The sequence below is a fragment of the Patagioenas fasciata genome, chromosome 4, assembly GCF_037038585.1.
Source record: "Patagioenas fasciata isolate bPatFas1 chromosome 4, bPatFas1.hap1, whole genome shotgun sequence".
Classification (NCBI taxonomy): domain Eukaryota; kingdom Metazoa; phylum Chordata; class Aves; order Columbiformes; family Columbidae; genus Patagioenas; species Patagioenas fasciata.
The window spans coordinates 6950848-7093086 of record NC_092523.1 but is presented as its reverse complement, the minus strand read 5'-3'; the positions used below and the strand labels follow the sequence as shown (position 1 = coordinate 7093086).

The window sequence follows — 142239 nt, the reverse complement described above, 5'->3', positions numbered from 1 at the left end:
AGGTGTCATAGTATCCCCAAACCATATCAGGTCATTAAATAATTGTGTAGAGTTTCTCCCCCCCTTTTTGTCTTTGCCTCAATTCCTTCGCTGTTTTGTGTACTTTAGTATTATATTTAAGTCCACGTGCGTTTTTGGCACTGCCGACCATTTTGACAAAAAAATTCTCATTAAAAGTCTTTAATGTGTCCTTCCCAGCAGCATTTAAAACAAATTAATGCCTGTAGGTGTACTGGGAAGTGCAGGTTGTCAGGGTAATCCTAAATCTGACCTAGGTGGAAAGAGTAATGTTATATGTAGTGTGCTGCTCTAGAGGAAAATAAAGCATTGTATTGCAGAGAAGTCAGTGGTCAAAATGACTGAATGCGAAGCAGTTTGTTATTCTTCAAGCGTCTAAGTTGGCAGTTTGAATTAAGGGGAAACAGGACAGAAATATTCATACATCATGTTTTACCTGGTGCAGATAGGCTTGGGACTATTGGAGTAAAGAAGCATCAATACAAATATGTAATTTATGATGATGATAGTCCAGATACGATCTGTGTCCTTTTGAGTTTCTTTTTTCCTAGAAGAAAATACTTTCATGCAGTTCATATCATTTTAAGTCTATTAATAATTGTACAAACCCTTAACAGTAGAGATTGTAATGTATATATTAATAATGCATTTGCAGAGAAAAATATACTAATGCTTTCCTAAATGCTCAATTAAACAATTACCTAATGCCACAAGGCATTAGTAATAGAGAGCAAGTATAACCTTAAATCATTTTACGAGATTGTAGATGTCTACATGTTTTTCTAAGATGTGTAAAAGAGAAGAGGGTGTGGAGTGAAGCAGCCTGAGAGGAGAAGATCATCCAACCGCTGTGACAAACACCTTTGGGAGGCTGTCACAAGCTCTTTCTCCATGGCTCAGCTGGCCAGGACATATGGATTGTCACTCCTGCAAATATTAAATATAATCACATCAGCCCGAGCCTAAAGGAAGACCCTTCTGGCTTCTTTCTTCCCTTTCTTCCTCCCTCACCCCAGCCCATCCTGGAAATGTCCACATTAAAATGGAAACTGAATTAATGTATTATAAAACACCAAGCAAAAGCAGCAATCTGTAGATGTGTTCAGCAAGCTTTCTTTTGAACTTAGGTAAATTTTACCTCTTTTTTTTTTCTTTTCCTAGAATATTTCTAATTCCGATGCAGCTCCTTTAGCAGTAATCTTTAAAACCCAATAAAAATCACTGATACCGTTTGTTGTTTTCCTGCATTTTCTTTAGGTAGATTAGCAGATCTCTTCAGAGTGAAGTATAAGCGCTTATCACCTGCTGGTTTAAATTTCAACACTGTGGTTTTGGTCAGCCTGTTTACTTAGCGTATCTGCAGTAACCTTTGGCGTATCTCTGAAGCAGGGACCTAAAAAAGGAATTGTGTAACGGAAAGTATTTACGCACCACAGACCACACGATTTTTGTGCCATTCTTTTATCAGTTAAGCAAACTTTCAAGTCACCTGCCTACCATTTTTTTGATAAGCAACTCCGCAGATAAACTTAAATGACTTCTGTTAGGATCATATGAGGTTAAAAAGAACCTCAGGAGGTGTCTTCTCCAATCTTCTCCCCAAAACAGGGTCAGCTCTGAGATCAGACCGAGTTGCTCAAGACATTATCCAGTCAGGGCTTGAAAATCTCCAAGGATGAGTTTACAACAGTGGGCAACCTGCTCCCCTGTTTGGGTGTTGTCACAGTAAAAAAGCTTTTTCTTATATAGTCAAAACCTCTTGTGTTTCAACTGTTGCCTGTTGTCACTTCATCCTCCCACCATGGATCCCAGTGGGGAGCCTGGCTCCATCTTCTCAGTGACCTCTTCACGGGTACTATGGGGCTTCTATCAGATCCTGTATGACTCTCTTCTCCAGGCTGGACAAGTTTCCAGTTTCCTCAATCTCTCCTCATGGCGCATGTGCTTTAGCCCTCAACCATATTGGTGACCCCCTCCAAATGTCTAATTTAAAGTTTTAGGTGGAAGGGTATAATTGATCTACTGCCTATGATCCTGTTAATATCATCCAGGATGCTTTTTGACCTTCTTTGCTTCTAGGACACACTGCTGGCTCTTGTGCAGCTTGCTCTCTACCAAGACCCCAGGTCCTTCTCAGCAGAGCTGCTCCTCACCTGGTCATTCCCTAACCTGTGTCATTGCCAGGGCTTCTTCCTTCCCTGGTCCACATGTCCTTGCTGAATGTCATAAGGTTTCTGTTGTCCCATTCCTCCAGCCCATGTAGGTCCTCCTGAGTGATAGTCCTGCCCTCAAGTATGTGGACTGGTCCTCCCAACCTGCTGTCACCTGCAGGGTTGGTGAGAGTGCACTCTGTCCCCTCTTCCAGGTCATGGATAAAGGTGTTAAACAGGACCAGGCCACAGGATAGACCCCTGCAGTACTCCACATTTTAGCATCCTCCAAGAGGAGCACACCACATTAACTACTCTCTGAGCTTGATCATCCAACCAAGTGTTTACCCATCTTGTTGCCCACCTCTCCAGACCATAACATCCTAAGTTGGATACGGGAATATTGTTGGAGACATTGCTGAAAGCTCGATAAAGTTGAAGTAAATGACATCTGCTGCTCTCCCCTCATCCACAAATCCAGTCATTTTATGATGGAAGGGAATCAAGTTGTTCATTTACCCTTGGTAAATCCAGACCTTCTCCTTCAGATGCCCAGAAATGTGCTCCAGGAGGACATGAAATCAAAGTCAGTGACTTTGCTGTGGAGGAGGGGGATTTTTGCTTACAGGAGACACTGCAGGGTGACCATTGACCTCCAACCAACCGAATACGCCCAAACATTTACTTTTCTATTGCCATGCGTTGTATTTTCTCTACTTTCTGACCCCAGAGGAGTAATGAGGAGGAGGAAAGAGCTGATTTAGCATTGCCTGACAGATGCAAGAGCAATTACCAGAACCCATCAAGGTTTTTCTCAGCTGTGGAAAGCGTGGAGAGCACATTTTGACAGCGTGCCATAGGCAGACAGGGTCCTGCTTTGTGTTATGTTGCAAATAAATAGCGCCTGGCCATGTCAGGAGTTTATGCAGAGTTCTCAGCATCTGCTGAGGATCTGTCATTGAAGAGTTGCTTTTACTTCTCTGAACTGCAGAACAAATTAAATAAAGCGTGCTGTCCTCAGCACACACTTTTACTGTGCCATAATAGGAATCAGAGCAGGACAAAACAATTAAAACACTTGAAAAAGAACAGGAAAGATGGAGGCCGTGCGAGGGGCAGATCTAAACATCCCATTTCCATACTGTGGAGACGTGAGGCTGCTCGCTGGTGCAGGCTCTGAGAGCGAGGGCTTATCCGGGCTGCACGCGTGGTTCTGACACATCTCATGGACTGAGCGTAGAAATCCAACCACTGATTCATCCTCTCCAGAAAATCCACCCCAGCAAATGTCTCCGTTCCTCTTCCCTGTGCCAAACTCAGCAGGGCAGCGTGGCCTGGGACCCACCACAGGTGATGTCCTTGTGCTTCTGTCTGCCATCATGTGTGGTCAGATGTGGAGCCCACGCATGACCAGAGCATCTTCTGAGCAGGTATAAACCTGCCTTTCCTTCCTTCCTTCCTTCCTTCCTTCCTTCCTTCCTTCCTTCCTTCCTTCCTTCCTTCCTTCCTTCCTTCCTTCCTTCCTTCCTTCCTTCCTCCCTCCCTCCCTCCCTCCCTCCCTTCCTTCCTCCCTTCCTTCCTTCCTTCCTCCCTCCCTTCCTCCCTTCCTCCCTTCCTTCCTCCCTTCCTCCCTTCCTCCCTTCCTCCCTTCCTCCCTTCCTCCCTCCCTTCCTTCCTCCCTTCCTTCCTCCCTTCCTTCCTCCCTTCCTTCCTCCCTTCCTCCCTTCCTCCCTTCCTTCCTCCCTTCCTTCCTTCCTCCCTTCCTCCCTTCCTTCCTCCCTTCCTACCTCCCTTCCTTCCTCCCTCCCTTCCTCCCTCCCTTCCTTCCTCCCTTCCTTCCTCCCTTCCTTCCTCCCTCCCTCCCTTCCTTCCTTCCTTCCTTCCTTCCTTCCTTCCTTCCTTCCTTCCTTCCTTCCTTCCTTCCTTCCTCCCTCCCTCCCTCCCTCCCTCCCTCCCTTCCTTCCTTCCTTCCTTCCTTCCTTCCTTCCTTCCTTCCTTCCTTCCTTCCTTCCTTCCTTCCTTCCTTCCTTCCTTCCTTCCTTCCTTCCTTCCTTCCTTCCTTCCTTCCTTCCTTCCCCTCATTGTCAGGATCAGGTTTGCATTTGAAGAGCACTCATCAAAAAGAGGCCACTCCACCTCATTGTTAAATCAGATTATTTTTTGTTCTACATCTCAGGGAAAAAAAGAGCTGCATTCCTCTTGCCCTAATAATACAGAGGCAAGAGACAGGGGGTTGTGTTTAGAGCTGGGGGCTCAGCAGTGCTTCTAGACCCCCCCTTTGGAGGGCGGACTCACCTGCCGACCTCTCCACTGCAGTAACACCACCACCAGTTCCAGCGTGTGGAACATGTCTCGACAGGAGAAATAAAGCTGCTCTTCCTAGAAAATGTACAAATGTTCAATCACAATCGCTCGCTGATATTGCTGCGGTTGTGCCAGGAAACAGAAGAGATGCCTGGGCCAAGATAAATCAACTCAGAAAACAGAGAAGAGGATTATTTGCCAACTCGAAACCAAGCGCCCTGAGCCAACGCGTGCCATTTTTACCCTTCCCACAGCTGCCAAATGACTTGCTTAAGATGCGGCATTTCAGGTTGAGAAGCAGAAATAATGTGGTTTTGACCTTGTAATACATTTATAGAGAATTCTCCCTGCAAGAAGCGTGTAACCTGAACACCCAGTTACAGGATTGCTTGGAGACATCTTTGGACTGTCTCCATGCTCTGGATGCTCAGTGTGTTCTGACATGTCTTTACTTTGACTTAAATTTGCATTGTCTGTTCTTTCTATTTCTGTTTCTATTTTGTTTGTATTTCTGTGGAAAAAAAAAAATAATAATAGCATCTTTGGAATGCATGTTGGTTTCTAAACACTCTCTTTTTGCTGAAAGGTTTGTTCCTGAGAGACAGTGGCTAAAGCCCGCAAGCTCCTGGCTGAGCAGATGCTGCCCTAATGAACCAGAAGTATAAACTCAGCTCTGTAGCCAGACTGAGAGGTCTTTGCTTTCAAGAAGAGTGTTGAATAAGAAACTACAGAAGCAATTTGTGGGAAGGATGCTGTTTTAAAACACAGTCAGAAACATGTTTTGTTATTTTTGCAATGTTTGTTAGAAAAAAAGCTGCCATTCACCTTGCTTGAATATTATTCTTGTTTTTAAGCCTCCCATAGTAACATGTATGATCTCCATGAGCTGACAGCTACAGGATACGGCCGTGCTGCTGCATCATTCCCTTCACCGGCATTGCTCTTTCCCTGCCAGATCCCTTTCTGCCCATTATCCCTTCTATCCAAACAGCCATTTCCATCCCTGTCCCCTGGCAAGCTGAGCCAAGCCAAGCCATTTCCTTCTCCGGGATGCAAGCCGAGGTTAACCCGAGCCTCTTTTATTTTCAGCTGAGTCTTTAACTGCATGGGAATCTGTGTGCTGAGAATGCTAACAGAAAGAGAGATGTCTTTCCAAAACCCATGGGAAATATTGAGACTTGTTGTTTGAAAGCCCCTCTATGACTTTGCTCTGACTAGAGATTAGTGAGCCCTTTCTTAGCCTTAAGGTTAGTTTTATAAAGACTTAATCATAGAATACCAGGTTGGAAGGGATTTAAAGGTCATCTGGTCCAACCTTTCTTAGCAAAGTACAGTCTAGACAAGATGGCCTAGCACCCTGTCCAGCTGAATCTTCTAAGTGTCCAGTGTTGGGGAATCCACCACTTCATCAGGGAGATTATTCCAATGGCTAATTGTTCTCATCAGGAAAAATTTCCCTCTTGTGTCCAACTGGAATCTCCCCAGGAGCAACTTGTACCCATTACCCCTCATCTTTTCCATGTGATTCCCTGTAAAAAGGGAGTCTCCATCTTCTTTGTAGCCACTGGATGGTGATGAGGTCTCCCCTAAGATTTCTTTTCTCAAGGCTGAACAAACCCAGTTCTCTCAGCCTTTCCTCAAACTTCCCTTTTTAGGCCTAGGGCAGCGTTCAAAAATCCAAGCAGAGCAGCCAACACCACAGAGCCAAGCCAGGGCACATCACCGCGGTGCCGGTACCGCGGCGCCGGAGCAGCCGATGACAGGGCGGTTCTTCCTCTTCACGTGGTTTCAATTCACTTGGCAGGAGGCTTTTCTGGCACCATGAAAAACAAGGCGGCAGGCAGTGAGCTTTGTCGGTAGGACTGCGGGGATGTCAGTCTGGTCTTTGGTGTTGTAATCCCTTATAAAGATTGCAACTGTTTTAATTAGGGTTATGAACTTTTCTGTTTGCTTGGGGTTTTGTTTGTTTTGGTTAGTTCGGTTTTGTTGTTTTTTTTTCTGTTTCACAGAGGCATCATACCAGGAAAAGCCACAAATATTTCACTATAAACATGCTCACATCGTTATAGTTTATTGCCCCCCCCAAATGGAAATGCACTTATATCACTATTAAGTACTTACTGCTTTAAAGTTTACCAGTTTAAAAGCTTTAGAGAGAGAGAGAAAGCAATGCATTAATAAGTGTGAGGGTGAAGCGGCTTCAGAGGAAATACAGCATTTGTATATTATCTTGATTTTCTGTTCTGCAATGAACAAGGAGCACTGAGGACATTCCCTGCTGCTGTGGCCGCGGGGGCCAGGCTCAGTCCTTTGGCTTGGGTAGTGAAACAATATTTTCTGTGACTTTCGTAATTTGCCTGAAAAAATGATGGGACAACTCTCCCAGACCATTTGCTGGAGTATCTGCTCCCAGTGGTAACTGCGCTTGCTGTGGTTATGTTAACAAATGTTTCTATCATAGCCTGTAATGAAAAGATCTTTCAGAATTCATTGCAAATGTCCCACCTGATTTTAGGAGATGCTTGATGGAGTCATGGATTTTTGTAGGGCTCCTACTTATGACACGGAGCCTCCTCACTCTGCTGCAGCCCTTGCTATGTGAAGGAGAGTGAATCTGACCTTAAACGTGCCTGTTTGGCTGCAAAAGCAAACCCGGTGTCTGGCTCAAATATCCACATCACTGTGCGAGGCTTGGAGGCTGGATCAGATGAACCTCAGGAGAAACCAGCCTCAAATTTCAGATAAACAACGTCAGGCAAGCAGATGCACAGGACTTGCCTTAAGCAAGGTCGAATGTTATTAAAAGACTAGAGTGGAAAACAAAAGAAAAGAAGCCCATTTAATTAGGCATTAGAGCCTCTGATGGATAGCAACGGGGATCTGCAGAACTGCAGATGAAAAAATGCGATGCTTCAGATGACTCACGCATGAGCCGTGAGTCACCTATTTGCATTTTTTCTTCAGCAGCAGCAGCAAGCAGAGGTATAAAAATTAATCTGAGTTCTTAGGGAGTAGCCTGTTTGCAAATCACACAGAAGAGCCATAGAATATGGCTATTTAAATCAAATTAGAGTTATAAAATGCTGATAATGTAATTGCATACTCTAGTAATTACGTTCATATCTATATTCTTCTGATCACTTACCTTGTGTTGGGGAGGGTAAGTGTTTTATTGCACCTGATTAAAGATATGAAGAGTAAGGTGCAGCGCTGTCTTAGAAAATAAGGCCATTGACTTTCTTTTAAGTCAATATTGCTACTATTTAGTTAGTGGCAGGAAAACAGAGCTCAGTTTACTTGGATTTTAAATACAGCAGAAAAGCTTCTAAAAAGTCTGCTGAAGATGTAGTCTAATCCAATTCAGGAACTCTTACTGTTTTCTGTCTTTGGAAATGATATAGTTTGACATTTCTGATGTGTGGAGATGAAGGCAGATGAAAAGGTTTTGGCCTAGAAGCTCTAGAAGTCTCAGGCTGTAAGAGTTTCTTAGCGTCAGCTTTGTAAACCCCCGTGTACAGCAGATACAGCGTGATGAGGACTTTATAGCACCTGAGAGCAACAACTTCTTTTTTTAACCACACATGACTGCAGTTTGTTTTGCAGTAAAACCTACCGAAGCTTCTCATTAGACAAATATCATCTAAAGAAAAGGCAATTTTAATTTGTAAGCCCCTTTTTCATCAGTAAGGCACTAAAAATGATGTTTTCACATGTTCTTTTAAGGGGCATTTCTCCAGCCATCCTGTAACAAATTGTGGTAGAACCAGTGTGAAACAACACTGCCAAAAACACTTGCCTCCACAAGACCTACCTCTGAGGCCAGTTTGACATCCAGTTTTGATCATTCCACTGGTTTAGAGTTGCTTTTATCTGATGCCGTACATACAGCTGCTCAGATCCTTCTCTATTCCCCTGTTCTTAGGGCATGTGAGAGAGAGATGTTTCATCCCTGGGGGCAATAGGGCTCCTCGTGAAATGCAGTTGCTCTTTTGCCTCCCTCTCCCCTCGACTGTGCGTGGTTTTGCTAGTAAAAGAATACTAAAAAAGCAATTCAAGAATCAGACTTATCTTTATCCTGAAGGAAAGAGTTTGTTTTGTTCAGACCTGCCAGGTAGGGCCCATGGAGTTCTCTGATGTTAAATTTTTGGCTGACATAAAGCTACTTTTCAAGTCTCTGGCAGCACAGGAAGAATGTGCGTGGAGGTTTCAGTGCACAACCGAGACGAGAAACCTCACCTTCCTACTGCTGTTTACTTCCTCAGCACATCTTGGCAGCATCCCCCTGGTTTTCCTGCCATGTTTCACGTCTCCTACATTCATCATGCTGCTCCACAGCCAGCTCTGCTTTGCACAGACCACCCTGCAAGCCTGACCAGGGCTTCAGGAGCTTTCTCGATGTGCCTTCTGCTGGCCTCCAGCCTGCTTTATTTGTCCTGCCATGCAGCAGATGCAGAATGTAGGTCAGGCAGAGTGTTTACTTTCTCCCATGCTTTGGTTGTAGACCAGGTGCATTGAGCAACCAGCCTCGCAGGCACAGTCTTGCTCCTTAAATCCCCCTTCCCCGGGCTGCGTTTCTGGGGCTATCACAGCAGCAGAGTGACTCGCTGCCATCTCCATGTCCCCAGTTCATTTTGTTCAGGAACAACAGCAATGCTCTGCCAGAACCTGTGTAGTGATTGGCCCCCTGTACTTGGCACCGGTGAGGCTGCACCTTGAATCCTGTGTTCAGTTTTGGGCCCCTCATGACAAGAAAGACCTTGAGGTGCTGGAGAGAGTTCAGAGAAGGGCAACAAAGCTGGTGAAGGGTCTGGAGTACAAGTGTGATGAGGAACAGCTGAGGGACCTGGGGCTGTTCAGCCTGGAGAAAAGGAGGCTGAGGGGAGAGCTTATCGCTGTCTGTAACTGCCTGAAAGGAGGTTGGAGCATGGAGGGTGTTGGTCTCTCCTCCCAAATAGCAAGTGACAGGTCAAGAGAAAATGGCCTCAAGTTACACCAGGGGAGGTTTAGATTGGATATAAGGAAAAATTTCTTCCCGGAAGGGGTTGTGGGGCATTGGAACAGGCTGCCCAGGGAAGTGGTGGAGTCACCATCCCTGGAGGGGTTGAACAGATGTGGAGATGAGGTTCTTAGGGACATGGGCTAGTGCCAATGTTAGGTTAATGGTTGGCCTTGATGATCTCAAGGGTCTCTTCCAACCAAAATTATTCTGTGATTCCCTGTACCAGGATCTCATTTGACAGACTGTGTATTGCCCTGGCCCTGCTTCTGATGGCTTGTCCTCATCTCCCCAACAGTGCTACGGTTTGTAAAAGGTGCTGCTGACTCTTAACATCCCTTAACACTGTCTCTCAAATTACCTTCTTCTTTCCTGGGTTCTATCACATTCACAAGGATGAGGGTTCCCTTCTGCACCCAGCTGGCAATGACCTTGCTCAGCCTCTTCCTCTCTTCAGCTGGCTGGGCTATGATGCTCTGTCTGAGGTACCACTGATATATTGACATGATGTTGGCCATGGTGCTTTCCTACCAAGACCTGCAGAAGATACGTGTCTGTTTTGAGTGCCCCCATGCCTGCTCCCATCTCCTCCTCACTCATTGCCTACTTCTATTTCACCCAGACCTTTATCTCCACATATTTGGCCTCCTAGAAAATGCTTGCTGGCTTTACCACTTCTCCTTCTCCCTTGGGTTTATGTTTCTCTTCTTGTTTTCTGGAAGAAAGAGATGATACATGGCTGGAGAGAGGACAGGAGGGAACTGGAGGTGGTGCCCTTATGGGCCAGCTGGAGGAGAATTCAGTCCACCAAAGGAAACAGGAGGCAATGAGTGATGGACTTGCCCTTTTTGGAGAAGTGGAGTGACACAGCAAGGATTCCCCTGCCTCCTTCCACTTGAACTTCCAAAATTGCGATCTATCCCTCTGAAAATGTGCTCAACCCCTAATTAACAAAGTCTTAGTTTGGAAAGCACCCAGCTATCCAGCCCACTCATTACCATACATAGATAATTTTGGCTTTATTGATTTTCTTTAACAACAGCAAATACTAGTCAGGGATGATAATATTGCATTTAATGATAAAAAACTGACATGCCTTCATGGGGAGCAAAAAAAACAACAACAGCAAACCCCTTATTAAAGTGCTCTTTAGCACTTCAATGCTAAGGAAAAGGCAGCAGAAGAGCCAGCAAGTGTGAACGGAAGCTGGACTAACTCAAATGGGAAGCTCAAATGACAGTTGCAGCTATAGCCATGGGTAGATGCCACCAATGTGTTCCCCATTCTTCTGAGATCTTCAGATTGATTGAGACAGATGCTCTCTGGAAGAGATGTTCTAATAAATTATCCATCCTGTGGCTTTCTGCTGCCCTCTTGTCGCAGCGCCCAGTAGCTTCTCCCACATTTTGTGCCTTGTCATACATCTATCACGTGCTGTCACACCTCACGATGGGGTATTCATGTTAGGCCACTCACCTGGAGGCCACGTGTGTTGTCCACATGGAATGGGAACACATCACATCACAAGTTCTTCTAGAAGAGGAGTTCAGCATGACCGGTTTACTTGAACATGAAGCAATGGGTGCTGTATAGATGGAACAAAATGAGACGTCATGGTTCTTGATGGCCTGGCAGTCATTGGCATTTCTGGCTTTAATCACTGGCGTTCATTAATTGATTAAGCGTATATTACTGGGTGACGTTGGCTGCGGTCTGGCTACGTTACAGCATGCACTAGATAGCATTTAATTAGTTTGAAGTAACGCACACCTACACCACAAGGGTACTTAACCTTGTCTTAACTCTTTCTTAAATTGCTTTAGCTTCTGCCTGGAAATTACTAAATTCTGTTGTAATTGATTTAAGGAAGGGTTAAATTGGGTTAAGTACCTCTCCATTACATGCTCTTACTGCTTTAATTTGGTCAATTTAAAATCAATTTAGAAAACTTGCACTGGCTAGTTTAGCTAATGTAGATCACAATGTAGATATGGTCAAAGAACAAAATAATTCACTGAGTCAATCATTTTTTATGGTCAAATGCCAGATGGTCTCTGTGACTCAAACTTAAGTTTTTGGTAAGCCTGAGTCTGCTGGGGCTGAAATTGTATTAAATTGGAAACAACTCTTCTGTCCATGCTGCCTTAGACTCAAGCCTGGTTGGGCTTGGTCTACTCATTTGACACTAGAGGTGCTGCTAGGCAGTCGGGAACCTCAGCGTTACCCTGTGACCCTCAGGACAGCCTGCACCCATCTGGTCTGCTCCAGGCCTCAGTTTTGCTCCACCAGGACGCTTGTTGAAGCAAGAACCACCATGCAGGTATTTATTCACAACAAACAGATGGCACAGTTGGTGAAGGTTGGACCTGAGGCCCAAAGCACCCTCATGGCTGTAACACACGATGTAGAGAGAGTATTTCCATAATCACCCAGTTCTGCAGCTCCTCCCTGACATCGCACTGGGATGCTGGTGGATCTAGACAAAGCAGGGACCACCAGGTAGCACTCAGCCTAGGTTCACCTCCCCACTGCTGGTGGCAGCCCACGGACAATGGAACCTAGATGGGAAGAATCACAGGAGATCAGTCTGCAGGACTGAGAGAGATCATCCATTCTACCCCCTGCCTCCAACCAGGACTGGCTATGGCAGTGGCATTTATGACACAGGGGTGATCAGCTAGAGACCAACCTGCCAAGAAAGAGATGAAGGTGATGGGGAGGAGAAGCTGTGAGGACAACTGGGCAGAAACCCTGGGGCTCTTGTCCCACAGCCCAGTGGTTTGGACAAGAAAGTTGGGAAAATAATTGCAGGCTGTGCTGAACCCTGAGACAGGACAAAAACATGATGAGCACCAAGGGAAAGGCCCAGAAAACCAGGAAAACCTCATTGCTGGCTGCAAGAGTCTGTAACATGGCCCAGAATCAGAAGAGGAGACCAAGGCACATCATGGCACGGAGACATCCTGTTGCAAAGCCACCCTCCTCCAGAGCAAGAGGTGGCTGTGGCGATTTGGGAAGGAAAAAACACTGAGCACAGATACGCTTCCTTGCATTACAGTTCTGCTCACAACATCGGCCAGAGTACCAAAGAATAAAAACATCAAAACAACCTCTGGACTTGGAATGTTTTGGGGGTTTGTGTGGGGCAAGGGGCAGGGACGGCTTTTACTTTGGATGGGAGCAGCTCCCTGGCACCACTGTACTGCACATGAGCAACAATATAAACTGGGAATCCTTGTTGGTGTGTATTGGGCAAGTCAGTGTTGCCCTGAACCGGTTAACCATGCCGCTATCAAGCAGTTGTAAAACACCCTGGTAAAATCAGCCTGATATCGCATAGCCAGGGGTTCAAATAGTTGTGTATCGGACAGGTTCAGGCACACTGACTTGATCTGGTGACCCCATGAAAGCACCAATGCTGGGTCAGGACAAAAATCTCCATAGGCCACTATCACCCTCCAACAGTGCCATTAAAAAAAAAGGATGGGGCAGGTGGAGGGTGATCATTTCTCTGTATTTCTTCCTCAGATCTTGGCAAGCAGCAATGTGAGAGTTTCCTGAAGCCATTGTGGCCCAGAGATGCCCAGGACCCTCTGTCACCTGGACTAAGCTCTTCTTAAACCCCTCGAGACCTCTCCTCGCTAGCATATCTCGCAGCAAGTAGTCCCATGGTTTAATGACTTCTGGGTATGAAACCATTTCCTTTCTTGTGGTTAAAGCTGTTTCCTGCCAACGACCCCTGTGGATCACCAGGGTGAGAGCTGCGGCGCTGCCACAGCAGTGGAGGATGCTCAAAGGGAAAGGATTGAGTCTCATGTGCTTGGAGGCTGTTTAAAAATGCAATTCTTAGCCGAAAAGGAATGGGAATTTGGGAGTTTTCATCCAGTACCTGGACCAGAGGGTGAATGAGCAGGAGGGCAAGCGGCTGCAGGGGAAAATGCAGGGCGCCCCACGGTGCACCCATCCCTTTCTGGCTTCCAGGCTGTGCTTGGAGATGAACATTTCACACCAAAGCTGAATTTGGGGGAAAGACAGAATTTCCCAGGTCAAATTTCACATGATTTTTCAGGTGTGCATTTCTCTACTGCAAACAGATAGACTGGAGGAGAAGTCTTTCCTAATAGATAGTCAATAATTAATTTGCTTAACCCAGAACTATGGTGGTTTTGAATTCTCAGCCAAATAAGTATTTGGGAAAAAGCGCTGCTGTGTGATTTGTATCTGCTTGCGGTGGTTGGATCAGCTTGTTCTCCATCCCCAGCCAAACTCCCCAGCTGCAACATTTAAATCTCTTAATAAATCACATTTCCCATAGCTTTCCATCAGTGGTGTGTGTCATTTCCAACTCAAGGCTCTGGTTTTCCATCCTTAGAAGAGCCAGAAAAGCCACAGCATTAGTTTTTCCAAGGAAATCCCTGTTCTGCCTGCTTGTCAAGCTGGATGTGAAGAGAATCACACGTGCAGGGCTGTGGGGACATTGGTCTCAGCTACTTCACAACTGCTCATTCGCAGCTTTGCAAAGGCACCACAAATATAACCATCTTGTGTCGTACAGTGACAAAGCCATTGAACCTGCAGGTGTGCACGCAAATTTCAACGAGATTATTTGCATGAATAGTTATTCTTGCTCTGCAAAAAAACTGCCATAGTTAACTTCTGCACTACTGGGTGGGCTCATTTATATTTATTTGTATTTATACACATAATCATATGGGCGCTCACGCTGCAGTTTGTTTAAAGCTACATCAATGGGTCCAACCCTTGTGTTCTGATTTGCTCATCAGGGATATTATTGGCATGTAAATCTTTCATGAATAGTTGAAGTGATGTATCAAAAATGTATATATATTGCCACACATCTATATCATTACATACATATATATATATATACATACATTTGAGATAGTGGTTTGGAGATAGCCCGTTATGTTTCTGCAAACAAAAAGTGACCATGTGATGAATTTAAGTCTAGAAAAGAAATAAAAATGGAAGGATCTAGCAGAAAGCAATATCTTTTCTAATAGCAATTAGGAGGAAGGGGTTGTATCTCATCTTAGAGACTGCACTTTTAAAAATACCACGGCACAACACACATAGCACGTAATTACCCTCACCCTATTCCTAAGCCTGAGAGCTGACAGTCACAGCTACCTGCAAACCGCCTGACGTTTCTGGGCTGGCACCCGGCAGAAGCCGACCATGAACTGTCACCGGAGATGTCCCCAACTGCTCCCCATCAGTCCTACCTGCAGCTTGGAGAAAAACATGGGAATGCAGTGTGATTGAGAGAGAGTGAACAGCTTGGAATGGGAAGGGGAAGCAAAGTCCTAGTTCTCTGCAATCAGAGGCTGCTTCTGAGCAGACAGAAGAGCTCCAAATTCTGCTCATTTGTAACATGTTGTCAGCTTTACATACAATATGTAATTACATGTCAGCCAGTCACAGTGTCCCCATTTCATGAGCCGAAGGAGCAGGTTTTATTTAAGACCGCAGAGTCCCTCTCCGAGACAGCTGGTTGTGCATGGGGACGTCCCACAGCCACCATGGGGACACGGGGGACACTGTGGCCCTGCTGTCCTGCACACACGTACCCATGGAGATGACGAGAAAAAGTGACTCTCGTTGTTCCCTCCTGCCCTTGTCTCCACTCTGTGGGGCACACACCGCTTGCAGAGCGAGGTGATGGGTTTGGGCTGGCGCTGTTAACCCCCTGCCCATCACAGCTGGGTTCAGCAGAGTGAAATTTTTCCAGCTTTCAAGCTCTTTACTACTAAATAAATGAAGTGTTTCTTTATTTTCAGTATTAGTGATCCCAGATATTCATAATCTCAGGTTAGATGATACCACAATATTTATTGAAAGTAACACATCTGCAGTTTGCTTTGTTTTCTGCCCTTAATGATCTGAGCTAATATGCTGAAGTCCTTAACAGCAGCTGTCACAGTAAGAAACTTCCTCTTTCAAAAAAGAAAACAAACATTTTCAAGGAACCAGACCTCTGAGAGAAAGTACCCATTGCCACATGACATAATGTTATGTCAAGGGCTTTGATTGCGGGCTGACAATCAAACCCTGGCAGATGTATTGTTGACCTCCTCTTCCCCAGCTTCCCACTTTTGCCCCTCCCTCTCCGCCCTTCCCACTGGGACAGGCAATCGGGAGGGAAAGAAGGACAGAGAGAAGAGAGTTGGAAAAATTAACGATGTTTTACTAATGCTACTAGTAAGAGTAGAGAAAATAATACAAAATATACAAAACCAATCCTGAAAGTCTCAGCAACTGCAGAGCTGGCACCCGAAGTCCTGGACTGGACTCGGCAGCCAACCGGAGCTGGATTCAGTCTGTCACTGGGCCTCAGTGTGCAGCAATGACTCGCAAGGTCCTCTCCTAATGTCAACCATAAGCAGAAGGGAAAAGGAAAAGGGAAGGGAGGAGTTCCTCGTGATCTCCCACTTTTATATGAAGTATTCACATGAATGGAATGTTATACACAGTTGGTCAGTTTCTTGGTCACCTGTTTCTCGTTGCCCCTCTCGTGAGATGTCCATCCGTGCTTATCAATAACTTCACATTCCATTGCTATGTTTACCAAAACATGTATCTGGTTCTCCAGGAAAATGCAGCTTATATGAAGGCTTTAGCTGACAGGCAAGTTCACTAAAAGAGAAACTTGTTTTTTAACAAAACCAGGACACATTATGGCTGTTGTCGCCACGGCAGCTTTTTAAAAGGAGAAAACTGTCACAGCTGGAAAATCAAACACAGAGTTAGAAAATTTCAGTTCTGTCGCTGTCTGGACATTTGGGGTGAGCTGTGGTTTCACGGGGCCTCTGTCGCGTGGATCCCCCCGCGAAGGGAACAGCCTGTTTGGAGCCCAGGGGTCTGTGGCATTGCGCTGTTGGTGGGTAAAGCCACACAGCTCACATCTGTATCCAAACTCTCCCTAGGGTAATCAAAGAGGTGCTGGAAATACACACTGGTTCACACTTGAGCATAGCATCTTCCCAATAGAAAACCCCCAAATCCCCAAAATCTTGTTTCTGGATGACCTCCAGCCATCAGTCTTCACATCTGCAGTGTGCGGCCATCCCCAGGTGCCCCAGAGGGAGGATGAGGAGCGGTACTGGGGCTGCCCACAACCCCCCATCTCTTTACATACCCAAGATGAAAGAGCAATCAGTGGGCACTCAGCATTGCTAGAGGACACGGCTGGGACTCAGCAGAGGCTTGGAGACCCATCCCTTGCCACACTGGAACTCTGCAGAGCCATCCTACCACAGCACAGCCACCAACAGCATCCATGTTGCTCATCACACAGCACTAGGAAAAACCATGCACCTTCACAGCTTCTCCACATCAGCCCTGAAGAAGCTTCTTGTCATGTGCTACCACCTCAGTAAATCATCTGCTGGATCCCACTCCCCAAAATACCCCAGCGGAGAAGGAAATGAAAAGGTGACCAGGGAGTTTTTAGCACCTGCTGAACATCCAACAGCCGACCAGCAAACATGCTTTGGTCCCTGTTGCATTTCAAATGTGACTTGGCACTTGCATGCCCGCGTGGGAGGCGACACCACCATGCCCAATGTGTGTCTGGCTGAAAAGCCTTGAAAACCCTCTTACTAACCCATGTGCAAAAGCCTCAGGATGGTTTGGGCTCATGGTAGTGGTTGGTGCTGTTGCACAAAATCACAGGAAGGTTGGGGTTGGAAGTGACCCCTGGAGATCATCCAGTCCAACCCACCAGCTAAAGCAGGTTCACCAGAGCAGATCACACAGGAAGGTGTCCAGCTGGGTTTGAATGTCTCCAGAGAAGGAGACTCCACGTGTGATGAAAGATGATGAATAGACGTCATCTTGTCATCCCACTCACCCTCCAAAAAAAATTGATTCTTGTGATTCATGACAACAAGTATTTTTTCCTTTACCTAGTTGATTGTTTCCCTTCAGAGTGGGGACAAGTGCATAGTATTATAATATAAATAGCATGCATTTGTCCATATGAAATTGCTTCCTGCTCTTTTACAGACTATTTCTCCAGTTGGCTGGAAGTGTTCTGAATGGAAATCCTGTCTTGTCATAAACTCAGTCTCTCCAGTTTGGTGATCCTAAGCAAACTTAATAGGCTATTTTATCACCAAGATCATTAGCAAAAATACACTGAACCCTGGAGGAGTCCCATTTCTGAGTGCAGGCATCTGAGCCCAATTTCCAACTGGTTATGTACTCGCACTATTTTTTCTAAACGATATGTTCCCTTTTGGTTTTAAATATGTTTTAAGAGAAAGTGCTTAAGGTTTAACTTGTCTTAGAAAAGGTTGCAAGGAAACTTTGGGTGTCTCTGGCACAACCTTCTTAAAACAGGCAACTTCAGAGTTAGATCAGGTTGTTCAGAGCCTTCACCTTTATCCATAATAGCTCTTGTTGTGTCCTTGAAAGAAATAGTGTTGCTTGGACTAAACTTATTTCATTGGGAAATGCTTGGACTCGGACACCACTGCTTCTCTTGATAGCAAGAGGCCCCTGAGGTGTGAGAGCAGGAAGAAAACCTCTCCTAAAGTCACACACAGGGCAGGAAAAAAAATCCCTGGGCTGGGAAAGACTGTGCCCTATGGATAGATGGGGAGAGGGATGAATGTGCCGGCAGTGATGTAGCGGAGCATGTGGGGTCTGTTCCAGGGGAAGTCTTGTTCCTGGGGACATGTTTACTGAGCCCACGTGCTCCTCATCTGCATCAGAGCCCACCCACCAACTATAAACCACCTCAAAATAAGTGTCCCTGCCACGGTTTGGTTTCTGGAGGTAGCAACTTTCTGCCGCAGGGCTTTCCACACCATGCGGGAGTCATCAGGTAAAGCTGAGAAAAATCAGGGAAGTCAGAGAAGTCATCTAAGCCAGCGTCTTGCAAGGTGACACCAAGTCAACGCCGAGTCAATGGCTGGACTCTGTGATCTTGAGGGTGTCTTCCAACGAGAATGATCCTATGATTCTATAAGCCAAGCTTTAAGCAATGCAGCGATGGGTTTAGACAGGCCTGGGAGCTCTGCTATAAACCTAAGCTAGTGATTGATGAAACCTGAAAATATTCCCCTGGCCCTCTCCCTCCTGGGGTTTGGCTGCTTCCTGGGTATTTTGCTTTCTGAAAGGTTCAGTGTGAGGAGTAATTGCCTGTAAAGTTCTAGTGAGACCAAGTGTAATTGATGTCTGGGAATTGAGTTAAACCTCTTCAGCGCATCATCGCGCCTCTCTCTCCTGGCAGGGGGATTATCTGACAGACGGAAACAGCATTCAGATGGGCTGTTTGCTTCCCAAACACACTGTTTCTCTCCTCAGAGCAGAGCAGAAGGTGATCACAGTCTGCAGCATATGAACGTATGAACTGCCCAAAAATGCCTGAGTCCTCTGCCACGCTCCCAGGATTGGCAGAAATAGCATCACGCATCCTCAAGACTTACTGAGTTGACCCAAAATTGAATGGCAAATGCCAGCAGCAAAGAGGCAGGAGGACCCCAAGCTCTGGGTCTTCCTTGGATCCATCATCTTGGGGTCTGGATTGGTTTTGATGATTCCATGTGGCCAGAAGGTAGGGAAGCAGACTGGGAACCCCCATGCTAAAAGCACAGGTTGTTCCTACAGCTGACTCAAGAGCTCCTGTGCTAGGAAATGTTCTCTCTTCTTGGACCGGCACAGCAGAGGACTCGTACATGATGAAAACAGAAACGTTTATGGCCTCTTTTGTCTTTACTAGTACAATATAATAAGTACAGCTTGGACAGGCTGCTTCCTAAGCATAATTCTTTTCTGGCCACAGTGAGTGAAATTAAGGGTGGCTGTGGTTTGTGGGGTGCTAAACAAGGACTGACTCAAAAGTGCCAGCAAGCTCTGCGCGAGGCTTTCAGAGCTCACAAAAATAGCATTGCACATCTTTGAGGTGATCAGAACTGAAGCAAAGACAGACAGCAAATGCAGCCAGGAAAGAGGTTTATGAGCCTTAATTTAGGAGCAGTGGCTTCCTCTGGCAAATCTCACAGTGTGCTGCAAAGTGCCTCTATTAAAGAAGTATTAACTGTGTTGCTGACGAGGTTCTCCAATGCCTGGAGGAGGGGTGTGATTTGTCTGAGGTCATGAGACATCTGCATTTGAGCTGGGAACAGAGCCCAGATCCTGTGAGCGTTACAAACATTTGCTTTAATCACGTGGTGTTTCCCTTTCCCTTAGCGGAAGCTTTGAGTTGCTCCAGCTTCATTGCGCTAAATCAACCTGCAACAAGAACAACGTGGAACAGGTTGCCCAGAGAGATGGTGGATGCCCCATCCCTGGAGACATCCCAAGCCAGGCTGGATGGGGCTCTGAGCAACCTGAGCTGGTGAAGATGTCCCTGCTCATGGCAGGGGTGGCACTGGATAAGCTTTGAAGGTCCCTTCCAACCCAAACTGTTCTATGATTCCATGGAAGGGAAGGCAGAGATGCTGTGACCTGATGGTAGGGCACTGACGAGGTGATGCCAGCTCTTCAGCTAACCAGAAGCAGACACTAAATACTTCAGCAAGAAAAATAGTGACATTTTTGCTACTGAGCTAGAAAAAAAAAGACAATGCAAACCATAGCATGAGAACACCCACGACAGCCTAAAGCTCCCTCTGGATGCTGCAGTGTGGTATATTTGTGTCACACACCAAGGTAATTAATCACTGGCTGGCAAGCAGCTGTATCACTGTGAACATGCATAGTTAAGAAATCATTCTTTTCCCCAGTGCATATAAGGGTCAACTGCCGATGGATTTTTCTGACATAGGGGAAAAAGCTTGGCACTGACACAGTAACCTTCACCCCACCTTAAAGATATTAATACCAGCAGGCTTTGGCTTTAATGGGACTTTAGTCTTTAGACTTAGAAAGGACTTTACTGGTCCTTTCCCCTCCTCCCTCGCCCCTTGGTACTGCTTAACTCAGTGTGTTTACCTAGGATTTCTTTGGCTGTCATCCCAAACAGCTACTGCAAATACACTATTTGACAGATACCCATCTAAATTCGTATCAGTTTCAATCACACCAGGTCTGACAACTCTCTTGTTTTCCAAGCTGCAGGAGATTTTGCTGGGAAAGCAGAGAGGTGCCGTAGAGATGATGTCTGTGTTTGTCAGATGCACGGAGGATGCAGCGACTCTCAGATGATGCTTCTGATTCTGGGAAGGAAAAGCAGCCACGCACCGGGAGTGCTTTCCGCACCGACACATTCCCCAAATCCTCACTGATCCAAGATGGTCCCTGAATAAATACAGAGGTGATGGCTCAAACGAGGCACTAGCAAGAGGCGGGTGCCTTGGGTGGGTGTTTGGCTCCAGCATGGGATTTTTGACCAACCCTGACCTCCAGGGTTCCTACCTCCAGAAACCATAACCATTAATCTGCCAGGAGGGACTCACAGTCTCAAGAAAGGCAAGTTGTATTTTGCAAAGCACCTTAAGCTCTAGGAGCATACAGCCATCACAAGTTTTCCTTATTTAATTGCAGGTGGACATTTCTCACGTGGTTTATCAGGCAGTGAATAAATGGTCTCTTATCCACAAGCTTCCTCTGCTAATTTAAGCCAGATTCAGAAAACAATTTTAGGAAAAAAAACAAGCAAGAGAACTGCAGATGTTGAAAGTGGTTGGGTTTATTTTATTTTGGCACAAACCTTTTCACATCTAAACCCACTTCAAATATTGTGGGTATCAAATAACTCCTCTAAGTCAAGGCTCAGATTAAATCTTTTGGTTGATTTCAAACAAAATGTCAGGCTTTGTTATACCAGGAAAACTCTTATCTCTCAGTTTGATGTATCATGTTCTGGGGTTTGTTTAGGGGTTTTTTGGTGATGCAGCAAAGTCAAAAGCCAAAATTAAGCCAATTCTTCAGGACATCCACGCTTCTAGTGCCAATGTTTCCAATTTCTCATCCATAAAACCTTATTTTAAAGGATCAGTTCTCGCACAGAAGACATGGTACTCCGGAGTCCAAGTCCTACTGCATATCCCTTTCACCATGGTGGAGAGAGCTTCGCTTCCCTGGAATAACAGCTTTTCAAGAAAGAAAAGTCAATCCCGCTTTAAACATTTCCTTTTAAAAAAACACCCACAAATCCCAGGAGGAGAAAACATTTGCCTTGTGTGGCTCTGTAGGGCTGTGTGGAACAAAGTCCCAGCTGCTGACTTAAAGTCACAGTCAGAGAGGCCCTGGAAAGTGCAGATCCCTGTGGCACAGTCCCCAGGTTGTAATTCAGGATTTAGCTGCAATAGATGAATTCCAGTCTGGTTTGACACTCCATGGCCTGGCCAGGTGGATGGGCTGTAGGTCAGATGCTCTCTGTGCTGGTCTCCCATTCCACTCTCAAAATGAACCTGCAGAGACTCGTTCCCATAAATATCCTGGTGTGGAAATAGTTTGGGATGACAGACCTCAGCAGAAATGAGTGGGGAAAAAAGAGAGAGAGAAGAAAAAACCCAATTAATTTCAGTTCATTGAATTTGAAACAAGGGGATTTTCGTAGACAGAAGGGAAAAGAAGCTGCTGCCAGCTCTGGCTTTTGTAACCATCCCACAGCCAAGAGGGAGCAGGGACCTTCTGCGGTCACAGGGTGCTCAGCCAAGGGACAGGCTTCAGTATTGATGGGGGGACACATGACCCGGGCAGGGGAGGCATTTGGGCAGAGTGGGGTCACCTCAGTACTGCAGGAGGGGAAGGCAGCAGCAACCCCAGCCTGTCCCTGCCTCCCTCCCCATAGCACCAGCCTCATCAGCAACATTAACCATGGGGAAGATGAGCTGCGACCCCATCGTGGGCTTTTGGAAAGGATGATAATCAGAGAATCATTTTGGTTGGAAGAAACCATCAGGATCACCGAGTCCAACCATAAACTAAATCTAGCACTAAACCATGTCCCTAAGAGCCACATCTACAGGTCTTTTAAACCCCTCCAGGTGATGGTGACTCTACCACTTATCTGGGCAGCCTGTTCCAATGCTTCACAACCTTTTCCATGACGAAATGTTTCCTAATATCCAATCTGAACTTGAGGCCATGATCACCACCAAGCAAGGAGGAGGCCTTAAGGAAACCAGAAAGGGGATTAGGATACAGCTGGAGAACACAGTTAAGCTGGGCACAGCTAGGTCTGGCTTGGCTGGAGCTTCAGTTACAAGAGCTGTTTGTGCAAGACGAAGCAATGCCTACGAGAGCTCTGTGAGTGAAGGATAAAGCCAAGAGCCTGGAAGAGCATTGCCTGGGAAGGACTTGGCTTCAAGGGGCCAGCACAGAGACTTGATGCCACTCAGTGGCAAAGATTTGGATCAACAAAACCCCACAGGTCAAGGTAAAAGGGGTAAATCCTCTCCATGCTCCCAACACATGCTTTGCGTCACCAAGCTGCTGCTGGCCTGTTAAGTTGGAGCACATGTGTGGGCATCAGCTCCATCTCAGAGGAAGGAAGATGATCTTCGCCAACCATCCCACAAGTTGTAGGGCTCTGGCTGTACCAGAGACAACTGAGCAGACCCACAGCCCAATGGGTGGAGGAGCAGATGCACCATCAGCACCTTAAAAGAGCTGTTTCAGCAACGCTCTCCTGCCCATAGCCCTGGCCCAGCCCCAAAACATGAGGCAAAGCATGAGAGCTGCTGCGGGAGCTTCAGTTGCTGTAAAATTACATTGTGTTGTCTCCAGCTCTGACGTTTGTGCAAAGGGGAGATTGAATGGGTGCTCCTTGCTGCTGCCCCTCACTGGGCACCAGGCGGGGGTCCAGCCTCAAACTCCTGCCCAGTTTGGTAAGAGCAGGAATTCAAACTCTGCTGTCTTTCCACTGGTAAAAATTCAGTTCTGTAGCTGTATCCAAAATTAAAGAAGATCCATCAAGTCACAGTTGATTCCTGTGGGAGGCCGAGGGTGTTGCTCTGGTTTGTAGGCTATCAAGGCTAGAACACCTCTCAAATTCTGCATCTTCCGGAACTAATCCAGGCTCCAGCCAGAGGAAATATGGTATAAAGGAAAGCACAAGAACCCTGTAGTGAAGTGTTTTGCAGAGCATTGATTTTTTTCCAAGGTAGCGCCCTGGGATTTTTCTGCAGAGCTGTTGTACTGTCAGCGTACAATTTGCTCTACTTGCCCTTTCGGTTTTAATGTCCCATTAATAATGTATCTCTGTATTTATTGCAGCTCGTGTTAATGTTCCAGTGTTACTTCTTGATCACCCGTTATTCTCTCTGTAGTGCTAGGCAAAGCTCCAAAACCCAAACAGCAGCAGCAGTGTTACTACAGACCAAGCCACAGCCCCACTGGATCCAAGGCAGTGCTGCCAAGGGAGATCATTTATCTTCCCGATGCTGGCAGAGTGTGCAGCACCCAGGAAAACAGGAACAGCTCTGCATCGTCTCGGCTCCGGGATCAGACCTGAACTTTTCCAGGGCAATTGGACAGTCAGCTCTTTCGAGGGATCTAAGCCAGAAAACTGTAAAGCATCATTAATGAGCAGCTTGCTTAATCCTGACTCTAACAGGAGCGGGAATGAGCTGTGGGGCTGGCTCTGGCTGACAGCTCAGCAATGCAGGCTTTGATGGAGTGTGTGCTAACGATGCCTGATGTCCCTGAACATGGCTGCTCCTTGACCCTTCAGCCAGCAGAGCCTTGATTTCTCACTCTCTGAGCACCCCACTGTACCTCTGGCTCAGCATCCATGCTTGGCCATTGCTTGACCAGCATCCTCAAGCCTCGCTGCACCAGTTCTGCACTGCAGAACAAACCAGAAATGACAAGGGCAATGCTGAGGGAACTGGGTGGTTGCCTCACCAGGGGGTTACAGTGTTCATCCCCTCAGGGTTTTATTACCCTCCTTTCCCTGAGGGATGTCCAACCCCCGTCTTTCACATTGCAGCAAAATGCCTTAAAGCCTGAAAACGAGAGAGCCGTGTTCCTGTTTCGAGGTGGATTTCTCTCCGCCCTTCTGGATGAGGCTGCACAAACACTAGGAGAAAGGTTTCTGTGGTCATCCAAGAAAGCCCTCATTTCCCTTCCCTGCCTCTGGGAACAGGGAACTCCCTCCTGCCTCACTCATCCCTAGGAACAGCACATGACATCCAGCAGCAGCAAAGATTTCAGAGCAAGAAAACTGCAGTTTCCTTGCCCCAGGCTGGTGGTCAGGGCACTGGGGAGGTGGGTTTGAAGCCCCTCAGGGCACTGCAGAGAGCCCAAAGAAGGTCTCCTGTGTCCTCACTGCCTGCCCTCAACACTGGGCTCATGGGCACAACCAGACACGGTTCACTTCCTCTTCTCTGGCTGTATTTCAAAAGAAGCCACATTTTCTCTTTTTCAGTTACACTACTATTACACATTTGTCTACCAAACTAGGAGTCTTTCAGAGTGAAACATCATCTGTGCTGCTCGGCATAAACTGCAAGGAAAAGCAGGGACTGAAGATGGGTGTTGGACTCTTCTCCCAAGTAGCAAGTGATAGGATGAGAGGAAATGGCCTCAAGTTGTGCCAGGGATGGTTCAGATTTAATATTGGGAAAAATTTCTTCACCAAAAAGGTTGTCAGGCATTGGAACAGGCTGCCCAGGGCAGTGGTGGAGTCACTGTCCCCGGAGGTGTTTAAAAGACATGTAGATGAGGCTCTCAGGGACATGGTTTAGTGCTCGAGGTTATAGTGAGGGTCTTTTCCAGCCGAAATGATTCTATGATTCTCTGATTCTACACACAAAGTTTCCTCCTCTCCCTCCTGTCTGAGGTAGCAGGTTGCCCAGGCTGGGGGAGGCAGATCTCACTCTCACCTACCACACAGTGTTCACCTACAGACCCCATCCTCCAACTCCACCCCAAAGATCAAGACTGTCGTGTTCAGCACTGAAACCTTCAAGACACTTGTTTGGATCTCAGCCTTCATGGGCAATGTTCACCAGTTTCTCCTGTCTGACCTAGTCCCAGAGAAGAGAAAGGTTTTTGCCTTGGCTTGATTCATAGAATCAGAGAATCATTTTGGTTGGAAGAGACCCTCAGGATCATGAAGCCCAACCATAACCTAAGTCTGGCACTAACCCATGTCCCTAAGAACCTAATCTAGACATCTTCTGAACTCCTCCAGGGATGGTGACTCCACTACTTCCCTGGGCAGTGCTTGATCCACCTGCCACCAGCCAGGGGCACGGCTTGGTCACCACAATCCAACCTTGTGAAAGTGTCCCCAAGGTGTCACATGCCCTTGTACTTGCCAAACCCCTCAGCAGATGAGGTGTCATCCAGATTTCAGTACTTACTGGCAAGCTTCAAGTGGTTTGTCCAGAAAGGCTCTGCGTGTTTAAAGATCTCGTGGAGCTGTTGTCACCACTGCTTGGTTACTGACCTACACAAGCGTTAACAACACGGGAACCAAGGATCTGGCAAAACAAACTTTTCTGCTCCCTGTCTTCTAATATTTAGCTTTGCTTTTGAGATGAAAGCAGCACTAATTCCTATTTGTATCCACTCTCATTGCTTGATCTAGGATTTTTTAAACATTTACTGGCAAGACCAAGCCTTCTATTAAGATTTCTTAAGCTTGAACATAGCTCGCTTTCCAAGCGCTGTGGAAATACAAGCTGATTTACTGTTACCAACACACTGAGAAGACTTCTTGTCCCCTATCTTACAGGTAACAAATCTGGATCAAACAGTGCGTGTTTCGTACCACACAAGCAGGATAAAACCTGCAATATAACCCTTGCTTGCCAAAGCGCGCTTGACACGAAGCCGCTTAGATTTGTGAGGATCGCAGCCTCCCTTTCCAGCTGATTAACACCAAGTTTCTTCTCTTACAGCTTTAGAAAATCCTCTTCCCCCAGCTTTCATACCTGAAAGTGCTCACCAGCCCGTTCCTGGAGCGCACGTTCAGTCATGCTCATCACTTTTAGCCTTCCAGACAGATCGTTTGCTATTATTAACAAGAGATAGCACACAGAAAATATACAATTTTAGAAGCTACCATTTCTTCTCTCACTCCTGCCATGTTTTTACAGCACGTCCTGTCACTCTATGGTGCAGCAGAGTGTTAAGGGTTGGTTTCCAGGGAAGAAGAGCGTGGTCAGTGCCAGCACTGCATCCGACTTCTAAATGGCCTACAAATGGAAATGCAGCATCTGTACACAAACCAGAGGAAATCACCACAAGGTTTCACCATTTAGCATCAGGTTTGCATTATTTTTTTACCATTGTCAAGGATATTTGATGGAAGCCTTGTAAATAGTGTGCATTCAAGAGGAACCCACAGAAAACAGTCAAAAATAGCACAAAGAGCTCTTGGTGCCACCTGACGTGGTTCTTCACCACTTCTTACTGCTCAAGCTTGGTCTGCCACCAGAGAGAACCAGGTTTCTTCAGCCGCAAAACATGCCACTGAATTCTGATTCAGAGCAGTAAGATGCTTAAGAGGAAAAAAGAAAGAGGAAATCCCAGTTATTAATTTGCCTCTTTTTTATTTGCAAAACTCCACTGTCATACTCCAAAGGGGCATTTCTAGTCTATTCTTCTGGCATATCAGTCACAATCTCCTCCTCTATGAAATCGCATCTGCCAGCTCTTTGGGATCTCTCAAGCCAAAACAGACTCCATTTGTCCATTTTATAGAGTTACAAAGCAGTCAGAGCCCCATCCATTATTCCAGCCTCCCCCTAGACTGTTTTTGGGGTATGTAGTTCACAAAAAATTGCACAGCAACAAGAACTCTTGCAAGGAAGCAAAGAAAACTTAAAATACAGAAGATGTAGGTGGATAGAGCTACACGCTGTGTGAAAAGAGCAGCTACACGTTGTGTCTCTGAGCACAGGAAGCAGGATATTTCTTCCACCTCTATTTTCTGCACACATGTGGACTTTTTGGCGAACCGCAACTCCTCCCATCTCAGAAAAGAGAGGTGTAGATGATTCTCAAGCCAACCTGCTCACCTTATGGATTAAAAGCAATCACTGCCTTAGGTGCCTTTTATTCACAGTCTAAACAAAGCCCATTTATACGCCAAAACACGCACTGTTCTCCAGTCTTGGAGACACAGACTCTCATCTGAGGTCCTGTTACTCTGTTTTTCGTCCATGAAGCAACAGCCACTTACTTTGATTTCCTAACTAGACACTAGGTAAGATCTGAACTGTAATGTTAGGTGCTTTCCTATAGCGTCAGTTATTTCAGGACAGATCAGAATAGTTTTTTCTGATACTGGCCTGTGCCTAAATTTTAAAAGCAGCTCAAAACTGAAAGGGGAGGTTGGCTCATCCTGCCACGGTCAGAGCACGTTTTCCAAAAGGCTCTATTTAAAGAACTATCTATATTAGATAACCTGGGAGCAGGACTGACTACCCCCCCCTACTGAATTCATCACCATTTCCCATTCTGCAGGGAGCAAGAAACAGCAATTTGACACACAACGTGGTGTAAAACAAAGGTCAGTCACTTCAGTACGTTTTCTCAAAATGAGACTACATAATATTTAGAGGCACTTTCTTGTCCTGCTCACTTAGCATCCACCTTCTTTGTCCACCCAAAGCACATTGGCTGCCCTACAGCAGAACTTCTCACCACCAAAGCAGCACGGCAGCCTGGCAGGAGGACGACTACAGGAACACCGGCCTTGGGAGCTTCAGACAGCAACAGAAAAACAAGTTGGTGCCTGGAAAACAATGTCAAGTTGCTTAGGAAACTCAGTGTCTTTTCAGTTACAGAATCACAGACTGGTTGGGGTTGGAAGGGACCTCTGGAGATCATCCAGTCCAACCCACCTGCTAAAGCAGGTTCACCAGAGCAGATCACACAGGAAGGTGTCCAGGCGGGTTTGAATGTCTCCAGAGAAGGAGACTCCACAACCTCTCTGGGCAGCCTGGTCCAGGGCTCTGGCACCTCAGAGTAAAGAAGTTTCTCCTCACATTCAGATGGAACCTCCTGTGCTTCAGTCTGTGCCCATTGCCCATCATCCTATCGCTGGGCACCACTGAAAGGAGTCTGCTCCATCCTCTTGACACCCACCCTGGAGACATTTACAAACATTGATGAGATCCCCTCTCAGCTTCTCTTCTCCAGGCTGAACAGACCCAGCTCTCTCAGTCTCTCCTCCTAAGAAAGATGCTCCAGATCCCTCAGCATCTTTGCAGCACAGCATAATTTCACATACACACACATTTCAAATATGCAGAATTTGTATGTGGATGTACTAAACCAAAAAATAAGAGTAGGAAGTTTTCCTCTATTTCATGGTGCTGTAACTGAATTCATTATCACAACACAATCAAAGCAATCTCTTAAGCCTCACGGAGAAGTGATGTGAACACTTGGATGAACGAGTTATTTGGGTCAAACTCTTTAGAGAATGAAAAGGTGCCGCATCTCCAGACAGAAAATGTGGCACAGATGCTCATGGCTGCAGGACTGTGAATATCTCTTACAGATCTTTCTCAGCCCATGGTCTGTAACAATATAGACAGTGGCCTGAAATTACAAGTCTTCCTTTCACGACATTTGTTCTTTCCCATCTAACCATTTGTGAAACTGTATCTAACTAATACTTTCCCAGTTGTTTTCAGAATGGCGTGTTTTTGAGACACACACAGCAGGTGCTAAGACTGGAGAAAGACACAAATCTTTTATAAAGATTTGCAAAGTGAAACCAGAGAGCTACCGGTCTAATGCATTTGTTAAGCTTCAGCACAACTTGCCGTACATTTGACACAGTTTTAAGGGGCTGAGGCCGAATGGAATCCATCAAGAAACTCCACAGGGGCTCTGTCACAATCTCAAACCGTCTCCCACTACCTGATCTGATCCCGGTTACTGCAGCTCCTCTGGAAGCAGGAGCTCCTCAGCTGGCCAAGTGAGCTCTGGAACCTTTCCCCTGGCTTAGAGGAACCACCAAGCACGATCAGGGGTTGAAATCTGTAAGAAAACTTGCCTATATGGTAGCGAGCAAACACCAAAGAATTTTAACTACTTGTGAGCGTTGCATTCTAATTAAAATCAAATGTATAAACAAGAAAATCTGATTTCTGAAGTGTGGCTAACAACTCTCAGCCACGTGATTTTCAGCATCTGAGTCAAAACGCTGGCTGTTGATCTCATCACAAAATTCCCCTTGGTAACGCAGCCACATAATAGGGCATTCAGGATATTTCTTTGCAATGTCCTTTATTAAATACCCTCTTTGATACAGAATGTTTCAGCAAAAATAGTTTAAAAACTGTTTCAGTAATTCTTACAAGAATCTTTTGTGAAATCACTGTTACAGCAGCTCACACTGTCATTTAAGGAATAAATCCTTACCACGTGTCAGGTTTCTCACTGTGCAGAGATCTGTTCCATGCAAAGAAGTCCTAAGAGCAGGCATTGGAAAATGCCTATAGAAACCAGGAAAACTCTGAATTCTGGTCTTCAGCTAACAAAGAAATTTAACAATTGTGTCACAGACACATAATTCTTAGTAAATGAAGTAGCAGAACAGGAAAATGCATCCTCTAAAGCTTATAGAAATCATGGCGGTGCACATAAGTACAGCAAAAGAAGAGGATGTGCCTCAAGCACAGACACTTCAATACAATGTTGAAATGTCAGCACAGCACTGCCCAGTGACACCCGTGTGTCCCGGTGCCATTTTGTCATGAAACAACTGTGTGGCATCTGGCACAACCCACCCAGATGGGATTTTGCCCCACAAAAATCCAACAGCATCAACAGATTCTGCTTTGACTGTTGCACAGCCTGTTTGAGACCCAGATGGCCCCTTAAATTCATTTTATTCTTTTCTATGTAAGCCAGCAATCTCATTTTTCACATTAGTGAACAGTAGATAAATGTTTCTTTGGATCAAAGGATAGCTCCTATAGGCACAGATATTCTCATTAAATTGATTAGGCTCACCAGGTGTCCAGATTAACAAACTTATTGGCACAGGGAAGGTGACAGAGTGTGTGCCCTTGTTGCATAGCTGTAGAACATACGTATCTCCTATGATGAACATTTTAATCAGAATCCTGAAGCCATAACCAAAACACTACGTAAGGGGTTGCTTGAGGTCAAACAAACCGGTCCCTCCTTTCACAACTTTTCCAACCACAAGGCATGCAGAGGGGGATCGCAGCTCATCGTGGGCACCTGTAACAGAACACAAACAAAATCACATCGGGATGTTTCCAGCGGTTTCTCAAAGGTCACTGCTGCAAAGGAAACATTTTGGTTTACAGGCAAGAAGTCTGGGTCAGCCCCCCTGGTTTCAGAAAGGCTGTTCAGACTGAATTTGTATTTGTGAGAGCAGGAGTCCCAAACTCTGCCGGCCCCTCCCACAACAACTATTATCTCATCCCAATCTTTTGATGCAAGCAGGGAATTAGGCCGCATATTACTAAAACTTTCCCTATTCAGCCTGAAAAGACAACACATTCTGAATTCTAAGGGAACACAGATTTGCCCTTCCAGTGAACACATTTTGCTGATTAAACAGATCGCTAAAAAAAAACCCCACATCAGTGAGGCAAACCCAAAGATTCCCTTTTCATTGCTGCCTTTTTCCTTTGTCAGACTGAATCCTTTTGATGTGGATTTTAAATCCTTCTGGCTAGATCCCAAGAGAACGTTTCACTGGAGAGACATTCCATGAATTCTTTTGATTTTGTGGTTACTCACTGTAGCGAAATAGTGTCACAGAGATTTGGAAGCTCTCCAGATGACACGTCTGGCTAGGACTGGTTTGCTTTCACTGTTTTCATAGGCCTCCAGGCCCTTTTTCATTCATCCTAACTATCAGCAAGTGAGAATTCTGTCATTAGAGCAGCTGGAAGATTGGAAGTGAAATTGTTAAACCTGTGAGAAGTTTGGGTCATCTTTATTCTACTGAGCAAAACGTGCTGAACTCTGTGTGATACAGAGAACAGGGTCCGCTGTGTGCTCACTGTTCTGATCTCAGCTACAGATGAATAATTCAATAGCTGCTCTCCTAAGTGTGTGTCAGCTGAAGAGAAAAAAGCTCCTCTGTTACACCATCAAGCAAAACAGTCCTAAACGTCCTGTTTGTTCATGTGACATTAACAAAGAGCTGTTCTTCAAGCACACAGCCAAAGGGGTGGCACTTCTCGAACGGCACTTGTTAGGGCAGCTCTGCACAGCGGTCACAACCTTCTTTTTCCCTTCTTATTCATCGGGGCCATAAGCGAGCGCCCTTGTGGTAACTCTTTAAACGTACACTCATCAGCTGCATTAAAGCAAATTAGATCCAGACCGCTGCAATCCACATTATGACTTCGATTTTCATCCTGTTGAAATCAGTAACTCCCTCCAGTTGTGATCAGTGCAGCCTTCCTGCCAATTCGCCGTGCCCTTCTGTCAGTGTGCACTCTCTTTATCCATAATAAGATCCATAAATATAATTACATTTCATTTGGCAAAAAACTTATTTCCATGGCAATATGTGATATAATGTAAATCCACTGTGGAGGAAACATCCTCTTCTACTCACCCCAGATCTACACTTTTCCTTTCTGATTTTCACATTAATTTTAAGTCAACTGTAACACAATACTAATTATCAAAATCTACCGTTAGACAAATGAATCTGGCCCTTTGTCTGTGTTTGAGGAAAAAGAAGCAAAGACAGCAAAGTGCTACAAAGCAGAAATAAAACCAGAATCAAAGTAACAACCAGGAGGACTGTTCTCACTACAAAGTTCTGAATAGCGCTGTTACAGAAGAGATGAAAATACCGGAGTTATAACAGAGACATGCAAACAAATCAGAGATGACCATAGAGACAGATAAAGGCAGATTTAGCAGTCTGTTATAAGGCTTTGCCATAACAATTCTTCAAAATCTTAAGGTTTGTTCTGAAATCGCCTATCTAGTTCTTAAAAAAAAGGAGTCACAGACCTCACAAATTATATGTGGGAGCTGACTTCATTTAAGCTGACAGAATTTTATTAGAAACATCTGGAACATTTTCCTAGACAAGGGCTTAATTAAAATTTTAGCCTCTGGCATTTTTTTCTAATGCAATTATGCGTTACTCAAAATAGCAGAAAGTTACAATGAAAACAAAGCACACATGAAATGCTGCAGTAATTTAGTGCAAACTAAACCATTTACCCATCATTGTTGCTTCCTTCAAGAACTTGTAGCTCGTTTCAAATGTCATCTGTTGCAGGGGGGAGGAGTTGGACTGAATTCCGAAACGATTCAGCGGTTTATAAAATCCTTCGAAACACATGTAATCCGCCACCAGTGAGAGGTGCCGAGGGTCCACCTCAATGCCTAAGAACATAAGAAAGAGCAGTCAAAGCATTCAAAGGCTAAGGTATTTTTTAAGTGCCATCTAAGTTAACCCCCCTGAGGCAAATAAACATGGGGAACATCTCTATTAACATTCTCCTGGCAGTTGTACCTCTTGGTACGTAGCTTAACTGTTCCCCTCAAACATCCAGGAGAGGAAGACCTCACTATAATATAAATTAATATCTCTCCAATGAAACTAAAATGTCAAGAATGCTGTAAGGTGGCAGTTTCTCTACATAAAATCAGGAAGGTCTGCATCATCTTTCTTTCTGCAGAAATGGACCACACATCTGAGAAGACCTTATTGCAGCCTTTCAGTACCTAAAAGGGGCCGATAAGAAAGATGGGGACAAGACTTTTTAGCAGGGCCTGTTGTGATGGGACAAGGGGTGATGGTTTTAAACTCAAGGAGGGGAAATTCAGGCTGGACATGAGGAAGAAATGTTTTACAGTGAGGGTGGTGAAACACCGGCCCAGGTTGCCCAGAGAGGTGGTGGATGCCCCATCCCTGGAGACATCCTAGGCCAGGCTGGACGGGGCTCTGAGCAACCTGAGCTGGTGAAGATGTCCCTGCTCATGGCAGGGGTGGCACTGGATGAGCTTTGAAGGTCCCTTCCAACCCAAACTACTCTATGATTCGATGATACGTTTGTGGCAGGACAGAGCTCTGACCCCCTCACTGGGTTGCCCACATTAGTTAGACACAGAAGTCAGAAAGTTCTGCTGTTTTCTGTGAATTTAGGCATCCACACAAAACCCCATTTAATCTGAAGAGGAATGGCACTTACTTCTAAATAATACTTGGAGTTAGTGTAACAGGGGATCATTAACAGCTCTGTCAACATTTACCTAGCGGTTCTTGAACTTGAAGGTCAGACCACACTGGGCTGCCAGCCAGCAAACCTGTGATATAACAGGTTGCTAAAATTCCCACTGTATTAATCTTCCTCTTTTCAATAGTTCAATTCATAGGAGGATTTAGCTCAGTTAAGGCAGATTCAATGTGTCTAACTTTAGCAGCCTGTGAAGTCAGGCATCTTCCTTAATCTCTCTGACAAATCTGTGCAGAGGGCAGAACATCCAGGCAATGCAGCACAGCTATTTTAGGAAAGACATGAACTCAACTACAAAGGGACTCTCATCACTAAAAAGCCTGAGTGAGGCAACATTAATCCTGTTCTCAGGGCCACCATGCAAGTCTAGCATAGTTAGGATCCTCAGCCATTAATAACTAACTTGTCTGGACCTTCCAGCTTGCAAAATAGAAATATACCAGAATTGGAATGCTCTGTGAAGTGAAGATAAATTCAACCTTGTCTAATGGATTTTCTATTGATTAAATGGAACCACTAATTAACTAATGAAGTCTTCACAGAAAGCACTATAATGATTAAAATGATGAATAAGTACAACTAAAAAATACACACAAATGTAAAGGTGATGCAAAGACATAACTTTTAAGCACTGTGGCTGGATTTTCCCACCTTAATGATAATAAAAACCATATTTTAAAATACGAAGAAATCTTACCATATACAGCAAATACATCTTTTATTTCCTTTATAATCACCCTCAGGGCAGACTCAATACCATAATTCTTAGCCATGGCATGAATATCATTGGAATAAAGTCTGTTCAGGTCCAGAATCTGAAAGTAAAAAAAAAATAATCATAGACACAAGTCAGGACAGAAGTTACTTTGTATTTCCAAATAACTTAAGCTAAGCTAAAATATGTTTTTCTCCATTTTTCATCAGCATAAGCAGCACCAACAGCTGCAGAACAACTAGGCAGCAGCTCAGAGTTAAACACAGACAAAAATGACTCTGGGGATTTACGTTTAAGCTACTGATCGCAGCCTTTTATACATGAACGAGAATATTGGAATCAAAACTCACCACAGGGGAAAATGATCTGAAAGTAGAAAAAGCAAACAAACCATCCCCAAGCAGCAAGGGAAGATGTTAAACTCTTGCAAGCAACTTAATGTAATGCCCAGTCTGTCTCAGCTAGCCAGAGCTTGTAGCAAGAGCAGTAAAGAAGATGTAGCATAAAACAATCCTGTATTTCTAGAGTTATGGGCTAGATGGCATAACCGAACTATTCATCTCCACGTCCTGCAATTCATTTAGATAGAACAACTCCCTCAGGTAACATTCAGAGAGACAGTTGCAAACACGGTGTGGAATTATCTGTCATTAGACACTGGGCTGCTGCACAAAAACTCATTTACAGGCTGCCCTGGAGAAAAGGCTCTGCTGAGCTCTCAACACCTCCAGGGGGAAAAAGGAGGAGGAAGAGAGTTTAAGAGTTAAAAAGGCCACACATCACCCCTGAGAAATGTAAATGGCACCCAGAATCCATCATCTCTCCCTAGAATACAAAAAGAAGATCATTCAAGTGCAGGATTATAAATAGGTTACGTACATCAGAGTATCTGAACAGCTCTGCAAGGTTTATCCCTTCGGTATGCAGAACAAGTTCCTTCTCTCCCTGGTTGTTGGTACTTTCATTCAACAAGCAGCGTGTGATTCCCTTCACTTCATGGATGATGGTGCTTCGCGCGACAGAGACGAGCAAGGAGGAGACGTCGAAATACACCTTCATTAATGGAAGCGTCAGTGAAACCTAAGAGGAAAAAACGAACCAACAACGTAGTGTTGTTCTGTAAAAAAACTTGAATGTTAGGCCCAATAACCAGGTCACTGCTTTTTAGGCAAAAAGTAGACAACCTGAATTATCCAAGTTGTGTCTTTAGGAACATAAATGCCTGATGAGAATTAGAGCAGAACAATGCTAGTAAGAACTTCACATCCCATCCCAGGACCATTCATCCACATTGCTTTCAAGATCTCTAAACTTACAATGATTGGGTTTGAGTGGCTTTTTTTGGGGAGTGGGGTATGTGTGTGCTGGGTTTTTGGCTGGTTGGTTGCCTAAGATCACAGAATCACAGAACGTCAGTGATTGGAAGGGACCTTGAAGGATGTTTAGACTTTTTCAACAGTCAAGTCATCGCTTTTATTTATCAAGAGCTACCCAGTGGTGCACCAAATATTTAAAGTTTAAACCTCAATAAACCTCTCAAGATCCTGTTTTTTAAAATAACATTTCAGGCATTGTGAAAGTTAGAGGTTACTAAAATTTACATCAAAAACTACATTTGTACTGTCGCTTTTTTGTATTAATATAGCAGCGCTGAGACAAAACAGCAGCACTGAAAAGATCCATCTGTTATGGGAGTTACACGCAACCATTGCGCAACCACACACTGATGTTTCCAGGTGCCACCATCTTACCTCACACCAAAGTTCATTTTCGGTGTCAAACAGGTAATCCTGTATCGATGGGTGGCTGTCCAGAACGGCATTTATTCGCACATCTGCTGACTGAAGTAATCGATCTTTTTTAGTTTGAGACACAAAGGAAAGATTTTGAGAACCATCACCATCTGCTTCTTTCTTATCTCCTTCAGCACTGGGAGTCCCTTCTTCTTTTTCCGAGTCAGCCTCTTCATCTTCTACATTCTCACCAACGTCTTCTTCCCCGTTTTCTTCTTCACTCTCATAATCAACCTACAAAGAAATTACAATGTCCTTATCTGAACCAGAACATGTAGAGAAACAAAGTCCACCATGAAACAGTGTTATTAATTAATATTCTTGACAGCTGAGTTGTAAACATCTTGCCTGTGACACATGGAAAATGCAACTCTGTTATAAAGAAAATAATACAACAGATTCAATTCAGTCTCTATTTTTTTATAATCTTGTCATTACTCCTCAATATAGTCAGGGATGCTACAAGGTTATTGTGACTGTAGCAGAGTTCAGTCTTTCCCCCAGAAAAACTCTTCCCATAGTCCAACTCTGATGCAGGGATTCCCTCAGGATTTTACATTACTCTGCCCTCTTGCTGAAACTACAGAAACCCACCTTTTAAGCAGTAATTTTGAAGTAGTGAGCATGGAAATAGATGCAGAGCCAGGGAGAATATTGATTAAGAACCACAGTAAAGTTTGAAAAACATGAACAGTGCAGACAACCTGACTGCCACACATATCTACCCAATGGCTGAAGAACAAGCCTTCAAACAAAGCCCGGAAGATCTCTTCCATCTCTAACTTCCATGGTTCTGTATTACTCTTAAAGGCCAGCAGTGATGAGGCTCAGTGATGATGACCACGGTCATCTAAGTCCCAGCCCGCGTTGCTGGAGATTTCCTGCCCATCCACATCAAAACCCATCAGTACAAACAGACTTTTCTATCCCCATCCAATTCTTTTTTTAAGTCATTTGTTTCGGTGGCAGTTTTCCTTCCCAACTCAAACCGAAGCAGAGGAAGTTGGGAATTAAAGCGCAGTGCCGAGCACCTATAATAAAATCATTACCTCTTCTTCCTGGTTCTTCCTCCGTTTTGCTTCTGTGGCATCCCCATCCCCTTCATCAGCTTCTGCATCAACAATGGCCTCTTCTTCCTCTGCTGGAGCTTCTTGACTGTCCTGTGTCTGGAAACCCAGGACAGACCAGATCATCACAGAATGTCAGGGATTGGAAGGGACCTCGAAAGCTCATCCAGTGCAATCCCCCTGCCGGAGCAGGAACACCCAGATGAGGTTCCACAGGAAGGTGTCCAGGCGGGTTTGAATGTCTGCAGAGAAGGAGACTCCACAACCTCCCTGGGCAGCCTGGGCCAGGCTCTGTCACCCTCACTGAGAAGAAGTTTCTTCTCAAATTTAAGTGGAACCTTCTGTGTTCCTACCATTGGTTGTCACCGAGAAGAGCCTGGCTCCACCCTTGTGACACTCACCCTTTATATATCTGTAAACATTAATGAGGTCACCCCTCAGTCTCCTCTTCTCCAAGCTCCAGAGCCTCAGCTCCCCCAGCCTTTCCTCACACGGGAGATGCTCCACTCCCTTCACCATCTTCATTGCCCTGTGCTGGACTCTCTCCAGCAGTTCCCTGTCCTTCTGGAACTGAGGGCCCACAACTGGACACAATATTCCAGGTGTGGTCTCACCAGGGCAGAGTAGAGGGGCAGGAGAACCTCTCTGACCTACTGACCACTCCCCTTCTAACCCACCCAGGTACCATTGGCCTTCCTGGCCACAAGGGCCCAGTGCTGGCTCATGGTCACCCTGCTGTCCATCAGGAGCCCCAGGTCCCTTTCCCCTACACTGCTCTCTAATAGGTCATTCCCCAACTCATACTGGAACCTGGGGTTGTTCCTGCCCAGATTCAAGACTCTACACTTGCCCTTGTTATATTTCATTAAATTTTCCCCTGCCCAACCCTCCAGCCAGGAAGCACCAACTGCACCAAAAGGCTTTAGCCCAACATTTGGAACTTAACAATCCCTTGTTCAGTGTTCTGCTTTCAAGGACAAAGTAATTTCTGTAAGCCCGGTACTATAAAGAGATAATGAACTCACACTCATGATAACTTTAACATTAAACAAGATGAGTATCTACAAGATAGATAAGCTATCCGCCTGCTTATGTCACAGTCTTTGATGGGACAGGAGTGGCAGAAGGAACATGAAAAAGTCTTTCAGTGAGAAAAGGATCTTCCCCAAAGTTTTGACAACCACTGCTACCACAGGACATTGATCTGGGAGCAAACGGAGAGTAATCTGCTTTTGTCTCACTGAAGCTAAAATGAACAGGCATTTTCAGAGTACAGTCTGAAGTAAGCTCATATTTAATACACAATAACTATGACTGCCAATTCCACTACAAATGGGATCTCTAGGAAGTAGAAATATTTAAGAAATACTATTTTGGAGTGAATATAGTAATTAACATATATTACTACCTATGCTACTACCTATTACTATGTTACTACCTATTACTACTATGCATGGTTTTAAATTATCTAGCTTAGTACTAAATGATAAAAATTATATTGATATTTCAAATTTTAACAGTGAGAAAAAAATACTAATGCAATTGCATAAGAGGTGAAGGAAACAGGGAGGTAAAAAAAATACATTTCCATATAAATTTTGTTTGAAAGAGCAGGCATTTAAAGAAATATCATGGAACAATCCATTTTCTGGAAGGAAACAGAAAAGATAGACAGGGTAATGCAGTGGCAATGTTCCAAGCCATGTTACTAACATTTAGTAAAAAAAATCAGTGAAGTGGAGGTACCTGTGAAACGCTAAATTAATGTGACAAATAGAATATATGAGCTCCAGGAGAGGTTAGATGAGTATAGACAAATAGCAGATAGACATATCTATGAGGTGACAGAGACAGGAAAGATACAGGACTTTTATAAATTGATATTCATTTTTTCATTTGCAAAATTTCACAGAACCCTCCACTCCTTTTGTTCTTTAAAAATATTTGTCACTTGTAAGAACTACCGTGCAGGAACATGGCCCCATTTTTACACAGTGATGCTACTGAGGATGCCAACTCTACAGAGGTTTCCTCAGAACTGTCCCACTGAAGCTAAAATGAACAGGCATTATTAGAGTACAGTCTTAACTAAACTCAGATTTAATACACAATAACTTTAATTTCCTTGTTAATTTTATGAGAATGCAAAGACAGTTTATGTATAAAGAAAATATTTAAGAAATAATTTAGTATTTTGTGTTCACATCGAAACACGCTCTGCTTTTTCAAATTCTGCTTCTCAAAAGCAGCTAAAGGAAGTGAGGCATTTTGCAGGAAAGGTTTTTCTGTACCTTGTCTTGGTCACCATCTAAATCTTTCCGAGTTGCTTTCCGGGCGCTGACTTCAGTAAAAGATGCCATCTTCGCACTCTTCCTTTTAATTGCTTCCAGAAAAATCTTAAAGAACCTGAAAGAAGCAGCAACCCAGAACATCAAAGCTCAGCAGCACTGCAATCGATCTCAAGTTGTCAGAGAATTCGTTCATTTCTTTTAATAAATTGCTTCATGACAGGACACATTCACTGGTGGATGCAAAGGTACTTCTACTATAAGGCAACTAAATTTTCTTCTCATCCCTTTCCCATTCCTTTAGGAATCAAAAGGTTAGTATCATCTCTCTCACGACCAGATGCAGTCATGCATCCAAAACTTAAAATTATAAGCTTATCTGGACATAAAATCTCCACATCAAATTGACCTTCAGAAGAGCTGGCTTAGTACTGGGCTTTCTTTTTTAAAATCAACAAGCACCTGCAAAATCGTTAAATAAAGGAACCCAACATGAACTGGTGTGGCCTGAAGAAATCAATGAAGTCTTTTTGCAAAACAAAGATAGCTTTCAATAGACCCTTATCATTAAATGTTCTACTTTTAACTACACCAGTTTGGCCAGACATGAGGAAGGAAGCAGGGGAAAAAAGGGGGGAAAAAAAGCACCTTCTCTGATTTTCTAAATAATAATTCAGGAAAAAAAGGTTTAATTCTGATCAATGAGAGCACCAAGTGATACCTGAAGCATTCAAACATTTTTGAGGCTAATAAATACTTAAGTAAGCATCCAAAGATAAGGAATAAGATGCTGCTTATATGGCTCTTCGCTGGAGACATATGAAAGATCTGCCTTTGATACAATTCTGCGCTGTCACAACGACACAGACTTCACAGTCTTATTCAAGACATAAAAAAGCAACTGTGTAGATGCCTCTGTAAGCACCTCTGCAGGAGCTGTTGCTCTGAAAGCTGCAGTAATAAACATGCAGTGACCCTTAGAGCACATGGAAAGGCAAAAGAGGAGCAAATATTAACATGTCTGAAAGCAAACTCACCTTGTTTCCATGAAGTGCAAGATGTCCCTGGGCTTCACACACTTCTCCTCTCGGTAATATTCATGGGGCAAGAAATGGAATCTGATTTTGTAGAGGCGATGTTTGTTCTGCTTGCACTTCACACGCAGGGATTCCTCAATCTCTATTTTCTGCAACACCTACAAAAGCCCCAAGCAGGAATGTTACTCCTTTGATGAAGACACCTCATTTACTTCCTGCAACTCCAAGGCTTTCCATACCAGACCAGAATTACACAAGACTAACTGGCAGACTTTGTGGCAGCTCCTGGTCAAAAGAACTCAACCCTATTGCACTCTTTGTGGCTTAAACTCCTCCTAACAATTAACTTTGACAATACTGGGAGAGGCCTCAACCCCCAACCCACTCCTACACAAAAGGCCACACTTCTTGGTGGGCCAACAGCTTCATTTTACTGACCCATGCTCATCCAGCATGACAGTATTTAAGGGCAGAGCTGAGTCTTAACTCTATTCTTGCTGCTTTCAACTTGAAAGAGTAAGACAGGAGAGGGTAGGGTGTGCAGGAGAGCACAGGAAAGACTGAGCTTCTAGGAAGAGAGGGAGCACAGAATACATCAGACTCATTCTGAATCAGATTTTGATATATTTGGTTTCCAAGGAGCCACAGGTTTTGCTTGTATTGAGCACAGCAACTTGCATGAGGTTAGAAAGGGGTGGAGGACAAACAAAAACATCCTCTATGACAGTCACAGCCAGATTAGCTTGTCTCTTAAAGACAAAACTCCAACTCTAGAGACTGACAAAAATGAGCTTAAAAAAAAGGCTATGGCAGTAAACATAAATCCTCCTTGACATTACGCTACTGCTACGTATGAATTATTACCCTCCCCCTTCACACTTTATAGAGTTTGTAGCCTGTGACAACGCTCTACAAGTTAAATCGAACTCAAGTCTCAGCCAGCCACAGTAACTGCAATTCCTTTCAATTCTCCTCTTCCAAGCAGATATTACAGTTTCAATACGCAAGAGGTGAAAAGAAAGGACCTTCTCACCTTGCGCCCACAGATAAGCCTTTAAAAATGGAAACTGCTACAAGGCCAGACTAAGCGATGAGCTCAAATAGGAAATTGTATTGCAGGCTTTTAGAGGATACACTGAACAGGAGGCTCACCTCAGCTAAGCACACTCTTGTGAGCTGCTTTTTAAGCTGTTTCACCTTCTTGAGAGCTTTCTTGGTATTGAACACAGGAACACTCATTGTTGGCGTTTTAATATTTGCACTGGCCACCATCAGTATTTCCCGCAACCTTTAAATAAAGAATTAATCTTTTTAATTAAGCGATAAAAGCATTATGTAATCAAATAAATATCTAGTTCATTTTATTAGGCAGCATGCAGCAACTGCCAGTTCTACCAAAGCCATACGCATGACGAGCTGTGGTTACCACCGCTCTGCTCCTTTTCCCTTTTCTCCTTCCTCACCAGGCACAGCACAGCAGCATCTCTGCTGCCTCAATTAGATTATCGTCCCAATTACGGGAAGAGACAAGAGATGATATTAAGTTGTTCCAAGAACAGAAGAACTAATGAAGCGTGTTCCCTATAGATGCACAATGTACGCTCCTCTTACTTTCTTCCCCTCCTCTGCTTCTCTGAAGTAACAAAACCATCTCCCACCCAAGGCATCAGCACCCACGTTCTTCACAACAGGCTGATGATGTTGTAAACATGTGTGTGCTGATTAAAGTCACTGTCACCATGCAGAAGAGTCAGTGGAAACCTGTCTGCTATGAAACAGATCTCTAATAATACTAAACATGCCAGATTTCATAGTTGCAGTGAGATTTTGTGTGTGAAAGAAACAGGTTTAAAAGTTACTAGGAGGATGAAGCGGGGAAAGTCACAGAGCACCATTTCTTTAGGCTGTACTGAATAAAATACATAAACAACACAAGCCATTTGCTATACATCAGACAAGAGTAAGGGGCCTTCATAGATATTTTGTATCTGGAAAATTAATCCAAACAACCATAAAATTGGAAAACGCTGAAATAGTTCTGAACAGGCACAATTTATAATTAAACTGAAGGATTATTTGCTTTTAAGATTACACATATACATAAACACCAAAAATGGCAAAAGACCCATTGAGAACACAGTTTTCTCACCTCGGAATACCCAACGTGACATTCATTTCACCTCTGCCAGCAAAGTGGAAGGTGTTCAGAGTCATCTGTGTGGAAGGTTCCCCAATACTCTGAGCTGCAAGAAGACCCACAGCTTCTCCTGGGTCACAAAGAGATCGCTGCCACTTTAGGTACAACAGATCCTTTAATCTGTTAGGAAATAAGAGGTTTAGCTCAATGCAGTAAAAAATAAAGAACTCGGGAGACACTGCAACACTGCTCAGTTCAGTCAAGTTACTTCTTTCCGCCAATTTCTCCTGGTAGTTTATGGATAAATACACTCCAGACACTGTAAAACTGTCTATCCCAATGTGATTTGACAAGCATGGCCCATTAACACAGAACTGGGGCCTGCGCCAAACCGTATTTCAGTTCTGCTGCTAATTCCCAGAATGTCAGGAGAGAGTACATTTACTCCTACTTGTTCATCCTACCCGCCTCACTAACTCCAAGGTGTGGCAAGAGCGTATTTTCTTTTTAACTGTTACTGTAAAATATTCTTTTATATGTAGTGGAACAGCAATACACTGTTGTTATTCCATAAAACCTTTGCCAAAGCCTTTGGCAGCATGGAAAATTCAGGTTGGGAAGAAACAGATCACCAGGGCCTCTCCACTGCACATTTAATACACGGTTTTCCAGAATCTTTCTGAAACCCACTACGTTGTTTCACAAAGGTCACAACAAAAAACAAGTGCTGATACACACTTTTCATCTTTAGCAATCTCAGTCCAAAAACAGATATATTTTTTTCGGTTCAGTGCAAAGAAATAAAGACAGAGAAGTTACTACCTATCAGAAGAAAGTTTTGGGCGCGTGTAACCTTGTCTGTTCTCAGATTCCCATCTGTTGATATAAGCTTCAACTCCATTTTCAAATGTTTCTGAAACAGATGCAAAATAAGTATCTGGACGCCAAACACCAAGGCTTGGGTCAGGACACTTATTTGCCTTCTTCAGATACTTTCTTCGCTTCTTCTCGTCTAGTTCATACCACATCTTCAGTAACTGAAAAGAAGAGGGGATTTTTAAGCAGGCTGGTTTATCTGCAGTAAAACTAAAACTAAAGAACACAGCAATCAAGCAAAAGAGGAGGGAAAGATCACCTGCGTAAAACTTAAGGGTGTATGTAACACACAGCAAACAACCCAGCTACAAATATTATATTCTCCATTTTCTGATGCTTAAACTTCTGATCCTCAATGATTTCAAGGTTCTTTACATGCTTGAAAGAGTCATCTCTCCACAGTAACTAATCCAGATACCAGTGAAATACAGCCATTTAAGAATGATTTTACTTAAGGAGTGAACCCCCTAAGCAGTCTTAAATCTTTCCTTCTAGCTGCCTATCACCTCACCCGTCTAACATTTGCACAACAAAGGAGCTTCTCTGATTGTGAGCTGTTGACTCTGAAGTCAAATAGTTCAGAGACCTTAAACATAGCTTGCATCCTATACATGCTAATTGGTTTTATTTCTGTTCTTCAGTTTGCATTCAAGCAACATTTCAAATGTTGCATTTAATAACGGAAAAAGTTATTACCTACTTAAAAACAGAAATGAGCTACATCTATCTTTTACGTGCTTTGCTGTTTGATGAAGGAGGAATTGACTTGTGACATGAAGTCTGTCCACTGAGCTTTATAATATAGATGATATATCTTTGTCTCAGTATATCGAACGTTATCAAAGGTGCCCACAGCAACGCAAACTCAGCATAGCTGAACAAATGAAGCAGTGATTAGGCACAACAATTAGCATCTTCAATGTGGAGTTTCACGCTAACTGTCCAGATTCTACCAGGGTAAATTCCTTGTGAAAGCAAGGTTGTGAAGCAGCATCCGTTTGCATTTTGTGTCCATACGTACAACCTTCATTAGAAGTCACAACACATAGATTAGTGCCCTGATGTACAAGAAGCTGAAGCAAGAGTACTCTTCTGAAACACTAGAGGCTGGGCTGGCTTGGCCCTCTGATCTTTGTATTTAAACAAGCTCTCATCCCACTAGCAGATACCTGTCCATGCAAGAGAAACCTACTCTAGATACATGAAAAAACGAAACAAACAACCCAGCAATAAACAAACAAAAACAATGCCCCAAAACCACCCACAAACGAGCTGTTTTCTAAAACCAGTGCTTCTGTGTTACCTGTAATGTGGCAGCATCTCTTCCATATTTGACTTCTCCTTCTGGAGTCTGTGCTTTAACACTTGGCATTTTCCTTTGGGCAAACAGCAGAAAACCTCCTTCTCTTTGCACAGAGTTTTGGTGCCTGGTTCGCCACTTTTTGATGGCTTTGAACTGCTGTTTGGCTTGGTGAGACTCCATCCTTGTTAAAGCTTCATCCAGATGGTTTGTCTTCTGGATTACCTATTAGAAAGTTACCTGTATGATTATCATTATTCTATGATTTTATGATTCTATGGTTATTCTTCTCTCTGTGCTCGCTGCAGCAGAAAAGGCAAAGCAAACTGAAAAGCTCATCTGCTGCCACTCAAAATGTTCAGCTGCTATAAAACAATTTTCCAAATGGATTTTCAACCCAGCTGAGATTAAACTCCTTGTATTTTTAAATGACTAGCACCATTTTTTAACAACCAGTGATGATACTGGTAAAACAAAGTTATTAAACTCAAGAGACTGAACAGTCAAGTCATCTATGCTGAATCCAACTGCAGAGTTAGAATAGAAGACAAAAAGGAGAGTGGTTGGTGTGGTGTTGAAATGAAGACTCCTTAAATCATGCCACAGAATTAAGATTCATTTCCTTATTTTGAATATAATTGCAAAAAAAAAAAAAAAAGAAAGTAGGTTAGTCTGAGACTAAGAGAAACAATTATGCCACCAGATCCCTATCAGATATGCCAGATGTTAACCGTGCATTTCAGTCTCCCCCTTCACTCCATATAAATACTTATGATTTATGTGTTTTACCTCATAGTTTTCTGCAATGAAAGGAAACTGTTCGGGTTGCAAGAACTGAGTTTTAGGGATATCGAGCCCATCTTCTCCATACAGAAACTGCACCACGCTGCCATCGCTATCTCGTACAGTCAGGTCGTACTGAACTACCAGTCCTTCCAAATGTTTTATGACACATCTGATCCACAGGAAAAAAAAAAGATGCTGTTAAGAGCTTACAGAGCAACACGGATGATATAACTCTACCACGAAAAATACTGTTTTCATATCTTAAATGCACATAAGGGCTTATCAGGCATTCTGGAAGCCAAAAGTCACACAGACAAGGCACACAAATGACACGTGCAATGATATTGCAAAGTTTTCTGCATGTTGCCCCTCCAGTTTCCTTGGACCGGAGTGACTTTGAACAAAATAGCAAATTACTCTCTATTTCTGCTGTCACTCTTCAAACAGTTGTCTGAAATAAAGGGGCAGAACCCCTTTAGAATCCCTCACAACCCTCAGAAACAAAAAAGTTCCATCTTCTGTATACTGGAGGTGTTGCTTGAATAAAACCGATGTGGTCAAGAAAAACAAGAGTTGCTTGGAATTTGTACATCTTTGCTTGTCACATGAAAAAAGATTTCTCATTGCTGCTGCTATGTGCTGGAGATAAGTTAGATAACAAAGTTCCATTTGATGTAGTCCTCCAAGAAGCCTTAGAACAAACATTAACTACTCTGACAGCAAACACTGTTCTAAAAAGCAAGTACACTGAAGTTAATCTAAGCAATACAGGTGCTTCTTACAGTACTCTTACAAAAACAAACAAACAAAACCCCAAAACAACAATACCACAAACCAGCTGTCGAGGGTTTAGATTGTGGGATGACAATAAAACCTTGGCAGATGTATTGTTGACCTCCTCTCCCCCTGTTTCCCCCTTTTGCCCCTCCCTCTCCCCCTTCCCACTGGGACAGGCGATTGGGAGGGCAAGAAGGACAGAGAGAAGAGAGTTGGAAAAATTAACGATGTTTTACTAATGCTACTAATAAGAGTAGAGAAAATAATACAAAATATACAAAACCAATCTTGAAAGTCTCAGCAACTGCAGAGCCAGCACCCAAAGTCCTGGACTGGACTCTGCAGCCAACCGGAGCTGGATTCAGTCTGTCACTAGGCCTCAGTTCGCAGGGACAACTAGCAAGGTCCTCTCCTAATGTCGGCCATAAGCAGAAGGGAAAAGGAAAAGGGACGAGATCCTCGTGATCTCCCACTTTTATATGAAGTATTCACATGAACGGAATGTTATACACAGTTGGTCAGTTTCTTGGTCACCAGTTTCTCATTGCCCCTCTCACGAGACATGAATCTGTCCTTATCAATAACTTCACATTCCATTGCTATGTTTACCAAAACATGTGTCTGGTTCTCCAGGAAAATGCAGCTAATATGAAGGCTTTAGCTGACAGACAAAATTCACTAAAAGAGAAACTTGTTTTTTAACAAAACCAGGACACCAACAAATCCACCCCCAACCAACAGGACCTTTTAAAAGCTCAAATTCTGTAACAATCCTCTTACCTTTGTAGGTACCCAGAACGGCTGGTTTTGACAGCTGTATCCACGAGACCTTCCCTGCCAGCCATGCAGTGAAAGAAGAATTCCTGAACACAAGCACAATATCATCAGTGTTCTACTGAGAAGTACATCAAGATCGGCAATTTATGTTCTTTCTCAAAAGCTACATGCGAACGCAGGGTGAACAAAGCTGATTTATCTATAATTGCAGACACTGTATTAAAATAGCGAGATTTAAATAAACTTCAGTATAAGCACAAGGAGTATTAAGCTTACAGAAGGTTTGATCCCAGTGAGAAATCTGCCCGTCACAAATCCTCCCGAGCTAGGGGAAAAATCGTAAGGCTGGAAACACGGCAGCGATTTGCCAGATGCCATCAGTGGGGGCCTTCGACCTTCCAGCTCTATCTGGCCCAGCAAACAAGAAATCTAAATGTAGATGGAGAAAAATGAAACATCAATATTCCATCCAGCTTTTTCATCACATGAGTTCAATAATTTTTCTTGAAAAACATACTAAAAGAATTAAAATATTCACTAAATCCTCTTAACTAAAGGTCAACATGTTCATGAAATGCTCCTGCTACTGATGGGCAGAAAAGGCATACAGATCTCATCTAGGGTTTTTTAAGTTATTCCAGCTCCTTTACCCATCCTTAACATAAACCTACAGAATGAGAATGGAAATGTTAATACAAAGAGATGTGAAACTAAAACTATTGTATTTTTAGGTGCCTACATTACCCTTGTCACCTCTCAGCAGTGTACTAAAACCAGAAAAACAAAAAAAGCCAAAACAAAACCCCCTCTCTCCTGAGCTTTGGTCATTCTTTTCCACAGAGAGATTGTTAGACGGCCTTTAATACAGCACTTGTTGCTTGGTGTCCGTATTGCAGAAGGCAAAATGAAAAAGCTTCTTTGCCATCTCTACCAAAATCAAGGTAAGACTTAGGTGCTCCTCATCAGTTGTGGAAGAAGCAAACAGAAGGGTCGGTCTCCAACAGAAACCAGGAAACGTTCTCTTTTTCCTGCAGAAGGTTTGAATGATCTGCTTCATTCCTGCTAATAAAGTCTGCTGTTTCTATAAATCCCAATTACTAAGAATTGATGCAAAACAGAAGGTTATAATAGAAATGGACTCTCCTCCATCACCCACTGAGGTCTTCATTGCATCCTTCTAAAATTTTTCTACACCAAAAGCCTCCATTCCCAAAGCTCAGAATAAAAATCCACGCAAGAGCTTCTCATTAGTTTCCATTCTAGGAAAAAATCACATCAACACGTGTAGCTGCTAAGTATTCCAGCTGGCATTACCTGCATTGTGTTTACAGTGGATCCTTTGGCTCCCGACTGTACCATCAACTGCAAATTGTTCTCTGGGAAGCTCCTGTGGAGACCGAGGGGCATACAAACCTAAAGAGACATGAAGGGAACAAAACCAAACTATTATTAAGACAATAAACCAAAGCAGCTCCTGTCGAAGGCTTTAAAAAAGCCAAAGTGTGAGCAATCATGAACATTCCTATTCGTAATTTTAAAAGCATCTTGAATATTACACCATCTCATTCTGAGAAGACAAGGCTGATGTGCACTGGTGAGGCAGGGCAGATGGAAATCTTCAGCCTCCAGAACAGCCCTCATCAACATTAAATTAACCTAATAACCAAGTCTCCAAACGAGATTAGTATACACAGATGCCTCGATGCCAACCTTGTTAACTTCATTGCTGTAATTGTTTACTTCCTCCTTGAATTTCAGATCAACCATGTTAAAATCCCTCTGGTCTTTGCAGAGATGGGCATCCTGCCATTTCCCTTGCACCTCCTCACATGATGCTGTTTCTGGCAAATTAAGAGCAGCTCTAACAGCCTGAAAGTAAAATATGGGGGATTTTAGGAGCTAAGCAGACATGATTAAACAGGGCAGGATTTCAAAAAATTTTAATTATGGGGAGAAAAAAAATAATTCTGCAAGACAGACTTACTTCAATACCACCTTGTTTTGACTTTTCAATGATTTTTTTTCTTTTGTGGTCTGCTTTAGGTTTAACCAAAATATCTTCAATCCCTGTTAAAAGAGAGTAACAGACCACATCATGATCTAAACTGAATAAGAGTCAAGGAAGGAATCATATCTGGTGTCAGGGACTTTGAGAACAGGAACCGGGAAAAGAAAGTCACAATTAAAGATATAACAATCGTTAAAGATCAGGTTAACTGCAGTTTGATGAGAAAAATAATCTGAATGTCTTCTTGAGGATGAGTGCATAGGCTGTCAACAAAACATGCAGCATCAGCTGTGATGGAAGTCAAACATTTACCACAAAATTTACAGTAGAATGAGATAAGCAGGACTTGACTAACAACGGACTCCATTTGGAGGACTGTATCTAGTGGAGTCCCTCAAGGGTCAGTACTGGGGCCTATAGTATTCAATATATTCATCAATGATTTGGACGAGGGACTAGAGTGCACTATCAGCAAGTTTGCTGATGACACCAAGCTGGGAGGAGCGGCTGACACTGGAAGCTGTGCTGCCATCCAAAGACCTGGACAGGCTGGAGAGTTGGGCGGGGAATAATTTAATGAAATATAAAAAGGGAAAGTGCAGAGTCTTGCATCTGGGCAGGAACAACCCCAGGTTCTGGGGGTCATGGTGACCATGAGCCAGCACTGGGCCCTTGTGGCCAGGAAGGCCAATGGTACCTGGGGTGGGTTAGAAGGGGGTGGTCAGTAGGTCAGAGAGGTTCTCCTGCCCCTCTACTCTGCCCTGGTGAGACCACACCTGGAATATTGTGTCCAGTTCTGGGCCCCTCAGTTCCAGAAGGACAGGGAACTGCTGGAGAGAGTTCAGCGCAGGGCAACAAAGATGCTGAAGGGAGTGGAGCATCTCCAGTATGAGGAAAGGCTGAGGGAGCTTGGAGAAGAGAAGACTGAGGGGTGACCTCATTAATGTTTACAGATATATAAAGGGTGAGTGTCAAGAGGATGGAGCCAGGCTCTTCTCAGTGACAACCAATAATAGGACAAGGGGTAATGGGTTCAAACTGGAACACAGGAGGTTCCACTTAAATATGAGAAGAAACTTCTTCTCAGTGAGGGTGACAGAGCCTGGACCAGGCTGCCCAGGGAGGTTGTGGAGTCTCCTTCTCTGCAGACATTCAAACCCGCCTGGACACCTTCCTGTGTAACCTCATCTGGGTGTTCCTGCTCCGGCAGGGGGATTGCACTGGATGAGCTTTTGAGGTCCCTGCCAATCCCTGACATTCTGTGATTCTGTGTTTATTCTGTAACCCACAAAGTTCTTCCATCTCACTTTATCAGTTGTTCTGGTTTCTACGCAACAGTTCCTTTTCAAAAAAGTAAAAATAACAGAAATTATAGACACAATTTCAACACAAGGCTCTGTACACTTTGATTAGGCAGGATAGAGAACTTGATGCACATATTCAAGATTATCCTTTCCCTTTATGCTTAGAAGGCCGGCTGTGCACTAACCAGAACAAAAAAAGACCCCAAAAAAGGCTGCAAACAGCTACCCTACACTAGGACAGCCTTGCAAAACTCTATTTACAGAACTTTTAGCATGTATTACACCCAACAATTCCTGTTTTATACTTCTCAGCACTATAGCACTAGAGAATTAGTCCTTGTTTTACTCACCCATTGTAAATCCCCTGTAGAGCTGCAGATAAGCAGTGAAGAGGCGTCCCAGACACGTTAGCACCTTCCCACTGGTTTTACCCCCGTAGATTTCATAACAACAGTGGACCAGGCCATAGGCAGAGCTGCCAAAGTGAGCTTTGTCCAAAACTCCACATAGTAATTCCCCATTTCTAATAATAACCTGAAGAGAAAACACAACTATTCAGACAAAAAACCCAGATATTTGGATGTCATGATGATCTCTCAAGTTTTTTCTGTGTAATCTACGTGAAAATGGGTTTAAGCAAAAAGTTTTACAAGCCTACATATCTGCGAACAGTTAAACATGGTCAGATTACCTACACTTCCAGAATTTATAGTACTAAATGAAACTTCTGACACCATCTGTATTTTTCCAACTATAAAGTTAAATAATGTAGACACATGGTCTAAGAAAAACAGACGGAATCTGTATCAGGATCAGAACATGAGTTTTTCCTCACCCCCATGCCTGCCCTCTAATCAGCACCTTCTGGCAGTGACTCTTGCTCAATATCTGTCTTTAACTTCATCACCCACTTGCTCCACTTGCCATTCCTCTGCTCTATACACAGTTTTATGATGCCCCCAGCATACCTGAGATTCACACATGGAATCCAGACTGACACATCTGTTCGCAGGTCCCTTCACCCAGGCTTTTCCACCAATCTTGGCCTTCCCAGACAAATTCAGTGGGACATGATCTTCTGGAATGATGTTTATTAACAAGGTAGAAACAACCTATAGAGAAGGAGGAAGAGTCGCAGGAACTATTTATTTCCTATATTCCTTTCTCAACGTAAAGAATTTGGCATGGAGGAGAAAAGCCACATCCTGTATGCATTTTTTCCACTAACAGCAAAGCTTTAAAAGCTCAGAAATCTCAAGTTTACAAGACAGGAATATCCTCTTGCTACTCCAGCTTTTGAAATATCAATGAGCTGAGACACAATGATTCAGAAACATATGGCACCAAAGATTTTGCCAATAATTAGATAGATAATTTTAAAAGTTGTCTGTTGGGTTTTACAGGAAAAACTGGCAAAGAATTTCCCCTACTTCGCTATGAGATGCAACACTTGAATGGTAAACTCTCCCACTCACCTGGGCTTCCTAGATATTACATCAATCTAATGACGATCTCAACCAAAAAGTCTAAATACCAGAATATTTACCTACAACCTTTAAGTTCAGAGATTTAAAAGCACTGACTGGCACAGCCTGTTTACTTTAATGAACAAATTCCTTTTCTGCTCCTGTTCCTGTGAGCTGCATCATGATACTTCAGTCTGTAACACTGTTTAGAGCAGCAAGTAAAAGTACTATTCTAATACTGTCATTTTAAATGAAAGATGAGGCTTATAGCTCAATAACACACATAAACATCTATGTGGTGTTAATTAGACAACGGGATCTGGCTTTTCAGCACCCTCAGCAGCACTGGTTTTAACATTAGCATTCGGCTTACTTTGGAACAACCAGCATTCTTTAATGCAAGAAATTATAAACTACCTGCTTTCCTGTCCATAATCGCTGTGGTTTCATAATGGCAGGAGGAAAGGTTTTAATTCTTCCTTTTTTGTCTGTTAGTCCTCGATAAACAAGCTCCATATATTGCTCCCTGGTGAAAAAGCAGCCCCGGATTGTCATGCTGACTCCAGAAATCATGTGATCCTGGATCAAGCCGGGAAGTGGTTTCCCGTCCTAAAGAGACAACAACAAAAGAGTTTGGGGGAGTAATAAGTCATGTGGTAGCAGCTCCCAAAATTACTCCAGCTGGATAAAAGCACTAGTCATTTGTAAAGAATGTATCATCACAGCACAAGTCCCTGCTGAATTTCTTCTGGGCACTGACATTAAAGAGATTGTTTGGATGTGCTGAGACTTCTTTAGATGAAGAGAACAACAAGTGGAGACAGAATAGAAACCAGGGAAGAATGTCAAAAATAGACTTAAAAACAAACAAACACACACATACAATTTAAAGAAATAATCTAATTTCTCAATCTCATGCCCCATCTCTGGAGACATCCCAGGCCAGGCTGGACGGGGCTCTGAGCAACCTGAGCTGGGTGAAGACGTCCCAGGGTGGCACTGGATGAGTTTTGAAGGTCCCTTCCAACCCAAACTATTCTACGATTCCACGATTCTGCGATTAATGCATCATTAGACAAAACAAACAAAATTTCAGACAAAGTGATCTCACGTACGAATGAATTTATCTGACCGTTTTATTTACCTTTGGAACAAGATACTGTTCATCAGTAAAGGCCAAAGTGTAGGCTTCTGCTCTACCCAGCTCGCTCTGTGGAAAATGCGCATTCATTTCATCACCATCAAAATCTGCGTTGTACGCCTTGCAGTTTGCATAGTGAAGCCTCAGCACTTTTTCTCCAGGCAGGATTCGGGCCCGGTGAGCTTGGATGGAGGGTCTGTGAAGAGTGGGTTGGCGGTTCAGCAAAAGGACATCTCCGTTTTTAATGTGTCGACACACCTGTAAGAGAATTTTGGTTGCTGCCTATAAGGCATTTCCGTGGACGCCTCTGAAAAGACCGCGTCTTAAAATACACACACGTCTTTCTAGTATTAGCATTCTGCACAAATGTTATAAGAGAATCAAGACGACTTGCCCCTGAACACCCCCTGCTCCCCACCAAACCACACTCAAGGCTGCGTATCCTCCATTAACTCCCACAAACCACAGCGATCAAACCGAGTTAATAGCACGCAAGCCCTGCTCTATCAATCTCTCCTCTCCCCTGGCAATACAGGGATCAAAGACTGTAGAGGACAGAAAATTATGCCATTTGTAAATAAGAAAATAAACTATCCAAAGCCCACTGGGCTGAATTGATAATACCTGTCACTGTACGTGCAGCACTGGACATCCCAGAATAAGGTAATAAATAATATGACCCAGTGGCTGAAGCAGAAGCCAGTGATCTCTGAGCTATAATTTCAGCTTTGAGTACAACACAATTATTCTAATCTAGATGAGAGTCTCTCAAAACATCCTCATTTTAATTTCTCTGTCAGTAACACCCATATATCAATTTAAGCAATTATCAACAGGAGTACAATAAAGCTGTTGGTACAGTCTTAAAACTACTACGTTTACCTCTGTAACAGGCTCTGAGAGAACTGATACCACAGAAATAGTCTTAAATATTAAATCTCTACCATGCCTCAATGTGAGACTGTGGTACACCTAGCACACACTGTGAAAAGACTATTAATCACCAAAACTTTGCCCTAGCAGCTAAATTAGAAGTTCTCAACTCTTGCAAGGGATGGAGATACAGTTACTAAGAAGCTGCAAAGGTTGATTAAGCTGCATCTCTGAAGAAATAACTGCTAAAAGCACGAAGCTTTTCAGAATGTTGATGTCTGTACAAACAGATGGGTATCACTGTGGTCGTTTCTTGTTTTGTCATCTGTAAAATGAGATGGTGACAGGAAGATGGACCCCAGGTTACAGCAGTCAGGGCTAAAACATGGACCACTCATCCCCTGGCTGACACAGAACGGAGGAATCTACGTTGTATATATTTACGGGCATCCCACTCCTAGAAGATTGTCACACCTACTCCACAAATAAACTGAATTTCAGCCTTCCAAACTACCAGCAAAAAAAACTGCTCCAAATACAGATCCTATTTAATATTTCAGAAGGAGAAGAAGAAAAGACAATTTGCTGAGAAGGATGGGGAGGCGGGGGAACATAAAAGCATAAAATGAAAGCAATATTTTATCTTCCACAGGGCTAAGACTTCCCAAGAATAGTCAGCTGCAAAACAAAGAATACTCCACATCTTGGCAGGATGTATGCCACACACTGCATATTAAGAGAAAAGTAAAATCAGGATGGAAAAATGATTTTTAGAATTTGAGTATCAAGCTTGTCTTCCTACACCTCCTCCAACTTTTCCTCAGCCACCTACTAAAAGACAAGATAACCCCATCCTGGGAGTCTTTGTGAGTGGGGCCACTTGAATCACTAGCAAGGACAGCGGTATTATTATTTAAGAAAAGCACTGCAGGTGTGGGAGGGCTCTGAGAAGCCCTTTGTCACACTCACAATCTTCAGTCCTGTCTGGGGAGCGCCTGACGAAGGGGTGAGGAGCTGCTTGGCGATGGCCTCGCGCTGGGTCAGGCTGCTGGCGCTCAACACCGTCCGAGATCCATCTTCATTGACCACCATGGAGGCCCCCGGGTGAACCTTGGGGCCATTGATGACTGCCTGCCTCAGCTCTTTGACATTCCAGGGAGTGACCGGCTGAGGGTAAGTCAGTTTGGTCGCAAATACCTGGACAGGAGAGGAAAGAAGCAAGAAAAAACCCAAGCTGTTGAACTTGGGCTTCAAACAGCACTAAGTCGCTGAGAAAACAGTGTCAACTCATACAATGTAAATGTCAATTACTTGAAGCTCTTGGAGGCATCTTCTCCTCAATTTGCTGTCATGCCAGGTAAATACACTTCTGTTTTACAATCCTCTACCATAAAAATAGAAACTATGTCCTATTTACAATTGCCTACTGCAGTAGGAAAGGAAAACTCAGCAATTAAGCAAAGGAAAGCATGATTTTAGATTCTGCAAACAAATCAAAAAATAAGGAGCTGGGGCTCTTTAGCTTGGAGGAGGCTGAGGGGTGACCTCATTAATGTTTATAAATATATAAAGGGTGAGTATCGCGAGGATGGAGCCAGGCTCTTCTCGGTGACAACCAATGATAGGACAAGGGGCAATGGGTACAAACTGGAACACAAAAGGTTCCACTTAAATATGAGAAGAAACTTCTTCTCAGTGAGGGTGCCAGAGCCTGGCCCAGGCTGCCCAGGGAGGTTGTGGAGTCTCCTTCTCTGCAGACATTCAAACCCGCCTGGACACCTTCCTGTGGAACCTCAGCTGGGTGTTCCTGCTCCAGCAGGGGGATTGCACTGGATGAGCTTTCCAGGTCCCTTCCAATCCCTGACATTCTGTGATTCTGTGATCATTAGGTCTATTTGCAGATAGGCAAGCAGAAGAGACAATATAATGAAAAACTCAAATTCAGGTCTGATGGCATCTCTGTGTGGCTAAAAATCATTAAGGATGAAGCTGGTGATTAAGGATGAAGCTGGTGACGTTATTGCGGCTTTTTCTAACGGCTGCCATAGCCATTACAAGATGCATTTTACAAAGGCAATGGGAGAAACAGGATCTACTTATAAAGTTTGCACCAATTCATAATCCCAGGAAGCAAGTACAGCTTTTTTTTTTCTCTTTTTAAGTCTCCCAGATGTGTTGTTCAGTGTAACATTAAGAATTTCCTGCTCTTCAATGCTCCTTTATTAACACACAGTGCTAACATAACAACGACGACACACTGGGGAGGACAGAGTCCAGATAAGTCAGAAAAATCTCTACATTTTAAGCTGCTTGCTGTGTAGCTGAAAGTGTTATGGTCTAGTTCAGTCCTCAGCTTCACCAAAAACAACCACTCCTTTATTTCTCCTTACCATAGGAATGCCAATCTCATTCGTACCAATGTACATATCAGGGCAAATGACTGATCGAGCAGCAAAATCCACACGCTTTCCCATCATGTGCTTGCGGAACAGTCCTTCCTTTTTCTCTAATAGCTTTGAAAACAGAAGTTAATGATTAAAATGTGAAAGTATGCAACATCAGACAGATTCTCCAGATATTACAGTGATGAGTATCATGAAAATGCCTACATGCTTACCACAAATATTTCACTTTTTTTCTTATTCTATCGATTTATCTTATTTTAACTGTCTGTGACACACAAAGTCCAGAGTCTCTAAGACTCCGCCTGCCACCCACCTGACGAATACCAGGGTATTTTTCTGTCATTAATTTGTCCATGTCACTATCAAATACAATGTTGACGTGGCTCTGGAGACGAATCCAAGCGTTGTACAGCTTATCCGCAATATTCTGTCCTGGAATCATTGTCAGGACGGAATGGTCCAGAGGTGCATTATTCTCTCCCGTCTCCTACAGAAACAGAAAATAGAAACTTGGATTTAAAAAAAAAACCCTTCTATTTACTAGGCTGAATTTATAGTATTAAATAGCAAATGAAACACAGGCCATTATTTTGCACCTCATTTCAAGCATTAATGATGTAAACCTAACTTTCTAGTTATTACAACCAAGTGCCTCAGACAGGTCTGCATCAAGCTTTAGAAACTGAATTGGATGGGGGATCTCCAGACACCACAGCTACATATACCAGTGGGATTTTAAGTGATGATTGCTAATCAATCATCTCCTGGTGATCGTCCTCCTTCCATATTACATATTACTGGTTAGTCACGTCATACTACACATCACCGTGCTGCCAAAATGTTCTATTCTTATATAAAAATAATATAAATCCAAGAGCTTTTTGCACCTACATCATTTTGTTTTCAGAGTCTAAAAGTCAGTTATTATCAGTCACATCTGAAACGCATTGACCGTCTGTCACCTCAACGTTTTAAGAACACATCTCCACCTAGTGGGTAAATTCTGAGTAACTAAAAATGCTTTCAAAATGTTTTACGCTGAAGATGTAAATCAAGTTCAGCTGAAAATAAGTCCAGTATCAAAGAACCCTCAATAATACAATTAATGAGGGAATATGAAAAGAAGTGCGGTGACATACATTGTTATTTCTGCTATATGACCACGTGGACTGGTTGGTAGCAAACAAGTATTCTTACTAATTAATGTTGTTTGTGAATATTTTGGTTCTACTTAGACATCAATGTTCAAAAATAACCACAATCACAATTGGTTCTAACATGCTTAGAAGGGAAAGTGGCTTTTTTTCCCATCATTTTTCATTCCATGAGATGCTGGAAAAATTCTATTGTGAACTGTGCTGTCCGTATTTCATTCTGCAGCAACAGGAGCCTGTTACATCTCACGTAGAGTAATTCAACACAAAAACCATGACTAAAGGAGTCTGTGTAAAACGTTTTTGCCTTTGCACCAGGCGGGTGAGTAGAAACAGACATGAGCAAACACAAATTAGAAAATAGAAAGCTATGAGGCACATCCCCAACAGCAACAGTCTAAGCAGGAGCCTACCTGAACTCAACCCACATATCCAAAAAAGATAACCAGCAAATCTTACCATTTGGATTTCATCTGTAATTTTTATTGGCTGACCTTCTTCTTTTGCCATGAAAACCAAGAGTTTCCGGATTATTTGGGCATCTTTCATGACAGCCTGCAGGTTCACGGTCTGACCATTCGTAAACAGCCGGTCTCCAACACGATTTACGGGACGATACCTACAGCAGATCAAAATTGCTTTAGAAGATTAAAGTCATCAAAGGGTAGCACGATCAACTTCAAACATTCTAAGCTAAGTCTTCAATGCACGAAAAATAATCCCTATAAACTGTCAGTGAGCATTTAAAACTTCTTATATTGTACTGCAATAGTAATAAAAGAAGAATGATTCCTTAAAAAGAAATTCTACGGGTACTTTACAGCTACAATATTCTACAATAATTTAAAATATTAATACTAAAATACATTTTTTCATAGTATTTCATTCCTTTAACAGACTCATTTGAAATTATAATAAAACTTATCAGTTACCGCTGCGATTTTTATCATTATTTTTCTTACACAGTCCACTGACACTTTAGCAGAGCAGTGTCTGTACTACAGGTGTTTGTATCTCCAGTTCCTGCGAAAGCTTCCGCTACACCCTGTGATTTCTACAACAGTTTTTAGGTGGAAATTTTACCTCGAAGGTGGAACGACAAGCAGATCTAAAAAAAACATGTCTGGGCTGAATTCCGAATTCTCGTGGGGATTCATCCCAGGGAAGAGATAACGCAAAAAGAAACCTAAGAAGATACAACAGAAAAAAATCAACTCATTATCACTGCTATCGTTTGGGAATCCAAACCCCGAGATGCACTTGGTCAATCAAGCCAAAAGCATCTCCTAAGTTAAATTATAGCGAGCTTGTTTAAAATGAAACCATTTAGGCATACTTTAGAAAAAACTCCTATTGTTTGTTTTGGTCATGTATGTGATTTTTTAGAAACAACACTGAAGAGAAATAGAGTATAGCAAAAATAAAAAGCAAAATAGAAGCAGTTTCCAGCTACCAGCTGTGACTGACACCTGAAACCTTTTGGTTTTTGCTGGGAACTGCAGGCAGGTTCAGAGTACGGGGAACTCAAAAAAAGAGACGGCTAAATACATTTGCAGCCTTTAACGGTGTAACTGTGGGGAATATTAGCTGTAGCACCCTATGAACAGCAAATTCTCTGTAAACAACAATTGTGATTTGTGGGGAAACACAATTTGAGAAGAGCTGATCAAACTATTCATTGAATTCAGCTCTGTGTTCACCAGCTACCAGTCACAAAAATCTACCTTGCAGCCAGGAGCCCTAAAGGCAAAAGGCAATGATTTGACAGGGAGTTCGTATGGGAACATTTGCAGACTTTGTACAGTAAATGATACAGAAAGCAAAGTAATGCTGCTCTTAACAATCATTACCTTCATTCTTCCACAGAGCCAGGATGTATTCCTTGGCAGCCATTGGTGTCAGGTATCCTCTCTTCCCTAACTGGCTTTCATCAATAGCTGAAAAATAAAAATAATAATAAAATAATAACTTAAATAAAATAAAATTAAATATTTATTAAAAAAAAAAATCACAGGAGGTTACTTTGAAAGGTTTTTTCTTTGCTTACAATGCTAAGTGCTGGAAGCGCTCAGAAGTGCTAGGAGTGCTCAGAGAAGGAATGGAAATACATAAGAAACACACTGGCTGACACCTATATTAAATTTATCATTAAAATGTTTGCTTTGTGAATATGAAATTACGTAAAGAAAGCCTTCCCCGTATGGGAAAAATAAGCCATTTCTGTGACTAATGGATATCAATATAAGTAACTGAAACAGAACTCAACTTTAACATCTGAAGTGTACGCTTTATTTGATTAATGGTGAGCTGGACCTCATCTTCAAATTGTCTCATCCACCAACCAAAACACACATCAAGGATCACCCTGCAGCTGGGGAACATAGAACCGGGATTCAAGCATCACCATCAAGGTTCCCATGAAATACCCAACTGGATGAGACAATAGGACAGTCAGCAATCCATCGACGTTATAAGTCCAGTGGAAAAGGAAAACACATGGGTTTGCTACTGAAAAGCTTAAAGTTAGTTTTGTTTTTTTTTTTTTAAAAGAAAAAGCAGCCAGAGATTTTAGGTTTCAATTTTCATTTCTCTTGCAGGCCAGGCCCTTGTGACCCAGGGAAGCCAGAGCACATGACTCAATGAAAACCAATTACCCCACAACCTCAGATAAAGTTTCCTACTCTTTTTTTAGCTAAGGTCCAGAAATCCAGATTTTTCCACCCTGAAACTTCAGTTCCCCATTCCTTCAGATTGAAAACCTTTCCATCCCTAAAACATGAACGCATCAACACCAAGGTTAAAAGTGCTGCCTCCAAGGCCAATACAATGAGCAACCGTGACACAAGCTGTGCACAATGTATGTAACTGTACAGTCCATCCCATTTTAGAAGATACAATTCTTCACTTTAAAGAAAGCATTCAAGGGTGCACCTCAAGGGTGTGTTGCATCTGGGCAGGAACAACCCCAGGTTCCAGTATAAGTTGGGGAATGACCTGTTAGAGAGAAGTGTAGGGGAAAGGGACCTGGGGGTCCTGGTGGACAGCAGGATGACCATGAGCCAGCACTGGGCCCTTGTGGCCAGGAAGGCCAATGGTACCTGGGGTGGATTAGAAGGGGGTGGTCAGTAGGTCGAGAGAGGTTCTCCTGCCCCTCTACTCTCCTCTGGTGAGACCACATTTGGAATATTGTGTCCAGTTCTGGGCCCCCCAGTTCCAGAAGGACAGGGAACTGCTGGAGAGAGTCCAGTGCAGGGCAACAAAGATGCTGAAGGGAGTGGAGCATCTCCCGTGTGAGGAAAGGCTGAGGGAGCTGGGGCTCTGGAGCTTGGAGAAGAGGAGACTGAGGGGTGACCTCATTAATGTCTACAGATATACAAAGGGTGAGTGTCAGGAGGATGGAGCCAGGCTCTTCTCAGTGACAACCAATAATAGGACAAGGGGTAATGGGTTCAAACTGGAACACAAAAGGTTCCACTTGAATTTGAGAAGAAACTTCTTCTCAGTGAGGGTGCCAGAGCCTGGCCCAGGCTGTCCAGGGGGGTTGTGGAGTCTCCTTCTCTGCAGACATTCAAACCCGCCTGGACACCTTCCTGTGGAACCTCATCTGGGTGTTCCTGCTCTGGCAGGGGGATTGCACTGGATGAGCTTTCAAGGTCCCTTCCAATCCCTGACATTCTGTGATTCTGTGTTACAGCCTTTGAACACTGACAGAAGGAAGGTATTTCTTAGCTGTACTTACTTATGAATGTTAACATAACCGGCAAGAGCCGGTTTTGGAGCTTTCTGCGGCAAGGCAAGGTACTCTAAATCTGGCAACTCACCAGACCTACCAGAATTACCATTTTCTTCACTAGTATAAAACACACTCAGAGACTTTGGACTTAAAGGGATCAAAGAAAAAGCCCAAAGTAGCATCCTACAATGTGATGAGTGAAATCATAGTTGTCACTCAAAAATAGTAACACTGGGATACTCAACCTTTCCTGCCTGTGCTGAATGTGTGATGGACACAACGTTAAATGTGTGATGGACACGACGTTAAATGTGTTACAGACAGGATGTTAAAGCTCAGATCTGACCTTTCCACTTTAAATCACTGACATTGCGCTTCTTCAGCCACAATTCCAGAGAATTAGTCTAGTATTTAAACCACAGACTAACAAACGGAATATCCTCTCTCTATAGGCCTTTTCTAAGGATTAAATAACTCACACACAAATCCACTTAAATTCTAACTGGCTGCGTAAAGGATCAAGGATACAACAAGAGGAGAAAGTAAGTTTAAAGCAATTCAAACAAGTTAAATCTGGAAAGTGTCACCTACTTTCTTTTCTGTCTTTTCCTCTTTAAAAGGAAATTCTTTCGTAAGAGTTAGGATTACCTGGTTTTCTCTCTGAAGCGAGGTTGCTCATCTTTGTCCCAGTTAATTTTTTATCTGGTTTCTTTATTTTAAATTTCTAGCAAAAAAAATCTACCTGCCAAAAATGACATGTCCCAAAACCACAGTGGAGTTGGCATAGGTTCTGCTTTTGTACTTTTATTCCCGACATACACTCAATGCTGCAAAAGCACAGAAGGCTTGCAAATAAAAACAATTAATGGAGTTAGGTACTCCCCTACTGTTTTAAGCTCTTTATAAACGAGTCACAAGTGCACAGCCACTGCTAGGAATCTGTGCACATTAAACACAGGAAACGAAGTGCAAACATATTTGAGTAGAGGAGAAATACATCACCTGCTGGCTCATCCAGAACGCCTTCCCCTCCTGCCTTATGGTACACTGCAGAAGGATAAGTTACTGTCAGCTTGCTATTATGTTCTTTTCGCACTAGTGATCTCCTGGCTCTTAAAGGGAAAAAAATAAAACCAGGAAAGGCAGATGAAAGTTAATACAAATGCTCACAATATTTAACTTTGCACCAGCTGTTTACTTCATCAGGTAGTTACACTTACTTGCAGTTTGGGCATCTCTTTGAACTCGTATGGATTTTCCAGAACTGTGCTATCAGTTTATTTCTACACTCGCACACATTTTTGACCTGACAAATAAATAAAAGACTTAAGAATAATGAAAAAAATAAAAATAAATTAAAACATTTGACATGAAGAAGTTACTAAACAATTAATGTTAACTATCAACATGAACATTATTGGTATAAATGCGCACACACATGTCCTTGTATTGATTTAATGCCTTTATCTCTAGTGTTTGTTCCATCATCTTCGCATATTTGTTGGAAACATCCACCTCTCAATGCTCACCACCCTCCTTTTTAAATTTATTTCATAAATAGTCTTTATTTTTCAAGTCAGTAGAGAATTCAAAAGCTTTTCCGTAATGATGAGTTAAGAAGGTAGAAGATTGATAAAAAGTCACTTATTTTGACTGCTCATACATGTAAAAATTCCTCATAAAGTACTTCAGGTTAGTTTTGAAAAGAAGTGATTAGAGAGTAGACTCGCCTTATAAACAAACCTGCTCTAGGATGTTAGACCTTTAAATATCTTCTGCACTAACGTTTTCCCTTAACTAACAATGTACGTTAAACTGCATTTAAATGGAAATGAGAATGCAATTACACAACTCTTTCTAAAAATTTCATGGTAATTCTGCAAATTTGCTGGATGCATGAGTTCTCAAAATATTCTGCAGCTCAAAACAGTTGGAGCATCATAAAGAGAAGTATCAATATATATAGGTAATGTAGTGGCAGCAGCATCAGATTATTTTTATATGATATTTATATTATATGATATTATATTTATACGATATTTATATTATATGATATATCAAAACCTTTCCCTATGTAAAGTGCATTTTCCAGAAACCTAATAGTTATACTAACAGGCAAGAGAATCTTTTTATGCCTAACTTCAGACATTTCAGCCAGAGCCCTCTAAATATAACACAGTTCAGAACTTGAGGACAAAATCTGAAGTCTGCACAAAGCCAGACTTTCTTCTGCACGTTACTGTTTTAAGAGGACGAAACCTGAGATCTCAGAAGCACTGACTGTACTTACATTTGAACACTGATCTGCTACTTCATAATTCTGTAATATTTCCTGAACGTGGTTATTTAACTCTTCTTCGATTTCTGTGCCTGTTGCGTCTGCGCACTGCTCTAAAAACTAAAAAACGACAATAAAAGAAGTTGGGATAGTTCTATAGTTACAGGAGACATCAACTCAAGGAGGGATGGGAGAAATACACAGTACTTGCCCTGTTCAGAATGACTTCGAGCTCATGAACAGCATGCAGCAACCCTTTCTCCAGAACCTTCAGCTGACTCAGCAGTAAGTGAACCACAGCTCGAGTACACGTCAGCATGTGACAATTCAAACAAGAACCTCGAATTAGAAGGTATAATTTCTGAAAAGAAGAGAGAGGAAAGAAAGTTATTCTGGTAGATTTATTAGTTTGCACAGTAAGCAAGTAGATTGGTTTGAACTTAGAGTGCTACTATAATTGAGAAATTAGACTAATTGTTAAATTTAATCATAAAGAAATAGACTGAAAAAAAACTTATTTCAACCATACAAACCCATACGCAAAGCATGATCTGCAGACAAACTATCCGCAGGCCATCTATATAAAAGCTATAGGAAAAGCCCGTCATATCTACAGCAACTCTGGGACCGAGACTGCTCGTACACTGTACTGTGACTACAGCTTCCAACAGTTTGTCCCATACAGGACCCAAAACTCCACACTAGCAAAATGAAATGCTCTGGTCACAAGCAGTATCATCATCCATCAAGATTCTTCATTGTCCTCAAAAGCTTTGAGAAAATATCAGTGGGTTTTATAATTCAGCACGGCACCAGTGGACTGAGAGCCTGGAGTTACTGCTCCGCGGTTTTGTTCCTTCGTCAAATACAAGTGTTTTACTTCAAAGCTGGGTTAAGACTACAAGTGGGATGGAGCTCATCTAACTTCAGTCATCTGAAAGTGAGGTTTTAGTCTCATTTAGTAGCCTATGCAGGAGTCAGCTACTGTAAATGGGGAGATCAGCACCTCTGGAGGGAAATTCATCCCAGTTCAGGTTCCTGTCATAGGCTACATAAATCTTCCTCTGCAAACAGACCCACTCCTCAATATCCAGAAAGACCTAAATGTACAATCAGATTACACCTCTAACTTTCAGAAGACCAAAATAAGGCAAATCCTGCCCTTTCAGCCAGGAATCCTTCTATATTTAAAAGATGATCCTTTGAAAAAACATCCATATGAAGCACTTGGGAGAAATGTGCAGTTTGACCATCACTCGTTGCTTTCAAAACAAGCTTCTAACACCTGTCCTGTAAGATGCACACCAAGTCAAATCTTTGTATCCCACATATCATGTAAATGCATCGGCTATAAAGCTATTAGAAGTACATGTCTGACTTCTAGATGCAAGAAATCTTCTTGAGAGGCTTTTTAATTAAACAGACTGATGGATTTCTATACAGCTCAGCATTTTTCAACTCCCTGCTGCCACCACACTTAAACCACTATATCCTTCCATTTACTTGGCACACAAATTATGTCGCTCAGTGTATTACTGGATAGGTTGTTGGGTTCTATTCACGTTGACTCAGTTTTCTAGAATAAATTATTCTGGAATAAGAGGATCTATTGGGCAGAATGTACAACACAGCTACTCAGAGCAAAAACAAGCCCTGAATTCCATAAAGCACTTGGACATCCCAGATTAAAAGTAGATAGCTGTTCATGTAAGTTTATAATAGTTGTTTAAAGGAAACAATTAACAATTTTTATTGTGCCGTCCATTTAATTAAGGCATGAGACCCTACAATTGGTTATATAGTTTAGTGATCAAGATTCCCCCTCTCTTGTTCATCAACATTGAGTAAAACAATAGTTACAACAAAGTGCATATTTTGCAAAAGTCTAAGGAGTCTATTTGTATTAAACTATCGTACACAAAAAACCTTTTCTACTACATTTGCTGTTATTAAACTCAGAGATAAAACAGATCTTGGCACCTTTACTTTTTCCAAGGACTAGAAACTATGACAGCTTGAGCACCATCACCCATTTCACCAGCAAGACAATAATTAAGCATACATACATCAAAAAACAGGGGGTTGTAGACAGGCAGAGGCAGTTCTATGTGGCCAAAATGACCGGGGCAGTTGCTGAAGTTCTGTATGCAAGTCGCACACACTTCTTTGGAGTCTGGAGGTCCCAAAGCCAAGTCGTACAGTCCATTAACGGCTGGATTCCCCATGTTATCCAAATACTGAGGATTTGTTATGGGTTTTACACTCAGTTTCCTGGAGTTGAAGGAAAAGAACAAAAATCAGTACCAGCCAACAGCCACATGACATTTAATTGAGTGGTACAACTAATATTTACATTTATATCTACAGGGGTTTTTTTTACTGATAAAAACATGTTACTGAGGGCACTTTGTGCATACAATGGGAATTTCTGTATCATTAACTTCACTGTCTGGGCACAGTGATTCACACTACAGTAAATATTTCCTTTATATCTTTAGCCATTAGATTAAGAAGTCAAGTAATTTTGTCGGTGTGTCCTGTCAAGCAGTGGGAGAGGTAAGAAAAGAATAAAAACACCTGGACAATGACAGCTGCACACCCTTGACTACACACACAGAACCAACATCCCACTAACACTAAAGAAAGCAACCTGATCTGGTGAAGATGTCCCTGCTCGCGGCAGGGGTGGCACTGGATGAGCTTTGAAGGTCCCTTCAACCCAAACTATTCTATGATTCTATGAAATGCTGTCAGCTCCCTAGATCTCCTGGGGAGACAACCTGGTGGAAAAAGCCACAAAAAAACCTCGGCAACAAAAATCTCAGCTCTGCCACAGTTACACTGGTGCTAAACTATCTGGACAACTTCCCCTCGCTGAAACCTCCCAGGTCTTCTCAGTGCTGGACACTCAGGACCAGAGCCCAGGCCCGGTCGTCAGGAGTGTCGTCCTCCCCATCCTTTCCCTATTCTTTCAAGCCCTCCAGCGGCCTCATGCAATGGGTCTGAGAGCCCCCCAAAGACCTGCAATCCCCCCAATCCTCAAAAACCAAGGGGGAAACTCAGGTGCCGCTATGCCAGTGGCCGGTACGGGCCAGGGTGCAGCAGGACTACATGTCCCAGCAGGCAGCGCGCCTAGAGCGCAGAGGCCTGCCTGCGTTCTGGCGCAAGGCACGCCGGGAGTTGTAGTCCTCAATAGCACACACCACGCGGAAAACCACCACAACCCACCGCCTGTCTTGGATCCTCACCTGATCTCCTCGGCCGTGTACATCCCGAAGGAGACCCCAACCAGCCGCCGCCACGGCACCACTTTCGGCGGCCTCATGGTGAACGAGCGAGTCTTTTCCAGCCGACGATTCACCTGTCCCTGCAGCCCGGCTGCCGCGCCGCGGGAAGCACCACGCGGTTCCGGCAGCCGGGGGCAGGCGGAGCCGGGCGCTACCACCGCGGCGGAGGGGCGGTCTCCCCCTTATTCTGCGGGAGTGGTATCGCCCTCATTCCCAGCGCGCACTGCGGCATGGCGGCGGGCCGGCTCGGGGGCAGCTCCTGGCTGCGGGCGGTATCGCTGAGCGGGCGGGGCTGCTTACTGAGCGGGAGGCGAGAGCGCTACCGGTAAGGCTCTGCCGTTCTCTCAGCGGAGGGAAGAGAAGGACTCGGCGGCGGTGGCGCCGCGGAGGAATCAACGGGAGGGTGGGGGGTGGTCTGAGGAGTTGCGGCGCGAAAGGCCGCGCATGCCTGGCGCGGTTCGAAGCGCTGCGCGGCGCTCTGCGCATGCGCGGTAGTGCCTTGGCCGCTGGTGGGCATGGCCGGCCTGGCGTGGTCTGAGGTGGGGGAGCGACTCCTTTGGGTTTTTCCCTACTTTTGGTGGGTTCTGCGGCTCGCAGTCGCCCCGGGAGTAAGTTTGAGCAGTTAAGTGATTCCTAGAGCTGAATCTTACGAAAAAGCAGGGGGGAGGTTGCTTTTAGGGTGTGCATCGAGTGAGAAGGTCACACTCCACTCGACACTCTTTATAGGCAAAATATATCTCACACCTGGGATGGCCAAATCACACCTAATAAGTTTATGTGACATAGGAAGAGCTTGGTAAAGTACAGAGATATGAATTTATGTTAATATTGTCTCCCTCAGGGTCAAGGTCAGTGTAGAAGCACATGCAAATGCCAGGGTTACAGTAAGGCTTAGTGTTAGATTGATTCTTGAGAAAAAAAAAATAGTATTTTCGTGCAGGCTTTAATTCGTATTAAAAGCGGTAAAATATGAGCAATTGTAAGAATCACATTTTGATTGGAAAAAGCCCTAAAGATTATCGAGTCCAACTGTTAACCTGACACTAAACCATGTCCCTAAGAACCTCTGTCCTGTGGCTGATCTGAGCACAAAGCAGCCGCTTTGTGATATAGCACAAGTGGATGTGCCTTCTACATGCTCCAGCAGGGGGATTGGACTGATTGATCTTTTGAGGTCCCTTCCAATCCCTAACATTCTGTGATTCTGTGGTTACGGAGTGCTGTCTGCAGCTCTGGAAGGACTGGTCACCTGGAACTAAACAGTCCTGATTTCCCTGCTCCCCCTGCTCAGGGTCTTCTGCTTGTATAAACACTATTTCAGACTAAAATAGTTTGGAAAAGCTGGTGCTTCCAGCTAGATCCGGACTATATAACATAAATTGTCTTTTCTGATTTATGTTTATTTCTAAGATGAACTAATTTCTGAAAACTACTTTTAAAGCCATGGTAGCCCCAAAACTAAAGAATTACAGATTTTATGTAGTAGTATTTTCTTCACATAACTTCTTGTCTCTTGAAATACAGGCTTTAAGAGAAGCATCAAGTATGACTTCTGTGATAATAATTTGGAGTTAGTAATAGTGCAACATTTCCAGTTACTTTTCACCATGAATGTTGAATTAATTCTGTAGTACAGAATTACATTAATGTACTTTTGCTGTATTAATGTGACTGCTATAAATTCCAAACTCTTTCTGGTTTCTAGGTACTCTTCTAGTAGTACAGCTCTTGGGAAGACTGTGGAACATTCAGAAGGTATGATGTCTTGATTACTAGTTCCTTACCTTCGTGTTTTTATTCTCCATACAGCATAGTGTGTCAGGAGATAAAGAACACACGAATGTCCTCTTTCCCCTTCTTGGATTTTCTTTTGCCCCTGTCTGCATTGTGCAGAGATTTCTTGGCTTGACAACCCTCACCACCAACCAGCTCTGTGCTCTGAGAGCTGAGTTGTCCAGTTCCACGAGGTGCCTTTTGAAATAGAAAAACTATAAAATAAAAATAAGGAGTTTTCCACCTTGATCATGACAGCTTCCTTCATGTTCCTGCTTCTTCTCTGTACTCCTTGCCGTATTTCTGCTATGAGTTTTGTGAGAAACATATGCTTGGAGTCGTGTTGCATGTGAGAACAAGTTCCTGCCGGTCAGTAACAGCTCATGGAAGGGTCACACAGAGGCAGTGGGAAAAGCGCCTGTGCAGACCCTGGCTCTGGGGCTTGGAATCAGGATGTCCCACATGCTCCTCTGTGCAGGAATTTGCTAAGATGCTTTAATAACAACCTTCAGCTGCCTCTTTTGCTATTCTTCTTTTTTGCCTCTTTGGGAAAACTGGGAAAATTGATCATTGGCATGTAAGGAACTGAGCAATTGATGTCAGGCTGTTGGAGCAGAAACGTGAGAGGCCACTTTGCTGCAATATTCAGCACCTGAACTGCAGAAGCCACATGGGCAGAGATGATAAACTTTGAACTGGGGGACTGAAAGTAGGAAAGCAAGGGACTGGGAAAGGCTGGGGCTCAAGTGAGAAGACACAGGGTAAGGGATGACTGAAGAAGCTTGAATGGGTGAATTGATACAATCTCTTTGACATTTGTTTACCATGAGGCCCTGATCCAGTCTTGACACAAGACACATAAGCTCCCCACCAGCCTTTTCTATTACCATTGCAATAAATTGTGGCCTATATTAGATTATGGTTTTAAAATCCCCACCTTAGTACTTTCAGCTGGATCAGCTTACATCAGTTTTCACAAGGTCACCATTTTCTTTGGGCTTCTATTTGTTTCTAATAACAACTTTAATATTGTTTCTCACAGTTACTCAAGAGGAAATTGTGCTCCCTCGAAAGAAAACCTGGTGAGTGTTTACTGCTGTGGAACATCTCTTGACCTGGGAGAAAATAATTGTTAGAAAGTTAAATGTAGTCTGTCCACAAAAGCTGAAAAAGAAAGTTCAGGTTGCTGTATTCCTGGATTTAATGTCCGACTAGTGGCTTTCCTGCTGACTGGGAGCTCTGGGAATATTCTTGTCTCTTTCTGTGCAGAATATGTACGCTCCATTCTTGATTTTTCTTTTAAAAACAGTTATAAGGATTGAATTTTTAAGCATTGTTCTGTTTCCTTGTAAAAGAACCCATTCACTAAAAATCTCTAAAATCAAGTTCATTTGGCTGTCTGCACATGTGTGTGTTTCTTTCAGCAAAATAAACTTGACCATTGATAACTGGCTGAATAAATCCTGTTTAGAAATTATGCAGCTGCACAAAATCTGTTTTGTTGAAATCACCTAAAATTAAATTGCGTGACTGTACAGCAAAAACTAAGTTTATAGCCAAATGCTGTCTGCAGGTAAACCTAAAATAAGACCACCTTCACCTAAACAATTTCACTGGTCTTTCCTTAAAATACAACCAATGTCTGAAGGATCCACAGGCACAGGAGTCTCCAAGACTTCTGTCCGAGAGGGATTCATGTATCCATCCCTCAGAGATGGAGGGATCTGAGATGAGCATTCCAGGGAATTTTTTCTGTGTCCCTTCCCTGTGTTCTTCTTTTCATAATGTATAATAAAGGCAGGAATGATAGCAGGAAACACACATGCTTTTCTGGTTTTCCGCGATGTCTTGTCTTTTTCCTGTCGTTGTTGCAAAACTGAGACCATTTTGGCAATTCAGTTTTCCCTCCCTTTGCAAAAAGTGGTATTTTCTAAGTGGATTGTTTCCTAGAACTGGAAATCCTTATGAGCCAGGATAACTCTATGCTTGTTCTGCCTACAGTGTAATGCATAACATTCAGAGTCTGCAACCAAATATTAATCAAAGATTCTTTATATTTAGGGATAAGCTGGCAGTTCTTCAGACATTGGCTTCTACTGTGAACAGGGTGAGTAGTTCCATTCATCATGGAAACAAGTTGAGTTGCCCATCTCAAGTAATCGCCTTGCACACTGGAGGCTCTTCTACTTTGGCCATAAATGAAGGATGGGATGTTTACATCCATTTTTAATAGGGCTTTCTCTTTTGCTCAACACATTTTGCCTCATTCTAATGCTAAGGGAGGGCTGTAATATTTTGATTAGGCTTTTGCTAGCATCAGGAGCAAGTTGTTTTACCAGCTGAGCTTCCCATTCAGGGCTGCCTCTTCCCAGTCTCAGTCCAGAAAGCAAGCCTCGAGCAATGAGGGGCTGCTCTTGCTAGGCCACAACTGTAAATGCTGTGATGCCATTCTTTAATCCTATATTTCTTGAGTTTTGGCAACTGAATCTGATCCTGGAAGTCCCCTCAGCCCCCCAAGACTGTTACAGTTGGGGTCCCCCTTGCTTTGCAGGTCACTTTTTGCTTGCTTATGGTAGGAACCCTGCTGTTGTCACTGTGTTAATCTCTGTGTGTGTGTAATGGAAATGCTTTTTAAACAATTTCTGAACAGGCTGAAGCCTTTGGAACAAGATGAACTTCTGTAAAATGAGCATCAGGAGATTGTTATGATGGAAGTGTTCATTTGCCTTAAATTCCATGAGACAGCGTGATATGACTACAGCATACCCGTGTGTTTAACTATAGACATTTCAATGCTGGGTTCTCCTTTCTGCAGGATCCTACTGCTGCTCATTATGCGTTCCATGATGACCCTTTCCTTTTGCCAAAAAATGCAGCCAATGCTGTAAGTATTTCCTTTCAAACCCTTGATAGCTTTCCCTCTCCCCCCTCCATCTAGGCTATGAAAACTAATTGGAGCCTAGTTTCGATTACAAAAGAAAATGAAGTATCACATTTTCTTTCAGAATTTTCTGCTCTGTGTATTTCTGAATGCATAAAGACTGTGGGATTTCTCTGGACAAATCCACCCTGCGCACAGGAAGTTCTCTCTTCCTGCCCCTGTAGGGACCGTCCAGCTGACACAGCTCTGTTAATATTAGTGCAAGTTAGTGCCTTACCTGCTGAGTTGTTCTGTTTGTCCATGTTCTTAGTCAAATAACTCCCAACAGTAATTCTTTAGGTGAGGTATTCAACCTATTGAAACTATTTACATACCTTGGATATAGACTGTGATTATGTGGTATTGCAAGTGTTGAGATTTTGTGCTTACAGTTTAGTTGAATTTGAATTAAATTTATGACTTACACACTGGTGACCTTGTGTGTTTTATGTTACTACATAAACTACATGTTACCATTTAGCTGTCCTGACCAAGCCCCAGGAATTTTAGTTTTATCACAGAGCAACTGCTTGGTAGGTTTGGCTTATGGAAGTTGTAGTAGTGAGATGATAACAGAAAGGAAGAAGGGAGTATTCTGATGTTATCTTTGCGTAAGATTGAAGAGCGTAAGGCTGAGGCAAGAGAAAGCAGAACTGGAGATGAGGGCAAGGAGGAGGTGTTGTGTGTGGTGTTAATTAAAGCGTAACGAGAAAAGACTGGGAGCTGAGAGATGTTATGGCAGATCCGTGGTATGGCTACGAGGGAACTTCAGTTCTGTGTAGCAGAGGTAAAGCCACTGAGGAGGCCAAAGGCAGCTGTCGAATGTGAAGAGTTTTAAATGAAACTGAAAAGGAAGGTCTGACTTCAGAATTAAGGAAAAGATGTGAATGAGAATCAGGTGATGCTCTTGGAAATGACAGGGAAACATATGAGTGCTGTAATTCAAAAAAGTTGCTTTTGAGCTTGAGGTAGTAGTGCAGCATTTCACATGTCTGGTACAGAACTTTATCCCTTGACTAAGTGACAGAGAAGTAAATTAAAGTCTCATTTAAAGAGCAGGTGTTCTTATATTGGCCTAAATACCAGAATGTTTTATCTGGAATGTTGTCTCACACCTGTGTTTTTATTAAGAGGCAAAAAGGACGCATGACTTTAATTTGATTCCATCAGAACACTCAGATTTATGGAAAATGTTTTCCTCACTCTCAGCCTTTTAATTGTGTTTCTTCATCTTGTTCTCTCATTCCTATGCAGCGTCTATTTTTATTGTCAAAGGAGTCTGGGAGAAATGCTGCAAAATATATTATTAAGCAATTTCCTCAATATTTTGACAAGACTTTCGCAGAGCCCAACGTATCGGTAAGCTTCTTGCTTTTCATTTTTGTTGTATTTGTGCATTGTCAGGTAGTGAAATCAACTGTGAGCCTGGTCCAAAACTAATACAAAAGGGTAATTTTGTTAACTGTTTTGCAGGCAGTTGTGAAAGCAGTGTTGTATTTCAGTTGTTTTTCTGAAGCAAACATTTTTCCTTAGGAATTCTATATCATATCTGGTTCTTTAGATAACAATAAGAAAAGAAATGTTAGGTGTTGACTTCCTAGCATGAAAATGGGAGATCAGGATGCGTGGTCCTTCATCACCAGGACTGCTGCTGTTAGACTGGGAGCATTGGGAAATTATCAAAACAGTGTACTGGGTGAAAAGTAAGCATGTTTGGTTTAGTGAAGATTTGAGCTCGTGTCTAACTTGCACTCTTTCCTTTCAGTGCTTGATGCCTGAGATTCTTACGCCTCAGATTGAAGGAGTGAGCGAGGAAGCTCTGAAAGAGCGTATCCACCTCCGAAAGGTGAAAGATTCTGTGGACCTCTATGATCAGCTTGTGCAAGCAGGTGTGTGATCACCTGCCAGATTCTGTGGTCGAACTCTACTTCAAATTGTGGCAAAAATATTTTAGTAGCTGGCATGGACTGTGTGAACAATTTCATTATTATATTGCTGCATTTCACAACTAACTCCGCTATGGTGAAATGGTTCTCCAGAATTATTGGGCCCTCACTATCCACTGCTTGTCTGACATGTCACTTTGGTGATAAGGAGAACGAATGATTTCTTGGTCAAAGAGCAGGTGATCTGGTGTTGAGGGTTTTCCTTCTCTTCCAAAGTGGAAGAATTTCTGGTGCAGTAGAATAGGGCCTGTGGCTGGGTGATACCATTCTGCCCACAAAGGTTCTCGTGCAGTTGCATATTGGTTGTACTTCTGTGCCAAGCACTTTGCTGCTGTGTTGAACTGGTAGAGCGCACCGACTGGGTGCCCCTTCTGTGGACCTACCCTCAATAAATGAGGAGGAAATGAGAAAACTGTAACTGCCACAGCCTCTGAAGGAGCAAAACTTACTGGGAAGATGAGACCACCTCATATCTGCTCCAAGATGGAAAGGAGATGATTCCATCAAATAGTTCTTGTGTTGGTTTTAAATCTGCATCGTAGAAAGTGAAACACACGAAGTCTTCACAGCAGGGTGTGTGTGTCCTAGGAGTAGTTATGAAAAGCACTAGAAATTTCAGATGTCGTCTTGGGCTCGTGGTGCTTCACAGTTTTGACTGCTAGCTGCCTCTTTCCTCTCCCACTTGATCAAGAAGACTCTATCTTTTCAGTGGCTTCAACAGAAAATCAGATACTCTAATTCATTGTTAAAACTGGCTCCTGCTGTGGGTGGGTTTGTGGAAGTATTAGTGTCACACCCAGGTTTTACAGACTTGCTAGAGAACGCTTTTGTTGAAAGAGAACAAAGTGGTGTAGCTGGATGTTCAAAAGTTTTCTGGTATGGCAGTGGAACGGTGTGTTCTTTACTCTGCGACTGTTGTACATCCTCATTTTGTCTAGGTACTCCTGTATCTCTGGAGACCACAAACAGCCTTTTAGATTTGTTATGCTTCTATGGAGATGGAGAATTTACTCCAGAAAAAGAGGAAGAAGAAAAAGAGGATTTGGAAGAAACAGAGGTATGAAAAACCTGTTGATCTCTATTTTTATTTCTTTCATATGTAGTGGAAGTGTATTAAGGTGATGTCAAGATTCTTGTACTGTGACTGCCTGCTGCAGAGATGGTGTGAGGTGGGTCAGATGCAGTCACCATTCCCAAGAGATAGGGCAGTTATAAAATCCTGTGTCTGATGTAGTAGCAAAACTAGTTTCTGTAAGGCTGAACTTAGTAGCTAGAACCCTAGTCTTGCCTTAGTTCTGCTGAACTGCCTTTAAATAACTGTTTCTCACTGACAGCCTTGTTTTTATAGTTGCCTGCAAAGAACTCTAGTACCTTTAGTGTAAAATCAGCTGGCTAATTTAACTTCCATATTAACTGCGTTTCAATGAAGTTGAGGGCTCCTTGTGTGACCTCAGAGTAGCAGGTTGCGGGGTACAGTAGTAGATGTCTTGCACAATACTTGTCCCTGAGGAGACTGTTGAGGGAGAAGGAATTTTATGGAGTATTTACTGTAGTCTAATGATACCCACCAACTCCACAAATACATCTAATTTGTCTTGTTAGTATGTTTAATAACATAAACGATGTTCTTAATCTAGTTATTGCTTCCTGAACATTATAATAGAAATTTATTTTAATGTAACCCATTACAAAACACATTTGGTAGCATGTAAATTGCTGCTGAACTCCTGTGTCGTTACCAAATCACATCATTTGCCCTTTAATCATAACTTCAAACTCTGAGAAACTTATTTCTGCAAAAATCTCTCCAGGGGAACGCTTCAGAGCAGAAAGCTCCAAAGAGGCCATTCCAAAGAGGTTCACAGTCATCTGGCTCCAGATGGAGGTACAGAAAATGTTGCCAATATCCCTGTATTCAGTGGGTTATGCACATGCGCTGGTGTTATGAAACAGACTTAAAGACCTTTCTGCAGCCCATACTTGCAGGTGTTACTTGTTAAAAACCTCTGGGTTTGCTAATCTTTTATCAAAGTGGTTGTAGAAAAGCTCAAAGTATCAGAAGTAATATATTTGACTATCAACCCTTGGGAGTACAGCCCATTATTTGGTTGTGTGTTGAATCTTTTTCCTAAAGGTGTCTTATATTTTGTTCTTTAACATTCAGCTTGTTCATTCATTCTAGGGAGAACAACAATGCTGAAAGAATATTTAAGATAATGCCAGAGAAGAATGCACACTCCTATTGCACAATGATCCGTGGGATGGTGAAGGTACAATTATCCTTCAGTACTGTGAGGACTTTTTCCATCTTCTGAAGTCTCACACAGTTATAGAGATTATTTTTCTTGTTTGTTTCGCAGCATGGGGCTTCTGCGAAAGCTTATGACGTGTACATAGACTTGCTGAATGAAAGACACAAAGGTAAGTGTCTCCTTGTGTTGCTTTGTGGTCTTCTAAGTAACAGACACCCGTTGTAGGGTACGTGAATATTTCTTTCATGGCAGTGATGATTGGCGCAGGGGTACGGACCTCAGCTGGATCATGGGAGCTGAATGCAAACTGGTTCTTTCAGTGCAGCTGGCATGTGGCTGGCTCACTGGAAACAGGTTTGCATGAGACTTTGCCAAAATCTGAGCCATGTTAGAAGAAACTGTTTCCCATAAAATACAATCATCAGTTAATATGAATTATCTTTCCTTTTCCAGCTGATGTGCACACCTTCAACACACTGATTGCAGCAGTCCCGTATCTAAAGGAGAGGTTCTTGGAGAGATGGGAATTAGCCAAGGTAAGGAGATTGAGCAAAAGTGGTGGGGAAAAGATAAGAGCGTAGGGGCTGGCTCTGCTCTGCCAGTAGAATTTGGCAGTTGTTACAAGACTGAAAACTAGAGCTTTGTACAAAGATATTAATACCTGCTGCAAAATAATTACACGGGTTTAAACATAGAAACTAACTATTGAGGAGTAGAAAATGTAGAAAATCAGATGGTTTGCCTTGTGAGAACATAGCTGATCCAAGAACTGCCTGGACAGAAGGTAATTGGGAAATTATGCTCGGAGATAAAACCAAACAATTTTACATAAAAACTATTGGAATTGTAATTCATAATCGTATGATAGAAATGGAATTTTGAGGGGTAGCATTAGAAGCTCTGGGTTTAATGACATAACATCAATAAGGAAAAATAGTGTGTAAATTTAAGAATTTCCTTGATGTTCTAAACACAGATCTCCAAGATCTAATCTGATGTAATTTTGTAGTCTTGGTTTTGGGGCAAATTAATTAAAAATTATATAACACTCCCTTAATAAACAGTTGGGGTACAGTTGTTCACTTGCAGGCAGTGAGAAGGATTAGATTGAGGAAATGCTTGTCTGCCTACCTGAAAGCTGGACTGTCATCCATAAGGTGTGAAGCACTAAGGATTTGGGTGTTTTGTTTAAGGTCTTCCTGAATCACATGGCTCAACAGAAAGTGCAACCAAATCTGCTCACTTTTAATGCTTTACTGAAGACTCTGAGAAGATGCGGTGGTGTAGGCAGAAGTATGTGTTTATCGGTAATAAAGGAAATGGAAGCACTTGATATAGGTAAGAGAACCAGAATGGTTATTATATTCCAGTACCACCTCCAGAATAGTTAGGCATTCAGCAGTAAACAAAACAGTGTTTCCTAGTTGCAGGGAAGAAATCTAGGGCTTGTGGAAAAAAAGCATTTCTCAACTTCACTATTTATTTATTTTTACAAGAGAACTGAGAAATAAAAATGTGCAAGTACTAAGCTGTGGCCACTCACCAGGCCCATGCCTGTGAGCTCCAAATTTAATCATCATTCCCCAGTCTTTGTTGAGTGTTGATTACTAGTTAGAATATGGTGTGTGCACTTAGTCCCTTAGGTCAAATAATGAAGAATTTTGATGCTGTAGTTGGGATTAGGAGCAGGTTTATCATTATATTTTTAGCTCTAGTTACCTCTAGCTACTCAAGGACAGGTGTGTGTGTGCAGTGGGAGAGTGTGTCCTGGCCCAGAGGCTCTTTCTCAACTGCATTCTTACTGTAGTGTTGCTGTAGAAATAGTGAATAATATAAATATATATTTTGCAGCAGTCAACTGAGTCTGTTGGCTTCCCATAAATCAAGGAGATTTACTTCCCAAGCCAGTTCAGGTCTATATATCTACATCTCTACAGAAAAAAAGCTTGCTCATGACACCAAGCTGGGAGGAGTGGCTGACACACCAGAAGGCTGTGCTGCCATCCAGAAACTTGGACAGGCTGGAGGGTTGAGTGGGGAAAAATTCAGTGAAATATAACAAGGGAAATTGTAGAGTCTTGTATCTGGGCAGGAACAACCCCAGGTTCCAGTATGAGTTGGGGAATGACCTATTAGAGACCACCATAGGGAAAAGGGACCTGGGGGTCCTGGGGACAGCAGGATGACCATGAGCCAGCACTGGGCCCTTGTGGCCAGGAAGGCCAATGGTACCTGGGGTGGATTAGAAGAGGGGTGGTCAGTAGGTCAGAGAGGTTCTCCTGCCCCTCTACTTTGCCCTGGTGTGACCACACCTGAAATATTGTGTCCAGTTCTGGGCCCCTCAGTTCCAGAAGGACAGGGAACTGCTGGAGAGAGTCCAGCGCAGGGCAACAAAGATGCTGAAGGGAGTGGAGCATCTCCCGTGTGAGGAAAGGCTGAGGGACCTGGGGCTCTGGAGCTTGATGAAGAGGAGACTGAGGGGTGACCTCATTAATGTTTACAGACACATAAAGGGTGAGTGTCAGGAGGATGGAGCCAGGCTCTTCTCGGTGACAACCAGTGATAGGACAAGGGGTAGTGGGTTCAAACTGGAACACAAAAGGTTCCACTTACATATGAGAAGAAACTTCTTCTCAGTGAGGGTGACAGAACCTGGCCCAGGCTGCCCAAGGAGGTTGTGGAGTCTCCTGCTCTGGAGGCATTCAAGACCTGCCTGGACACCTTCCTGTGTAACCTCATCTGGGTGTTCCTGCTCCAGCAGGGGGATTGGACTGGATGAGCTTTTGAGGTCCTTTCCAGTCCCTGACATTCTGTGATTCTGTGAAATGGTGGTTTTTGATGCCAAATAAACATTGCAAAACAGGGAGTATCTGCACAACTGATTTGATGTCTTGTGGAGCGTGCTTTGGCCTAGTAATGTGCTTGTTGGTATGCTAAAGATACATTCATGAGCAGAAGGGAGCCTAGCTGTGAAATATTGAATATTAGTATTCAATGAAAGCAGGGAAGCTGGGCTGGTCACCCCATAGCAATATGGTGCTTCAGCTAGTGGTCCCCACTCAGATACCACCTCTCCCAGTCGTAACGTGTGTACGTGAGGTCTGGTCTGGCATTAGGGTGGACAGGTGGAGAGACTATAGAATAAATTTATGCATGCTGCCTGGTTGGTGGGGCTGGAGAGTGAATTAGTGCTCAGGCATGAAGCTCACCCAAGAATGTCAAAGTAACTTCAATGTTTTTGCTTTTCAGAGCCCAGCCTTGCAACGTATGATCATCTTCTCTCTATATTGTATAAGGGCGGTATGTGCAATATCCACTTGTTCTGTTTAACACTTGCTTTAAATGCTTCCCAAATGCGATGGGTGAAGGCGGTTGATTAGTAGATTAAAACACAACTTCTTATGTATGCAATCCTAATGTTGTCTGAGCAGTTTTATTCTGTTTAGGTGAAGAAAAAGCTAGAGGATCATAACCTCTTATAGGGATGGAAGAGTCCTTGTCGTTTTGGAACTGGCAGAACTGGAAAGCAAGCCCATTTCCTTTCCTTTTGTGGCCACAAGTTGATAAAACCAAAGAGCAAATGTTACTAAGTCTGAGGAGGCTGGATCTGATGGCAGTGCTGGTTATTTGATAGACTGTGCCACTCACAGGGAAGAACTTGCACAGGGATTCTGTTATTCTGCAACACCTCTGTGCATTGGAGCTGTCTTGAAATACAGCTGTGTTGGAAGGCAGAAGCCCAAGTGTTGGAGATTGTTTAGCCACAAATCTGTAGGCACAGGGAGAGAATAGATATGATAGTCATAACTGCAGTCCTTGTGTTTTAACAAACGTGGAGGAACTGCTCTGGAATCTCTCTGGGTTTGGTTGTTGGTTTTTTTCTTAATTGTTTCGCCTTTTAGTTTCCTTTTTTTGTTTATGAAATGCCTTGGTTTTTGCAGTGCAGTGTTCTAACAGACAAACTTCCAGGCCTGTTGGATTCCCTGCTAGAAAGTACTTATATCTTTCTGAATCTGCCCTGTTGTGGTGTGGAAATCTGGCAACAGTGGGGCAAACTTTAGAATAAACAGAATTGTAACTGGTGTGGAGCACCACGAGTAGGGACACAGATAGGAGAATTGTGATGCTTGTTTGAAATCACATTGCTTGTTTCCATTTCTGTATTAAATTTACAGACTGACAACTGATCACTAACAAAGTGTTTAGCATAACTGAGGTGTGACGTTGCTTGTCTGTTTGTCCCGCAGTTGATCTTCACTCATCAGGCATCATCTCTGAGGTGATAGATGACATTGAAAAGCGAAGTTTCATTCCCCAGGACCCTGATGATGGTATGGACTTCAATATATCTTGCAATCCGCATTGTTTAAGCTTGGGTGAAAAGGTACCTGAGAAGAATATATGCAGTTCCTTCTGAGACTTTTTGGAGACAAAAAAAAGAACAAATTCTAGCGCTGGGAGGTTGTGCTGTGCATTGCTGCACTGATTTCTGTGCAGAAGTAGGAGTGTAGCCCGTGTGAGCGTTTGAGCCCCACACAATAAAAACCACGAGGCTGTTTACAAGACCAATTTAAGGAGGAACATCTGGTAGCAGCTTCATGGAATGAAAAATGTCTGGTGGACAGCAGGTTTTTGTTGTAGTGCAATGTGAGTTCCTGCTCTAGTTCTTCCTAATCCTTTTCAGAAAACTGCATGAAATAAAACCTCATGCAAAACTGAAGCTTGGGTCTGTAGAAAGGGATAGATTCTGAACATGCCACATCTCACCAGTTCTTTTCTGCCATGTGACTTTGTCCTTGGATGTTCGTAGCCTTTCTGTACATACAGAAGTAGACGCAGCTTCAATCTGAAGACAAGTGTGGCCAAGAGGGGTCTCTAGCTGTGCTGTGTACAACATGGTGTTAACAAAGTGTTGAAAGCCACGCTTTAGCAGCTGACAGTTCTACACACAGTAGGATGAAAAAACTTCAGGAGACCAGCGATAAGTTGATGTATTTTTTGACCATTCAAAGGACAAAGATAGATTATGAGATTATGTTGAAGTAGCATAGTAGGTCATCCTACCAGCGATTCTATGGTTTTTTTAATCGTCAGAAAGAAGCCTGGCAATAGTCAGAATGTTGTACACCTCTCTCATTTCCTTCTATCCTACTGTATGCGTTATACCATTTCTTGCTCTGGCTCTAAGCTGCTGCCAGCAGTGCAGACAGTGACTGTACCTGCTCTGCTCCCTCATGCTCGTTGTAGAAATACCACCATTAGCAAACAGTGACAGTGGGCACAGAGCTACAGGCCTTGCCTGGGCCCTGGGAGTTGAATGAGCTTTTCTACACAGTGATTTAAGAAATAAAAAACGAGTTTGCTTGTATAAGACTATATCAAAGCTACTTTGTCTGAGCAAGATGTGTATGTAGATTTTTTTGCTCTTCTTCGAGGCAGAATCCTTGTGTTCTTTTGGTAATTGCTTTTGGAGAATTCAGGTTGACACTTTGAACAAAACTGAGGCTTCTTTTTCCTTAGTGTGTTGTTGTATGTGATCTGACTCTTTCCTTCAGGAACCTCTGTGTTCTCTGCAAGGCCTTTCCTTGGCACAGAGGATTCCGTAGACTGTAGCTGAAGTGCATACTGAACACCCAAGTAACACAAAAATGCTTTTTAACACTTATAAGCATGTAGTGAATTTATTAAGTCTTGCAAGGGAAAGGAGGGTGTGCTGTACCTAGTGGTTTTAAGTAAATTACCTTACAGGTCTTCCCACCATTTTGCTGCTGACAACTAGCCATTGTTTCAGTCTCTGGTAGCATCCGGTGCCCTTACATATCCTTCAGAAAACCAAAACCAGGTATCCAAAATTCTCAGCACACAAATGAAATGAGCTACTGAGCGGGACAGTTTCTGTCCTTCGTCCCACTGTGGCTTGCTTTGCCTCCCTCAGGCAGCACCAGTTCTTGTGCTGCTTTGAAACATCAGTCACAGAAACCAGAGTCAAAGCCTCACAAAACTGGCAGGAGACATTTTCAGGGGGAGATGGTGTGTTCTTGGGCAGCTCTGGGATACACTCAAGTGCTGGGCAACCTGCCTGAACACCCATCTCTGTCACACGTGTTCTCTTGCACTAGAGTTAATGGAGAAGGTGGGTGACGTGGCTGCCTTTTTTTGTAGCCTGCCTGTTACACAAAAAGTGCTGTCCTGCATTCAACAAGAGAATGTAGTTTTTGTAAAACTACCTAAAATCAAACAGATCATCTGCTTAAATCTGTCTCCAAAAGCACAGTAGTAGAGTTGCCTCCAGAACACTGGCTGGCAAAACTGCTAACACACCAAAGTGCCTACATATTATGTGAATATCCCTGCTACATTGTCAAACTGAGCTACAAATGCAGCTTTCTAATTGAACATGTCTCATCCGTCCCCTGGGAGGCTGGGTTAACGAGCTGCTGGATGGCTTCTTGAAGGTTTGAAGCTAACAGACTGTTTTCTCCTTTTCAGCCAAGTTCTTTCCCACCGCTATGCAAGCGGTAAGTACCTCTTCCCTGCAATCAGAATTCCTTTGAGCCCTCCAGCTGTTTCAGAGCTGCCTGCGAGTTTTCCAACCTGTCATACAAGGTTTAACTCTCAACATCTTTCCCTTTTCCCCCGTGTCCATCACCTCCTGTAAATTTACTCCATAATTCTGCAGTTCTTTGCTTGATACCTCCTAAATTGGTAACATCCATGCCTGTGATATGTGCATCCCTTGCTAGAGATTGCTGCATAAATCCCTGTCTGCTCTGACCCACCTCCTGCTTGTAATACTGCAGTGGTCAAACGATCTCTGCACCAGAAGGTGTCAGTTTAGGTTAGAAAGCTCTTGCCCACTTGTCACGTATTTGTCTCAACAAAATGCTGAGACGGTGACTGCACTGAACTGCATCCCCTCAAAAATGTTTGTCAGCTCATTACTCTTCATGAAAGTGGTTCTCGGAGGGATGTATTGAGTATTATATTCAGGAGCTTTAAAATCAGACTGGTTTATTGCAGTGCTGTGATCTTAAGGATATCAAGCTTGCCTACCGGTTAAATAAGGCGCTGGAAAAGGGAGACAACTGGAAATTCTTGGACATGGATCGGTTAAACACCTACTGGTGAGTGAAGTGCAGGTTACATTCAGTGTCTTGCGTGTTTTTGTCAATTTGAGTACAAACTGGAATTCGAACGTTGCGCAGAAGGGTGTTGCTTTGAACATCAGCTGGTTGTTGTATGCGCAGTTTTGGAATTAAGTGACAAAGTCCCTCTTAAGAACAGTAGTAGCTTAGGATTTATTTTTAGCTTGTGGCCTTGCCTGAACTCAAATAAAGTGTCTTGGAGCATCAGTTTAGCTTAATACCCATCCAACAACTGCACCAACCAGTTGTATTTTCTACAATCCTCTTGTCCGCTTAGGAGGTGACACCAAACTAGTGTCCAGGTCACATCTGGTGCTCTGCACAGTGTTGCAGAGGTTGCAGTGCAGCAGGTGTGTTTAGGTACCAAACTGCCATGTAATTCCACCTTGTGACACTGTGATCATAGCATCTGAAACATCTTTACCAACATCATTAAGTGCTGCAGTCGCTAAACGGAATTAAGTACTTGGAACATACGGATTTGAAGAAAAACGTTTCTAGGCATTGAAACTAGAGATGTTCCATTAAATTCATGAAAAATAATCAAAATAAGATGTGTTTTCAGGGGTGGGGTGATTCCTGTGATCTGACCTTATTTAATCTGTAAATAAATCAAGGGAAATTAATGGCAATTAGTGTCTTGTTGTACAGACATTTTTCCTGTTCAATGCCCTGGATCAAGGTTCCAGGTTTGTATTGCGAACCTGCACAAGTAACCAGGTTAATTTAGTTCACTTCTTAAAGTGGTTCTGAACCCCAGGTTGCATTTGAGAGAAAGTCAAGATACCTCAAGCCTGGTGGCAGGCAGGCAGATTGCATGGTTTAGAGATTTTTAAAAGGCTGTGGTCCAATTCTTACTAATTCTACCAATTACTTAGTGTCAGCATGACGTTCTATCATAAAAAATGTTACTGCTTTTTTATTATATGGAGTTTTGCAATCACACAGTGAAATTTCCCTGATCTGTGGTAGAAATCTGATCAGAGCACCATCATTTGCTCATGTTTCTGTATGGTTTGGTTGATCTAACCATTACTGAATTAGAACATTTTCCCCCCCTGTAGGTCAAAATTCTTTTCATTGTTGTGTATGATGGAACAAATCGATGTTGTGTTGAAATGGTACAAAGAAATGTCCTGTTCGGTAAGTGCGTCTTAGGGTAAGCAAGCTTCACAGCTTTAGTGTGTAGCAGTTACAGTTTACTGAAGTGATTCTTTTCCTTTGTCAGCTCTTCTATCCAACTCCAAAAAATATATTGGACCTTCTTCAGGCACTGGATGCAGCCAACCACTTGGAAGCCATCCCTTCAGTCTGGGAAGGTCAGCGATGGCCACATGGCTACATTGGCAGTTCGATACAAGTCAGGAGCAATGAGTAGGGAGGCAGTTGGTAAACTTCCTGATGCTCAGAACATCCACAACCTCGATTTGATTCATTGAAATTATTTGCCTGTTCTTTGCCCCTTAAGAAGAGGAGACAAGAATGCAGCTACAGGCTTTAACACACAGCAAATATCTTATTGTCACCAGCACTGAGGGGACAGACAGGTTTTTTTTTTTAGGGGTCCTTGGCAAAATTATGACAGCACCAAGTTATAGGTAGAATTAAAGCTTTATTTTCTTCACAGGATTTTATTGTTAGCCTAGCATGGAAATTATAATCAGAATAGCACAGGATTTCTGTAAGCAGAATCTGTGGGGTACAATTTTATAAGTAGCGTAGTACAGCATTTTATAGCACTACTGAGCTTGTGGGTTCTCATCATCTGGACCCTCTGCAGCTTGAGTTAAGTCTTAGTACTTGGTTTGCTGTATCAGCATAAAAATCATCATCTAGCTTTGAAAAACATAAAAGAATATGAGTCACTGCTCAGTCCTCAGAGGAAGCAGATGACAGTGGAGGTGTCTCTGGCTGCTGGGGGGTCATGGGTCTCACTGTCCAGCAGCATTTTGGGTCCAGGTTGCCACTTATGACCTGGAACTGCTTGGAGACAGTGCTCGGTGGTTCCTTCCCTGTTCTGTGACGGGGTCACCACTGCGGGGTGCTGGGAAGCTTGCAGGCCGTTCAGGGCGGAGAGTAGTTGACCTGACACCCAGGAATCTTCAGGTCAGCAAGGAGGGGAAGAAGAAATCTGTTTGGTTCATCTGCTTGGTGCACAGGACCTTCAGGGCCTGGTAATGAGGGGAAAAGGAACTAATACGAGAGCTGCTCAGTCACAGGGAGTTGCTGTTTGCCTTACAAAATGGCATTAGTTATGCCGTGTTACCAGGGGTTGGGAGCAGGCGTTACCGGTCGCACCTACTAACTACTGCCTTTCTCTACATAGATGTGAAACAGTTGGGGTTTAATAGGAGACATGACGTGTTGGAAGAGATCTTGTCTTTGATGAGCAGGGATCAGCACCCCAAGGAGGTGAGGAAGCTGTCCTGGTTTAACCCTGAGGAGCGGCTGAGCACCACGCAGCTGCTCACTCACTCCCTCCCCAGTGGAGTGGGGGAGAGAATCAGAATGGTTAAAGTGCAAAAACTTGTGAGCTGAGATAAAGACAGTTTAATAAGCAAAACAAAATCAGGAATTTGTTCACCGCTTCCCGTGGGCAGGTGGGTGTTCAGCCAGCTCCAGGAAAGCCGGGCTTCATCCTGTTTAACGGTTACTTGGGAATAGAAACACCATCTCTTCGATTATCCCCCCTTCCTCCTTTCTCCCCCAGCTTTATATTCTGAGCATGACATATGGTGTGGGATATCCCCGGGGTCAGCTGTCCCCGCTGTGTCCCCTCCCAGTGTCTCGTGTCCCCCCAGCCCACTCGCTGGTGGGGGCTGTGAGGAGCAGGAAAGGCCTTGGCTCTGTGTAAGTGCTGCTCAGCGATAACTAAAACACCCCTGTGATATCAACGCTGTTTGCAGCACAAATCCAGAACACAGCCCTGTACCAGCTGCTGTGAAGAAAATTAACTCCATCCCAGCCAAAATCAGTGCAGAAGCTCGGAGAAAAGACCTGTCTCCCCATTTCTGTGTGCAGCACACAGACTGTATTTGTCATGTCAGTCTCAGAGGTCTAGTTCTGACACATAAACCATTACAAGTTTCCAGATCTGTGTGAGCTTGTCTAGGTCTGCTAAACCCTTCAGATTGTCTTCAACCTGTAGAGAAACCTCGCATTAATACAGACCAAGATCTCTTCCTTACTGGGGTTTGGAAGAATGATCCAGCCCCGCCAGCCACATCATGTGGCAGAACTCGGGGATTTTTGGCAAAGAGGTCATCGCGGTAACTGGCTGCTCAAGCTGAGGAGGGTTAAGGGCTCATGCCTGTTGCAGGGGTCTCAAATACAGCTGGTCCTGCAGAGCTGCCTAGTGGGGACATTTGTCCTGACAGAAGTGATTTTTCTGCCAGGAGTAACCACTGTTGATTCACAAATTTAAATCGCACACAGGTCAGACCTGTAGGATCCAAAGGGGGAATTGTACTGGAAAGGATATGTTAATTCTGGAGGTTTTGGCATTAATAGCACAACCTTTTCACAGATTCAACTGGCGTTTGCCAGCTGTGCTGAAGACATCAAAGCTGTCCACGAGCAAAGCGGGAGGGAGCAGTTCCCCTTGGAATGGACCAGCAGCACGCTGGGCCACGTCGCTATCTTGTTTTCCAGGGCCGGGAGAACCCAGGACGCTTGGTACGTGCGTGGCTGCCATCAGCTCTTGGCTTAATCGCAACAATCAAAAGCTAAGGCTGATTGCCTTGGAATGCTAGTGCAGACAGAGGGAGGGGATAAGTCCTGCTGGGAACGTGATGGGGTTTTTCTTAATTTATTGTGCATTCCCAGCACCTTGTTACAGTTTTGTATCGTAAAAAGAGCTTAGAACATCGTACAGCTGCTTCTGGCAAGGTGGGGTTTGATCATCGCTAAGCGCTGCTGATTGCCTGCAGGTTCCCCTTCTCTAGTTGTTAGACCTCTTTGGAATTCAAACTGCTCAAGAGATTAATTAGAGTTCAATTAAAGTTTTAATTAAAATTAACCCTGATTAAAAATGTAAAGAGAATATTTTTAGAACTCATAGCTAAACATGCATGGAGCTTGAAATACTGGATAAAATATCTACCTTCCAGTTTAAGGTTCTGATCTATTTTCTGTTAAATACAGATTTTCTCTTTGCACTGTTTCCTTTGAAACGAAGTGGCAAGTGCCCTTTGAAAAACATGTACTGTTTTAAAGTAAATTTGCCACCAGCTACACTTTTAGGTTTTTTTACCACTGGTTAAGGTATTCTGTGTTAAACTAATCAATGATACAGCTGGTATACCTTGCATCTGCCACAATACAGCACGGGATCTGTTTCAGATCTGTGGGGAAGATCATTTCATGAAATTGAGCTTGACTGTGTTTCAGGGGGCGCTTATCCAAGACATTTAATACCTGTCTGTTCCTGTGCTTTGTGGTGGGATTTTTTTTAGGGTTTTGTTTATTTTCTTTTTACACAGGAATATGATGGAGCGTTTCCAGCAAATCAATAGGATTCCCACGTGAGTACTTGTGGGTTCTGAGTCTCCCTTTTGGCTGTGATTTTGTATTTCTGTTGTAACCGACAATAGTGGTCCATAACTTACTGTTACCTGTGAAGCAGGTGCGTGTCTGTCCCTGTGAGCACGCGTATGTTTATCGAAATGATTTGTTTCAACACCTGTCTCAAGAAATAGCAGAACTGCAAAGAGGAGGTTTAAGTGGTTGACCCTCGATGTCATTGAGTGAAGCTCTGGGATATGGATAACAGAGCCATTGAGTGACTCGGCATTAGAAATTGAAATTAGAACATCTCATTTCCTCCGTGTTCAGAAAAATTCTAATATGCTGTTAACCACACATAGGTGCTTCAAAGGTGTCTGGATTTCTGAAGATAAGCTTATTAAGTCGAATCCTGAATCCTGTGTGGCAACCTGTTAGCCTGTAACATTAAGCTTTTCCCTGGATTTTGGAGGAAAAAAGTCAGTTTGAAGTTTGAAAGGCTGAGGGAGCTGGGGCTCTTGAGCTTGGAGGAGACTGAGGGGTGACCTCATTAATGTTTATAAATATGTAAAGGGTGAGTGTCAGGAGGATGGAACCAGGCTCTTCTCAGTGACAGCCAATGATAGGACAAGGGGCAGTGGGTTCAAACTGGAACACAAAAGGTTCCACTTAAATTTGAGACGAAACTTCTTCTCAGTGAGGGTGCCAGAGCCTGGCCCAGGCTGCCCAGGGAGGTTGTGGAGTCTCCTTCTCTGCAGACATTCAAACCCGCCTGGACACCTTCCTGTGGAACCTCAGCTGGGTGTTCCTGCTCTGGCAGGGGGATTGCACTGGATGAGCTTTCAAGGTCCCTTCCAATCCCTGACATTTTGTGATTCTGTGAAGTAGAAAACAACTTCTAAGGCATAGTAATGCAGTAGAAAGAAACAGACAAAAAAACCCAAGCAGCTGCTTGGTGCTCATGGAAATGAACACCTTGATTGTGATGTTGGAGACGGTAGTTTCACCAAGACACAGGATAATCTCCGGGGCTGCCTGCACCAGGACGGTGTGTGGTGCCCAGAGCAGCTGGTGTGTGGTCCAAGGAAGCCTTGAGGCTGCCAAGCCACGTCAGAGCCCAAATCCATTTGGGGAACAGGGAAAGGAGAATTCTGAACTCACGGTGTAACTGATGGTTTGCGGATCCCGTGCGTTACAAATGTGAAGGGATATCAAGTCTCTTCCCTGCTGTTACCAAATGGATAAGAGGTTCTTGTGGTTGAACTGTCCCCTCCCTTCTCTGCCAAGCTCCCTGTGGCACCAGCTGCAAACACCTTCTTGTTTCTCTGCATGAAAGTGAGAGCGGTGTCCCCAGCTGCTGTCGCAGGTGACAAAGAGGCAGAGCCAGCGCTTGGACGTGAAATGGAGCTGGCAGAGCAGAACTGGCTGTCAGCAGCTCCCCGTGCCCACGGTCAGCAGGGCAGGAAGACACCTGCCTTGTGTTTAAAAGCTGTTATGGGGCTCCTTGAAGCTGGTGAGGCGTCTGGAGCACAAGTGTGATGAGAAGCAGCTGAGGGACCTGGAGGGGTTCAGCCTGGAGAAAAGGAGGCTGAGGGGAGACCTTATCGCTGTCTGCAGCTGCCTGAAAGGAGGTTGGAGCATGGAGGGGGTTGGTCTCTTCTCCTGAGTAACAAGTGACAGGAGGAGAGGAAATGGCCTCAAGTTGTGCCAGGGGAGGTTTAGATTGGATATTGGAAAAAATATCTTCACAGAAAGGGTTGTCAGGCATTGAAACAGGCTGCCCAGGGCAGTGGTGGAGTCACCACGGAGGTGTTTTCCAGCCAAAGCGATCCTATGATCCTGTACCTGTGCCAGCCACGTCAAAGAGGCTGAGGGCCTGATCTGGGGGTTGTAAAGAGGGGAAGGTTATTTAGGCTGCTGCTGAGGTGGGGTCCCTGTCCTGGTCAGCAAGCTGCTGCCCTCTGGTTTTATGCAAGGACAAGTATTGTTTTCTGCCAGGAGTTCCCACGCACATCATATTGGTGTGTAGTGAAAGACGAGGTGAAACTCTTGGCAAGAGCAGAATTGGTCTGGTTGAGTGATCTGACAATGTCCTCTCCCTCTCTAAAGCATTTGCTTGTAAGTTTGTGGCCAGCTCATCTGGAGCCCCATGAACAGCCACTCTTTGCCTTTGCTTTTGCAGTGACCAGGTGATGGATGAGTTCTTGAACTGTGCTAAACAAACCAATTGCCCAGATGAGGCGATTAAGCTGGTGAAGCTGGCAGCGGCCCTCGGTCTGCCTTCATCGCAACGTCTTAAAAGCAGAACGGAGAAGGAATTTGAACTCTCTGAAAAGCAGAGGTAAGTTGGGGAACTTCATGTTGCTGCTGGAGGGGTAGACAGGGTGTGGGAGGGTAATTCCTGCAGAAAGGCTTCTCCACCAGGGCTTCAGAATGACGTGCTTTTGTGTTTATGGGTCGCTTCACACCCCCAAAATGATCCCTCAGTTTTCGATCCCACACTGTATACATCCCACCTAGGAGGGAAAGTGACTTTCCGCCATGGGCTCAGCCTTATCCACCGCTCAGATCTTTGCCTAGCTGGGTCTGGCCTTAACAAAGACATGAATTTCGGGTTAGTAAATCAGGGAGTTGGTACGGAATGGCCCTGCGTGTGGTGCAGAGTGCTGAGGCTCACGGTCAGGCTTCAGTACATCCCACCAGCCACTAGTGTTGGTTGCTGAGCTGCTGCAGCCACGCTCAGATGATGGGATGAGCTTGAGGGACCACAGTTTGGAGCCAAGTCCTGCACCCTTGACATCTGTCCCGCCCTTGTCTGTGTTTCCAAAAGGAGGTGGGTGTGGCCCCACCATATGTTGGGGGAGCCTGGCCTGGCCTGGCCTGTGAGGGCAATAGGCATCAGACAGCCTATAGTGTTCTCTTTGTTGGGGTTTACCCTGTGTTCTGGATTACTTTCAAGCCAGAGTCACAAGAGGTGACTGATGACCGGCCTGTTTTCCATCTGCAGGAAGACATTGGAGAGTATCGAGTCAGACAGCGACAGCAGCGACAGTGACAGCGACAGTGACCGTGACTGACTGTGCCTCTCGCCTTCCTCGTGGCAGAACGGGGGCAACAGCTGCCAGGAGGTGTCTGAGAAGTGAGATCACCCATGGGCTGGCACTGCCGAGCGCTGCAGGACCTGCTTGGCAAGAGAATGTTGTCCTCGGTGGAGCAAGGCACGAGCCGTCCTGTTGGTATCTTCTTGGTGACTTCAAACACGGTGAGGGCTGTACCAACACGCCCTGGCTGAGGTGCTGGAGGAGCGCAGGGAGGAGCGCTGCTGCCACAGGCTGCTCAGCACCTTCCAGGATTTGACACCTTGAACAAGGCTTCTCTTGGACCTCCTGGGACTTAAACCTGCACGAGATTTAATTCCTTTCCAGCAAACTTTCATGAACCACTTAAATATCAAGTTCACTCTGTATGTAAACACTGTAAGTAATGCAGTACTCATCCCCTGTGGTTATTCCTCATCCTTTTTGGTGTTTTGGGACTGTAGATGTTAAAAAGCTACAATTTGTACAGCTGGAGACTATTTAATAAACAGCTGACACTAAATACTACTGTGTTCTGATATCCCTGCGCAAAAACCGTTGATGACAAAGTGTTGCTGTTGCTGCAGAAGTTGATGCAGAAGGCCGCAGTAAAGCTCGTTGGTGGCGATATTTGCTCCAGAGAGCAAACCTGCCTGTTCAGGACTGGGTGAGTAGTACAGGTTATGGAATAGATGAAGGGCTCAGGAGCAGGGAGATGCTCTTTGCCTTATTGTACTGACAACTTAAAACTAGTTCAGTAAGGAGAAAAAGCCTCAGTTACTCAGTTCAGCAAGTGGGTATTAAGTTTGATCATCTGTCCTCACTGGTGGTGAGAAAGCTGGGAACAGTAGGAGAAGGAAAGAGTCTTTATGTGAGTTCTCATGGCTGAACCAAAGAAGAAACGTGCAAGGGTAGGAATCCACCAGAACAGCCTAAGTTATGTCTACTTAAACTTGGACTCATACCTGGATTTCTTTTTTTACAGCTGTACAAATTAACAAATAGACACATTGATCACATCAATGAATTCTTGCTCCTTGAAAGGAGCGAAACAGAAGTTCTGTCTTCCTCAGGTCCTGGAGAAACACTGTTCTGTACTGCCCAACTGCGTTTGATTTTTTTAAACAAGACAGAACAGGAGAAAGTGGTTGAAGTCTTGTTTTATTCAGCTGACAAAGTGGCAAATGATTAATGGTAGGTTACAAACGTTATTTTGGTTGGATCACAAGCCCACTTGGTAAGATGGGGAAACAGAAACGTTACACAAATTGTACAGAAGCTTCCTGAAGTTGGTTGTCATGATAACTCAAACCCAACACAAATACAACAAGGTGGTGAAGTTAAATACAGTGCAAGTAAACAAGATGATACCCGTGCTTGGATGTAACGCTTCCCGCCCCTCCAAGAGCTTGCTTTGTAACCCTCGGGAGATCCAAGGATTTTTCTTTCCAGCACAAACGATTGTGGAACTGCCTCCGAAACTACAGCCCTACCTCACTGCACCTGAGTTGTTCCCAACCCCACGGCGCTGGCGTACGCTGTCAGGATATCCACAATTTGTTTTGTTTCCAGGGTCATTCGCGCTTCGGTCAGCCAGTCGTGTGCCACTCGCCTCGACTCTCCTCTTAACTGGTTGACAAATTTAGCCGCCAGCTCCAGATCTCCGTGTTCGATGCAATAGGACGCATAAGACAGTAATTTAAATGTATCGAGGTCGTCGGCGCTCAGCTCGGCCGGTGGCTTCAGCTGTTGAGGGTGAAACACAAGCAGCGACTGCAGGTAGGACAGGAAATATTGGTACAAGCTGTTTCTGGTTTCATCGATCATAGCCACTCTTTTGGCCAGTTTTTGGACTGTGTAGAAGCGCGCTCTGAGCGCCTCCTCGCTGTACACTCCCCGCGTCAGGGACTCCGGCGGCAGAGCTGCTGTTAAGGCTTCTGTGAAGGCGTTGTCGGAGCAGCTGGCTTTGATGGCCTTCACCGCGCTCTCCAGCGGCTCCGTCGGACTATCCCCAGAGGCTGTTTTCATGCAATATTTAAGCGCTTCTACAGAAAGCCAGAGCTGATGGGCCTTTCTGGCTTCCTCTTCTGCTACGGCGTGACCTGCAAAAATAAGGCAAGAAGGGGCTCAGCTGGGAGTGCACAGAGTTTAGAACACAAGCAGCAAAAGCCACCCCTCGTCAAAACTGCTTTCAAAAGCAGCCACCCCCTCAGCACTTGACCTTAAAGTAAATCTGCTCTACAATTTAGGTGCAGATCAAGAGAACAGCTTTGGACTCATGCAGCTGTGATTTGCTGGCAAACCCAGGCCCGTGTGCCTAATTGCCTAAGGCCTCTGTGCATAAGCCCTATGTGCCTAAGCCTGGGTTTAGGCACCCAGGTCTGGGCAAGGGGCCTCTGGGGAACTGTGACTTTAGTCCTTAAAGAAAAGGGATTTCAGTGCTCACTCTCCACTGCCTGCTCGATTCCTTTCAGTCGGGCGTACGCGGTGTTTATATCCAGCGTGAAGTTGTCGAGCTGTTCCTGAGTAAGGCGTCTGAACTGCATTTCCTGTTCGCTGAGCTTCTCCGATAAGTTCTGAAAAAGCAAGATACACACATCAGACCAAACGGCTGTTTAGTTCTATTTACCTTATTTTTAATATATGTGTCTGTAAATCTTGTTATTGCTAGGGACAATGCAGATAGTAAATACAATATACCAGTATTAAGCCTTATTAGGGTGAATTTCACTGTTACTGCACTTGGAACTGTTAAAAATTCCTTGCCTATAGGAAAAGCTTTTAAGAGAAGTCTGAATAAAACCTACACTGTTCAGGTATTTTATTTCATCTCTGGAAGAGGAGCAGCTCAGCCTTCTGTTAGACGGTTCAGGACTCACCTCTTGCTTTGCAAGGGTTTAAACATCGCCCAGATTCCCCTGGGGGTGTTTCTCATGTACCTGCTCAAATTCCTCCTTCAGTTCCTGCTCCTGGATCTTCAGGACGTCCCTCAGGTGGTCGGTGTGGGCAGCAGCCTGGCGCCGGAGCTGGGTCCGCATTTCCCCCTCCATCACCTCTCGCACTTCTTCCACCTACACGCACCAGCGGCTGTTATTACACCTCTATTGTCCAACTGTTTGTCACACACTGTTAGTTTGTCATCCATCAGCGAGCACCTCAGGGCACATTTCATCAAAGAGGCCTTGAAAGAGCCCATGTTTCATTTTAAAAAACTGTTCAGGTCTGTTTTTATAACTGAGCCTGTTCCTAAAGACTTGAAAAAACATCTTCACCCCCCCCCAGCGCCAGAAACTTGTGGTTACACTCACCGGGCACTTCATGCATTTATCAAAATACTATGGAAAAGATAGAGTAATACGACAAACTAATCACTCTGGTGTTTATAAACCAGCTTTCAAACAAAATGTACTTCACCTTTTCCCTACATGCTGTGATACTGTCCGAGTTGGACACAGTAATGAAACAGTAATATCCTTTTTAACCTGATCTTGTCTAAAACAGCCACTTAGGAGAGCGCAGGTTAGCACAAGGGAGCACAGTGCAGGTTTATTTAAGAGCAGTTGAACAGCTTTTTGGTTTTATGAGGTTTTTTAGAGGATTGTGTCATTTCCAACCTTTTACTAAATGCACAGATGACAGTTCAGACAACCTTTTCAAAGAGCTCTAAATTAACACCTGTTACTGAAACGCTTTGAACTAACAGGCTATAGGTGAAATCCTTAGTTTCCCTCATGTCAATGCAACTTCTCAACTAACGGCCAGTGTTTAATCTCATTTTCAGATGTATGTATGTGAAAAAGGCAGCGCTATTTGGCACAAGTGTCTGCCTGCAATACGGTATCTCAAAAGATAAAACCTCCAGTGCCCAGTTTCCTAAATTTGTAAGTTATATGTGGCTTCACGTCCAACACAGCATTAAAAGCCCGAGTTTTCCTAGTCCTTTTGAAAGAAATCAAATCCCAAACCCCTCGCAAAGTGGAAGAACGCAGAGGTGCCTCCTGGAGGGGCTGCATAACCTTCAGGTGGCCACACTGGGTCAGGTCAAACATTTCCTCTGACCCAGGAATCCCAGCAGACAGGTACCATCAAAAAGTCCTTCCCTCTTTAGCTGGATGATTTTACCTTCTAACGTTGCAGAAGTTTCTTTGCCCAACATCTCCTTCCCACCGTTAGCCTGAGGGTCACCCCATCTGAACTCTCCCATCGCTCCTAACATCCCAGTTGCTCTCCTGTGTACTTCCCTCTAACTCTCCTGCCTCCTTTTTGAGCCAGAGATTCAACCAGGTCTGTTACCACCACTTTACCTTCTTCTCCTGCTCTGTTGCAATCTCACTTCTGTGATGCTCCAGCGCTTTGGCCACGGCCGCCTCAAATGCCTTTTTATCTTCAAGCTTCTGCTTCTCCAGGGCTGTCTCGATGTGCTGCTGTTCCCTCACTCGCTGCTCCGCCAGCTCCTTGTTTAACTGGTCGATGCGACGATGGGCGTGTGCGATAAGGGAATTTAAGTCGTCCGTCGATAACTGGTCGGCTACAGAAAACACGGGGCGCTAGGGAGGTCTGCAGTGAAAAGTCACCGCGCTGCTCGCCCGCCTCCCACTCGAGCACCCCAAGGCTCCTCATGCTTGACCAATAAGCGTGTTTTATGGACAGTTTCTCAGCACTTCAAGCCCTTGAGCTGTGCTGACACCCACCCGGTATTGCTTTCTGAGCCACACCGACAAGCAAGTGCTTTCTATCGCTGTAACAGAAATTATCATAGTGTCTCTGAAGTGATTCACAGCTCTTATTTACACTCCTGTATCCATGCTCAATTAGGGGAGAATTCCAACAACTCAATCCATCTTTTTCTTTACACCTCCACATATTTTCCCCTGTGACAGCAGACAGAGCAGCAGGACACATAAAACCCCAGGGCTGACCGATACCTCCTGCTGGGTACTCGCTTACGGAAACCTGATCCTGAGAACACCGAAGTCACCGTGAGAGACAGCCAGAATTACCTTCTCTCTTCAACAGTCCTCCAGAGCAACAATCACATTTCTTACGCCAATTTTGTACCTTGTGGGCTTGGCTACTCCCAAGAGCAGCAGGGGTCACAACTACAACTTCTGCTATTTTTCTGCTGGAGGATGACACACGCTACGCCTGCAGCGCTTGGTGACCTGAGAATGGCACAGACTCTGTAAAACGCTGCAGCTCGTTTTGCTCTGGCTGACGGCGAACTTGGAAAACCAGGGTCTAAATAAAGCAAGTGCAATTCCACAGCCCTTCAGCCGTCCTGCTGGTGAGTGCTGGAGAAAGGGCTGGGCAGGAGGGCTCGGAGCAGTGGGACGAGTGTCCAGCACCACTAAGCTCAGCTGTTCAGCTTAACACTGTTACAAACAGAACGGGGTTCTACTGCACTCCAGCTTTAGAAGGTTTCTTTGATCAGAAGGGAAAAATAAATAATAATGGACCTCAGAATCAAATTGTTGATAATCAATATTGCTAGAATCAATCATGAAGATCAAATTTGGAGAGGCATGACAAGTTCAAATTAAGTGAATCTGGTTTCGGTTTCAGGCAGAGGTTTCAGCAGCATTGGCAGGAGCTGGCGCTTCCAGCACCGCTCTGGAGCCAGGACCGTGGGTCTGCGTGGGGACAAACGTCCTCACACGGTGTAACTGGAACCAGGCAAAGCTGTTTCTCACTGGAACCTCAGCAGCAGGTATCGACCAGCTTAAATTCACAAAGAAAATTTAAACCTGGCTTTCTCAACCAAACAGTCACACCCAGTTGGAAGTGCTGCTAGACAAGTAGTTTGTGGTTTAAGCTAGATGTGCAAAACGAGTGGAAAGGATCCCAAAGTGTTTTAGGAACACGCCTTTGTTGATACTGCTGGTAATTTAAAGTGATGTACCAGACAAACATCAGAAAGAACAGAGAAGAGATGACATTCACAAGAGCAGGACAAGTGACAGGAACTCACCTAAGTCAGTTACCTCTGCAACAGAAAGAGAAGAGGTTGGAAAAGTTAATGCACGTTCACTACAGCAAGTCAGTCATGCAAAAGTGAAATAGAAAACTAAGAGCTTGTTATAGAAATACAGAAAATAGAAACAGAAACAGAAAACTAAGAGCTTGTTATCTACAGTGCCTTAAACATGAGCCCAAGTCTTTAGGAATTTAGGAAGAACAGAATGTCACATATAAGTGTCTCTTTGTGTTACAGGCAAGATGAAGCACAGAACATCCCAGCCTCTTAAAATCACCGCTGGAAGCCCACAGGTTGATGTTGAAGTTTAGCCAGAGCAAGGAAGACAAACTTGAGGCAGAAAAGTACAACAGGACACAGGAAATTTTAGTCTGACACTTTGAGATTCTTCTAAATCAGAAGCAGTTGGTTAAGAAACAAATTCCCAAGAGGCAGCGAAAGTCACAGACTCTTAACAGATCAGTCCCATGTGCTTCAGTAGATCACACCACTATGAAACTGAGTGTGCAGAAGCTACCGGGGGATTCCCATCCCTCCCGTGAAAGCACAGCAGGCGCAAAACCCAAGATGTTCTCCCTTTATCCTGCCCACGGAAAAGCAGCTCATGAGATTTCAGACTTCAGGCAAAGAATTGCATCAACAAAGCATAAGATGTCGATTCACTACTTCGGTGCAGCATCCTGTATTGTTTGCGGTAAGTTACCACGTTGATTTAATTTAGAAATAACATACACTGGGGTAGGTAAGGTATGAACAATGAATTCTTTCAGTGTATCTGTCATTTCAGTGATGATCCAGAGAAATTCAGGGAGTTCTTTATCGCTCTGTAATAAAGGTTTATGATAAACCCTATAATCGGAGAGCCAACCAGACAAGGACTTGATTTGATCCAAAGCTGGAGTGACCTGGCTGGCTGCTGGGAACACCAGGGGAGGGAAGAGATGTTTAAACAACCATGATACTTATCACACAACAATGACATTTTCTGAAACTCCCAGTACAGCACAAGCAGTTTCCGGAATTAAGCCTCTTCATAACACATGCTTTTAGGTTACTTATTTCAAATGTGAATTAATTTTCACTTCAAACCAACCAAACAATAAATCAGGATGCTGGACATGCAATTCGGTGGCTGTAGTTACAGGAACACCACGAACCAAAGCGAGTGATGTGTCACAGGCCCCAAGTGACCCTGAAATCGGAGACTTACTGAGCCCCTTCCAGCCGGGCTGCACATCGGGGGTGATGCTGTCGAGCTCTCGCTGAAACTCTTCTCTAGCTGTAGCCACAAGCTCATGATACTGAGCTACGATCTTGGCCTCAGTTTGCGCTGCCTGAACCTGTAACAAACCAAAAGGACATCAGTTTATTTTTAAAGGCAGGCCCTGAGTTAGAGGCAGATAATGTAACCCCCTGGATCAACCAAAGCAAACTCACTTTGGGGAGAAAAAACCTCACCCTGTGAAATCAAACCTCTCGTATAGAATTATTTGCTGGAACTACCACTAATCCATTTTGCCTCATCCACAGACTGTAACTAGATAGTCTGTAGCCTAGACAGGACCAAAAGAGTATCTTAAATTCAGTTAATATCTTTGAAGATCTCTAGCTCTTTTTCTCTGCTTGCAGCTGTCACATAGGCCTAATAACTCCTGTTGTGGCAGCTGCCCCTCCTCTCAGTAAGTTCTGATGTTCTCATTATTAGGCTAAATTACTCAAAACGCTCCTGGTGAATTTTCAACTGTCCTGCCAAGGGAGATAAATTTCATCTTTACAGTTCTTCCCCCATCTTCTGAGCTGTAAAGTGATTTACGCAGTGAGTCATTAGCACACATTGCCCCTGCTCCTCCCTGACCTTGTGCTACACTCCTCTTGGCATTACCCGTCACACACAGGAAGGACAGACACCAATGAAGCTGCCCGGAGACTCTTTCAGGACAGAACTCAAGTTCTCACAAAGATCTTGGCATGTCTGATTACTGGTAGCATAATCAGCTCAAAGACTGAGTCTAGCTTAAAAGGGACGGAATTTACACTTTTAAAATATTTAACCTGCCACAGAGAGTTTGGAAACAGGAAGTCTGCGTGGGCTGCCGGGTCCTCCTTACTCTAAGGGCAACTATTTGTACAAATACTATACAAACACTCTGTGGAAGTGTCACCTTTTTCACGACGTTGTCCAAGTCAACTAACAAATGATGAAGATTTTCTTCTGCAGTGACAATGTGAGATTTGGCTCCCGTGATCTGAGACTTCTTGGCATTCTCGATTACACCTTTCATCTTCTCTAACTCTTCTCTGAAAAGAGAAGCAGCTGCTGATTAGAACTCACAATAGGTCTTATGACATTACCGCAAATAAATATTTACTTGATGCCATCTGCATTTATAGGAAGAACTACTGGATAAGTCTACAGGTGCTTCCCATCTTCCAGCTCTGTGACTAAGGTGCTTGAAATCTAAAGATGTCAGTGTGTCTGTTCCATGTAAAATGAGAATTATTTACAGTACGATTAGTACTCAAGGCTTAGGTGGAAGGGGAAGATGAAAGAAAGGAGTTAGTATTAGTAAAGCTAAGTTAGTGTCAGAAGGCAGAATCTCCATCACACAGAGTATCAAGGAAACATTTTTAATACAGGTGGTTTACACTTGCAGAGAGTTTTGGACATGGTGACTGGTGGAGATAAGTGAGGATGGGAGAAAATTTATAGAGCTCTGTAAAGATAGATTTATAATTTCTTTATAATTGAGAAAGAACTGATCTCCCCTAGCATAATTGGAAATCAAAGAAAAAGTGAACAAGCATTCATTTTCCAAATCCATTCAAACCAACGGAGGTTTCTAATGACGTCATTGGAATAAGGAGCAAGTTTTAAAATAAACAAGGGCAAAGGCATCCAATAGAGCAGTAGAGAATGAAAGCTGGCGCATCTGGGGTTTGCGTTACCTTTGGTTTACTCTTTGAAACCTCAGTTACACCTCTGAACCATTTTCAGTCAGCACAGCAACTTCAAAGGTAATAGAAGTTTATAACTGAAATGGCAACCGTGCAACTACAAGGAGGCTGCTGCCCCCTCAGCCTCAGCAGCAGCAAAGGATTCCAGATTTACTTCTACCCTCATTAACAAGGGCAACTTGGAGATATTTGTCTGTCATCTTATTTTTGCTGCACACTCTATGCACATCTGCGCGGTTCATGCGGAACCTTGGGCTGCGAGCAGTGCTCCTTTTCAGAATTGAGGTTTTTCTTAGATGTGCTTAATAAAAATCCAACCTTAAAAGCAACTCTGCTGACACACGGAACTGCCAAACGATGCTGTAAGGTTTAATTTTTCAATACAAGTAAAAGAAGTTGCTGATGTTACCAATTTAATACACAGAGAGTATAGTCATGGTGTCCTTACAATAGGTTTAATATTGACAATATTATCCAAAAATAATACTAAAAATGGATTTTTTTTAACTCTTGCTTAAACTTACCAACACTATATATAAATACTATGGAGATAAACAAGTTCTTAAAAATAGGATTGTTTCAGACTCTTTGGTACAGCACCTAAGGCACCTAAGATGTACACGCTGCAAATTAAAATATCCATTAGTATATGTGACTTCTTTGGATGTGGCACAAACACTTCAGTTTCACGTGAACACGGGTGAATGCACGCTTTCTAGAAACTACTGAGTGTCTGCCAGCCCTCGCGTGGGCGATATTAATTCAATTAACCCTCAAAACAAGCAGCTCACTTGGCTTTCAGAAGGGCATCGGCGGCTTCATCCACCGCTCTCCTCCGATCCTTCAGCGCCTCCTCCACCGTGCGCCACTGGGATGACTTTTTCTCCCCAGCAGCCTAAGAAGCACAGATGCCTAATTAGGGTCATCACAATCAGGAAATAAAAACACAACAAAGCCTGTAAAGACTAAGAAGTTGCTACATTCACTTCACTCAAACTGAGCAACATGTTTATGTTTTACCAACAGCACAGCTAGAAGTTTTATGAATTATTTTTCTCTTCCAATATTTTGGTTTTGTTTGGTTCTTAATCTTAATGGCAACAGCCATTTGTCCACACAGAAGAGCTTGTTTGAGGATCGCTGTGTGGTGTCACAAAATTTGGAAGGAAACCTCTACATGTATTTAAGTAACACTTCAAGTATTAAGTTTACAAGCAATTTTAAAGTACCGTTATACTTTAAAGTTGCTCAATTTTAAATAAACTTACTACTTAAGCTTAAAATCCCAAGCGTTTGTTTAGTTGCCCATATGCCCCGTTTGCTTGATTAACCACTAGATCATATTGTCTGCTCCAGAACTGAATAGGAAGCAGCGGTTCCACACAAACTCCAGTATTAACACACTAGAAGCACAAGCTGGTATTGCTTGTGCATGCCTTGCTCGTTTCCAGACACAAAATGAACAATCCAACCAGAAGATTTTGCCAAAGGGAATGGTTCAAAGAAATTATAGGGTGGGCAGTATGATACCCTAATGAGATCTAGGTAAAAAATGGGTTTGGGAATTGTAATACAATGTGAAGACTGCCAATGTATTAACTTCCTGCAAAAGAGAAGTAAAGGAGTTGGGGAAAAAAGAACAAAATTCAAAAGCAAATCCACTGTGTTATTCAACTACACAACATTTCACAAGGGGAAAGATTAGTTGTGATAAAAGTAAAGCCATCGCAAGAAAAGCTTCCAGCTGTAATTGTGAAATGAAAAGTTTTGCTGAACACAATAAATAATTTTTTAAAGTCCCTGTTTGTCCAGTTTACCTCAGAATTGTCCATGGCCTCCTTGAGTATCTGCGAATGGGCATTCACTGCTTGCACAGCAGATTCCTGGGCAGTGATCGCCTGAAGGGTCACACGAGTTGCTGTGCTCAGGGCTGCTTCTAGAGTTGCTGCAAGGGCTGGAAAAAAAACATTAATTAACTGAATTAAACTAGAAAGAGTCTTAGAGTCAGTAAAATGACACATTATATCCTCCACATCTCCTGATGTTATTTTTTATGACCCAGAAGAGTTGGTTGGTTTGGGAGCGACGCTGCAGCCAACAGAAGAAGAAAAGTCAGCACAACACGCTCCTGTTGAGTCTGCACTCACAGCAGTAAAGTGACTCAGTGAAGTCCTTTACTGCATTTCTGCACGGGGGTGCAGTTAAACCAACAGGTATTTTCCATCTTCATTTGTTACAATGGTTATTAAGAGGAAACCAGGAAATTTTCCTATTTACCACAAGAAAGATATGTCCCAAATGCAGAGTTATCCTTCCTAGCCTAGAAGGTGGTAGACTCAACCACCTATTCCTGTTGGTACAGAAGCACAAATGAGCTATTAATTATTCAAGCAGGAACCAAACCAGAATGGTTAATCAGAGTGAGCAATGTCTGCTTTTCAGGAGTCAGGCATTTATTCCTAAGTTACCACCTTTCCAGGAAATATTCCTCAGCATTTTTTCAGTGTAACATTTCAACTTCTTCAATTGCATGAAAGTCACTGTACGAAGCAAACAGCTAATACCAAACCTCTTGTTTCTGTTGGTGTTGCTCTTCCACACCACACAAAGCTCTGGGCAAGAGCAGCAGCAGAGCACAACCAGTCTGCTCCAAGCCCACTAAGTCCAGGCTTGTACATCTTTCTCATCCCTCCTGTGCAATAACAGCCCAGGGCTCGGGCTTTGGCTGAGGACCAAGGTGCTCAGAGGAAAGTCTGCGTGTGGTCGACACATCTGCCAAGATCTCGTTTGAAATGCACAGTGGTGGGAAAGGTCAGATCAGAAGCAGCACGCTGCACCAGCGCCACTTCCACCATCAGCCCTTGCCATGCAAAAAGAGAATCGTTTTGGCTGGAAGAGACCCTCAGGATCATCGAGTCCAACCATAACCTACCTCTGGCACTAAACCATGTCCCTAAGAACCTCATCTATGTGTATTTTAAACCCCTCCAGGGATAGTGACTCAGCCACTTCCATGGGCAGTCTGTTCCAGTGCCTGACAACCCTTTCCATTAAGAATTTTTTCCTAATATCCAATCTAAACCTCCCCTGGTGCAACTTGAGGCCATTTCCTCTCGTCCTATCGCTTGTTACTTGGAAGAAGAGACCAACACCCTCCATGCTACAACCTCCTTTCAGGCAGTTGCAGACAGTGAGAAGGTCTCCCCTCACCCTCTTGTTCTCCAGGCTGAACATCCCAGTTGATAGAAAGGCCGTAGCTCCGACAAACAGGTTGAAGCACATCCAGTATGTGGCCTCAGTACCATTAAACTCCCTTTCATTCCTATTTTCACTGTTTAGAATTATGATAACAATAAACTTTCACTTACTTAAAACACAGTTTCTGTTCAGCATCCTGCAGTCAATGCCTCGAGTCTACCCACCCTCAAAACTCCTTCCGTAAGCACAGAAGGTCGCAGATCTACTGCAGTTGGCTGTCCCTGCACTGCGTCGTGTCACAAGTGACCCTTCAACACCCTCCATTTTTTTGTCCTCATCAACACCAGCTGGAGGACAACATGGAACCTTTTGAATCTGCAGCTTGAGGTGGGCTTGCTTTCAGAAGGGAAGTGTCAAGGTAGCTGGCTACAGATTGCCTGGACATCTTGAACAGCAAAACACCATCTACAAAAAAAGATTTCTCTATTTTTTGGGCTTTCCCCAAGGCAAGCTAGGAAAGGACCCCAATTTAAACCAAGATCCTGATTTAAACAATCATGTTGCAACCAAACCAAGACTAAACAACGGCCCAGAAGTATTTAAAATCTAAACTGCTGTATTTAAAATCTAAGGATTGGCAGAAAGAGGGAATGGCAGGAAGATGTGTCAGGGGAGGTTTAGGTTGGACATTAGGAAAAGGTTCTTCACTCAGAGGGTGCTGGACACTGGAACAGGCTCCCCAGGGAGGTGTCACAGCCCCAAGCCTGACTGTTCAAGAAGAGACTGGACAACACCCTCAGACACACGGTGTGAACTGTGGGGTTGTCACATGCAGGGACAGGAGTTGGACTCAATGATCCTTGTGGGTCCCTTCCAACTCAGGACATTCTATGAGTCCAATAAACTAAGTGGGGGTGAGGGGAGAGGCAAAGCTCTTTTTTTTTTGGCAAGACACACAAGGGGGACATGAGTTTTGGGACAGAGGAAAAGCCAGACCACCTCTCAGTAATGCAGCTGCATTAACAGGCCCAAGTTAGAACCCAAACACGGAATTGTCATAGTTCCCAACCCAGAACCTACAGGCAACTCCTCACAGTTGTCTTGACACACCATCCCCGAATCACCACCCAACATGTTGAGGCAGCATGTCTGCAGCCAAGGAGCTGGGGATCACAGATGGCAACCCAAGCACAAGTCAACAGCACATGCCACAGATGAAGTGAAGGAATGGTTTCCCTCTGATCGGCATCTACAAGATGACATCTGGAACATAGCATCTCATTTTGAGAGCCTCAAGGTAAGAAAGACCCAAAAAAACCAGGGAGTGAACGCTGGAGAAGTACGAAGATGGTTGTGGGGATGGGAGCACGTGACAGGTGAGAGGCTGAGGGGTCTGGGCTTGTTCTGACCTAAAGAAGAGAAGCCAAAGGAGTGTTCAAGTAACGCCTGCCACAGCTCAAAGAGTGTTAGAGACTGATCCAGGCTTCTCAGAGGTGCCCAGAAAAAAGGCAAGAGGCAGTAGATCCAAGTGCCAAGGGAAATTAATTGGATGTATCGAGTTCTCCATCATAAGAAGCAATGAGTAGACTACAGACCTTCAGCATCCATTTCAACCCCAAATTTTCCATCATTCTCTGACTATCAGTTATTTCTTAGTGGGTTGAAAAAGCTTCAACAGCAGTTATTGTGCCAACACAACACAAGGACAACAACAAAGAGATGTGTAAGCAACTTAGAACTCGAAAGCCAGTACAGTCCAACAATTCTTCTGCCATGTATTGGAAACCATCAATCTGGACTTACCCGATATCTTCTCCTGCTCCTCTTTGTCTTGCTGGGCAAGCCGGGCTGCAACTTCTTCTGGTGACCGTTCTTTTATAGCCTGGGAACCTTCGTGTTCTTTACCTATTCAGTAAAAAGAGTTAAAACTTTGTAGTAGAAAGTCCAAATTAATACAGAGATTACTTGTAGGGAAGTAACTCTCTTTTCAAAACTGATTTTTATAGTTGATATTACTTTTTAAGACCTAACTTCTGTATGAAGCCATGCTGAAACTGCCTCACGTTTTTTTTATATCCATAACTACCAGTCTCAAACCTTCTTAAAATTAAAAACAGTAGCACGGATACCTCACGTGCATCTGTAGACTTTATGTTGTGTAGTAACAAAAATATACAACATTCAGAAATGAAAGGCAAAGCAAGAACTGGAAAATACTTATGGAGCCAAGTTTAAATTTTAAGTGAATGTCTGTACTTATTTTTTTGCGGTTCTCTTTTGGCATGCTTGGGAAGTCCAGCCAAAGGGAAGATTAGGGAGGGAGCTGTGGTGAATCCCAATTATACTCTATTCCATACCCTAAGGCTGCTTAAAACGTCTGTAAGAGTGAGTATTGACCTCAGAAATTCTCTCAAGACCAACAGCAAGTCTGCATCTGAACTAAGATCTCTCAGCTCTCAGCCTCATGCTGCAACAAAACTCATCAGGTTACCTTTTAATAAAGCTGATGCTAACTCAGAATAACGTATTTACTTACTGCTGGCATTCTTTTTATGAAATGTGTGCATACATAAAGAAATGAATAGATTCTCATCTGAAAGAAACTATCACAAAGAAGTGCTTCTTGTTGAGTTAAACAATAAATGCAGTTTCTTCACTTGGCCCTGGGCAGACAGGCTTTTAAGAACAGCAACCAGAAAGCCGCAAAGAGCGGAGGCAAACTGGACTGTGCACGTTCCAGTCCAGCACCAAGTCAGGCTTTCCTCTTGTGCTCACCCTGCACCTGCCCCAGGCATCAATCTCAGCTTCTTCATATGTTAAAAACCTATTTACAGACAACGGAAGTTTTCTTCTGCAAAAGGCACAAAGAATCACGCCTTTAAAAAGTGACAAATACCAACACAGAAGTAAGAATTTATGCACTCAAAGCTACAGGATTTTCTTTTAATTCATTGTATTCATATGATCTTTTTCACCTTCTCCAGTCTGTATTCCTGGCGCTGGCACCGACACAGCTACACCTGTTGCAGAGATGATCTGTGCCGCAGCCTTGCCCGCTGGTAAGTACAGTTATAGAACAAAGGCAGTTAGTATATATGAGCTATAATGTAAGAACAGGGATAAAAGACTTCATTATTTTCCTGTGTAGAAACATATTATTTGGACATGGAAATTGTTATTTCCAGAAAAATATAGTTTCCTGGACAAAGAGCAACGAGGTGTTATTTACACATACACACACAGCTATGAGAGATAAATGTTAAAAGATGTCACAACTGCTCCTCTCTAAACCAGTTCCATTTGATCTGGCTTTAGAGTAGGCCAGCAATTATCCAAAATTAAGCTTCTTGCGCTTGCACGAAGAAGAGGTAAATGGCCTCAGAGTGCAGCACCTAAAGTGCTCTTCCTGCTGGGACTCATATCTCAACTGCGCGGGTTAATCATTGTTTGTGTCAGATGCCAAATATTCTATAAGGTAAATAAGTTTCCAAAAATAATAGCCAGAAAAATAGCTAAAGCTATTTTAGACAAATTTTCTCATGACTGAAAATAAAATGACATAAATCCTAAGAAATTATAACATTCTCATCCTCAACCACTCCACAGGACTGTTTTAATTTACCCTAGGATGTACGATGTCAGAGATCACTAAGCCTTTTACTTCTCTCTACGTGACATTCTGTAAAGTTACCTTCTTTTTCCTCTGAAGGAGCAACAGCTTCTGTTTTGCTCATCTGGGATTTGGTAACGGGCTGTTTAGACTCCTTCATTACTTCTGCTACAGATGAGATCTTCAGTGGACCTTGCTGTATCTTCAAAAAATAAGAAATATGATCAGTTTGCCAAACAGCCTGTGTCTCACTGTGTCTAACAGAAAAGAACATTTTCACGTCCAGATGACTGTATCATAAATCTAAACTTCAAGGTACGCATGAAAACAGCAGCAAGACCACATAATCTTTTACCTTGATTTTTAATTTAGAAGGTATCTTTACAATTTTCACCTCTCCAAAACCAAAGGTGTAGTAGTGGCATTTTCCCTACAAATATTTATTAAGGTATGCATAAAAAGCAAATAGTTTTGTGCCCCCAAAATTCCAAACACTTCTGAGTGTTTTGACAGATAACAGATAACACAGAAACTATAAAACCCACAAGTCTATAAAGGTCTGAAACAATTCCAGAAAGCAGATTTTGATTATTTCTCCTTGGACATTATTTAGTCCATACAGGGATATCTTAAATTCATTCAGTTGACACTTTTTATTTCAAACCTCTTGACGATTTATTGTCAAACCAAGTCAGACCATCGGTCTTCTCTACCCAGCTTCAGTTTTTTGGGTAACTGCTCCACAAACTGGCTCTCTCAATGGTACTTTTTTGTTCACCAACACTTAGGGGAGTCACTCCTCCCATCCAGCTTCTAGGCAACTCCTTTTCAAGTTGTAGTTGAAAAAATATATAATTGTTTTAAAGACATGTGAATGCATAAAGAACAAATGTGATTTTCTTACAGATATCACTGTGCAGAAGATGCTACAGGCACGGTGAGGGGTTGACAGGCATGGAAGAATCAGTTACGTGATTTCCCTTTGAAAGGATTCAGATGCTGGTGTTTGGGGCAGACAAACACTTACTCGAGCGCAGAGTATTGTGAGATTTTCTGTTATTAATCCTTTCATATCCATCATGCAAAGGCACAAGAGTTAGAGCCATGACTGGGCAGGAGATAATTTAACTTTGCTGTCTGACTGGTCTGTTTTGCAAAATTCACTAGTGCCTGGGAGGCAGTAAGAACTTAGATGGTCACAAATCAAGTGAAGCGAAAACCAGAAGAGACAGTTTTGGTTAACTGATATTCTCCCATTCATTAAGAACAACTTTCTTAAACTCCAAATAAAAATATTCTGGGTTTCTTGAAGGTCAGATGGCTCCTGAAAGCTCAGGACAACCACAGCCATATAGCAGCTTTTCAGCATTCTTGGATAACTGGGAAGCATTTGCTTTCAGATGCAGGAAGAGAGAAACTTCCAGATTCCATTTCCAGAGCTGTGCTGAAGGCTGTATGGGGTTTTCCCTTCTGCAGGGTTGTGCTGTTAAGATTTCAGTGCCTGATGATTATGCATTCAAATCTTCATTCATTCAAAAATGTTCTCGGTCCTCTTCAAAATAGCTTCATCTTAGCCTAACCGTTTTCTAATCCTGCTACATCACTAATTACACCCTGATAAAATAGTTAAATTCTATCATGTCACCTCTCTCCCCAGTTTATTTCTGACTATAAGCAGAGCAGCTATTTAGTTAGGATCCTAGTAGATGATTTTACTGTAAATAAGTTTTACAACCCACAGACCACAATCACAAGATCATAATGGGAAATGTACATGAGCGCTGTTACGCGGCACCAAGTAGTACCTCCATTCATAATTCTGAAACATTTTTAATTTAAGAATTCTTTAAAATTCTTAAATTCTTAGCACACAGCAAATTAATCAGAATTGGGGAGAGGGGAGAGGGGAGAGGGGAGAGGGGAGAGGGGAGAGGGGAGAGGGGAGAGGGGAGAGGGGAGAGGGGAGAGGGGAGAGGGGAGAGGGGAGAGGGGAGAGGGGAGAGGGGAGAGGGGAGAGGGGAGAGGGGAGAGGGGAGAGGGGAGAGGATGAAAGAGTGGGGGTGAATGGGAAGCACTTACCGGTTTCTTTGGCATCGGTGCGCTATAAGGTGCAGGACCAAGTGCCATCTCAAAGAGTTTATCCGAGTAGGGCACGGCCTTCTCCACGCTCTCCCGGAACTGCGGATCATAGCTGGCGTACAGGATGGTTCCACCTACTCCTCCCCCCACAAACAGGACACTTCCACCGATGATTTTGCCTACAGAAACGCTAAGGGAGGAAAGAAGAGTGAAAATTATACAAATTGTATTATATGACAAACATCTAAGGGTTTGCAAGGCTTTATACAGCTGGGGAGAACCACTGTGTTCCAGAAACCTCACAACAAACCCAGCACCCACTTTAAATCACTTAGAGCACCAGTGAGGCTCTGGTGCTGTACTGGTTCATGACTGACCCAAAGATAAAATGGCAACACACAACCTTCCTTCTAAATACTCATCATCTTGATTAGCTCCATTTAAATCTGACTGAATCAAGCATGGAACATACAAACCCATGAGAATAAGAGTTACTCAACAACAAAAAGAATCCCACCATTACTGATTTGCTCTCATGTGGAACCAAGGAGCAGATTCCCTCTTGCTCAACCAACAGAAGAGCCAATTCCACCCTCCAACAGCTCCTACGTACCCAGGCTCTCCCGAGGGGGTGGCATATCCCCGGCACAGTCGTAAGGGACGGAGTGACGCTCTCCCACACCGGCTGTTCTGCAAGGGGAGGAGAAGGCGAGAGTTAAGCAGTGAGCACATTGAAACATCTCTTCATCTCAGCAGCACAGGACGGGTTTGCTCCATCGTCATGTGTTGCATGCCCAACAAAGAGAAGGACCCAGCACTAGCACTGGAATCTGTTTTTCCTAAACAAAGAAGAGTTTTCTCATGTGCAGCTTGCAAGTTAAGGGCATTTTAAGAAATTAAGCATTTTGAAAAATTATTAAAAAAAAAAACCAAACCCAAACCAGCTTATTTTTGCGTTTATTGTGCCTATTTCTAGTCCCTATCTCCCGGTCAGGCAGGATAACTGGGTTAGTTCAGAGCCTCTTCAACAATCTCGTGCGCTAGAACAGCCCAGCTGGGAGCAGCACAAAAGACAACAACAGCTGTTTAAATACTTAAAACTTCTCATTTCTGACAACATACGAGCAGTTCTCCTTGAGCTTCCAGCCCAAGAGACACTGGATTATAATATAAATTAAATTACCACATGAAGAGTGATATTTCATTATATCCTACTTAACAAAAACCACATTACCCAAGATTTTTATCATCTTTATACTTTAGCTGAAAATTAAGATTTACTAGAAAGACAGGTTGAGCGACTCCAGCCCACAGAATCCAAAACTCTGTCCCTCTCAGGTATTTTTTTCTCCCACACATAAATTGCTAAGAGAAGAATACAGAACACATGGGAAATCAGAGTGCAAGCCACAAAAGGAACTTTTCCCAGAGCTGAGATATTTTGGGCAACTACTATTTTTTTCTGTAAAGAAGAAAAAAGAAAATTGGAAGATGCTTCACCACAGCATAGTCCCAAAAGACAAGTTTTCTATTTCCTTTGGCATATGGCAATATGTAACAAGCACAAATCCTGTGGTTTAGGTCCCATCTTTGTCCAACAGCGTAGAGAGGAAAGGCAGGAACACCAAATTCTTATTCTTTCCAGAACAGCAGCCAAAATATTTAATTAGTAACAGGAGCACGTGTGCAGCAACAGGAAACGTGTTCTTCTTACCCCCAAGGCCTTCATGAGCTCTCACTGTGCTCTGTGGTTGATTTTCTGGTTCATGATGGACAGAACAAGAGACAAAATAATAAATACAGAATCATCAAATAGTTTGGGTTGGAAGGGACCTTCAAAGCTCATCAGTGCCACCCCTGCCATGAGCAGGGACATCTTCACCAGCTCAGGTTGCTCAGAGCCCCGTCCAGCCTGGCATTGAATGTATACTCTGTGATGTTTTTGATGATCAGACTTGATTGCCCCAGAAGCATACACTGAGGCTTCACCAGCTCTTTCAAGGGGCACTTCACTAATAAAAGCCTCTTAAATAATTTCATAATTGACTGCTGGACACACTTCTGTGTCTTGACAGGATGCTATTACACCATGAAGCACAGGATGAGCAAAATATTTGAGCATTATGCGTACAGCTCAACCCAATAAAATGAGGGAGGGAAAAAATAAAGTTACTTTGTGTTGATCAGCTCAATTTCAGTCCCTTTCAACACTCTGGGTGCACGTTATTTTGCCTAATGCTCCCCTGGAAATAAACCCTTGCTCCCAAGGCCCTCGCCAGGTTTTATGGAGGTTGTTCCACGCCACGCCACGGCAAGAGGGAGCTTACAGCAACTGACTCGCCCATGTTCAGGCTGGACTTGCCTTCGAGGAGATGCTGGTGGCTGCCACAACTGTAACCTCGGTACCTGGGCTGGTATTTCCCTTTTCATGTCAGCTACAGACCCTCCTCACGCCTACCAATGGCAAATAACACCATACACAGAGAGTTTTCCCACCTTCGGTAAACACATCTGCCCTGGCGTTTGGAAACAGGCAGCTGGTGGATTCTGAAAGAAAACTTCTTCTTATTGTTCAGCATTTGTGCTTTGGACATCAGGAGGGGTTTTTTTGTGGGATTTTTGGTTTTGGTCTAGATGCTCTATGGACCAGATGAGCTGTTGCAGGGGGTCCACAGGAGGTCACCAAGATGATTCAAGGCTGGAACAGCTCTGCTGGGAGGACAAGCTGAGAGAGTTGGGGTGTTCAGCTGGAGAAGAGAAGGCTCCGGGGAGACCTTATTGCGGCCTTTCTGTACTTAAAAGAGGCCAATAAAAAGATGAGGGCAGACTTTTTAGCAGGGCCTGTTGCGAAAGGACAAGGGGTGATGGTTTTAACCTAAAAGAGGGAAGATTCAGGACAGACATGAGGAAGAGATTTTTGCCCCTGAGGATGGTGAAACACTGTCCCGGGTTGCCCAGGGAGGTGGTGGATGCCCCATCCCTGGAGACATCCCAGGCCAGGCTGGACGGGGCTCTGAGCAACCTGAGCTGGTGAAGATGTCCCTGCTCATGGCAGGGGTGGCACTGGATGAGCTTTGAAGGTCCCTTCCAACCCAAATTCTTCTGTGATTCTATGATCTTTCGAGGTCCCATCCAAGCTGGGCTGCTCTAGGATTAGCCAAATCCTCGTTTTTGTTCATCAAGATGAGAATAACGCAAACACGGGTGCTCAGTCTACACTGTCAGACTCACACTAGTGCACACACAGCAACGAGAGCGATGACTAAAACCAAAACAAATCTCCACCAACTCATTCCTTCAAGGTGCTGCAACAAACAGACACTCTCACTGCTGGCCAGGGGAACAACAACCACAAATCTTTAGGTATTAATGTCTTATGAACAGAAGCCCAAGCCTGATTTTCCTCCTTCAAATATAAATACACTACTACCTCCAAAAATCACTGATTTCTTAAAAATATATTTTTTTAAAGAAGCATTGCTCTCTTTCGGCTGTCATAATAATCTTGCTTGTATTTGCTGTATCACTGTAACAGGTAGTTTCTAATCTCTCCTTTGCATAACTTGCATAAGCTGATCATTGTTTTAGACCCCTGTTATTTACAATAATGCCTCAAACGATTCGGAAGAAATAGATCACACAGATGTCACTACACCCTGTAAAAGGCAGAAATAAACCACTTGCTGTCCTGCAGAAGAGAAGACAGAAAACCCTTGGGGTAAAGCGTCACAGGTCACTGTGGTCAGAGCAGAGTAGCACTTGCTGTTTCTGCCTCCTCCACCTCCCACAGTTCCATGTGCTATTTGTTTCACCTAACTTCTTAAATCCTTATTATTTGACATTCATTATCTACTATTATACACTTTGCAGGGCACATCACGCCTTCGCTCTGGTTAATATTAAGAGCCCAAATAAATCCAGTGTTCGATGTTCTCCATAAGAGGAGGCAAAGAGCTCAGGTAGAGCACAGCATGGCAGAACATCATTAAAAAAATAAACTCTGCCTTGCAGGCATATAATTCATGGGTAATTTCAAACAACCAGACCCAGGACACGCCATCCTTGGCGTTCACGCTGCCCTAGCTCATCCTCTCCTTGTCACCAGGCATTTTGACCCAGAATTTGCACAGAACGAAGCTTGTGAGACACGTCCGGTTTTCTGCAAATTGGGATGTGTGTATTTAAACAGCAAGAGCAAAGAAGAAGCTTCAGGGGAAGCACGTCTTCGTTATGATGGAGGTTAGGTGTAATGAGGATATCTGAGCACAGAACACAAATTAATTTGCCATAATTCAAGGCTTCTGCCAAATACTGTAACTTTTTATTAAAAGCCCTGTTTCTTTTCAAAGAAAACTACAGAAATATTCCAAATAAGGGAGGCGGTTTTTCTGCAGTGCTGCACATGTAGCTGCAAACATTTATGAAATTGCTGTGATGAAGATCCACTTTTCCCACAGCCACAACTTCATTTTACTCGTTAATAAACTCGCTAATCCCCCACACACAGAGCTAACAGTAAGAGGGAAGGTTAAAACTTCTCCAGGCTTCTCCCAGTCTCCACCACGAGTTCTCTGCTGGGATTTTCCACACTTAGACCTTCACGCTGCTCCAGCCTTGGGGAGCAGCAGTTCCTTTGCTGTCCTCAAACCCGGCCACGCTCTGGCTCTTTCAGCCCACTCACACAACCCAGCACCATCACGGACCTGTCACCCCATGGGCCTGACCAGCTCCAGCTCTGCTGAGACAACCAGACTCTTTTCAACCTGTAAAGGAGCATCTTAAAATCAAAACAAATAGAAGCAGACTTGCCTCACTGCCAGCTTCTGTACATCATATAAGCAAAAAGGGTTTATTTCCATCCTTAAAAAATAAACTGTTGAAATTTGCCACTCCTAATATTAAAAAAACAAATACACACATATAATTTTTGGCTCTATCAAAGCAAAACAATCAGGTTTTCCTAGCTGAACAGCAAGGTAACAGCGAGGTGCTGTCACTCACTCTTTGATAATGCCACGATCAGGTCTTTAGCAAACAGAGCAGGGCGAGAGAAACTCATAAACAGCACACGAGACACACCGAGTCTTGTGTCAAAAAGGATGGACTAAAGTGCAGACAGCGTAGTAAAGAGAAGAAAACAGAAGATGGATAAGAAGATGTGAAAATCGCGTCATTGTGGCTGCCTGGGGGTCACCACAGCCAGAGCAGAGAATAAACCAACATGGTTGCTCCGGCAGGAACGGGTCTGTTGAACGTATTCCCTGACCAGCGAGGACACTGTCCCAAGCCAGCATGACCAGATGGGACATCCTGGTGTCTCCACCTTGCTGTCCCTTCCAGGCCTGGCAGCATTCAAGTTTTAGTTGCTGAAAGTCCATGGGACCAGCAACTGTTTTCACACATATATATACCACAGTACAAGACAAAGCTTCCCTGTAATGTGAATAAAAAGAAGCAAAACGCAGAAAAAAAAACTGTTTCACTACAAACACACTATTGCTATCCAAATTACACCTCTGTTGTACTTGGTCTCATTAGGAAATGAAGAAAAATTTAAAAAGAAGTTATTTTTTGAAGGAAGGAAACAACCAGGAAAGGTACAGAAAACAACCTCGAATGCTGTGGCACCTCTGTGTTTGGACAGTTCTTGCACCAAATGTTTACAGACCGCAGGCACATTTCCAAGCTGCAAAGCACAAAGTGGCTCTTCCAGCGCTGCGCAGCCATTCCACCCACGTTCTTTTCAAGACTGAATACATGCACAGAGCCCAAAGAGATAAACATCTGTGAATGCCTGGGGTTTGTCTTCTCAGCTCCGACCTTCCTGTAAACCCAGAGCCCTATTTCCGTGGGCATCAGATGACCTGGTCTGGAGAATCCTCCAGCCTTATAAAGCAGCAAAGACCAGCTGCCGTGGTGGAAAAGGTTGGTGGTGATGGAATCAGATGTTGTTACTGTTAAGCAGACACCTCAGTTGGGCCCCCCAGTTCAACAAGGACAGGGAACTGCTTGAGAGAGTCCAGCGCAGGGCAATGAAGATGATGGAGTAGAGCATGAGGAAAGGCTGAGGGAGCTGGGGCTCTTTAGCTTGGAGGAGACTGTGGGGTGACCTAATTAATGTTTATAAATATGTAAAGGCTGAGTGTCAGGAGGATGGAGCCAGGCTCTTCTCGGTGACAACCAATGACAGGACAAGGGGCAATGGGTATAAACTGGAACACAAGAGGTTTCATTTAAATTTGAGAAGAAACTTCTTCACAGTGAGGGTGACAGAGCCTGGCCCAGGCTGCCCAGGGGGGTTGTGGAGTCTCCTACTCTGGAGGCATTCAAGACCTGCCTGCACACCTTCCTGTGTAACCTCATCTGTTCCTGCTCCGGCGAGGGATTGGACTGGATGAGCTTCCAAAGTCTCATTCCCTAACATTGATTCTGTGACCTGATCTACAAACTGCGGCCTCAGTAGAGCAATCACCCTCACCTGTAAACCCTTGTAGCTTCTTAAAGTTGGCTGACCGCTTTACACAAGCTCTGCAGTGTATAATCACCCTCATCTCTGCTGCTGAGGAAGGGCAAAGGTCTTTTGTATATTCTCTCCTCATGTGCCTGGCTGTGAGGACGGAGGGATCCCTGTGACAGGCACTGGGTTCCACAGGCCCCGCACACCTGGTGGGTGACACTGCTCATCACCCTGAGCACCGGGTCCCCTGCCAGGAACAGTACGGTCGGGGGCAGAGCGGGGATGGGCTGTGAGGGACCGGGGCAGTGAGGGACCGAGGGAGGCCGCGGCGGGTAAGACAAGGTCACGTCCTTCCCGCCGGTGAGTGGGCCCGCCCTCCCCACCGCCGAGGAGCCGGCCGACCGTGTGGCACCGCCGGGCCCTGCCGCCCCTCGAGGCTGCGGCCGCCGCTCCCCGGCGCTGCCTCAAGGCCGTGACGGGCGGGAGAGGCTGCAGCGGGCCCGGTACGGCAATGGCGAAGGGGAGACTACAGCCCCCAACACGCACCGCGGCACGCCCCGCCCGCTCCTGCCGGTGCCACCACGCACGGCGAGACCCGACAAGGACTACAAGTCCCGGCATGCCTTGCGGGCGGCGCGCCCCTCTGCTTCGCGCGGGGCTGGCGCGCTGCACGCCGGGACTCGTAGTACACGCGGCACACTGGCGTACAGCCCCCGCCCGCCCGAGCGACCCGTTGGCGCTCGCGGCTGCCCCTCAACAGCGCAGCAGCCAATCGCGGCCCGCGCGTGCAGAGTCATTCAGAAAAGCCGGAGCCGCGATTAGAGGACGCGCCGCGCCCCGCAGCCCCTGCCCACCCCCGCTGGCCCCGCTCGTCCCGCCAGCAGGCCCGGCCCGGCCTCACCGACCAGAGAACAGGTGACAGTGGGGACGGCCCGCGGGGCTTCCCCCGGGGCTGCGCGCCGCCCTACTCACCTGCACGGCCACAGCGAGCCCCGCTCGGTGACACGCCCGCAGCATGGCCTCGGACCGGCGGCCGGGCGGGCTGCAGGAAGGCGCCGTGCGCGGTAACTCCCAACGCCGCCCGTCTCCGCCCCCCCACGGCGCGAGTAAAGCACAACGCGCATGCGCGCGGCCGCCAGAGCTTCCGTTACGCAGAGTGACGGGGGATACGTCCAATCAGGGACGCGGAGCGGGGCGTATGCAAATGTCACATCCCGGCGTGTGTCCCTGACAGGAGGCGGCCCCGGTGGCACATGCGCCCGGATCGTTCCTGGGGCCGCCCCGCTGGGTCCGTGCAGAGCTCCCTGGGAAGCGGTTGCCACCGGTTATCACTGGCTATGAGGCGTACCCGGCAGCGAGTACGCGGCGGCCCGAAGCGGCCACAAGCAGCGCTCCGCTGGGCGGGGCCCGGCGCCGCTCCGCCCTCGGCGCAGCGTGACCTTCGCCGGCCACCGTAGCGTGGGGACATGGCGGCTGCGGCGGTGCGCGGGGCTGTGGCGGGTCGGTGCGCGGGGGACGCGGGCGCCATGTCGGGCCGGGGGCGCTGCCTGCCAAATGGCGGCACCGGGCGGTGCCGCGGGGCGTCTCCTCAGGCTCTGTCGGTCTCTCCGCAGGGATCCTGGGCCGCTGGGCCCCCTGGGCCGCTCGCTGCCCCGCCACGGGACGCGCTCTCTCCGGTCTCGCCGCCCGAGGCGTCGGCCAAGTGCGGGCACCGACGGCGGCCCCGCTGTGGAAACCGCGGCTGCTCCCGGGGAACCCGCCCGGTGGAGGCGACACCTCCATCCTTAGCAGGTACCGCCTGTGCCGCTTCTCCTTGTAGAAAAAGAGCTTAAAAGGAAAATTGCACAGGACGTTCCATCTAAACATGAGGAGAAACTTCTTTACGTTGAGGTGCCAGAGCCTGGACCAGGCTGCCCAGAGAGGCTGTGGAGTCTCCTTCTCTGGAGACATTCAAACCCGCCTGGACACCTTCCTGTGTGATCTGCTCTGGTGAACCTGCTTTAGCAGGTGGGTTGGACTGGATGATCTCCAGAGGTCCCTTCAACCCCAACCAGTCTGTGATTTATATAAACCTCATCACCTGAGAAACCTCTCAGGCTGCTTTTTACTCTGTGTTAGCCCTGAGTCTCCCAATTCTGTCAATAATGCCCTAGGCAGGTGGCAAAATGGAATACACTTTAGCGAAATAAGCTTTACAAAAAACCATGTTGTTAACAATCAGCACTGTTTCTCTTGCTGGGCATCAATATTTTAAAAGTAATTTCTGAATGCTGGTAACAGCAAGTGTTGCCCTTGAGCGTTTAACTTCTTTCACTAGATGAAAGAGCTGGTTTGTGTGGAATAACAGCATGGAGATGAGTTTTGTCTAGAATTCAGCACTGTGGTTAAGTGGCATGCTGTCATGTTAGATGAGCTCTTGACAACCTTCTGACAAGTCACAGCCACTTCTCATTTCAGTTTACATGAAAAACCCAGTGATTACTTTTAGAAAAAGATGCTTCTCTCCTATTTTTTCCTTTTTTTGGGGATTTGTTTTTCTTTAGTGTCACAGCTCTACTCCCAAGCCTACTGCAGCAGCCAGCGAGGACTCTCACTTACTGTAGCTTACGGAAAGGGAAGAGGAAAACCGTGAAAGCCGTCACTGAGCGGTTTCTGCGCCTGCACAATGGCCTTTGGGTTAGGAGACAGGTGAGGTTTGTTTGGTTTTTGTGGGCTTTTCTTGTAATGAAAGCATCTTTACAGCCAGTGGGCTAAGTGGTTTTCTTCCATTAGAGGGCAGCAGCTAGTGTGGAAATTAACAAAAGCTTCAGAGCCTCCTGTCTTCGTCAAAGTGGGGAATTTTTCACTGAGCAGTATTGCTGTGTATATATATATATCTCTATCTTTTGTGTATTTTCTTCTGCCAGTCTGGTTACAAGAAGAAGCTGTGGAAGAAGTCGGCTTCCCAGAAGAAGCGTTTGAGGGAGCTGGTGCTGTGCACTAGAACGCAGTGTAAACTCCTTGATAAAATGACGACTTCTTTCTGGAAAAGAAGGAATTGGTATGTTGATGATCCCTACCAGAAATATCACGATCGCACGAATCTTCATTTGTAGAGGTGGTGGTACGTGTGGTACGGTCTGAATTTTAGACTGTAAATCTGTAATACCTGTTACTTATCTAAATAAACATATACCTATCATCTGGTCAGAATTATGGGGATCAATACCCAAAATAAAGGAATGTTCAAGATTATCTTGAGCTGCAGTTTATATTTCACTCAGCAGAGGCCATGCTGGTCACCTACATGTTCTGAGATCTTTTGGTTTCCTGCGATCATTAAGTATGTGGATGAATACAATCTAAACATCACTAAAGGTGAACAATTCAACATATTTCAGATTAAAATGTTTAAAATAAACATGTTTAAATAACCCCAGGATGCATTTTGCTGTGTCCATACTTATCAATGGCTCACTGAATAGAGTTCCTTGGGGAAAGGGAGGAAGAGCAGAGTCCAGTTTGGTATTGTCAGCTGTCACAGTACCAGATGAACTGTTGTCATGTCTCCATCGAAAAGAAAGAACAGTTTCATGTCTGCGTTTTTTATAACTGATGTAAAAATGCATTAGCCACCAATTTCATTACAGGACTCACGTTTTGTGTCCTGTGTTGGGTTTTGTGTAGCTGAATATATATTCTTTGGGTCCTACACTACATCCTCAAGCAGTCTCTTCTTGTTTATTTTTTATTTTTAAGCCTAATTCTACCTCACACTCTATATCTCTGATCACACTTCTGTATGGAACAAAACCAAGGATGTTTCTGGATTGTCCAGTGCAGTGAGGCTCTGGTTTTGCTCAGGGCTGGATCGGAGGTTTTCTCTACAAATCTGATACTCCAAGTGTATGAAAAGCAGTAGCTTCAAAATATTCACTAGTAATTAACCCATAATTAAGCTGATAGTCCCTGGTAGCAAGAGGTGGTTTGCTGTACAAGGCCGTAGCGTTTCAATGAATTCACTAATTACTCAGAGTGTTCAGTAGCTGTATTTTTTTTTCCAGTTCATAATACAGAAAGAAGTTCTGAAGGACATGCAGCACTTAGTGAATACATCTATATACAGTCAGCCAGAATTGAGATAAAAATAATACAGCGATCAAAGTAATTATTCTGGCCTGCCAGATACATTGAACAGACTAAAGATGTTTCTTCTTTTTTTCTTTTTTCTTTTTTCTTTTTTTTTGAAAAAAAAAAGAAGATTAAGACTTTATTCAAGATGTATATCAAGCAGAATAACAAAACGTCAACCTTTGGAATCCTGGTGTAACGGCCGTCCTCGCGAGGCGTTAAATGTACCACGTCACCACAGGTCTTTTCTACCCATCACAGGAAAGAAATCACATGAAGTGCACAATTACAACCCTTAAGCAGTTTGTCTAAACGCAAATCCCGACATAGTGTCCTCCACTATTTCGAATACGGTGCTAGATGCAAAACAGGTACCCGAAACAAAGAGTGAAAAAGGAGACCGTGATGAACGAGTCACGAGTCATCGCTAATGAGAACGCTTCCGAGAGCAGTCAGGGCAGCAGGTTGTTTACGGGAGGTGGTTTACGGGAGGTGGAGCATCGTCTATCCCCAGCAGTTTCTCCCTCCCGGTAGGAATAAATAACCCGATTCTCTTTCTGTCCGCGCTGGGTTTGTACTTAACACAATTTAGATCAGCGTGGTATTAATTTTGAGGTGACAGCGACAGACATGAAGTCGCTCTTGTCTCTATTTGATGTGATCCTGATTCAGCAGGTGGCGGCTGCAGCTGCGCTGACCCTGACCCCATGACAAGCGGATGCACCAAGCGCTCACGCATTATTCTCTTTGTAACTGAGGTGAGTTTATGGTAATGATGGAGATTATGGGAGAGGTAATTCACAAGCCTGTTTTCCACAGACCATCTTCAGCCGCAGTTTCCTTCCCCTCAGCCTCAATTTTACTCGTTTCAAATAATTCAGGTTTCACTTGAGCCTTGTGTTGGTTTAAAGCCAGATTTTCCAGGGCTGGCCTGTTCCTTTCTGGTTATGTTCTCCAGACCATCTCTGAGAAGCCAGGAGGTGCCTGCCTGCCCTGTAGAGCCTAAAACGCCCCTGTAACTGGGCTTTTCTTACTTAATCCAGATCTTTTGCCAGTTTAAACCATGAGCTCAAGCCCTCCAAACAAACTCTCGGTTGTGAGGAGGGGTCAGGATCAGTGCAGGAAGGCGACTCGCTGAATCAGGCTTGTTCCTTGCCAGAGACAGGCTCAAAACTGGAACAAAAAACTTCATGCCTGGTATTAATTCTGAACAAATAGCCAAACAGTTGAAATGACAAGAATTGGGGCAGCCCCTGTAAACAACCTGCGTGTGGAAGATGAGGCATCGAAACCAAACGACCGTTCTCTTCTGCGTACAGAACACAACAGCACTAAGTGGACATGGTTGGGCATTCACATTTCTTGTCTATCTATACACAAATATACAGCTCCATTGATAAATTAATACATTTTTGCCAGAGATATGAAAAGGTTTATTTTTCTCCTTTATACAGTGAATGTTTTGAGAGATATAAGGCAACTCCCTTGTCAACAATTTCGCCTCAGCACTTAAAAAATGCTAAACAGTCAAGTTTACAGTAAAACAGCAGATTAGACGCACATTTAATAATTTTAGTAAGAATCAACGTTAATACAGCGTGTCTGAGAATTTGTCAGGTGTTACGTAGCTCTATGTTGTTGGGGTTTTTGGCATAATTGAGTGCAAACTTGTCAGCTTTTTTTATTTTATGGCAGCCCATTGCATAGCAGGGAAACTTTGCTTGCAACAGGATTTTATTTTCTGCTAACACTGCAGGCAGCTTTTCTATTCCTTTTTAATGTTTGCCAAAAGAAATCAAATAAGCTCTAAAGCTACTTAAAAATAAAACACACAAGCTTAGCTCCTCAAAGCTTTTGCTGAGTATCTTTCCAAGGACTGACTCTTCCTTAACTGCTATTTAGACAGGTTTGTTGGTTTTTTTCTATTTACTTTCGGAAGACTTTTTCCTTCTTACCCATTGCAGAACAGGATTGAATTAGTACATGTAAAGGAAATAAAATTCTCAGGTAATGAGGCCAAATATTGTGGCAGACACAGGAAATACCTGCTTTGCTTTTTCCACTTCTCGGCCAGGTCAGATGAACATTTGTGCGTGCGCGTAATTTATTTCTCTCTTCCCCACGCATGTAGGAAGCTCTGGGGGAAACCTCAGGGATCCATCACAGGGACAGCAGGGACATTGATGCATCTCCAGCAGGGAAAAGGTTTCAAAGGCCACTTCAGATTTATCTCTGAGCCCGATCGCTCCAGCCGGCTGTTGGCATCCTGCACCTGAGCTGGGTTAACGGTGCTGTCCACCATCGAGCCCCTGTGCTGATAATTAGTGACGGCACGTTCTACGTAACGCTAAATGTTTTTCTAGTCTATGTGACAGGTCCAAGAGCAAACACAAAGGGCCACGTAATTAACTTATGCGTGAATCTCACATGCTCAACACTTACAAGAGACACCAACTTGAAGCACAAATACACAAACCCTACCACGTCTTCCTCTTCTTTTGTATTTCTCATTTATATACGGATACAAATACACCGCTCCATCTGGTTCCTGTGGTTCTAATCAAACTCCAGGCTTCAGAAAGCAGCTCAGACCCAGCGCCCTGCTCTGCTCACACAATAATCCAGCAGCACATCACTGGGAAAGCTGAGCGCTGGGACTGACGCCGTTGCAGACACAGGAGAAAGATGCGTTTTCCCCTGGAAGCGCGTCACTACAGTAAGTCTAACTTCTCTCACTGCAGCTAGGACAAGCCTGGCTTGCTCACACTTTAAAACTGGCAGCAGAACATTTGTCACAAGCGATACAATCTAGTTCTAGCCGCTGTTGTTTTCCACACAATACTCTCCTGGCTCAGGCTGATCAAAATGTTAAGACTCCCCCTTCATTACATGGTTGAAACCATTTATCTGTCTTCTCTTGCACATCTCTTCCTCGTCCTCTGTAAGTGGTTCTGTCTCTGTGGTTTTTAGCACAATGATTTTCTCAGAATACATGTGATCTACTTGCCGAAATAGAGTTGCAGCTCAGCTTTTGCTAGTGAATCTTACACATTTTGTACAGTCAAAGTACTTTGACATTTGTTACATCATTCACAGTCTTGAGGAGGAAGGGAGGAAAGAGAAATCCATGGCTTCCGCAAATCCACTTCATTAATGATAAAGCCATAAATAAATACACCGTCAATGCATCATCATGAGTAACTGATTATTTTCGTTTCTGCTGTGCATTCACAGAGCTAGAGCTATGCAGACACAAATGGGAATTGTAAATGTCCGGCGTTACGGGATTAGTGTGAGCAGGCGTACACTCTGCAAAGGAAACCAGGACTCTTAACCCACAGGTGTCTGCCAGACCGTCCTACCCACGTCACGGACAAACGCGAGCAGGGTGTAACAGAAGGAGACAGGGAGAGGAGAGAGAAAGGCCATGTCTACAATGCTGTACATCAAAGCACATCCATCCCGCTGCTGCTTCCTATGTTATGAACGAGTAGCTCTTTAAGGCAGAAGAGAGACATTCTGTGGATCTTGGTGCTATTGGCTCATTGCACTCACATTGTTTCAGTGGCAGAGGACGAGGTACTTTTCTTCCTGAAGCGAGGTCTAAGGGTCCTAGGCGGTGCCTGCGGAAAAGCAAGAGAAAAACTTCAGTGGTATAATAGGAAATGTTTTTTCTTTGCCTTAAAACTCACCCATCTTTGTGGCACCTCTGTGCAAACAATCCCGTTCCAGGCATGAATCATCTTGGCCCTGGAGGTCATTAATGAATGACCAGCTGAAGACTGAACTCCTTTAAGAAAGCGGTTGGTTTAACTTACGGTAGCTCTGGGATCAAGAGAGCAAACTGGTGGCAGAAAGGCAGCTCTGGTGTGTCCCAACCCACCCTGCACTGTTCAACCCAGCCACAGCTCCTCCGAGGACACATCTCACAGAGCTGAAGGGGTCCCCGAGGTGAAACACGCTGGGTCCGTGATTCTCACAAGGCAGAGCTCAAAAGTGATCCTTTTTAAAAAAAGGATCACTCGGGAGCCGGGCCATACCCAATCCATTGAAATTATTGTAGAAGCCAGCTATTGCCATTCTGCCTTGCAGCTGGCTGATGCAGAGAGCTTTAAAAAGGAGCCCTGAATGCCCAGGAGGAGCCGAACCAACTCCATGAAATCGGTTTACTGGGGTTAACCCCATTCTCCAGACTGAGACAGAAATTAGTTAGACTAGCAAACAAACAAACCCCAAAACCTAAACTGCAGGACATACTTCTCTCAGAAGAGCTTTGGCATAGAGTTGTGTCTCAAGCTTCACAACAAGAAATGGTCACCAGATGTTGCAGAGGCACACAAATTCTCCGTGTGGAGGCCTGTCACATCACCATGTGACACTGCAAGGCCCAGTAAACTCTTCTACTCCATTTACATAAATGTCCAAAGCTTTATTTTCTTTAATAGCATCAACCTATTTACCTGTAAGACTATGTCAAGGTCTTGCCCTTCATGAAGACTTTGTAATTTTATAGGACTTTCCAACCCAAGATCATGCTGTATTTCCACATTCCTGTGATGCAGCAAGGTATAAATATTCATATAGATTAGGAACTGCAGTGCAGTGAGGTTTTGTTTAGACTCTAAATCTCCATCTCTTTCAGTTTCCCCACAAACCAAGACAGATTTTTGCAGAGATTGGATTAATCCAACACCCCACCCCAACTTCCAAGCCTGAATTTTTATGCCATGTCCACACTGTGAATCTCCCAAAGCACGACAGAGCTGGATGGGACGGCTGCATCCAGAAGGACACAGCTGGAGAAGAAAAGCTGAAGAAGAAGCTGCTGTGTAAGGATCCCACACCAGCTCAGACTCCATAGGTGCTGGCTCTGAGTCGCTGTCTGTAAAGCAGGAGCTCGGGGACACGGCCTGTCAATGCCAGCAGCATCTCCTGCAGCGTGGGAGAAGGCTGCTCTTGGGGAAGCCAGATGGCTCCTAAAGCAAATCAGCCATTAACTGCACAGTAAAGACTCTGAAATCAGGAATTAATAGCTCTGCTTTCTCTGAGAGGCCACTTGACAGCTCTGAGAGTAGCTACGGAGGCTGCACCTTTCCACGCTAATAACAGAGCAGCGCAGCTCTTGGTGAAGTCCCCCCAGAGGTAGGACAACCCACCACAAGGTCACACAACTGCTGACTGAACCACACTGCTCCCGCTGCCTCACGCTGGGCCAAGGGGAGGGCGGAACAAACCCACTCCCCACATTGGAGATCTCCCGGTTTGGATCCCAGAGCTGCTGGTGGTGGCTCCAGCCTCCCTGCCCAGAACTGGAAGAAGTCTTTGCCTACAGCATCTCCCACAGAGGTTTGTTTTCCTCCACAAGAAATTGTTGCTAAAATTGATGTTGGCAAACCACAGTTTGAGATCTCAGTCTCCTTTAATTTTTGTTTCCATGACACAACTCAAAACACACTTGTTAATACAGTGCCTGATTCAAGCTAGACCCAAGTTTTGCAATTCAGATCCAATTCTGAAGCCTTGTATAACTATTATCTCCACCGGCACTAATTCAGACTTCTTTGAGGAAACCACACACACAGAAAAGTGAGTGATCCCATAGCAAGACCCAGCCCTGAAAGACCAGAAGTATATTGTTTGTACTCAGTATTTTTAGACCAAAAATGTTAATTCCCTGGAAGATTCACATTGAAGGAGGAGCCTTGAAAATATGGAAGTACCTCAAGGGGTTGATCCTTCTTTTTGGGCCTTTTGTCCATGGATGCACAATCGAATGAATCGTTCTCTTCATCATCTGAGAACACAGAGCCTTTTGTTTCACAGTTTGCCTCAGGTGGCTTTTCATACTTATTGTCCACACCTGTTTAACATGACCATTTACAGTCTAAATGTGAAGACAAAGGACGAGGAAATCAGTGATGGTTTGATTCACACCCCCCCAAATGCCACCTCACTGCAAAGCCATGCACCTTCCAGGGATTAATAGACAGCAGGTTCACACATCACACTCTAGTAATAGCAGCTGTGGGGTTAGAAATCAAAAGGTTCTTGTTTATTAAGGCATTATAAACTCTACTTGGGTTATTTACATAGAAAGTAGACTAAATTCACAGCCTCTGATGTTCTGGAGATTGACTCTTGAAAGATTTTTGGTTTTTTGGTTCAGGCATATATAAAATAGCTGATTTCTTGAATTGCTGATTCCATCCGTAGTTCCTGCATCTACTGCATCCAGAAGGAGTGTCCTCTAGAGGCCACCAAATGAGCGTTGAAATCCTCTAGACAGTAGAGACAGCAGCCTGGGATGCAGAAACATGAAGCACAACAGTACTAATAGACTCAAAGCTGAGAGCGCTCCAGCCCAGCACTCAGTTTAAGATCCACCAAAGTCAACCATAAGCTTCAACAGACCTTGAAACAGACCCTCTGCAGGGGGTGTGTTGCTGCGAGACCAGAGCCAGGAAACACCTCTGTGTGTCACTCTGGAGTAAATCTCACAGAGCATCCACTGATGGATCTGAAGGCAGAGCGTGACCACTAATGCCTGCTCAGTGGTTCTTATCCTTACAGCAAGATCCTTGAGGGACTCGTGATGACACACAACACTATTTACTGCCTTAAATCCAGACAGGGAAGCCAGACGGTATTTTTAATGGACAGTGCAAAGCAAGAGGTACAGAAGAGGACACCCAAGGTGACCAAGCTTTCTGGATCTTCACAGAGAGTTTCTTATCAGCAGGGCTGGAGCTTCCTTGGACTGATAGTTCAGCTTTTTTCATTCTGAAACATGTCAGGAGTAGAAGCGTTTGCTGTCTAGATAGCATTAACCACAATTAATGGTCTATGCTTAGATCATTGTTATAAACATAAACAGAAACAATGCTCTGTGCTTCTTGTTTCAGCCTGACTGTAAGACTCTGCTGGACCAAAGACTAAAACCAAAGAGGATTCTTAAACATCTAATACTTATGAATCCACTTAGATCCTTAAAGCACAAAAGAACTGAGTTCTCCAACAGCTCTTTCAGCTGGGTAACAGAGAGACCGAGGCAAATTGCTTTGGCTACAGCAACACCACAAGTCAGGAGCAGGTCACCAGGGCTCTCTCCAGTGCCAAATTTAAGTCAGCAGCTAAATTCTCTCAGCCCACAGGATGCAGCTGCTGCTCGAGCGAGTGGTGAGCATCATCCTCTGGCCACTGACCCAGCATTTCTACCCCTTTATCACCATTTGCATGGAAGACACCATCGCAGGTTTCCTTCCAGGAAGACCCAGAAGTCAACTTTTTCCCAGGCTGTACTGAAAATGCTGATAGTCAAGTTGCAGTAATGCTGAATTGGGTTTTCTCTATATATGACTGTAGTGTTATGACACATGGCAAAATCAGTTCAGGAACATTTTATTTTAATTACTATTTTATCCTTCCTCTTGGGAAGTGAGATATTCAGGAGGTGCCTAGCTTGGGTCATCTTGGATGTGGGAGCTGGTCTTTGCATCTCTCTAAACCAATGAAGAATGGAGACAAGTTTGGTTTTAATGCCATTTGTTCAGAGCAACCATGCTGAACCAACCATGCCCAAATTTGCAGCCTGGAGGCCAAGTACTGCCCCCAATATCAATTCATATGACTGCTCCCAGCCGCCCTCTTCCCCAGAGGTCTCCCAGATGTGGGCTGTGGGCTGATCCAAAAACACATCTTCAGCCATGTGCTGCTGCGAAGGGACAATGGCTTTGCCCAGGAAAAAGAGGATTTCAAAAGGGCACAGGATGGATGTTGAAGAACCAGAACTAGAGCATTCAGTGGCCAGACTGCAGAGACACTGGCTGATGAAGCTGAGAGCATACATGATTAGGCAAACATGCCATGGTCCCTTTCTCCTACCACCAGCTGCTCCGCAGCAAAAGGACACAGAAGGACCTGTCAGCCCTGATAACACTCCTGGCAATCCCATGTTTTTCTAGCATACATTGCTTTCTACAATATTGTTCTCCCTCTTGAATTGCTTTCTGGGTGAAAAAGATAGCCAGGCAGCTCTGCCACATGCATCATCTCCATGAGGGGCACAGCAGAGGCACAGCTTCCTGCAGGCTCTTCTGTTCCCTCCATCAGCCTGAGCATCATATCCATGTCCTGGAGATGCTGCTGTGAAGATCAAGAGGAGAAATGGCACACAAAGCTTTGATGCCACAGCAGAGAGGTCTGGAAAGTCCACTGGAATCTGGGCTGAGGGCCTCTTCTCCCCTGCTCCATCTCGTTATGAAAGAGGCACTGAAAACCAGTGAATCAAGCACCAGTTTTGCTTCAGCCTCACTGAACTGGAAAAGGACAGAAGTGGATCTATCCCAGACCTTCCCACTATGTTTCTGACCATTGATCTTGAATACACAGGGCTCTTTTTTTTTTTTTAAGGCCTGGAGTGAGAAGGGAGGATTCCCTGCCCATCCTGCCTTGGGAAGGACATCTGTACTGTGGGCAATCCCAACCTCCTATTGATCTGGGGTGCCAGACTTCGTGCCACATTTGTGGAAGCATCACACTCTTCTAGGTCTGGAGGCAACTCATCTCTGAAGGGCCGCTGCTACGTGACTGCCAGCTCCAAAGCTGGGGTTGTTTTTGTGAACAGAGTGACAACAGGATAAAAAACTAATTTTCCTACACCAAGAGAGTGAGGCCTCTGCAGGAGAAAGCATAAAGCAGGGGATTAACCAGAACAATTATCGCACACGTGAGGAATTAATGAGAAAGGAGATAGAGGCTTAAAGTGAACGGTTGAGTTATGGGACACCAAGGTGAAGACTGAGGAGCAAAACATGTTGTCAGGGCTGGCACAGGCTTCTCGAGGACAGCACCTGGCCTCGGGTGACCTCTTGTGTGTTTCTAAGAGCCGTCTTTAGGATCTGTGGCTGTGGGGCCTCAGCGCACTATCAGATGTCCCCAAAGTGGCAGAGCCAGCAGTGTGTGCTGCTTTAGGAAGCAGGTGACAGCCCCAGGGTCTGTGTCACGGCCAGGGCTGTGTAAAAGCATGGACCATCAACCAGACATCTGCTCTGTCTCATCTTTGGGAGACTCTCACTCCCCATCTCAGAGCAGGCTGCATTTTGGGTGTCTCCACCTCTTACACCTTTGCATGGAGGGGCAGAATTGCCACAGAAATTGGAAACTGGCTGGTGTGCCAGGGCAAAAGCTACTGCTGCCTCTTGCAAAGATCTTTGCAGTATCCTGACCAGATAATGCTCCTCTTTTCATTAAGGCAAGACAGAATCTGACTGTGAACAAGCTAAGGAAAGGGACCCCTTAATTCCAGTTCGTAGCGTCTTAATTCCTTCAAAGGGAACCGATAAAACCAACACACTGTGTGGGAAGCCCTGAAGCTGGGGATGTTCCAAGTTAAAGTAGACAGGGTTGGGATTTAAACTATTAAATTCACCACTGGCAACAACCCAACACAGACATGCGAATGTGGGGCCAGATCGTTGTCATCTTTAATCTCTGTGATTCTACATGGGCTAAAAAATATCTCCCTTGCAAAACTCTTTCTACAGCAATAAATGGGATTCAGCAGCAGCAGGCTGTTTTTTCAGCAATTGCTTTGGTTCAGGCTCTGATCTATGCTGCTGTTTAAATCCAAAGTGACTCGTATGGATTTTCATGAGTATAACAGAGGCCAGCGCCCAGCGCCCAGCCCAGTCTAATTACGGAAGAGCAAAGGACTTTGATCTAGAGCAGGATTAGTTGGAGTAGTTACATTTATATAGTCCTAAAATTCCATCTGGCACTTTGAAGGCAACCGTGAGGCTGAGGTGGGCCCCGGTGAAAATGAGTTTGACACCCCTGATCTAGATCCTCTGAAAAATGTGGACACTTTAACAGAATTCCAGTGGGAATCAGGTACCCCAATACCTTTGAGAGAAGCTGTAGCTCTTTCTCCTGACACTGTAATTATTTGGGAGCAATGGGGAAATCCACAGCCATAGACTACACAAACCAGGAGCAAGGTATTGTATCATGGTAGTGGAAGATAAAGTCACTCCAGAGCTAAGCCTTTCCAGGGGATAATTAATATAAGGAAGTTTGCACACCACTTAGTAAGAGCAAGAGAACAGATATTTATTATACGATGGCGATCAGCTTCTTTTCCCTGCAACAAAGACAAATTTGCCATCATTTCCAAAAGACATTGACCCAAGTCATGTACTTCCCCAACAGTTTTCATTGCCAAACCAAGAAGTTAGGAGCAGCCAACTCCAGCAGCACACACTGCCCAGGAGCCACAAAACAGAGGCAGACAGTCCTTTCCAAAGCTGAAGTCAAACGCAATCGAAGCAAACAAGTCTAATCATATCAACAAAGTCATTCGTTAATGAAAACGCATCCCACAAATGATTAAGTTGTTAAGTGCTAGTCTATTCCAAACACCTCAGAAGAAAACTCATGCAATCCATAACACTTACATCAGAGTCCCATAATATTTACATAGAGAAAAGGAAAGAATAAATTGTTAGGGGAAAACATTTGGGTGTAGAGGGGGAAGGAACATTGTTTCAGAACACAGAAATCTTCATCTTTGCTTTCATAATACCTGTGGTTCAACTGGAGTTTATTAAACAATGCTTTAACTTTCTATTGGTGAAATGCAAATGTAGTGAAAGTACCTACCGATTTTCTATGATTTTTTTTTTCCTTCCCTGAAATAACCAAAATAACGACGACAGTATTTTTAAATACCCAGAGAAAATTGCCATTCAGACGTAGTGTTGCAGAGTGATGCAAATCCTCCCTATAAAAATTTGATTCAACATTTACTAGAGGGAAGTTCTATGAAATAAAATACCTAGAGCAACAAAAAGTTGTCATTTGTTCTCTAAGCTCAATGACAGAAAGGTTAAAAAAAAAACACCCAAAACCAAACAACAACCTGTAAATTCCCAGCACAAGAGCTGGAAGCAAAACTGGCTAAGAACAAATATGAAACCACCTACATCATTTAATTGAATCAGTTCAGAAATATATGAACAGCCCCCTTGATGTAAAGTCAATTAGTTTTTTAAGCGTACTTTCCACTGTAATAATCTCATGTCCAATTTGTAGCATATCACAAAGAATGGGTTGGATACATCAAATATACCAATAAGGTGATTTGTTTACATCACAATTAAGTGAATGTCCCACTAAGATCCTTGTTGATCTGCACTCCTGACTGTGTGTGGTCTGTCACCTTGTCTTCAGGGTGACAATCACATGTAGGAAGAGATCCAACATTATTTTATTGGAAAGACTCCAGGGACTGGCTTTGTGTGGCTGGGCTGACTGTCAGTCACTGCTGAGCTGTGGTTTTTAAGGTGTTTGTTGCTGTATCAGTCACCACTACGGAGCAGAACCCTTTCGAGCACACTCAAAAAACACGGTCCCACTCATCACTAATGTCCTCGCGCATTTCTTATATTGTCTAATGCTCCTGATCAGCATTTTAGTATCAAATACGCCCTCAAATACATGCAGCCACAACAGGTCTCCTGATATACAGCTGATTCTTCAATATCTGCTAGATGTATTAATTCTCCGTGAGGATTAAAATTGTTCCTCCCTCTCAACCATGCCACAAGTCTTTGCAACAGCACCTAAGAAACGTTAGTTGAGCGAATACCACGGAATATAATATTTATTACTTCTTAAATGCCAGTTCCAAGCAAGCTTGTTTAACATTGACCCAGCGTTTAAGCATTTTCCAGGCACTGCCAAAAGACAAACAGATATCCCTGGAGATTTTCACTCCGTCCTTCCTGAAGGGGAAAAAAGAGCTCTTGTGTAATTGTGCCGTTGTTTGTTAACACTGCAGCCTCACCTTCCACAGGCCGTGACCATAGAAGAGACAAATCAGAAACCTGCATAAAGCCCTGGGAAGAGTTTTGCCAACAAAGGCACTGAACAAGAGCAAGAAGAGCTGGCACAGAAGCTGTCAAGAAGACACGCTACAGCATATATAGAGGAACATGCCTGCATTTAGGGATGCTGCCCTGCACAAAGGAGGATGAATGTCCTGAAATGTGTCAACACTTGGTCATATGCAGAGCATAAGGCTGGCTGGAGTGAAGCAACTGGGGAGGGAAGAGCTTTTCTGGGAAGCAAACAGCTCCAGCAGCAGAAGAACCCACCACGGCGGACAGTGATGGATCTGCTCTCGCAGAGGGCGAGCTCAGGCTGCTTCAGCCTGGCCTTCACTTTCTGCATAAATTCACATTTCACGGCACCTGCAGGCCACATCCTCAAGAAACCACCATGTTTCAGTCCAAACTATTTTTATCTTGTCCAGTGCTTCTCCCAGGGTATCATCTAAGGAGCAGGATGGGCAGATTTTTGCTCCCACTGGCCTGTGCTCTCCTAAGAGCTGTTGGGGGTTTCTGAGAGTCACTCAGTGAGAGAAACAACCAAGTTTCACCCGCAAGAGCATTAAGGCAACTGCTCCTGCCAAACTAAACTTTAATACCCCTGCTTGAGGTAAGACTTGAATATCTGCCCAATTAGACTGTAAACTCTTTGGAAATGAGTACTGTTAAAACTGGCTACACAGAAGTATGCACTAAGGAAAGATGAGTGACAATAGTTTAGGACAACTGAGTCTCACCTAAACCAACTTAGCTTCTTTCTTCTCCCTGCTTTTTGTGGCGTTGAGAAAATCTGTTCACGTGACGTAATCGGCTCTCTAGGCCACCAAAGCTGCTCTTACAAAGGAGCATTTTAAACGGCGGGCTGTTGTCTGAGACTGCATTAATGCATCTATTGCCTTGGAGACAGAGAAAGGGCAGCCTGTGGAGACAGAATGAACCCTCTATGAGACAGAGCCTCAGCATACCCCTATTGACATGGTCCAAGGGACTGGACTATGTTGCGGAGGGTAGAAATAGTAAACCAAGCCAATCTGAAAGGCAGGGCACTCAATTTAAACCAGATCAACATGACTTTGAGCCCAATTTGTAAACACATTGGACTGATTACTGCTTCAGTGTCATTAAATGACTTTCCTAAGATTAACTCACGTCTATTAAGCACTAAGGGATTCAGTGATTCATTTTATAAATAAGACTTTGAAGTCAAATCCATAAAATTGGTTTAGGCTAAAATTAGAATGGTGCTAATAAATTGCACTGTGAATACAGTATTATGTGATTGCTTAAACAGATCCCATCTTAAAGTGGCTTCATTCTCTTGCCGTGGCACACTCACCCCAAATGGCCTAGTGCAAAGAACCAGAAAAGGATAACAGGGAGTGTGACAAACTGAATATGAAGGTTGGTTTATCACCTATGCTGTTTTCAAGAAGTCAGTGTTAGGGTGGAATCACCAGCCTCCCACCACTAACGCTGCACGGGGCTGCATGACACGTCAGGTTCAGAGCAGTGGGAAGGCACAGACTGGCACTCGGCAAGTGACATAGCCAGCAGCGATGACCGCAGGACGGTGGCAGCACCATGACCCTTCAGTCCCTCTGCTGCTGTCCCCAGGTTGATGTGTGCAAAGTAAACAAAAAGCACACGGGACAAGAAGTAAAGGAGTTACAAAGGTCTTTTCCTTCCACCAACAAAAGATGCTGCCAGCCTGCATTTCTTCTTTCTCCCTAGACAAGCTGCTTGGCATCCTCTGGCATGCCAGAATCTGAGGCTTCCCTCTGCTTTCATCTGCCACTGGGACGAAATGCAGAAGTGATTCGGCTCAACTCTTAGCAACCAAGACACAGCACTGAAAACACCACTGGCAGCTGAACCGCTCACTGCATGCCCAAGTTTGTAAACATAAGCAACACTGGGGACAGTGGGACTTCTTTGCAAAAATGGCTCTAAACTGAAGCAGATAGAGTCTGTTCAACCATGTTTCATCATACCAGGGTCTGCTGCTGGTCTTTGTTATTTACCCTGCTCATCCCAAATACCAGCGTCATCTCCACCAACAGAGAAACACGTGCCAGTCCTTAGTGAATAGCACAAAACAGGGTTAGGACTGAGGAAGGTTTGCTCTTGCTGCTTTCCTTGTGGTTTTACAGTGGCACTGAGGGATAAGGAACAGCAGTTACACCGGGGCAACAAGAACAGTGGTACATCCTCTGGAACAGAAAGGACAGAGATTTTTCTCCAGAGAAACACTCCCCAGCCTTGGGTAACACAGGTCAGTAAGGTAAGAAGCACTGCAACACTCGCCATCAGCACACACACAGCTCACCAACTCGCTCGCAGCCTGGCATCCCACTGGTTTGTTCCCTTGGTGTTAGGAAACTCGGTGAGTAGGAGCGGCAGGAGCAAGCCAGGCTGGGGGGCACTGCCATGTCCAAAAGGGATGCGTGGGTATCGGGGCGCAGGAGATCCAGCACTCACCTCTGAGGAGCCGGCACACCGAGCAACACGTGCACACTGAAAGAGGAGCTGAGCATTAGGAACTCATCAGGCTGAGCTGCTATCTCAGAAAACACTTGGCATCATTTTGAGGTGGACTTCATGACCCCGGCGTGCGCTAAGAGACCATCATCTCTATTCAGCAGCACGGAGCGCAGCCCCAGGAACGCGCCTCAGCCCAGGCTGTGTGCCCAGTGGGTGTTAGGGCTGGGATTACGTACAGCCCCCTGGCTCTGTTCTCAGGTCACTAAACAGAAATAACTCCTGAGCAGAGGGGTCTGGGAGCACGGATAAGCAATGGGTAACAGTGCAAAAAGCTGTATGATAATAAACACAGAGTGCAATACCGGGACTTGTATTGCTACATGCCTGGAGTTTTTCAGTCTGTTTAGACTTCTGCAAGCAGTGACGCAGCCATTCACCCAGCTTCTGATGGAAAACTCCACAGATCCCTGATTTTTGTAAATCAGGAATGTGCCGAGGAGTCCTGCAGGAATTATATTTTGGTGGAATTGCTGTAAGAATGAAAGGAACCAAGGGAATTGCATTGCATCCTTCAGTGCAAATGCAGGTGATTCACAGCTGTTCATAAAAGTGTGACCTTTGCAGCTTCATCTTGTGGCTAGCTTGTGTTCCAGGAAAAAGCCTAGAAATAATTTCCAGTTTAAGCCTGCAAATTTAACCCTCACAGTGGCATCAATGACTCCAGATTTAAAAAGGTTTGGAGAAAACAAACAAAAAAAATTAAAAGGATTGAACTGTGCATGATTTCTTTCATCACAATTATCCAGCACTGCCGACACTGAAAGTCCTTCAATAGTTTCACAGTCATTTTTAACCAGCATAAACCAGCACTGCTGCTGAAAGCAAATGCCCCACTGCCCCTCAGGCTCTGGCCTCCACCGTCCTTGTCCCATTGCTGATCCCTGTGCTGCTGCTCTCTACTGGCTCTAGGATCTGATTCAGCCAAGAGCAACCTGGAAGCAAGAAACAACATTTAACTTGAACCAACTCCCTGGCTGGGGTCAAGGGGCTGGACTAGACGAGTTTTGAAGGTCCTTTCCAACCCAAACTATCATATGATTCTATGAATAAGATTTAACTATGTCCAAAGGAAGGGACAGTGTGTGGCAGAAGCAAGCAAGTGGGTCGCACTGTTTCAATGGGAGTGCTGGCTACATTGGCTGGATGCTGCTGTGAAACTGTGGCCTTTGAATGAGAGATGAGTCTCAATCAACCTCAAGAGATCTGATGCCCCTGAATTGCACAGAAGGTCACAGTCTTATGATGGTTTATTCTCTGAGAGCTCATACAACATAAGTTGTTCTCACACATCTTTTTGGAGCTTTTCTGGTTGGTGGGGACTGAACTACCCAGCTGTACCCAAATGCTGATGTTCCCCCACCTTTGTTCTGTCCTGCAAAGCCTTCAGCACTAGAATGTAAAACCAAAAAACAGCCTTGAGTCTCTCCTGCACAGAGAAGTGGGGAGTATCAGACAGCACACTGCACTTTCCTGCTTTGAAATCATTCCAGCTGTGAATGATCTCTGCCTGGGGTAAGCTCCAGCAGAAAGGGTACTCACTCTGGGCAATACAGAGGCTGGCTCTGTAATTTGTGATGCTCTGGCCCAGACAGCATCACCTCTGGCCACCGACCATCCTGTTATGCAACACAAATCTCCTGCTGCTGCAGTACATCCCCCTGACTCACCCAAAAGCAAGGCCTCCAGCCCACGCTGGAGGATTCTGCTGGCATCAGCAACCCTGAGGCATGTTTGCATCAACTAGGGGATTGAGCTGTGTGACACAGTGGCCAATATCCCACTCCTCAAGTCACATGCGTCACTCGCCAGCCATCACAAGGGAAAAAGTTTTAGCTGCACTGTCCAGATGCTTTTAAGGGAATACTGTAAGGTTAAGAAGTGCAAACTGTTAACAGAATCATTTCAGTCGGAAGAGACCCTCAAGATCATCGATTCCAACCATAACCTACCTCTGGCACTAAACTGTGTCCCTAAGAACCTCATCCATGTGTATTTTAAACCCCTCCAAGGATGGTGACTCCACCACGTCCCTGGGCAGCCTGTTCCAATGTCTGACAACCCTTTCCATGAAGAATTTTTTCCTAATATCCAATCTAAACCTCCCCTGGTGCAACTTGAGGCCATTTCCTCTCGTCCTGTCACTTGCTACTTGGGAGAAGAGACCAACACCCTCCATGCTACAACCTCTTTTCAGGTAGTTGTAGGCAGCGATAAGGTCTCCCCTCAGCCTCCTTTTCTCAATAAAGACATGTCTGTATGTGGGTGGTTACTGCACATTTGCCAAAACAAAAGGATTGCCTTGAAAAATATTTGGAAATACTGTTCTGTAGCTCCAGTTCTCTGTAAGGACAAGTAGCCATATGACATTTACAGTTCTGCCTGTGGAAGAAGCACAGGTCAGAACATGCATTGAAGCTGAACTATCACAGGCTATAAGCAGGCTGCCAGAACACTAAATTGAGAAACGCTGAACTAAGAGCAAAGTGAAGGATCAGATTAGGAGGGCAGGTGGTGTGGCTGTTACAGCAATGAGGGCAATGATCGTGTTTTCTCAGTGTGCACGTGCCTCACAGGAGTAGCAGCGATGCCTCATGTAATGTGCTGTGTGTGGGGTCAGCAGCTGTACATAAATCACAGCAAAAGCAGCTTTTGCCCCTTTGTGTTGTCTGCGTGGAGCTTTTGATGGGGTGTGAGGAGGAGAAAAAGAGTCTTTCTGATGGATGGGTGTGAATTCACCTGGAGCTGCCATATGCTGAGCAGTCTCACTGCTGCGGACGGCCACCTCCATGAGTGGGACTGTTCAGCTTATAGCAGGCACCACTGAAAAGACAGCAAAGACAGAAAAAGATAGAGGAAAAGAAAGGGTAATTTCCCTTGTCTCAAAAGCAACTCTTGCATATTCTATTTCTTGGCCTCATAAGACACTTCAACAAGCAAAAAGGCTGGATGGGGCTCTGAGCAACTTGATCAGGGTGAAGATGTCTCGGTTCATGGCAGGGGGTTGGACTAGATGAGCTTTGAAGGTCCCTTCCAACCCAAACTATTCTACAATTCAATGAAAATAAACCTTTCGCTGTGTCTGCATGTGGTCATTACTAACTAAATGCCAAGTTCTTCACACGGTGCTTTGTGTCAAGAGTGGATTCAGAGAGTCACAAGTCCATCCAACCAGCACCAGTCACATTATAAAATAACAACAATGGAAATGAAACAAGCTGAGTGGTTATTTAACATAGCCCAAGCACAGTGTGGTCCTGCAGCCAACTTTTGGCCACAGCCAAAGCGCACCGGTGTCAGGAGAGTCTTTTCATGGGTTTCAGTGGGCTTGGAAGCCACTGTCACATCAAATCTGTCCGTGTTTTTAATTCTCGGGGAATGGGACTCATCTAAACTCCTGTAACCTCAACTTAGAGAGCCATCTCTTGTCTTTGCCTCACTGTCCTAAGTGAGAGTGCATTTCCATGCACCAGTCATTCAGCAGGAAAGGTGGTTCAAGGAGCTTCTAATCCCCGTCCCCTTGTTCTCATAACATACTTACCCAAAGGTCTCCCAAAATAGTTATTTTGGAGGCTCCCAATAAGGTGGATCACCAAATTTTTCTGAGTTAAAAATAATCCCTCAAAAACAGTAATGATAAGAATTTTCAATCTGAATCAAACACTAATTTACTGTACGCCCCACAAGTCCCCTTAGCTGATTTAATCAACAAGAAAACAACATAAGCTTGTGGACATTAAAGTGACCACTCAAGAAATGAAGAACAGCAGTGCCAGATCAGATGAAAGGTCTGGTCCAATCTGTCACCTGTCACCAGCAGCCGCGGTGGGCAGTGTATAATAAGAGGGTGAGCAACAGCAGTGCTTTCCCTGGCCATCCTCCCACCATTCACCAATTCACAGCTCAGGGACTGCTGTGACCTGAGACCCAGGGCAGCAGGACAGATTCCCACACAGCAGCAGGTTTTGCTGTGAAAACCCATAAATATGAGAAAATAACCCCTGTTTTTTCCAAGGTGTGTTTGCTGCCTTAGGAGAATGACTACACCATTTTCAGGATTTCTTCCTGAGTCCACAGCTCTTTGCTGCTGGACAGCTTGAGCGACCATAGCTAGGCTGTTCCATCACCTGAGGGTAGTGCTTGACATCTGGTTGTCATCAGGCTACTGTCCTTCCTCTCTTTGACACGGCTGTTGAGAAAATTAAGAGCCTATGCTAGATGGAAAACATGTTTTTCAGTCGTTATGCATCCCTGACAGCTGTATGAGAGAAATAACGATATATGGGGTCATGTCTGGGCTCAGTGGGCCAGAGCAGTGTCGTTTCACCCCAAATATGGCCCTCGGGATGTGATGCAGTCTGGCTGATAGATGACACTCTTCCACACACACACATACAGGATAGTTATGTCTCTGATCACTTCACCCTTCATTCTGACTACATATCCAATTGTGCCCACACAAAACAGTACAAGGACTAGAGAGACCTGAACCACACCTTTCACTTAATCTGACTAAAAGTGGGAGGAAAGCTGTGGCCATAGTCTTCTACATGGCATGATGCCATGACCTGAGTGAAATCACCCGCTGATGAGCTATTTCAGCTTACCTGTAAAGAGAATTTATTCAACAGATGACATTAAAAAACAGAGAAGCCTGTGAGCTACAGTTCTCAGAATTTGCAAAGACCTTGAAGGATGCTCTTTAGGAGAGACAAGACATTTGTAATACATTCCAAGACTAAGGCAACTAGAAGGGGTAGCAATCTACACAGGCTGGAAACATGGTGAATGTTTGCACAGACCTCAACACACACAAGCCGAAACTGCTAAATTTCAGACTCGCCAGCATATGTTTCACAAACTACCAAGTGCAACACGCCTGCAAGTTTCTGTGGTTTCTCATCACAGCAGTTGAGTTGTATGAACTTTGGTGGTGTTTGGGAATCCCAGAAGCCATCTGGAACCCCCTGCTTGGGATAACCCTCCACGTCTCAGTTTTTTGAGATGTAGTTTACAAAGCTATCTTCGGTTAAATGTTTCGGATCTGGGCTCACAAAGATTTCTTTAACCAAGTCTGAAATAAATTTTTGTAACTAAATCCTCAGGAATGGATCTTGTTCCCACTGTGATGTTTCTTTGTTCTTTCAGAATGTGAAAACAAACCACTGCCCTTCAGAATGACTTTTCTCCATAATAGTGCTTATGAAGGCATCCTTCACATCATAAACAGCTGTAAGACCTTGGTCTCTGCTTCTAGGAGTGCTTTATATGGGTTTGATTTCTTAGTTGGCTTTATCAGTGATAAAGTTCTGCAACTACAACTGTCAAGTCTTGTAGCAGCTACTGTAGAGTTTAGAAGAAGCACAAGTAGGCCTAATTCAAACCAGACACGTATTATAACTCGCAGTTATGTTCAGATGACATAAGGCTATATCACCGTTTGGGGGCTTTGATGACAATAATGACCCTTCCCCACTAATGTGCATATCTTATTTTTGCATTTCCATTACCCCTCTCATTGAAAAGCCACCACAGTTTTCAGCCCTCAGCCCAGAGCCTGACTTTTCAGCTCGAGTTGCAAGGACTGGTACTGGCTGCCTTGGTACCAGCCAGGAATAGTAACCACCAAACGATGATACTGTTTTCTCTCTCAAGTGCCAAGAGACTCAACAAGCATGTCTGTGTCCTGCAAATTCTGGTATGTGCTGCCTGCAATGCCTGTTTCTATATATTCTTGCCAACGGCATGACTTCATTCGACTGTGCGATATTCCAGACAACACGACACTGAAAATAACGCTGGCGCTTACCTGAGCTGCCGGTGCCTTCCGATGCGCTTCGGGATGTTTTTGGCTGGCTCTGTTTGCTACTTGTTCGTACAGTGACTGAAGGAGGGACAGTGCTGCTGCTGTCTCCACGAATCGTCGACAGGTCCTGCATGCTAAAGCTCCTTAGTCTCTCCGACAGGGCCCCCTGTCCCTAGTTAAACAAGCAAATAACACAAAAGTTAAGATTCCACAGTGCATTTTGAGCCTTTCTACCTCCTTGTTCATTAAAGTACAACGGGAAGAGAAAAAATTGCCTGGTTCCAGTAACCTAGAGAGGACAAATATGAGTTGTTAAAAGCATCATTTCCCTCTCTTTGCTCTTCCTTTTGGAGTGGTTCTATGTATAAATCCATTCACAATTTGACAGCGAGCATCTCGGATTCTTCAGTGCAGTCATTGGAGCTCGGAGTAGCCTTGGACACATCTAAAGGAGCAGAACGTTGTTTTATCTTTCTGGTAGGTACTTTTCTTCACTAGGATCCAAATCAAACAGGTACTTGGCTTTGGAAACACAATTAAATAGTCTGCATCAAAATAACTCCATTTTAAAGTTATTCATCTATGATTATAGTGACCCAGCGATTCTCCGTCATATACAGAATTTCCAGAGCATGGAAAATCTGAAATTTCAAAGTAACAAAATGTTATTGTTACATGCAAACAAATATTCCAGTGCTTTTTCCATGCAGCTTAAAGAAGAAATCAACTAATACAATATTTTTTATTCTTTTTTAGACTAGCTCTCAGTGAGGCAACAAACATATTCCTCAGTGAAAGGAATGTAGTTGTTCTTTGTAAAAGATGGGTAGGTTAAAAGAAACTTTTCATTAAAACGACATCCCATCAAAAAGCTGACTATAAGTATTCCTCATTCTGAATTCTGTAACCTTCATACTGCACCACTGCCATAAAGTCAGAACACCAGAAAATACAATCAATACAAACCCTATCTATCCTTCTCTGTTGGCTACATTAAGTGATATTCAGAATATAAACAGTATTACTGATCAAAAGTATATCTATGTTTTGACATTTTGTTGGTGGGGAGAGGGTCTGAAAGATAATTCATAGTATATAGTCTTGAAAAAAAAATCCTGAAATAAATATATAGGGCCTGATTCTAAAATTATTTCTGCTACTGTAAATTAGGACAAATTCAATGGATGCTTCGACTGAGGTGAAATGGCAAACAACAGTAAATATTGCCCTGTTTAATAACATAGTTAAGGCACATCTTAGCAATTCAGACACCATCTTCATTTAGATTCGTATTTCTCCAAGCAGCACACAAGTGGAACACGGCCAGAGGGCTCGAGGTTGGGGCTGGACCGGAGTCCATCACTGCTCTCTTCTGGGCTGCAGATTTCAGTATCCTGTCCCCAAACTCAACTCCAGAGCACATCCATTTGACCACCAGTAGGCTGTACATCCTGGACCACAGCACTTTCTGCGTTGGCAAGAAGCAAACAGCATGCGATGACAACTTCTTCAATGCTGTCCCGAAGTATCAACAGTAGAAATACGCATCACCTAAGAAAAATAAAACTGAACTGTCCTTTGTAGGGCAGAGTTACTCAAAAAGCTGCACTGGGATTTTTTTCTTCATTTTACTGAACTTTTGGTTTCTTAAGATCTTTCTACGTATGTTTAGTTTGGCAGCATTTTACATTCAGCTTATCTGCAGGCTCACAGAGAAGTCTCCACACACCCACCACGCTCTTCCTGCAGATTTACTTTATTTTTAAATTATTTTAAATGACTTGGTCTTTTTTGCTTGTATTCCAAGACATTTCACTTTGCTGGTTTTATATGCCTGATAGCGGAGTTTCTGGAGCTGAGGTTTTTTTAAAATCTCATCTCTGCCATCTCACTCTCCAACCGGCCACAAGAGTTGATGCCTGAACTTCAGCTCCTCCTGCCAGTGGCTGAGCCACTCTTGGGACATGTTCTCTCTCAAGAGGCATCTCGAGTTATTCCTCTTAGGCCAGTCTAAGACAGATTTACTCTACAGTCTATGTCTGCAATTGTCACTGGGCTGATAGCCCAAATACCATTTCATTCTAGCAAGCAATTTATGTATATGGACATGAGTCAGATTACAGGCGAGATTCACACGTCAGACCCACCTGGCAGGGAAGATGACACTAACACACCCCTTTGCATTGAAAATGAAGGAGATATGTTAATATTCTCGCATTGCAACTCATGATATAGCGGCATATAATGATCAAAGGCCCCAGAGACAGCTCTGAAACAACAAGGGCTTGATAAGTGCTTGCCATCTATGGGTCCATACGTATAATAGGTACAAACACAGTTCTAAACACACAGTCACTGCACCTGTGCTAAACAACTTGGACTTTATCCAGAAAAGAAAAGAAAAACCATTGTCTTAATCTTTGTTTTAATTTCACTTGAGTTTGTAACAGCAAAGGTTGCTCAACCCATAAATAGGAAAATATTACTGTTCCTACCATCCTAAGAAACAGTTTGTCCAAATCTCAGAAAGGCTCATGCTGAGTGAGGACACTGAACACATGTGAAAACATGTTGACTTCTCTTTCACTTTTCTTTCAAATTTTTGCACCTTTGGTCTTTGTAGGTATAGACTTGACTTCATTGCTCCTAGGGCACAACATAACACAATTCTTTCTCCATTGCCACATTTCTACCTGACCCCAAATAGAAACACGACAGAAATTATGATTACAGCAGAATCAGAATGATTTCAGAGTAAAATGGAAAATGTTGTTACCAACCTTAATTTCCCTGTCAAATAAGTAGCTGCTGTATATGAAATCACAAGTATTTGAAAGGCCAGTGCTGTGAGGGTTTGCACTGCTGTAGTTATATGTTTTAGTAATAAAGACTTTTTCCAGCTGTAATGTTTATTGTTCCACAACAAGACTTATAATTTATTAACAAAAGAAAAAACAAGTCAATAGCTTTATTTCACAACAGACTTAGCACAGCACACATCTTGGGCTGTGTTTGGGTAAAATAATCATGTGGAAGAGCAGCTGTTTTGGGGAATTTTGTTTACCATCTTGGCTGCAATCACACAGATGCTCTTCTAACTGCTCCAGACATGGGAGGTGTCCCAGGAATTTCAGCACAGCGTGTGTCTGTACAGAGAGGAGATCCGGGTCCTGAAGCTACGTGTACACTGCAGGCCAGAGGCACGTT

At 44.1% G+C, this 142239-nt stretch overlaps 5 protein-coding genes and 1 non-coding gene across 20 annotated transcripts in view; 3 read left to right on the top strand and 3 right to left on the bottom strand.

The window, feature by feature from the left end:
- Positions 1–29621: 29621 nt before the first annotated feature.
- POLR1A (RNA polymerase I subunit A) lies at positions 29622–67185 on the bottom strand. Its single transcript, XM_065837462.2, has 34 exons — positions 66766–67185; positions 65584–65788; positions 63729–63878; positions 63530–63637; positions 62460–62545; positions 62242–62351; positions 59357–59443; positions 58590–58692; positions 57966–58125; positions 56666–56839; positions 56338–56460; positions 54917–55144; positions 53078–53332; positions 52351–52542; positions 51436–51579; positions 50818–51001; positions 49140–49222; positions 48866–49024; positions 48470–48568; positions 47432–47584; positions 47159–47241; positions 45605–45770; positions 44819–45040; positions 43462–43676; positions 42652–42819; positions 41655–41790; positions 40503–40660; positions 39469–39583; positions 37160–37276; positions 36069–36344; positions 35197–35397; positions 34300–34417; positions 32584–32748; positions 29622–30603 (listed from the first exon to the last, which is right to left on the bottom strand). Exons 1-34 carry the CDS (start codon positions 66840–66842, stop codon positions 30503–30505), a joined length of 5121 nt encoding a protein of 1706 aa, XP_065693534.1. The 5' UTR covers positions 66843–67185; the 3' UTR covers positions 29622–30502.
- Positions 67025–90943, top strand: PTCD3 (pentatricopeptide repeat domain 3). Its single transcript, XM_065837631.2, has 24 exons — positions 67025–67129; positions 68510–68559; positions 69620–69659; positions 70639–70684; positions 71393–71461; positions 72752–72856; positions 73263–73386; positions 74382–74500; positions 75255–75328; positions 75626–75713; positions 75804–75864; positions 76149–76231; positions 76889–77033; positions 78945–78995; positions 79943–80026; positions 82185–82213; positions 82716–82819; positions 83905–83983; positions 84069–84159; positions 85167–85252; positions 86367–86515; positions 87322–87363; positions 89526–89684; positions 90351–90943. Exons 1-24 carry the CDS (start codon positions 67035–67037, stop codon positions 90418–90420), a joined length of 2043 nt encoding a protein of 680 aa, XP_065693703.1. The 5' UTR covers positions 67025–67034; the 3' UTR covers positions 90421–90943.
- Positions 75941–76082, top strand: LOC136101668 (small nucleolar RNA SNORD94). The gene has a single exon (XR_010651361.1). It is a non-coding gene; the product is annotated as a small nucleolar RNA SNORD94 (small nucleolar RNA).
- Positions 90944–91564: 621 nt separating the features above from the next.
- IMMT (inner membrane mitochondrial protein) lies at positions 91565–115817 on the bottom strand. 4 transcript variants are annotated; one of them, XM_065837634.2, is made up of 15 exons: positions 115666–115817; positions 108850–108926; positions 108237–108426; positions 106239–106359; positions 105523–105603; positions 104351–104452; positions 101167–101303; positions 100141–100244; positions 98557–98692; positions 97605–97734; positions 96389–96403; positions 94725–94948; positions 93360–93491; positions 92867–92996; positions 91565–92522 (listed from the first exon to the last, which is right to left on the bottom strand). In XM_065837634.2, the coding sequence occupies exons 1-15, from the start codon at positions 115708–115710 to the stop codon at positions 91915–91917; spliced, it is 2232 nt and encodes a 743-aa protein (XP_065693706.1). In that variant the 5' UTR covers positions 115711–115817; the 3' UTR covers positions 91565–91914. The 4 variants fall into 4 exon arrangements, with proteins under 4 accessions (XP_065693706.1, XP_071664564.1, XP_071664565.1 ...); XM_071808463.1 differs by lacking the exon at positions 96389–96403; XM_071808464.1 differs by lacking the exon at positions 105523–105603.
- A 274-nt stretch (positions 115818–116091) lies between these two features.
- Positions 116092–117927, top strand: MRPL35 (mitochondrial ribosomal protein L35). Its single transcript, XM_065837637.2, has 4 exons — positions 116092–116193; positions 116307–116484; positions 117237–117381; positions 117600–117927. The coding sequence occupies exons 1-4, from the start codon at positions 116160–116162 to the stop codon at positions 117786–117788; spliced, it is 546 nt and encodes a 181-aa protein (XP_065693709.1). The 5' UTR covers positions 116092–116159; the 3' UTR covers positions 117789–117927.
- Positions 117928–120212: 2285 nt separating this feature from the next.
- The window catches only part of REEP1 (receptor accessory protein 1), a 499521-nt gene continuing 477494 nt past the window's right edge, over positions 120213–142239 (bottom strand). For 2 of the 12 annotated variants that reach the window (XM_071808459.1, XM_065836977.2), the window contains 4 exons: positions 139036–139204; positions 133167–133202; positions 124524–124663; positions 120213–122426 (listed from right to left, as the gene is read on the bottom strand). In XM_071808459.1, the coding sequence (XP_071664560.1) occupies positions 122355–122426; positions 124524–124663; positions 133167–133202; positions 139036–139204 (417 nt within the window). In that variant the 3' untranslated portion in view covers positions 120213–122354. Of the gene's footprint in view, positions 122427–124523; positions 124688–128889; positions 133203–139035; positions 139205–142239 lie in introns of those variants that run through there. The other 10 variants (XM_071808456.1, XM_065836978.2, XM_065836980.2 and 7 more) reach the window with 10 other exon arrangements.

What these genes read in the sequence shown, in the direction of transcription:
- POLR1A (XM_065837462.2), bottom strand. Translation starts at nt 66,842, where the DNA reads ATGAGGCCGCCGAAAGTGGTGCCGTGGCGGCGGCTGGTTGGGGTCTCC. An exon ending in ATTCCATGTGTGAATCTCAG is followed by an intron (nt 51,002 to 51,435) that starts GTATGCTGGGGG and finishes TTTTCTCTTCAG; the next exon opens with GTTATTATTAGAAATGGGGA. An exon ending in ACAGCAATGAAGTTAACAAG is followed by an intron (nt 48,569 to 48,865) that starts GTTGGCATCGAG and finishes ATGTCTCTTTAG; the next exon opens with GTTTGTATGCCCCTCGGTCT.
- IMMT (XM_065837634.2), bottom strand. Translation starts at nt 115,710, where the DNA reads ATGCTGCGGGCGTGTCACCGAGCGGGGCTCGCTGTGGCCGTGCAG. An exon ending in TGGACAACGTCGTGAAAAAG is followed by an intron (nt 97,735 to 98,556) that starts GTGACACTTCCA and finishes GGTTTGTTACAG; the next exon opens with GTTCAGGCAGCGCAAACTGA. An exon ending in CAACAGAGCAGGAGAAGAAG is followed by an intron (nt 93,492 to 94,724) that starts GTAAAGTGGTGG and finishes TGGTGCGTGTAG; the next exon opens with GTGGAAGAAGTGCGAGAGGT.
- MRPL35 (XM_065837637.2), top strand. Translation starts at nt 116,160, where the DNA reads ATGGCGGCTGCGGCGGTGCGCGGGGCTGTGGCGG. An exon ending in GACACCTCCATCCTTAGCAG is followed by an intron (nt 116,485 to 117,236) that starts GTACCGCCTGTG and finishes GTTTTTCTTTAG; the next exon opens with TGTCACAGCTCTACTCCCAA. An exon ending in GCCTTTGGGTTAGGAGACAG is followed by an intron (nt 117,382 to 117,599) that starts GTGAGGTTTGTT and finishes TTCTTCTGCCAG; the next exon opens with TCTGGTTACAAGAAGAAGCT.
- PTCD3 (XM_065837631.2), top strand. Translation starts at nt 67,035, where the DNA reads ATGGCGGCGGGCCGGCTCGGGGGCAGCTCCTGGCTGCGGGCGGTATCG. An exon ending in TTCCCACCGCTATGCAAGCG is followed by an intron (nt 82,214 to 82,715) that starts GTAAGTACCTCT and finishes GGTTTATTGCAG; the next exon opens with TGCTGTGATCTTAAGGATAT. An exon ending in CAAATCAATAGGATTCCCAC is followed by an intron (nt 87,364 to 89,525) that starts GTGAGTACTTGT and finishes TTGCTTTTGCAG; the next exon opens with TGACCAGGTGATGGATGAGT.